Source organism: Micrasema longulum, unplaced genomic scaffold, assembly GCF_059751315.1.
Source record: "Micrasema longulum isolate JH-2025_06_02 unplaced genomic scaffold, ASM5975131v1 h1tg000544l, whole genome shotgun sequence".
Taxonomy (NCBI): domain Eukaryota; kingdom Metazoa; phylum Arthropoda; class Insecta; order Trichoptera; family Brachycentridae; genus Micrasema; species Micrasema longulum.
This window is the reverse complement of record NW_028277740.1, coordinates 1-144,179: the sequence shown is the minus strand read 5'-3', so window position 1 is coordinate 144,179 and position 144,179 is coordinate 1. Positions and strand designations below refer to the sequence as shown.

The 144,179-nt window shown below is 31.2% G+C and overlaps 1 protein-coding gene across 1 annotated transcript; it reads right to left on the bottom strand.

The window, feature by feature from the left end:
• Positions 1 to 69,165: 69,165 nt before the first annotated feature.
• Positions 69,166 to 132,398, bottom strand: LOC148280766 (sodium- and chloride-dependent glycine transporter 1-like; the record flags this gene model as incomplete). Its single annotated transcript, XM_088227844.1, has 11 exons — positions 69,166 to 72,526; positions 76,303 to 76,458; positions 79,270 to 79,404; positions 80,255 to 80,386; positions 90,761 to 90,960; positions 98,943 to 99,132; positions 102,732 to 102,911; positions 114,899 to 115,013; positions 122,489 to 122,711; positions 126,829 to 127,107; positions 132,212 to 132,398. Coding segments are annotated over 11 exons (1,920 nt in total), but the record flags the coding sequence as incomplete, so codon positions are not given.
• Positions 132,399 to 144,179: the final 11,781 nt, after the last annotated feature.

Genomic DNA, 144,179 nt, shown 5'->3' with positions numbered 1-144,179 from the left:
CTAGGTTAAAATTTATTTTTATTTTTATACGTTCATTGTCCAAAAATTTTCAAAATAAGATAGGATTGAGAAACGTAAAAAACGTTAATAAAAGCAGTGTATATTTTGTATTAGAAAAATTGGGAACTCTGAAGGTTATGAAGTTTATGTCGTTATCAAAATATTTTCAAATATTGAAAATAATCTCCTTGAAGTGTTCTATTTTTAGTTTTCTGAAAGACATAAGTGAAATTTGATGGAAAGTGAAATACCTCTACTAAATTCAGACTCTTGAGTGGATAGCTTAAAAGTAAAGGAAACTCTTTATTTTTGATTTTATTTTTTAATTTTGTAAGGTTTACCTTTATGAATATTATTAATTTTGTATGTTAGAAATCCAAAAAGGAATTCACAAAAGCTTTACATGTAGTTTTATTTTTTTATGGATTAATCAATTCACTGCCCCATAGCAACGTTGCAGAGTTTCAGAAATATACAAAACATATGTTTTTTTTTTTTTCATAGAGTTTTTTATAATATATACACATTATTACAATATTAATACATTGTAAAGAAAACATAGGATTAAAATATATTTTGTCCCGATAAACTATTCAATAATAGTTTGTCAACGGGTGTTCAGACATAAGTTTTAATTAATAGTCAAATTAAAGAGTACAGACATAATACTGTATACGTATAAAATAATAAACATAAAAAATAGTTTAAAAAAATATATACATATTTTTTAAAGTAAGAAAATAGAGGTTAATAAAACAATTCAAATTTAAGAATAACAATTTACTTGAATATATTTTAAATATAAGAATAAAATCAAACACGTATATAAATAGCGTGTGCTCATAAATGTCATCAAAACAAGATAAAAAATAAAGCAAAGTAAATCGAAAATTTCAATTCATATCTACAGAAAAATAAAAATAATAAGAAAATTAAAAGTACCTATTAAAATTAAGATCTAAAAAATGTTAATAAAATAAGAAAGAAAAAAAAAGAAAAAGTTAACCTAAGAAAATAACATGTATTCAATGAGAGATAAAAAAAAATGTTGTACATAAATAATAAATCAATAAAAAAACGTTCTGTCTACATAATGAAAAAAATAGTTTTATTTTTACTATGACATGTTTTCATGTCAAGTGGCAAAATATTAAATATTTTTGGAACAATATAATCCAACGTACGTTGTCCATATTTATTATTAAATTTTGGTAAAACAAGGCCATCAACAGATGTAAATCTTATTAGATAGCTGTGTTTTAGTTTATTTTTATATGTCGAGCTGAAGATCTGTTGGATAATAATACAAATAATATAAGTTTATTCACATTGATTATATATTTATATTTCCGAAAAAAAATTTAGTAGCAGCCTCCGTGGTGTTATGGTTAGAATGCTCTAATCACGCACGAAACGTTCAGGGTTTAATTCCCGGTGAAAACGCAATGCTGTAATAATTGAGCCTCCTAGCCAAATGTGATGCAAAAAAAAACACTTCCAAACATCAGATATTTTTTAAAGTCCTATATTTGACGGTTTGGTACACTTTTGTTCTAAATTTTGAGTAGCTAGACTAAATTAAAAATTAACCGTTAATATTTAAAACTAACTAATAATCTACAATGTTTTGTGATTGTCAATTTTTTTGTAGTCAAAGACTGGATTCAACCCTCTAGGAAGCTGTTAATGTTGATATAGTACAACAGACATTCAAAAACGTCAACAGATGGAAGGATCGGAGGAATATAGATGTTTAAATATAGGCATGTAAAGTGGCCACTTAAACCACCCAATGACAGATCATACGCCCTGTGGATGTCTAGACTTCTATGTTATTTGCTGTAAACTATTATTTATCTGTTGTTATATGCTTACTAATAATCTTCATCGTACTATGATAATACAAATATATATACTCTTTATTAATTAAGGGTATATTATGTCTTGATTATTATTAATTTTAACGTCCAAAAATAAGCAAAAGTTACAACATTATTATGCCCTAAAAGGTCGACGAAAGTTAAACAACTTAATCTCTATTATTGGGTTGATATTTGTTTGTTCGTAAATATTTATGTAATGCTCTATGGAACGTATTCGTTGGTTGAGTCGTATTAAAATTTCTATACATAACCCATTATGAATTCCCTCGGGTAGAAGAAGCGTTCGCATCACTGACAAACGTACATACATTTCGTTAGAAGAACATGAAAACCGTATGAAAACAAGATTATATCGAGAATTTACAGAGCCTCTTTGGATTTGAACTGGCCAGAGAATAATATTTTCTTAAATAATACAAACAAACATATTATCAACACAACAGTTACATAACTACTTACCGATTTTTGTTTATCGCGAATATCGTTATAATGAGAATGTTTCCGAATGTTTGAGTTTACTGTTTACCGTATTGATGTGCCATATACGAGTACGTAGTCTGTTCAAAATGTATCGAGAATTTTGTTTTCAGGCGTTGCCAAGTAGGTGAATTGGTTCAGCCGGATGAATATCACCCACATGATAAAGGTTTCAGCTCTTTTACATCTCAAAAGTCAACAGATGGAAGAGTTGAGGAAATGTGGATATTCAAACATAGTCGGAATGGTGAATGTTACGCAGTGTGTGTGAAGAGTCCACTTAAACCAGCCAATGACAGGTCATAAGCCCTTTAAATGACTGCATTGTATTAAAATTATTCCTTTTATACTTCATTTTCTATTCCACTGTCACATCCTCCCATTTGATAAATAGTTTTTTGCTATAATTTTAATACTTATTGATACATTCATTTTAATTCTAGCAAACTAATGAAAAAATATAAGTAAAAAAATATTTTTTTTAAATAAAGATAATTTTTTTTGTAAACGTTTAAAAATGTTATGTCAAATTCTATTATATAAATGTAATATTATTTACTGTTATGTCCTTTAATTGACTGAGCAGCTGTACAATGTAGTTTTTATTATGAATGCTATAATGCAAGCTGTAAATGTTCACGCAATTTATAAATTATGTTATGATCTGATTGAATGTTGTGCCTTTTTCTATTCTTTTGATATTTATTAAGTGCATATTTTGTATTTCCTCCCTGGATTATGCCACTAGAGATAGGATTTTTTTACGCATCATACATATTCATAGTTGGCGTGTTTTCATTGTTTGATTTTGTCATTTACAGGAGCTTGGACCATCCAAGAACCCTTAAAAATGCCTAGTTTTATCCGCAGTCTTCGGGCGTACGGTATATAGTAAATATTATCAAAAAATAATTCTCAGTAATGTGTTAAAATTATCGGAGTTGTATACCCCTGTTTTCGTTTCCGGAGCAAATTATCACTCCATGCGTTTTGGCCAATCGCCTCCCGTGTTTGTTTGTATTAGTGGTTACGAGCACAAACTTTCTGGAAGGTTTGATCGCAAGTATAGAAACACGCGGGTAGTCACGCGTGGTTCGCGTTGGTATTAGTGGGGAACGGGAACTATTAACCTTTTTTCTAACCTATTTTCTTGTAAGCGGAACTGTTATTTTTTCTTTGTGAGGCATAGCTTTTACTCTTTGAGTATAAATGGAAAACTTATAATTGTCTCAAATCTACTGTTTGTACATTCGCCAGTGTGCCTTGACATTGTACCACATTTTCTTTGGAGCTTTTGCTCGTTGAAAAATCTGACACGTTACGTGTTATTACAAGGCGACACTTTATCTCGCATTCAACCTTCTCAGGTAGCTAGTTTTTTTATAACCTGAAGGCCCGCACCTTTCGGACCCAGAGTATTTTTGGTCCAGCATGAATTCATGCTCTCCCCCTCTCTCTTTTTTAGCTTCAGCCCACTCTTCGAGGACTGTGGTTTTTCAAATCGTTGCCCCTGGTTCGTCCTGATCCCGGATCTGCCCCGCCACTAGACTGCGGTGAATCGGCCCCATGGAAATCGAAGATCAAAATCCTCTACTGGTTCCAGTTCAGCCTCGAGGAGCTGCACTACTTGAACCCATAACAGATAAGCGCATTGAAACCCATTCCGTCATTATATTGCTAGGATCTGATTAATTGCACACCATTTTACTTTTTTTTCTGTATAGATCAATAAGATAGATCTTTTGATTAGTTAATTGCATTATTTTATATCCCCTGTCTGTTAAACCCGCTAGATCTGAATGACTGAATTTTGATTGGTATATTCTCTCTTGTTATGGGAAATTTTTATTAATAAATTCAGATTACTGTTTCGAAGGATTATTTCATTTAGTAAATTCGTTTTAATAATACTTATGTATTGTTTAATAATACCTGGGAAGTATTCGGATGCCTACAGGTAAAAAAACACTTTTAACTAACTTGTTAAATTTACCCTGCCGTTAAATAATTTCAGACGAATTATACAAACGAATAAATTTATCTTAGTTCAATACCAAATGCTTTCAATAAATAGTTTTTGGTTGCAGCCATTTTCAGAAACAAACAAACCAAGAACATTGCGATATGGTTACCAGCTAAAGATACCACGTCCTGACTAGTTAACTTTTAAGGCAGTTTGCAAGGCAAAACCTAATTTATGTCTACATTTCAGTTTCATATACCGTACTTAATATTTTTCTTACAATATTTTTGGATAAATCAAAACTTACCGACAAAAAAAAACTTTTTGGTACTCTTTTTTTTTAAAAGAAAACAAAATTGCTTCAGCTTTTGGTTGTGGAAAACGTGGATACGAGACCCCGATTTTTCGATTTTAGTCCGATAATCTGACGTGACCTTTTTCGCACAGTATTCGGAGAGGCATCTGCGAAAGTGTCAGAAAAACTTTATTAGAATACCAATTCATCAAACAACTCTCACCCCGCATATCCTCTTAATTGTCATGGTTATCACGGTATACTAAAGCTCCGAATACTCTACGTGAAGGGGTTTCTTGACTCCGCGTCATGGCGCTGCGCTCGCGCTTGTCCCTTTACAAGACCCGTAAATTGTAATTCCCTCTCCCGTGGGGGGGCTGTTTAATAGTTTTACAAGGCTCCCTCCCGTAATACATTCCCTGACGCCCGAATAATGGCGGGACGAGAAGATTGTATCCCTATCGTTACCGTTTATTCGAACCAAAGCAGAAACTACGAGCAGGATAAAAAGCACAAGTTGGGAACATTGCGGCCTTTGGGGAACTCGGGTGGGGGACCGCGGGCATAATGAAAGTCGACAAGTAGTGTAAAATATTATAACAATAACATATAACAATAATCCGTAACATAACATTTGTGTATTTTCTCTCTAATTAATATTTATTTTAAACGTCCGAATCTTATTTGGTGGGTATTTGACGATTACAACTAAATTGAAAACTGACAATAATTAATGACAAAAAACACATTTTAATTGTTTTTTTTTTTTTTTTTAATTTGCACCACAATTCAATTCAATTCATTCATTTTAAATATAACACATACATTACAAAAATAAATTCAATACGTACATATTATAAAAAAGAAAAAAAAATACACGAAAGAGACTCAAAGTAGTAGAAGAATCCTGCTCCGGAAAACCCCTTCGGATACATGGAACAGATCAATATCCAGAGCGATGTTGTTCAGCATAGCGGTAGCCCTTCCAACAGGCATAACCATAGGCAGGTTGGTCTTGAATATCGAAATATGAAACAATCTATGCTGACGCTGTCTTAGGTAATTATCAGGAACATACAAACCAATGCTCATCATAATTTCAGAATTATCGATCATACCGCACAACAATCGATAAAAATGTGTAGTTAAATACACATTCCTTCTAGTCTTCAAACTGTTGTAGCCAAGCATACCCTGGAGAAACTCGGTCGGGTAAAGCCAAGGATAATACCCGCACTCTCACATGTAGAGATATCTTAAAAATTTCTTTTGGATTTTCTCTATCATTAGAGAGTACTTCAGCTCATGTGGCCCCCAAATCATCGAGCCACTCTCGAGTCTACTTCGCACCAAGGAGTTGTAAAGAGTTCTCACTACGCGGGTATTTTTAAAAACCCTGGCAGTACGCAGAACAAATCCTTACATCTTCAATGCATTACCACTGATTGTCTCTATGTGTTCATGAAATGTCAGAGTGCTCACAAATCCAACGCCCAGATCCTTAATATTCGATGTTCGTATCAGATTCTGATTTTGTAGCGAAAAAAAATAGTTTTTTGGGCCCTAGTGAAGGACGTGACCCAACACTTGGAAACATTAAGCCTAAGTTTGTTTCGCCTTCCCCATTCAGATATATTAGATATATCCGCTTGGAGAAGACAAAAATTGTCAGAAAAACAAAAGGCTAAGAGGTCCAATTATAGTTCAGAATACCCAGGCATGAGAAAAATCATAATTTGAATTTTGAGTTCTCACCAGGAATCTAACTTGGAACCTTCCGTGAGTGGCTTAAGTGTCTTAACCACTAAACTAAGAAGGCCACCTGAAGATGTTGATTCTTAATTATCGTTTGTTCTCACATTTCTCATTTTTTTTTGTATTTCAATATGCAAAACTTTTTGAGAGTACACAGGGTGAATTTTCAGTCCAATTTATTTTCAAGTTGAGTTGATTTTGCAACACGATTACTGTTAACAAAAAGGCGGACCGTAAATGAAAAACTAATTTCATTCAGTTTTGTGATTTGGAAATATTTGAGAAAGGATAGGAACATGGAATGGATACCTACCTTTAATATGATCTGAATGTTCTTCAATTTCTGGCACTGGATGACAAAGAGAACTATAAAATATAACAATGTTTTCCGGGACGCGTGACGATTTCAACCACTTTTTTATTCGATTTTATGTGAAGTCAAAAATGTTGTTTGGTTTTTGTTGTAAATCCGAATCGTTTCATTTTGAATTTATTTTATATTGATGTTAGGTAGGTACTATAAGGATGGGTCAAAGGAAGGATGGGAATGAAAGGTAATCGGCCAGGAATAGTTTCGATAAATGCTGTTATTTACTTAACAATTACATTTATTGTTTGGACTTTTTTTTATCACTCAAAAATTTTTGTTTCAAAAACAATTTCCCAAGAATAATTTAACAATTATTATTTCTTTAATCTATTTTAAAATATGTAAGGTGCCTCATTTCATTGCCTTAAACTTGTTAATTAAGCAAAAAGTCAACTGCTACAAAATATATAATCAGTTCCAAAGTGAATGAAGTTCTTGTCTTTTTATTGAATAAACTGGTTCTCAGGTTCCATAACTTTCCCATAATTTATCAAAGGGAGAATGAATGGTGTATTTGCAATTCAAATGTCCGCGCCCACGTCGCGTCGGTTGACTGAGGAAACTTTTCTATTTCAAAAAGTACTAAGTTGGATGCCCAAAGACAACAGTATGCCCAAACATGAGCCATGCAAACCTTTTCATAAAGAAACCGCTCGGTTCTTTGATGTGTTATTCAATTCCATTTTAAAATGTAGAAAGCTTTTAATAATAAAATCACAAACTACATTTTGTTACATCCACACAAACAGTATCTTTTATTTGAACATAGGAGATTATTTGAACGTAGTTATGCAGAAAGCAAACAGTTCACAATTTTGAAAAAATGAGATATTTGTGTTATTTATATTATTTATATATTTTTTTTATTTTATTTGGGATTTTTACAGCTATTACATAAAACAATAAGTAGAAATATATTAATAATACTAGAGCCAATTAAAAAATCAACTGTAAATTTAATAATACATAATATATAAGAGAAAGAGTTTACGTAAGTGTATGTGCGTGACGTTTGTATTCATGTGTGTGTGTGTGAATGTGTGTGCGTATGTAAATGAATGAGGGAAAGTGTTCATATGCGTGTATGAATGAATGAGGAAGAGGGTGCGTGTGTGTGGGTGCGTAAATATAAAAATATAAATAATTTAAAACTTGTAATTGTATTAAAAAAGTGTACAGAAAAGGGATTGCTAGAAGTTTGATTATAAAAAATAAAATTAAAAAGTAAAAATTTATATCTACTTTCGAAGCCTTTTTGTAAATATTTAAGTCAAGAAATGTTATATATTTTTTTTTAAGTATGGTAAAATTTTAAACCTTATTCTGAAAAACGAAGCATTTTATTTTTTAAAATTTAATTCATACAAACTGAATGAACAATGTCCAACGAGTCCTATACAATACGATATGTAACCACAAAATGCAGTTAATACAATGTAATGTCAACAATAAGACATGGTAAATATGACAGTATGCGTACGTTAATTCAAAACGAACATACAAATACATATTAAATGCACCTACATAATATATAAATAAGAATAACAAATAAGTTTGATAGAAAATATTCGAATGATAAAAATCAGGTGTCACAAACAGTTGGCCCGCAGTACGGAGATACTGTTAAAAGATCTTCTCACTATAAAACCTTTATTTATTCCGGGAAAGGAAGGAACGGAGAGGAGGATGCTGACAAAGAAAATTTATTACCTATGGTAGTTTTGATAAATTTCATGATATTTGTAAATATATCTTTGTCGTTAAATTTCCTGATATAAGTATTAATAATACGATTAATCGTGGTATTTTTTGTCAAATTTGTTCTGCATTTAGTTATGTGGAAAAGTTAAGTATAACGCATTAAGATTATCGGGTGCATTAAAGTCAATTCTATGTTCTGCTAAAAACAACCAGGGCGCTTTCATACAAAAAACGGTAATAATCACCTTCTGAAAATAGTGTTGATCACAAAAACGGCATTCTCAATTTGCTGAAAACACCAACAGCACTATACAATCATACGGTATAAATGTTGATGGGAATATTAATGCCCACAAAAATTTAGTTTTCAAAGTTAATTTATTTTATTTTATTATTTACTTGAAGACAGTTTAATACACATTATTTGAGATATGAGTCCTAACTCCTAACAGAGATATTCATAACCATCGCACACGATATCATAACTGTACACGTTTACCCCCTGTATACTCCTCTAAATTCGGATTGAGGTCTCTCCTTTACATTGCCTCTACTCAATATAGCCTTCTGCTTATTTGCCCTTAATTAATTTCTTGCCAGTCTACGAATGGTAATCAAATTCCATTAAAAAACCATTTCCTTAAATTATTTCTCGATAACCCTTGACTTATATAAGTTAATGTTAAATAATATATTATTATTTGTTTTTAAAAAGGTTTACGAGATTCGTCCATTTTTGTATTAATTGTGTATTACAAAATCTGTTTTTATCTGATAATCTTTAATTGTATCTATCCCAAAATGAGTTTGCTAACTCATGGGAATACAATTATGTTATTGTACATTTTTGTACTTTGAAACAAAATAAAAAATGTTCTAACTCCATGGGATTAAAAGTCTTGTGTTAATTTGGGACAAGCAATTAGTTGACACACACTCGTAAGTTTATCATCGCAAATATTTTATAGGTTCAGAAACACAACAATCATAATAACAATAACAAAAAAAATATATGGCTCTATATACTATATACAATATATACAAATATATTTACTTGAAAAATATATACTCGCCTACAGGCTGTGGTTACGCGTGAATGTTTACTGCCATTTACATGTTTTGGTTGTCTGCTTTTCCTTAAGAAGTAGGAACCTGAGCAGCCTGGCAGTACCTACCACATTGCAACAGTTCACAAATTCCATTTTCAAATAAAACTGACAGCTGTATTTTTCCTTAAAACAAATTATGTCTTCTGTGATCCGCACTATAAACTAACAACAACAAATAAGATTCGTACCGCTATCGTGCTATAGGAAGTTACCGCTTAAGTGTCAGCATTAATATCATCACCGCAACCAATATCTAATCCTGATACACCAAACAGAATAAGAAAGAACTTGACATCCGCATCATTCCCGCATTAATACCTGGTGGGGCAGGGGGAACACGTCAACACAGGTGAGTCGATTTCCATTGCATATTAAGTGGCAGAAAACGTTCTTAGTAACGTGTGTGTTGGCTGACCTTGTTGGACCATCTTGGATCTGTTCATGCGCTCTCTAAGCTATCGAGGAATTAACTTTTGCGCCTCTCTCTCGCGTCACCAGGCTATATTAAATGCCGCAGCGAGACTTATTTCTGGAATCTCTAAATTCAATAATATCACTCCACAACTTCGGGAATTGCACTGGCTACTTTTTCCACAGAGGGTGGAATACAAACTCTGTTGGCTTATGTATAAGTCACTGCACAACTCTGCTCCAGAATATCTAAGGGAACTCCGCATTCCAGATGAACTAGCTGACAGACGTCTTACGCTTAGATTAGCTACATCTACGTCGAAAGGAAAAGTTATTATACCTCTACGCAAACAGCGCACTAAATTCGGCGAACGTGCATTTGCGGTCGCAGGCCCTACGGCATGGAATGCTCTCCCAGCAGAAATCCGAAACAGTGAGAGTTAAGTGATGTTTCGGAAGAAATTTAAAACCCACTTGTTCTCTAAATCATTTGAATAAATTCTTAGCATGTGATGGAAAAGTAGTATGAAAAAGTACATTATTTTTCTTAAATTAAAAAGTTAAAGTTAAAATTAAATTTATATCTTTATATGATCACTCTGTAGAGCACCCTTGAGGTATTATAATAGGAAAATGGCGCTTTATAAGTTATCCATAATTATTATTATTATGGCACTTCAATATGGTAAACGGTAAACTCAAACATTCGGAAAATCATCAATTATTATATTAAGTATTTAATAAATACATAAGCATTAAATTTTTATAAAACCGTTCATTTAAAAATACCTGTTGTAAAAAAACATGTTTTAATACAGAAAGATACCCCCCTCATTCATTCAGTTTGAATGAAGTATCATACAATATTAGATCTGACGATTTTCTGCAAAACGCATATTCAACAAAATAAATTTAACACATAGTTAATTACAAATTGATTAACTGATTCATTGCAATTAATAACCCTAATATAAACATAAAATAATATGTACAATACATAAAGACACAACATACTTCAGTGTTTTACTAGGGCTGACTGTTTTCTGCAATGTGCACATCTTAGGTTGTGTGATCACCAAGATTTAAAAAAAATAAGTCAAATACATAATTTAATGCTATTTATATTTTAAGAAAAACGAATGTTTGCATTATTTATCATTTGTAAAAGTAAAAAACATTCCAACTGTTGAGTAAATTAGATTATTCACTCATTTCTCAAAAGTGCTATTATATGGGCTTCAATTTTTTATGGCTGGTTGCTTTTTGCGTAACTACGTTCATTTGCTGCCACAAAAATATATATTTCTTTGATAAACGTAATATAATAATATTTTTCAAATATTCAAGTTTGTTTCGTGTAAGTCGAATATTTGCCTTTCTTTTTTTTTCTTTTTTTTCTTTTTTTTCACATTATAAACAAAAATAATGTGACCTTACTGGGGTTACCCATGCCGATACACTAAATAATATAATTTATTTTTTTTACATTGGAAAATATACAAAGAAGACTAAATTTGCTAGAATTCCACTCGTCCATGCGCTTTGTAGCTGCACGATGATTGGTTATCTAGCTTTCATATACCAACTTAAAAATACCTAAATTTTATAAATGGGGTCTAGAATTTCAATCGTCTATGCGCTTAGTAGCTGCAAGACGTGTTGTAATCTTACTCCTTTTTATTATTCATATTATTTTTAATTTTTTTAGTATCACTAATACACTAAATTTATTTGTCAATTTTTAAAATGTGTAAATGGGGGCTAAATTTCTAACTGTCTATGCGCTCTGTAGCTGCAAGACGTCCTATAATCTAGCTCCCATCTGTTATAATTTTTTATGGATTTTAATTTAAAACGAGGAACTAGAATCCCAACCGTCCATGCGCTCTGTAGCTGCAAGACGTACTGGGATATTTATTAATTGTACAGCGCCCTTGAGGTGATTTTCACAAAAATGGCGCTATATAAATTATCCAACTATATATATAAATATACAGGAAAATAACAGAATGTTCAGACAGTTTCAACTTAATGTATTTATGTTTATATATCATTTATGTATACCTTTATTATTTATATCATAAAACGAACAAAAAAAAATACATATTAATGTGCCTTATGTTTTATTTTTAATTGTTTCTTATTTTGTATAATATTTGGCAGTATGGCATTCTATTCTTTCTTCTTACTCCAATGGTGAAATTGCGTGATAGTTTGTTTGTTTGATCTTCATAAAAATCATAATGCACTTAACCTCATTAAAACGTATTTTTTCATAGCGACAAAACTTTATAAATCATCATCATCATTCCATGTCCGTTCTCTAGTTAGAGCACATGGTACCCGCAAAGAGCTTCCATGCATTTTTATCGGCTGCCAGCTCCTGTGCGTCCTCCCAAATCAGGTTTTCGTCTCAAAATTATAACATGAAGTGCCGACGAACAGTCAGCAATGGACGTCCAGGACGTCGACAACCTGATGCCTTGTAAAGTAGGCAAGCGTGGTTAAGGTTCTCAGAAGGCATCCGCAGTATATGGCCCAGCCAACTGTATTGCCTCTGCTTAGTGACAAGATTCTGAGACACCTTTTCTCAAAATTGAGTAATTAACAAATAGATTAGTTAAACCTTAAAATGTATGGTCTTTTCCTAGTAAACTTTTAATTTGCTCTAGTATTTTTTCCTAATTTAATTATCAACTTAAATTAAATATTCTTTTGCTCTTTATGTATTCTTTATATTTTCTATTTCTTGTATTCAGATTCTTTACTCTGACTCATATTAAAAAACAAAAACAACCTGAATGTAATATTTAATTTTTATTGAGTTGTTTTTTAAAATATATTAATATATTATGCATCTACACCATAGATTTACGTATTCTAGATTTAGTATACCCCTCCCCCCCGCACAGGCTATGCCTATGTGGGATTCTTTGTTTTCATGTAATGTAATATATTATGTAATAAAAAATGTACCTATTGTAATCGAATAAATTGTAAAAAATAAAAAGTCCGGTCAATGCCTAGACTTCCATTACCTGCATGAAAAATGTTTTTTACATCTGTTTTAAAATAGATCAAATACGTATTACTTTACTGTGATTCTAAATGAAATTATGAAAATAATTATTTATAGATGGCGATTTTATAATTTTTTATCGAAAAATGCAATTTCTGAAAAATATTTATATTATTTTTTGTTTTGTACACCATTTTGTGAAAGGAGCCTAAATTATGTTATTATGGTATATATTACATTTAATATAGTGTGAAGTTTCCGCAAATTGAGTTTTGTAAAATTTCCATTGAAAATAAACGTAAAAATTGCATTTTTCAATAAAAAATTATAAAACGCCGTCTATGAATAATAAGTTTCATATTTTTGTTCAGAATCACCTCAAAGTAAAACATTCTCTTCCCTTTAAGAAGTAACACGTCTCTACTTCCCGCTATTTTAGTATTGGGGTTGTTTTTAAACGCCACGTTGCTCTACTAAGGAGCTTCTGTTGAAAGCAAAGTACAAGCTATGTTGCTAATATCGTGGAAAAGTCCTTGCAGATCTGACTGCGAGATCGCGATGCAAGAAAATGCACTTTGAATTTAAACAGGCGGCATTAAGGCCGCCCGATGCATGTAATTTATATGTCAAGCCGTCCCCCTGTACTGAGCCTTCTTTTGTATTCACAGCCTTGCTTTATGTGAAATGTACGGCGGTAGATGCATTACCGATAATCTTATCACACAAAATGCAATGCTCCGAGCGTATGCGATGCAGTACAATTTACAAGCCCTGTAGAGTCGTAAGGGAAACACATTGAAATGGGGTAAATATTTATACGTTGGAATTTTACTGTGTGGTATTTATTTATTCTTTTTTTGATTTTTTTTTTATTTTTCTTATTTTATATACCTACACAAGCGGATCAGACAGACGTTGTTCTGCTAAAACGTTGAATTGCCTGCTATAAGCTGGTTCACCAAACGTATTTCTGATATTCGAATTTACGTTAAACTATATATATATTTGACATTGAACTCGAAATTTCAATTTTTCGTTTCGCCATTGGGTGATTTTCTGTTGCTAAAAGCAAAATAAAAACAAGTGCAATATCATTAGCGGTATACATAATTATTCTGTACGTGTGATAAATTATTAATTCAAAATTTGAATTTAAGTTGGTATCTAGGTACTTGTTTATAATTGAATTCCAAAACATAAAATATAATTTTTTTAAATATAGAATTCTTTTGTCGAAATGTCAAACTCCGCTCTTCTCCCCAATAGGGTGCACTTATGTTGGAATACGATTTTTTAATGTATTGAATCTCAGTTAATATTATATTACTATAACCGAAAATCCGGAAAAAGAAATAAATGGGTAGAAATCATAAGGAACTTAAGAAAATAAATCGGATTGAGATCCAGAAAAAACAAATGCAGTTTGTAAAAATTTCAAAACAAACTTTTTTATCCAAAAAAACATCTTTCCTTTTTTTTGCTAATGCATTCTACTCGAATGCAACCCTGGTAGATCGATGAATAAAACATTTATGCTCCTAACTCTATTTTTACATATTCGATTGAAGATTTTAATTTTAATCTACGAATACGCACAGCGCAAAGATCTATATTTCTCTGAAAACCGCACGTAAATCGGTTTAGCCGTTTATGAGGAGTACGGTGACATCACACGTACAGAGGAATTATATATAAATAAAGATAAAGATAAAATTATTACATTAATAACTTTAAAGTTGTTTTGACTGTCTAACTAGTATTATTACAATTCAATTAAAATCCATTTATTTAAAATAACATATACATTACGAACAAAAAATCAAGGTGTACATATAATTAAAACATAAAAAATACATAAAGGGACTCTTGTCCAAATAGCAGGAGAATCTTGCTCCGGAAAATCCCTTCGGATATATGGAACAGATCATCCAGAGCGATGTTGTTCGGCATAGGGGTAGCCCTTCCAACAGGCAGGTTGGTCCAATGCCCATCATAATCTCAGAATTATCGACCATACCGCGCAACAATCGATAAACATGTGTAGTCAAATACACATTCCTTCTAGTCTATAAACTTTTGTAGCCAAGAATACCCTGGAGAAACTCGGTCGGGTAGAGCCAAGGATAATACCCTAGGATTAGTAAATCAGTTCTAAGACACTCATTACAAGCTAGTGACGTACCAAAGTTTCGGTTTCGGATTTGGTTTTAACCAGTTTCGGTCAGTTAAACGAGTTTCAGTTGTGGTTTCGGTTTCAGCCAAAAATCGGCTAAAACTTCAGCTCAGCTGTAACTTGCGGTCGAGTTGTTTCGGACAGTTGTTACATTCGGATGTACTCGGGTGCATCTTATAGCTCGTGACTCGGCCGCGTGACTTGTGACTTTTGGCTAGTTTTGGCTTTCACGCCTTTTGTTCATCGTGTATTTTATTAACAACTTATTTTTATGAATTTATAAGGTTTAACAATAAAAACCATGAAGTGACTTTTCAGTTTCGGTCAACACTAGAACAGTAGCCAAAATTCTATTTCGGTTTCGCTGAAATTCCTGTTTCAGTTGATCACTATTACCATCTAAAAACACATGGCACGTGGTTTTTCAGGGCCATACAGCGAAACTTCAGAGTATGTTTTTTATGGTGCACTTTTAAAAATATCTGAATGATTTTTTTTTTTAAATTTCATTTAAATTAAGATTAAAAACATATTTTACCAACGAAAAGAAACAGACGTGGACTATTGAAACGACTGGGTAGGCGATGAATAGGGGTGTGTGGAAGAGATGTTAGTCCAAAAGATAAATTAAAATCCTGAAACATTACTATATATCCTCAGAATCCTGAACTCCCAGTATTTTATAGTTTTTTTTAATGCATAATTAAATCCATTTCCTTTTCTTGGTTTCACTTTATCTCTCCTCCCAAACTTAATATCTGATTTCACATTCCTCATCATTTCAGATGTTTTATAACATAATGTACTTTTATAAACTTTATATATGCAAGCCTTATCTTCCCATAAAAAAAACAGCGGTTATTTCAAAATTATTCAGATTGTTTTTCATTTATCTTTTAATATATATTTTCGTTTTTTAGTGCCATTTTCCGGCCAACTCTTCTTTCGACCACTCTGTTTTTTTGGTTGGCCAGAAGATATTTTTTTAGCAATAAGTCCGCCAAAGAACCTATTCTATGTACATGAAGTTGTAAATAAAAAAATAAAGGAATTTAAAAATTTTAATATTTTAATATTATGATAGTTTTTTTTTGCATAAAACATGCGGTTTCAAACCAGCACGTTGGTATTATATTTTCGTCTAAAAACTGTGATAAAGGTGTTAGTTTAATTGTTGTCCTGATGAAGAAACGGGTACTTCACGAAACTGGTAGACATAAAAAGTCCAGCAAGTAATATACGGCAAAAAAGTTAAATAAAAGTTAAAAACATTTAGTTAAATAAAATAACAATTGTGTGCTGCTTTCATTTCGACCGGTCAGTTAAAAAAATAATTAAAACTCTTCACTTTATTAATATCTTTATGATGCATTTATCTTTACAATATTTTTAATAACGTTGTGCTATGTGATATAACCTACGTCAGTTTTCTTTATTTTATTACACATTTTATTTAAAAAATCGTGCATTCAAACGCGTATTTTTTTATGTAGAATAATAAACGACTCAACCAAATAAAAGTTAGCTTATAGTACCTTCATTATTTTACTCCACGGGTACCTACCTATAATTACGTACGTAAAAAATATCCGTTGAATAATTTAGCTGAAAAAGTGAAATTGTGTCTCAACGTAATATTTAGGTCCTTCTGAATTTGTATAATTAGTAAAAAAAGGATCTCAGGTGAAAATTTTCCCTCCAATTACTTCGCAATTTGCAGCCGTCCGACCGGAAAAAGGTAAAACAAAAGTTAAATTACAATTTGAATCGACGGCCTTGCGGAACTAACCGGCCGTTGCGCAAGTATATTACGTATAGACACAGGCAAAAAGTTTTAATTCAATTTTCGGCGGGGTTTTTTTAAATAAATGGATAGAAAAAGATCAAATTCCCATGTCTACAATTAATCTATGTATTGATAAAGAGGAATTTTAACTTAATTAAACGCGTTTTTTTAGTTTTTATCACTTTGGATTTAGAGTTTTTCAACAGCAATAAGAGCCTTTATTACTATGGAGAAAGTGTTTTCAGCTATGTAATAAAATCTAATTTTCTGTACGAAAATGTGTATATTTTTATGAATAAGTGAAGTATCTACATCAATAACATATAATTAAACTAAATTTGGTGTAACAGAGAGAGAAAACATTTTTGAGAAGAGAATATGGAAGTCTAGGCATTTACAGAGCTTATGACCTGTCATTGGCTGGTTTTAGCAGCCACTTTACTCACTGTGTAACATCCACTATTTTGCATGTTTTAAAATTCACATTTCCTCAACTCTTCAATCTGTTTACTTTTGTGGAGTAAAAGAGTTGAAACCTTTATTATGTGGATGAAATTCATCCGGCTGAACCAATTCACCTATTGGCAACGCTTGAAAACAATTTTCCAACGTTTCAGCTGTTTTACTGCGCAAAAATCAACAGACGGAAGAGTTGAGGAAATGTGGATGTTCAAACATAGGCAGAATGGTGAATGTTGCACAGTGTGTAAAGTGGCCTCTTAAACCAGCCAATGACAGGTCATAAGCCATGTAAATGCCTAGACTTCATGTCGATCAATGTCCTTAAGACTGATAAATAGAAAGATTTTTATTTTTTTTTCATAAATAACCTACCATTAAATCATTAGAACAAGTTTCAATTTAATTTGTCAGTATGTCATAACATATTACTATGGATAAATTACAAAGCGACATTTTTATAATATTGGATTCTATAAAAAAAAAAAATAGTTAACATTTTACGCTTGAAATTTAAGTAAAACAATAACATTTTTAATCACGTGCTACGAATTTATTCAAATGGTTTTTTTTAAAAGTGGGCTTTAAGTTTTTTCCGAAACGTAACTTCATTCTCACCGATTCGCACTTTGCTGGGAGAGCATTTCCTGCCATATGGCCTGCGACAGCAAATGCACGTTTACCGAATTTAGTGCGCTGGTTGCGTAGAGGTACAACAGTTTTTTCCTCAGGCCGTAGATGTAGCTGATTTAAGCGTAAGACATCGTTCAGCTAGATTATCTGGTTATACATACTTCCCTTAGATATTCCTGAGTAGAGTTGTGCAGTGACTTATACATTGGCTAACAGAGTTTGTATTCCACCCTCTGTGGGAAACGTAGCCAGTGTAATTCTCGTAGTAGTGGAGTGATATTCCAAAAATAAGTCTCGCTGCGGCATTTAATACAGACTATAGGCAAGTTATTCATTGGTAGACCTGCGCAGATTCCATTACAATAATCGACTCTAGACACTGCAAACGCATTTATTTATTGACGGGCGGTATCAACAGGAAATTTTTGCGTATGTAAATTAATTTGTTTCAGCTGGTAGAAGCACAAACTAATTGTACCAACGTACCTACATAAGTAAACTATGAATTTTATTGATCTAATAATAATAGTTGGACTTGTGGAGATATGGTTAGAGCGTTTGCCTACTAAGCAAGAGGTCTCAGGCTCGATTCCCGACATGGTTGTTATGAAATATTTATTTTAAGGGGTGTTTTTACACCAAAATATTTCATAGTCCCTGGATTGGTACCTGAAACGTAAGACTGATCATTTTTAAGTGACAAATAATATATATTAAAATACGCTGCGATTGCTGTACCAATGCAGTGCCCTATGCAGTATTTGGTACGGAAAGGGAATGATTATGAACAATAATAAATAATTAAAATCTGCCGCTCGTAAAGTGATTTTATTGAATAGTAATATAAAACTTTTGAGTATAGCTTTCATCAGAAATACATTTTTAAAAAAATGTTTTTATGTCGTTTTTAGTAACTTATGTTGTTTAATAGCGCGATTTTAAAAGACCAAAGTTTTAAAATAGCGTAACCGTATGATTTTCGTAAATTTCATCAGACTATAGCCTTAAGAAAGGTATACATGTACATTTATATTTTTCATTGATGTTATTTTTAAATGTCAATTAAGTATCTTTTACCATCTGAAAAATACTAATAAGTTTTAAAGAGACCTTCTTCTTGTTTTTTCATAAATATTGTTAACCTAGATATTTTTTTGAGTTAAGTTACTAAATATTATTATAGACGGCAAAATAACGGCTGAAAAGATTCACGAAGCGAATGTTGATGAATGCGGAAGTCCGAAAAACACGATCCAACAAATACTTAAAGATGGACATGTCACAAGTCATTATAGCAATCGGCGCACGTAAGAAAATGTAGAGAAAGCGAAATCTGTATGTAAAGACGGAGTGATATAGCGTACCATCCTTATTACTCGTGGCGCAGAGAGGATAGAACGTACTGCGGATGTAGTACGTTCTCAAAAATGTCTCCAAAAATTCCTTATGATTTAATTTGCGTGTTGCAGATAATTATAAAGGATTACTGGCTCAGCCATGCCCCGGTTTTCAGTATCTTACTTGTGTTAAAGTAATCATTATCTATATAATATATAATACTCTGTCGGGTAAATTATCCCGTTTTATGTATTCCTTCAATATATGTTGATCCGGAATATAACAAACATATCGGGTAAACAGTCTTGATTGTTTGGAAGTAAACATTCAATTCTTCGTGTGCAAATATAAATTCATTATACAGCGAAGCAATTACTTAAATATTATAGCAATAATAATTATAATTCATGGTAAGAGACGGATTGTTACACAGAGTGATGATATATACGAAGGTGCGAACGTACGTTCTTCCTATTTATCAGCCTTAAGGACATCGAATCGACATGAAGTCTTGGCATTTACAGGGCTTATGACCTATCATTGGCTGGTTTAAGTGGCCACTTTACACACTGTGTAACATTCACCATTCTACCCATGTTTGAACATCCACATTTCCTCAACTATTCCATCTGTTGATTTTTGTGAAGTAAAAGAGCTAAAACCTTTATCACGTGGGTGAGATTCATCGGGCTGAACCAAATGACCTACTAGGCAACGCTTGAAAACAATTTTTCAACGTTTCAGCTCTTTTACTTCACAAAAGTCAACAGATGAAAGAGTTGAGAAAATGTGGATATTGACAGAATGTTAGCAGAATGGTGAATGTTACGCAGTGTGTAAAGTGGCCATTTAAACCAACCGATGACAGGTCATAAGCCCTGTAAATGCCTAGACTTGCATATTCTTTTCTCGAAAACGTTTTTCCTCTCTGTCAAAATAAATTTAAATATGAATAGCTCAATAGGGAGAAAATCCAGCCAGTCTGCAAGCATTTGGACATGCTCAAACATTGTTGAATGCTATGAATTATATTTTTTTTATTTTTAATATCGAAGAAGAATATAGAAAAAGTGACAGTCGCCAGCCACCGATTGGAGCGGCACGAGAAGAAAAAGAAATGTACGTGAGATGTTCACGGACCACCGCCTGCCGACTCCTGCCCTTGCAGGAGGCCTAGACGATACGTGTCAAGGAATTTTGCTCATTTTCCCTTTAATAAATCTTCTTATCAATTTGCTTATTCAGTTGTTTCCGAGGCATCATTATTCAACGCCATGTAATGTTTGTATTTCTCTTAAGTTCATATTGATGCGGTGTCGACGGGGTAGCAACATATGAGCTTTGCAATTAATTATTCAGTCAGAACACTAGACACCGCTCCGTGGGGGGGCGTAATCCTGACTGACGCCTAATTTTCTTGTCTCTTGTGTGTTCAGTGAGGGATTTTCATCGTCTTTTATTTGTGCCATTAATTCACGTTTCCATACATTCCGCACTAATCCCGTGACATTACAGAACTTGAGATCTAGAAACAGTTATGCGACAAAAAGTTTCATTACCGACTTGGATTTGAAGTTTAAGAAATAATGCCTTTCCTAAATCTTATCCTTTCTCGAGCGACCCTTTATTTATTAGCTTCACATACATACATTAGGAAAACGAAAAAGTCTTGTTTCTCATTTAATCAGGTACACGTATATTAGGTGATAAGATTGCCATTTTTACAATCTGGCTGATTTGAAAGTGGCTAACTTTCGTTTGCTTAAGAATTTCAAATCTAAATATTGTAACATTATTTTTCTTTTCAAAATCAGTTAGTTGAATGATTTTTGTCGTTTTTTATTTATTAGTTGAAAAATCGAATCATTTTTATATTTTTGTTTGTCTTAAAATAGTACAAACATAATAAATGCATGTTAACTTATATCTAATTATTATTAAAACATATACTAATTATTAACATTTCTAAACAGTATGCGTAAACTTTAAAGAAAAATTTTATAAAGCTAACACGAATAAGATTACTTTTTAAAAACTAACTTATCTGCTAAACACATCATTTTTCAACAATGTTTGATTTTGTCCAAATGCTTGCAGACTGGCTGGAATTCCTCCCTAGGGAGTTGTTCATATTTAAATTTATTTCAACAGAGAGGGAAAACATTTTATAAGCCCTGTAAATGCCTAGACTTCCATATTCCTGTGTCAAAAATGTTTTATTTATTCACTTTTTTTTTTTTACGCATATGTTTTATCATTTAGTTTTTTTTACTTCGTAAATGTTTTTTCCCTTGTCATATTTTTTTTATATGTATTAATCATCCACCTAGTGGATTCATGGTCAGTGCGTTTGTCTACTATGCAAGAGATTTTTGGGTAGATTTTGGATATAGTGGACATGAAATCAATTTTAATCATGGGTTTTTAACACTTGAATATTTCATAGTCCCTGCTGAAGATAGAGACTGGACCATCTTAACTTATTTTAACAAAAAACGCTACAATTGATGAAACAATGCAGTGCCTTATGCACTATAAAACGAGGATACGGGAATAAAAATGATGATGAATATTAATCGTCAACATCAAAAATAAAAACTACTTTTATACACATATCTAGATAATATATTTTTTTTTTAAATTAATTCCCTATCCTTTCAGTTTTTGTATAAAATAATACATTTTCTAATAAATATGTGGGTTAAGTATTAATCATCTTTTATTTTTATTATAAATTATAATCAACTTTCACCAAGAATTTACACTAACAAACTTAAATGTTTAAACATTAAAACTCTAATAATTTAATTTGTCGTTGTGTACTTAGCCAGAAATTATGAAATGTGCCATAAAAGCCCTAAATATTATGATTTTAAGTACACATGTAAAATGTTTTTATTTCTATCAAATGCGCTGATATTGACAATTACTTGTTTTAGTAATTTTGTTTTTTAATTACTATATGTACTCTTATAATCGTACCCATCTGAACATCATTCTGTTAACATAATATTTGTTATTTTATTTTTTGTAACTGTATTTTCGTTTGCTTTTTGTGGTTCCGTGGCCCATAATGAGTACCACTTACCCAACAAAATGTTATGTATATACAAGAGAGCCCACATTACACATAGCATCACTTCCCCAAATGACAAATCCCGAAATGGCCGCTAAAGCCGGCCAAGGGCCCAGATTCCTCCCCACAAGCGAAATGAGCTTACGTTCCTCGGACGAAATGAACTGAAGCGTGACACTGGTAACGAAACAGAAAAACTAATTGCTTTTGTAATTTACCGAATACTTTCTGCCCGTGGATATGACAGCTTAACGGCCCAAACCACTGAGAAATGCTATAGTTTTAATCGCTTCCCGTTAACTTTATTGTGGCCTATTGTTTGCTGATACGGAGAAAACTGCGTCCCATAAACCGTCCCTCACACTGCCCATGGAAATCCTGGATACATTATTCTTTTTAGTGGCTTGTAAACCGCTACCGCCATGATTAGGTGAAGTCTTGAGCCGTGTGTTTAATGGGGTGTTCGTAATGGAGACATTGTCACGCCATGTCTCGATAAACGTACTAAATATCTACATTTCTCAATGCTGTCACTGGAATGGAAATTATATCGAATTCATCATCATCATTCCTTTTCCGCACCTAATGGAGCATAGGACACTGCAATGGTACTCCAATCGTAGCGTATCTTGATCATTTTTGTTACATGAAGGTGAGATGACATGTTTTAGGCTTCAGGTACCAATCATTTTTAAGGACATATTTATAAATAAAAAAATATTATAAAGAAAAGTAGAAAGACACAATGGTATATAGTAGATTTCTATTGTAATATGTTAATATAAACAGCTCCCCAGAGAGATGAATCCAGTCCTTGTCTACGAAAATTTGGACAAACTCAAAATATTGTTGATAAATCCACCTGGTCCATGAAGATGTATAGAAATTGAAAAAATAACATTTTCCGGCGTTGCCTAGTATGTAGGTGAAATAATCAATTAGATGAATCTCACCAACATGAATAAAGGTTTCAGCTCTTTAACTTAACAAACATCAACATATGAAAGAATTGAAGGAATATAGATAATTCAAATATGGGCTGAATGGTGAATGTTACACAGTGTGTAAAGTGGCCACTTAAACCAGCCATTGACAGGTCATAAGCTCTGTAGATGCCTAGACTTCTATATTACCTTCTCTTAAATGTTCTTCATCTCTGTTGTAATATGTTTGTATATAGTAGACTTTGTGGAAGTAAAAGCGGGAGAGAGGTGTTTATAATTGAATTTGATTCAGTGATCGTTTGAATGAAGACAACTTGTTATCAAAGAAATCAAGACTGGTATGTTTGTTGGCAGACTTAAGCATTCTGAGCATAGGGAAATGAAAATCAGTTAGTTCTATGGTTATCGGTATGAAAGAGTAAGTATTGTCTGAGGCTTCTAGTTGAGATATTTAATTTTATCGAGCTCAAACATTCTTGTGTGAAAAAACCCTTTATAATAAATATATCTATGTTGGGAATCGAACCCAGACCTCTTGCATGGTAGGCAAACGCGTTGACCATTACACCACGAGGCCGACAAAGAATTTTATCAAATTACGTACATTATATTGTATGGTATCCGTGAAATAGGCGCCATGCCTAACTTTTTTGCGAAGGCGAAAATAATCTCATTTTTAGAAATACATTTTTTTTAAAAGCTTCATGCTGCAGAGATACTTAATTTTTTTCTACCGACCTTTTCAAACTTTTTTTTATTCCACATAAAACTGATTTAAATCAAACAATTTATACGTAGGCTATTCTGTTTAACTTCCGGTATACTTTGTACGTAATACTAATTATTTTTATGAGTAAATATTTAAACATTTTTAATAACGAAAACATTAATCTCTTTACGGCTATTACATTTTACGCTTGTTTGACTATAATTTTGTACAAACCACTTTAATTTTTGGTTACACGTGACCGATTTCGAGGTCACTCATCATCGGGACTTATTGTTATTGAGAATCACTTGCGATACTATTAATACCATTAATTATTGCAAAAAACAATAAAAAAAAATTACAAAAGAAGGAAAAAAATACAAACCATAATATTTTAAGTTAGGATAATTCCTGTTAACAAAGTAATAGCCTCGAAACCATATGACTATAATGTATAACTAAAAATTAATATGGTTTATAAAAATAATATAAATAAATAAGTATAATATGAACACAAGCACGATGTAATGTTGTTATACTCAAATACTTCTTTAGTATTTTTGCAAGTTAAAAACGATTTCATTATTTTTTAAATAAAAACCTTTATTAGCATAAATAAACAATACATTCAGTAAAAAAAATAGAACACTTAAGATTGAATTTGCTAAAAAAGAGTCTGTCTCCTTGTGTTTGGCATATTTATAAAGGATTTGTACAGTTGAATACATTTTTAAATATAGATATTTAAAAAACAATCATGACTCGCAAACGGGTAGAAGCGTATTCAAAAGCAAAATATCCAAGACAATCAACACAAGACAAGGACAATCGAGACTAATAAATCAGGGACTGAAATTATACAATAAACTACCGGACAGAACTAAACAAAAGACAAACTTTTCAAAAGGCGTAAAAAATATAACTATCAACAACAGAGTATAAATAAAAAATGACTTATTATTTTTCTAAAATGAATGTAATAATCCATAAGGGTTAAATCAATTTAAAAAAAAATAATTACATGATTTAATCATGCTGGCAAAAAACTACCCAATGAATACATTATATGCTCAATAATAGCGCAATCACCATCATATATAATTAATTTCGTTTCTTTATGCATGGTGTTTTAGTGCCAAACCGTGAAACTTCAGAGGAAGATTCCTCATCATAAACATTTTTTAAAATCCTAATTTTTTTTTCCTATAAATAATAAACCTTTACGCCTGTTCTACACAATAAATTAAGAAAAAAATACGTATTTAACCAACGAAGCGATACGTATCGGAAACACGGAATAAGGAAGCGGCTTGATAAAGGAGGAATAGGGTTTTTTTTCTGGAAAAGATGTTAGTGCGAAAAATTGAGAATTTATTCCTTTTTCAAATAATAAAAAAAAAACCTTTTTTTATCGATCATAAGGAATTTTCGCAGTCTGTTAGTTTAAGCAATTTCTTTTATTAATTTAATTGTGTTTGAGAAGTACGTAAATAATCAATACCTTAATACAAAATTGCAGCCACATTTTTAGTAAAATGTTTCATTTTGTTTTACTTAATTGTTTTATCAACAATATTTTGAGTTTGTCCAAATTTCTGTAGACAAGGACTGGATTCACAACTCCCTGGGGAGCTGTTTATATTAACATATTACAACAGAGATGAAGAACATTTAAGAGAAGGTAATATAGATGTCTAGGCATCTACAGGGCCTATGACCTGTCAATGGCTGGTTTAAGTGGCCACTTTACACACTGTGTAACATTCACCATTCTGCCTATATTTGAACATCCATATTCCTTCAATTCTTTCATCTGTTGATGTCTGTGAAGTTAAAGAGCTGAAACCTTTACTTATGCGGGTGAGATTCATCTAATTGAATTATTTCACCTACATACTAGGCAACGCCTGAAAATGTTATTTTATCAATTTCTATACTTCTTTATAGACCAGGTTATTTATCAACAACAAATAAACAATGTATAAATTGTTTTATGTTTATTCGTTTGAAAATGCTCTAAGGTGAAAAAATTATCCAAGGTTTTTTGTTTTTGTTTTAAAAAATAAAATAAAATAATTTAGTAGACTCAAATCAAAGTTAGATTTTCATATTAAAATTTTAATGTTTTCATATATATTAGTTCTTTTACTGTCATTTTTTGGTAGAACTGCATTTTACTTATAACTAGTGGACCCAACAGACGTTGTCCTGTCCGAACGTTGGCTTGCCTGCTATTATCTTGGAAAAACACTTTTCATCTAGGTACTTGTTTGTGATTAAATTCCTAAACTAAAAATTGTTGATATTCAATAAGTATTGAATTTAAGTAGGTACTTGTTTATATTTGAATTCCAAAACATAAAATGATTTTTTTTTAAATCTGGCATTCTTTTTGCAAACGTCAAACGCCGGTCGTCTCACCAAGAAAGGGGTGTACTTATTTAGGAGTACGATTATTTTGGTGTCACCAAAAATCCAATAAAAAGAAATAAATGGTTACAAACTATAAGGAATTTAAGGAAAAAATCTGATTGAGATCAACAAAAAACAAATGCTGTTTGTAAACATTCAAAAACAAGCTTTTTTTATACACATAAAAATGACATTTTTCCATTTTTTTGCAATTGCATTCTCCTCGAATGCAACCCTGGTAGATCGATGAAAAAAACATTTATGCTCCTAACTTCTTTTTTTACATATTAGATTGAAAATTTTCATATCTACAAACATGCACAGCGCGAAGATCTATATTTTTCTAAAAATCGCACGTACATCGGTTAAGCCATTTAGAAGGAGTATGGTGACATCACACGTACAGAGGAATTATATATAAAGATAATAATAAAAGTACTTTAAATTTTTATTGCAATTTTATTTATATTTTTGCCTACTCCTGCTTGCCTTTGTCAACTTTGCTTTTTACAACCCCTGCTTGCACTTGTATACAACATAGATTTTTTAGTCTCCCACCGGTCTGACGATGTTGGTCACGGCAAAATCCGGTCACTGGTAAAAATCATAAATAAAAGTGGAGTAAAACTTAAAACGTATTTTTATTATTATAATGAAATGTTTCAAGATATCAGTCGACTCTTTTATTAAATGTTATTAAATATTTGTATTTAACCACTTACCGACTTTTCTATGTTTACCGGTTTCGATACGTACCCGAATCTTTTATTTTCTCAAATTTATTTAAATTATTCAAAACCAATGAGAAGCTATAGTAATTTGGATACTGATCAAATTTACTTTTTCATAATCTACAACCATTAGATTCCTGAATATATTTTGCAAATGTTTAAAGTTATTCAATGTCCTAGCGACACCTTTTTTTCCTATGAATAGGTAGTTTTATCAATTTAGTAATTAATAATAATTTAATATCTGATAGTTCAGATACAGTATTCCATTTATGCACCATATTTTTGAGCTGAGTATCAAAACTACGTAAGAATTAATTGCTTTCCGAACAATCTATAGAATGTGAAGATGACGACTGGTAAAATTGCTGTCACGAAAGTGCTCCGTCTCTCAAATGAGGTCTCATATTCAGCTGAAGTGTTGGTTGTATGCGGGTGAGGTCACCTTTCATTAGAAGATTTAATTGAAAACTGCACTGACAATGCTCGACGCCCTGAATAAAGCAATTCTTTGTTCTAGCTGATGATACTGCAGTGTTGCCTCCGCATTGCAAAGTGCAGCTTCAATATCCCATTGTTTTTATTCACCTATAAATGTTCGCTATGCACGATCTCTAATAAATTTTGAATGCAGCTCTTTCGCCATCTTCATAATTCATACGAATGAAATTCTTAACATCGTTTTCATGTACCGTTTGTATTTTGACAAAATTCAATATGACGTTAATATCAATTCAAATTAATGTCTATCTTTTTAATGATTAAATACGAAGGTGATTTTTTTTTGTTTTTATTATTTACATATAATATACTTTTTAAAAAATAAAAACATTTTTCAATTTTTTTTTTTTTATTACGGGACTCACCAAGCCAATTAATATGGCTTGTCGGTAAAGATGCTTTACGTGAAAACATATGATCACACTACATAATTGAATAATAATAATTACTACTAACTTAAATGTAAGCAGCAAAAAAAAGTACATATATAATATATTTTTAAATAATATTTAGAAAAATGTAAAAAAAGCAAAAAATAAGTACATGATATCGCAATTATAAGATAAAAAAATAAATACAAAACCAGAATACCAAAATTTAAAACAGAAGTGTGTACATAATTAAAAGGCATAAAGCCTTTATTAAAAAAAATATATTTCTTTACATGTCCATATTTATTACCAAATCCATATCTTTATCTTTATCTTTATCTATATTTCTAAATATTTATATTTCTATTTCTATATCCATATCTATTTCTATATATATATATCTTTATCTACATCGGCATCTATATCTATATCTACATATTTATCTATATCTACATATCTATCTATATCTATATCAATTTATATATCTGTATCTATATCTTTATCTATACCTATTTCTATATCTTTATCCATATCCATATCTATATCCATATCTATATTTATACGTACATATCCAAACATACATATATACACATACATATACATATAGAGACTTGTGTAGTTAAATAAAAAGGCGAAAAAAATTCAATAAAACGTTTATATTTACTTTTCTACTTATAACTTTTTAAAAGCCTTCCAGGCCATTTTTTACCATTTCTCTCTTCGCACTGACTGGTGCTTAGGGCACTGTTTCCGAATATGAAATGCAGCTTATCTTGATTATCTGTTTCGTGAGTCAATGTTTCGTCAATGAAACATTGCAATGATTATCCGCGTTATAACTCATACGACTCTACCAGGAATCGAACCCAAGATAAGCGTGGAAGGCGAACCCGCCAACCACTCGATTTCCTTTTTCGAGATTTTCGCCTGAGTCAGGAAAACACTAGTCAGGACTAGATCTACTAGAAGGTTCTGACTTTAGTTCACATACTGAACTGTTTTCTTCGTCCACCCAGCAAAAACACAAAATAAAATTAATAAGTACAATCTACATCCGCACATATGTACTTGGAATGGTTTCTGAGTATAATCCAATCATTTCACTACGGCACTCAAATGTTTATTTTTTTCAAATCCCCCGCCACTTTCCACACAAATCCTGAATTATTCTATTCCCGTGTTTTATGGCCTGTAATAAATGTTTAGCTGCCCCCTAATAAAAGTACCGTTCTATCCTAAATACATATTTTATATCGCTTTCAGTGTGATTATCGTAAATGGATTTAAGTGATTTTATTTCATCAACATTTCAGTGGAAATTTAATCGGATTATTTAAGGGATGTCCAATTCATCGTGTAGTGGTTGGTGTATTCGGTTCGTAGCAGGGTGAATGTGAAATATTTGTTCAAAGATACAAGTAATAAAATATTTCTTGATTTCTGGACGCATAAAATCAAAAATGATCCAGATACACTGCAGTTGGGGTTTTTACACTACTGCGCTAGAAGCCCCAGGGAGTTGAATCCAGTCCTTGTCTACAAAAATTTGGACAAACTCAAAATATTGTTGATAAATTACCTGGTCCATGAAGAAGTATAGAAATTGAAAAAATAACATTTTCAGGCGTTGCCTAGTATGTAGGTGAAATAATTCAATTCGTTGAATCTCACCTGCATAAATAAAGGTTTCAGCTTTTTAACTTCACAAACATCAACTTATGAAAGAATTGAAGGAATATAGATGTTCAAATATAGGCAGAATGGTGAATGTTACACAGTGTGTAAAGTGGCCACTTAAACCAGCCATTGACAGGTCATAAGCCCTGTAGATGCCTGGAACTCTATATTACCTTCTCTTAAATGTTCTTCATCTCTGTTGTAATATGTTAATATAAACAGCGCCCCAGGGAGTTGAATCCAGTCCTTGTCTACAAAAATTTGGACAAACTCAAAATGATAACTGTTAAAAAAAAATGTTTTTTTTTTTTTTTTTGAACTGTTAAATCATTTTTTTTCTTATTGATTAATTAAAAGTACAGTTCTCTGTGTGAAATAGAATGAGAATCCCAAACGAGGGCTTTCGACTCGATGGATGCTCTCAGGTAAAAATCTGAATGAAGAAATCGCCCGGAGATAAATTCGCCTCTTACTGTGGTGGTTGACGGGTTCGCCTACCACGGTTCGTTTCCCGAAATCTTTGATATGAAATAATGGAAGCGTAAGACAGATCGCCTTACTATGCTATTACAAAATATTTTGTTTACTTAGTGGTGCCCGCACGGTGAGCGCGAAAAAGTGAATAGTGGCGCTTATATTATCTACCCAGATATTTAAATTTTTTGGCCATTTCTTAAAAGCCGTAAAATGTAACAGATAATCGGTAGGGACGCGGTTGTCAATCTTTTCAAATTTAGAGACTAGTAAAAATTTACTAATCTGTTTTCCTTCCATACTTTCATTTGCTTATTGTACAGAATTAACTTTCCTCTTTTCTCAATGCAATGAAGTACATATCATGTACTTTTGGATTACTTTCTTTCAGCACAAAGATGCTAAGGCTACCAGATTACAGAAAGCTTCTTGGAGCAGCTTTCCTCGTTCGGCAGCGAGTAAATTTTCCGTGTATGTGGGCACCACCAAGATGACTTATGTCCTTAGATGCGGTGTGCGGTATGCGGTGGTCAAGCTGCTCATTATATATGTTTATTTTGATATTCTGATGTTTTTTCACTATTTATTTTCGTATAATTTAATTAAGTACTCACTGTTATTTAGTATATTAATTGTTACTCTTATTTTTTACTAAGGTATAGAGTGAGTTTATAAAAACCATATTTCAATTATCATTTCAATAGTGTTTTTGTATTATTTTACATTGATTTCAATGACACTTTTATTTTGTTTATTTGATTACGTATAAAACTAAATTCGTTAAACTTATATTTTAATATTTATATCTGATTATTTTTTTTATATTTTCTTTAAAATATAATTATATATTATTTTACTTTGTTTTTTTGGATTGTTATTCTAAAGCATCGCACGTTATAATAATTGAATTAATTTTACTAATTATGGCTTAACACGGGCACAGACTTAATAAAAAGCCTCAATAAGCTCATGAATATGTAAACAAGTGTCATTTTGAATGAATAAATTAATAAATCAATATACGCTGCATTTAGTATGCTAATGCAGTGCTCTATACACCATAAGGCGCTGACGGGTAATTATGACGATATAATTAGAAAATATAAAGATTACATGATTACAATATAATATGATGACCTTGCACCCCATTGCTCTCAAAGTGTCCTTTTTGCACAGTGTCACAATAGCGGGTCTGTTTTCTTTGTGAATCCTACTTAAGGGATGACGAACTGGGGTAATTTATCAAGAGGATTTCAGCCATCGCATAGTATTGTAGAGATAACGTAAGTAAGGGAGAATTTTCAAGCAGATAAAGTCTAACTTCCATAAAGGCGGGAAAATCTCACTCAGAGCGTTATTTCTGTAAATTGCCCATATATTTTTCAGCGATCAATCTCTGTGACGTCACTCAGAAATAAACATTGGCCTCTTTTCCTGCTCAGATAGAACAGAAGAATAGTACTATAATATGTTGTTAATGTTTAATATGACAGCCGAAGGTTGGCTCTGTTTCAAGGTATACTGCTTTGAGCCGTGATTTTATTTTGGCAACATTTTAAATATAAATATATTGCAACAGAGGGAAAACATTTTTGAGAAGGTAATATGGAAGTCTAAGCATTCACAGGGCTTATGACCTGTCGTTAGCTGGTTTGAGTGACCACTTTACAGACTGTGTATTATTCACCATTCTACCGATATTTAAACATCCACGTTTCCTCAACTCTTCCATCTGTCGACTTTTGTGAAATAAAAGAGCTGAAACCTTTATCATGTGCGTGTGATTCATACGGCTGAACCAATTCACCTACTAGGCAACGCCTTCAAACATTTTTCCAGTTTTTATACTTTTTACGCTAGTAAATTTAATCAACAATGTTTTAAGTATGTCCAAATCTTTATAGACAAGCTCCCTAGGAAGCTATTTATATCTCAATTTATTTCAACAGAGAGGGAAAACTAGGAGAAATCTAGGCATTTACAGGGTTTATGACATGTGATTGGCTGGTTTAAGTGGCCACTTTATCTATTGTGTAACATTTTCTATTCTTACTTTGTTTAATCAAACATGTTTTCGTTTGACATACTTTTCAATACTTCGGACATTAAATTAAGGTTATTTGTCATTTTTGCGGATTTGTGTAGAAATTTGCCTGTGTAGATCCGGTTTTTGTGTAAAACTCTTTAGGAATATTAAAAGTTTAAATAATAAATGGATTTTAAAACTTTATTTCGAATAATTCAGGTGCTCAAAGCCTTTTTTTAAAAGAAATATTAGCGTTTTTATAATTTACCGAAATAATTCAATTTTGGTGGCCATTTTCAACGAGGTGTAAATAATTCACTATTACAAAATGGAAATCAAGTTGAGGAATAAAATAAGAATTACCTTTTAAAAATACGTTTCTTTAAATAAATTAAATGAAATATGGTATAAACAATCGAAATGCGTAAATTTTAAACGAAAATTATAATTTCTTAACATCCACAAGACAAAAATAGTGGAATAAAAGTATGCATTTGTGAATGCATGTTGGTTTGCATGTTGGTTTAATTGGTGTCCTGGCGAAGAGACGGGTACCTCTCGAAACTGGTAGACATAGAAAAGTCGGTAAGTGGTTATATACAAATATTTAATAACATTTAATAAAAGTATATCATACAAATAAACAGTGTTATATTTCTTTATTTCTGACGGTGAAAGCAATCCCTCACGCCTACCTTTGTAATATACCATTCGGACATATTTTATTTAATGTTTGTCCTATCGCCGTGGAAATCTGTGAGTACTGTCAATGGAAATATATTTTTATGGAGTAACTTGTGAAAGACTAAGTTAGTTAGTTAGACTAAGAGGAATTTCTTAGCGACTTCCCTTGCATTCTCCATGCTCCTAGTCCAAATCGTCACAACACTTAACAATATACTTTTTAAAAATATTTTTACATGTGAGAATAAACAAAGAAGACTTAATGTACAGAGACAATAAACAAAATGCTCAGACATTTTTAAATACTACGTATTAATCATGCAATTAATATAGTTTCTTTTAAAGTTATCAAAAACTACTTTAATTGAATATATTCACAATGGAAAGATTTTTAGTATAACACTTGATAACTATGGCAACCTAGAGGTTAGAAATGCCCACTGCTTTTTTTTCTAAAGAAGGGACTTTTTTGTGTTAAAAAAGACCAACTTTTAAAATAGTCCCAGATTATCTCCCTCTTTAAGGAAGTTAACACGCCACTTGAGTCCTGTCTACTGCAATCTTCAAAAGTGATATCTTAAGCCTTGCAATTAAAGCTGACTTGTCATTCCCGATCTCGTAAGCTGAGCTTATGGCTTCGCGGAAGCAACTCTGTCAACTTTAATGGAAAAACTATTGCAGACATTTGCAAAAAAATGTTCTTGAAAATTACCCTTTTGACAAGAAAAACAAAAAATTTATTTTGATGTAAGCCAAGATTTCATCTTTGAAAAAAACTCATAGATATGGAACGATACTTTTTTTCTACATCATTTGTTTGCTTTAGGTAAAATCTGCCCATGGAAGCGGGACTTTTATTTACAATCAAACTAATATTAAGTTAAAAGCATTCTAAAAAAGGAACGAAAAGGATGGAGATAAAAAATAAGTTATCGGACTTTGTATTCAAAAGGAAAAGCTTTTATCAACGTGAGTGAAAAAATATTTTTACAGAAATTGAATTTGTGATGAAATTGAGTAAATCGAAAACAAAATCTTATATATTTGTTTGCAAAATTTATAGAATACACTGTTTTTTATGCATCAATATTAACCTATCGCTTATTATTAGCCTTTAAATGAAATATTTCCTTAAGATTGATTTCAATAATATTAATGAAAAAGTCTTCAGAAGGATCTGATCTTGAAGGATCAAGAATATAGTACCTACTAATACACTCGTAACAAAATTAAGCTTTTACAGATTCCCACTTGACTTGGAAGGGGTTTTAATATTACCGCATACTTTTCAACATTTTTATAAAATGATTATTATAAGCCTGTAGAAATGTATTTAAACGAATATTGACAGAAAATCATAATTAATTTTAAGTGTTAATTATTTTAATAAAAAATATCATAAAGCGCCCTCGAGATATTTTTTTTCAAAGGCGACTCTTTGCAAATTATCCAACTACTTGCTAATATAATTTACAGCTTAATAAAATAATCAATTACGAAAGCAATACTAATTTTTGAGCACATCTTATTTATTACCTATTTACTAGAATTTTTTTATTGATGTTTTTTCAAAATCCTATTGTGGGGTGAATAGAAAAATCTTTTTTATGATAAAGTGAAATAGTTTCAAATATTCCAGCTACTTCATTCTACAAGAATAATAACCCTAACAATTAGTCTATTTGATAACCATATACCCTGTGTAACATCTACCTTTTTGTCTATGTTTAAACATCAATTTTCCGAACTTAGGAATTATGTGGGTCCATGGTAATCTTCATTATTCCTACACGCTCTGGTTCTTTCAGGAAATGGCTTTTCATACTTTTTAACAAGCAGATCCAACCGCTGTCACCTTCGCTGGCTTCCAATTTCAGCCGATAATGATTTCAGCCTCCACGAGAATCCTGAAATAAATGAAAAACGCCATACTTCCCCCGAACGTACAAAATAAAACTCAAATGTTTATCGGGCTGTAAATTTTAAATATTAATTGAATCTTCCCGTACGCTCCACGGCCGTTGCAGCGTGGAAACCCTTGCACCAATAATAATTAATATTATTTTTCAATTCACATTTTGCATCGACAGTCAGTGGCACATTTCAAATGTCGGACACGCAATTTAGTTCTTTTTTTAAAAAATATTTCTACCGTTGAATCAATTTATATAATTAGTTATAGTAATAAAAATACGTAAATAGTTTTATTCCACTCTCATTTTTTAATTTTTACCAGTAACCGGGTTTCATCGTGACTGACATCGTCAGACTGGCCAGTCCAGACCAGTCTGACGAAGTCGGTCACGACGAAACCCGGTCACCGGTAAAAATTTATAAATAAACGTGGAATAAAACTGTATACGTATTTTTATTATTATAATTAGAAATGCAGTTCCACCAATAAATTTCAGTAGAAAAACCCATTATACAGGGTGTTCATTAAACCCTGTCACATCCGAAACCACGATGATCAGTATGAACAAGAAGACATATTGGCACATTAAAATATTTTTTTAGAACGAATAAAATTAAATATCAAAAAAGCAAATGGTTGCTTAATTCTGCAGGGCAGAAAAGAGGAGGGGGAGGGGTAGTCTGATACTGCGCCGCGCTCCCCTCACTTCGTCTCTGCAGAAGTAAGCAACCATTTGTTTTTTTTTCATATATTTTTTTTTAATTTCTTTGTCCTAAATATTTTTTAAAATATGCTAATATGTCTTCTTGCCTTCTCTGATCATTGTGGTTTCGGATGTGACAGGGTTTGAAAAACACACAAAAACACAAATGCACACTTATTACCATTACACGTTATTATTACCTATATTTTAAAAGTGTCAAACTTAAAAAAAAAACAGGAGATTGAGAAACAATAAAGTACTCTTCATAGATCAGCATAGAAAAAACTATGGCCTTAATTCTCAAATGACCCGTCTTTGTCGTATAGATAACTAAGGACAAGATCTGGCCTTTTTGGTTAAAATTTACAACGATTTAAACGAGTATAAAATAAATAGTCCATATCTTGTCTTAATGTCTCTTATGTTTGTCAATACTTTTTTTTTTTAAATAAATTAATTTAATTGAATTGAAGTACTCTCTTATGGTAAGGAGGGTTCAGAAGAAATTTCTTCGGTTTCTCTACATGAGGGAGTGCGGATATTATCCATGGCTTTACCCCACTGAGTTCCTCAAGGGTATGCTAAGTTACAGCAGTTTGAAGACTAGACGGGATGTGTATTTTACTACGCACTTCTTACGATTGTTGCGCGGTATTATTGACAACCCTGAAATTATGCGGAGCATTAGCTTTTATGTTCCGGATAATTACCTTAGACAGCGTCAGCATAGACTGTCTCACATTCCAATATACAGGACCGACCTGCTAATGGTTATGCCTGTTGGAAGGGCTATCTCTATGTTAAAAAATATTATTTTAAGCATTGTTATTTTTCACGTCTCTGGGGGAGTTTTTCGTTACAAGATTCCCTGGATATTATGTTTACTTTTGTGTTATTTTTATATATACATTTTACCTTATAATTTTTAATATTTCTATATGTATAAATTAAGATATTTAATTTTGTAATGTACATACATATGAATCAATAAAATTGTAATCGAAATTATTGTTTAATGTTTCTAACTATTTTTATATCGTAATATTAATAAATGAACAATGTCCGTAAATAAATAAATAAATAAGTGTATCAAAAAAATCTACGCAAGTATTATAAAAAATCTCATGTATAAAATTGCGATACTTTTCTATTTTCTACAGCACTAGCTCTAAGTACGCTGTATACTCCGCCTAGTGCCGCCATTACTATAAACTCAAACTTAACTTCTAAATTTAATTTGCTTGCGGCGTTTCTCTCATCCCCGTGTCTCGGGTAACGCTGGCTCCCACTCTGCTTTATCCGAAGGTTCTATAGTCATTTCACACAATACCGTCTGCTGTCTCCTTAGCCTTTATTCCTAGACTTGCAACTGGTACTAGCTGTAATAACATAACACATCTTTATGTATCAATTTATCAGGAATGTGTGCACTTCATTGTAATACATGGTTCCCGAGAGTGCCTCGTGCAAATATTAAAAAATATGGTAGGTTTTCCTTAAAACTTTATTTTTAGGTTGAAAATTAAAGTTCTCCATGTCATTTATCAACGTGCAAATTTTTTAGTCTTGACAAGTATTAAGACAGCCTTTAATTCAGAAAATTTGATGCATGCCACGGATTGGAGATTCTTACCAGATGTCGAAAATAAAATATGAAAATAAAGAATAATTTTAAAAAATATAAATACAGATGGTAACCATTATAAATCGCATTATAAATAAATTGTCTATGTTTTATGAATGTATGTATGTGTATGTGCATGGGTGTATGTACGTGTGTGTATATGTACATGTGTAAATATGTGTGTATATATATATAATATATGTGTTTATATGTGTATGTGTGTATATATATGTATCAAAATGTGTATACGAGTAAGTTCATATTGTATTAGTTTGTGCCCTCTATTAATTTGTAAACTATTATCATATATCAGAATGTAATTGCCTAGCTTGGAACGGGGTATGAACCCTTATTAGCTGGGCACAATGAACGTTTAATTGTATTTTTGATAAAAGGTGTAATTAAATAAATTTTAAAAAATCGAAGATAAAGAAGCTTTCGCGAACAATTAAAAATTAGGTATTTTTCATTGATTTTATCAAGTTTTTTATGACAAGTCATATAAATTGACGGCTTAGTTGGTCTTTAAATATTTGCGAGTATAAACCATTTTGTGACCCCTTAAACTTAGTTTTTAGCACTTAAATAATGTGATTAAAACATCCCTACTAATGAATAAATAATTATACAAAAGGATTTTGCTTTGTAGCTTCAACCGTTTATTAAAGAACATTTTTTGATTAAAAGAGAGGTTCTTGAGAATTTTGAAATCATAAAATATCTAGTAGTTTGGATTGACTCTAAATCATCTTTTACAAAAAATGCAGACCATACGAGTAAGAAAATCGCAAAGCAAGTATTCCTATTAGGAAGGATAAAAAATAAACTGGACCTCAAAACCTGTCTGCAGATATTTTAAAGTATTGTAGTTCCCCACATTGGGGCCTGTGACATGTTTAAACATGTCGCCCCTGAAATGCCTTGTCTATCACAAGATCGATTCATGGCATCAGAATTCAGGACGCACTTTTTGCTCCAGTATTTTATATTTAAGTCATGAGGGAGATCTAAAGAGACTCCAAATATAAAAAACAAAGAGACGAGGATAATATTTAGATGTGTGAGACGCACAAAAGTTAAGAAAATGATTCAACTTCTTGATATAATGACAATTGATGAAAGAATTTCATTCAATGTTGCTAATGAAATTAACAGAATTATTTAAGGAATAGTTCCGAGATATTTTCAAAACAAACTAAAAAAGAATGAGTTATTTCATAACTACGCCATAAGATTATCTTAAAATATAAGACTAGATAGAAAATAAAAGCAATGTCCCAGAACTGCTTTATTAAAAAGGGAATACATTTATTTAAGAAAATGCCAGAAAACATTAAAAAAAATAAAAAATTAAACATATTTAAAATTAAATGTAAAAAGTTTAAATGTAAAAAATTCTAGGTTACATATATTGTAAATAGTGAATATACATAGGTTAACATAAGTGTAAAACAGTTTGAATATTATAAATGAGGATAGTAAGTGTACAATAGTGATAAATAATGTTAGAATAAGTATAAATGTAAATATTGTGTTGTAAATATATATAAGACTATGTTTATCATAAAACTAAACAAAATGGAAAAATTAAAAAAAAACAACGTACGTAATTCGACTAACATATTCAACTTTTCAAACAATAAGCAATCGTGTACTTACTTAATAATATATTTTTGTATTTATAAACATGAATGTTATTTTTATTTTATAACGAATTCAATCAACTTTATTATTATTTAATTAAAAAATCATGTTCTCTTCTATATGTTGAAAATAATGAAAATTATTTTCGTTTTATTTCCGGTATAAACTAAATAATGGTAAGATTGTTTTAAAGTACCAAATATATCCTAAAGATGGCAAAAAAACTCATTCATGACAAAATTTTTATAAAATAATCAATCTCTCGTTTTTATATATTAAGAGCTATGTAAAGTATAGTCTAAAGCAGATAGTAGCTTTTTCTATTTTATGCAATCATAACAAAAGTTTACTCTATAAAAATCCTAGTAACGTGAATGTTTTGAGATAGTGGCATAAGATATTACATCAAACAAATGCAGATTTTACTCTAGTTCAACTGAAGATACTTCAGCAAAAAAAAGGTAATTTACAAAATCAACATCTATAACAAATAAGCGGCAAATTATTTTGTAGATTTTTCAGGAGAGTAAGATAAATATTTGAAAAATTTAAGAAATTCCAATTTTATACAATTATTTATCAATATATCCAAAGCTTTGGCCTTGCCTATATTTATTTAAATCGCAGAACAAGTGTGTTTTTGCTATATTATTAAATTGCCGTACTTTGTGGGCGAGAATACGTATTGGGCCATAAGACGCACCCCAATTTTTCTTCGAATTTTCAGAGTAAAAAAGTACATGTTATGGTTCTAAAAATACGGTACTCATATTAGAATTTTTTCAATAAAAATTTAATGACACTTTTTTTATTTATTTCACTGTTTTTGTAATGTACAGAGGTTATTTATTCATTGATTAATTATGATTATATGATTCCAACTAATTAGGATTTTTTGTGTTTAGGCAGGATCTTTGTTGAATTGTTTTACTTTTAATTTAATTCATTTTAATCCTTCTAGCGGGCTTTTACACGCTAGGTTCAAATTTTAAACTGCACCATGAAAATCAGTTTAAAATAAATAAACAAAAAAATTAAAATTGAAACATAATGAAATAAATAAGAGCACAAAAACAATAATGGGACTCGAACACAAAATGGCTAAACGACCCAGTAAATGATTCTACCATTATTAAAAGTATTTCTTTCAAATTCGTCCAAAGACGTCCAACCAGCCATTAAAATTTTTATACAAAATCATAAAATTACTTTTTGTCCGTCTACTCGATAATGTTTTTAAATTTTGTTCACACATTAATGAATTATAATTAATTTGTTCAAGGAGAATTGATTCTTTAAAATTGATAAATCTTAAGAATTTAATATGCAATAAATAATATATCTATTTATAGACACGAAACATATTTTCGCCTTTGAAGCAAAGATTTTGCACTAACCTCAAAATTATATTACTCGAATAATAAAAGAGGCTATTGAAATACACAAATACCTAAATAACATAAACAAAGATGACGGGCTGAAATTAAAGCTAACATGGTTCCCAGCACAACACACTACAAAAGTGTCACGGAATGTGCCTACAGCCGACTCCGCCACAGAACAAATTACAAGTATATAACACACATTTTTTTTTACAAAACATTCATGTTTTATAAGCAAATTTTAGAGATATTGTAATTAATTTCTAGAGATAATGTTTTTGGCCTACTAGAGTATTCTGATTATGTCTTATCGTGTATGCACTTGCATATTTTTTGTATTATATAATTATAAAAACATTTTTTCGTACTTGTATTTTAGTTTGAAAGCTGTAAAGATTTACTTTTGTCTAATTATCATTTTTAGACTGTTGTGTGATGACAGCATACAATGCCTACGAGAGGAAGAGGATCGATGCATTCGAGATATGGTGTTGGAGAAGGCTGCTGCGTGTGCCTTGGACTGCCAGAAAGACGAATGCATCGATACTGGAAGAGCTCCATATTACAACTCGTCTATCAGTGGTGGGTTGAGAAGGATACTGTCTTTCTTTGGACATATTGCTAGACGTAAGCTAGACAATCGAGAAAAGGCAATAATGTCTGGCCGAGTTGAAGGCAGGAGAAGCCGGGGTAGAATCCCATATAAATAGACTGACCAAATAAAGGTGGCTACGGGGCTAAAATTTGATGAGTCAGTTTGTCGGGCAGAGGACAGACTGGAGTGGAACAGACTAATCAGAAGTGTTCATGTTGATCACGATCCTCAGCATTGAGGCACCGACTTGGAAGAGAAGAAGTGATAAATAAAAAAGCTCTTAAATATTTAGATTTGCTGCGCGGTAATATTTCTTATATTTGTCGGCCTCGTGGTGTAATGGTCAGCGCGTTAGCCTGCCATGCTAAAGGTCTTGGGTTCGATTCCCGACATGGTTGATGTGAAATTTGAATGGGTGTTTTTACACTAGAATATTTCATAGTCCCTAGACTGGTACCTGAAGCGTAAGATTGATCATCTTACCCTCATGTAACAAAAATGATCCAGATACGCTGCGATTGGTGTACCAATGCAGTACCATATGCACCATTAGGTGCGGAAAGGGAACGATGATGCTGATAATGAATCTTTTTCATAAAAGAAATACCTATTTCAGTTTTTTAAGCATGTGGCTTGTTAAAGCAGCTTAAATTTTGAACAGACGCGTCTTGGCGCCGGCACCGGCCATTTGATTCATAAGAACTAATCGTTTTCCTACATAAAAAGGGAATATATTGAAATCTCAGTTAGATTGATCATACAGTCAAATAGTCGTTGTGTTGCTGGCTGTGTTGTGTGACTGTGTTACCGGCGTCGTTTCCCCGCGGGGGTAGTGCGGAGAGGATTTAACGCCGTATCATTTTGTTTTTTCATACGGACCTCGCTTCCTCTACTTTCATCCGTCTTATCTTCGCAGTTCAGTTCCAGTTACATTATTCTAACTCCGCCCTGTTTGTTACGCTTATCTGAAGAAATGACTATTGTACTACTAAATCTGTCCGAAAAATAAAGTAAATTTCAATCAAGTGTTTTTTCTACTTTTCGACTTACACGACTGCCAAGCTCCAGAACCAAAAAGACGTTGCAACACAGTTTACCTTGAGTATGGTTCCTGTTAGCTGAATGGTATCTAAAACGTCGGATCGCATCCAACTTACGAAGATCACCCAAAAAAGATATATATTTATGCCCTTACTTTTAATGGTTGTTTTTTATTTAAAATCCGCAATGTTGCGTGTATTTTACGTATCAGTGTTTGTTAACAAAAAGCGGTTTGTATAATGAAAAATGAAAATCATTCAATTTTATACTAAGTTGGAGTATTTGAATAAAGGAAAGGAGCACGGGAATGGACCTACCTTTTATGCGATGGAGATATTTTTCATTATTGGCGCACTACATTATAAAATTCACTATGAATTAACGATTTATTATAATAACTTTCACAACGACGCTCGACGATTTCAAGAACTCTTATGCAATGTGTTGTAATGTCAAAATGTTATTTTTAGTGTTCCAAATCCAAATGTTTTATTTTTATAAATCTTCTATCTTTCTGTTAGGTGGGCACTATAAGGATGGGTCAAGGTAAGGACAGGAAAGAAAGGTAATCAGCCAGGAATAATATCAATAAATGCTGTTTTATTCTAAACAGTCTTTTTTTTTAAATAGGACCAATAATTAATTTTATATTTTTTTAAAATTATTATTCCCATTTGGTAATTGTTACTAATAATACATTAAGTCCCAAAAACACCTCACTTTGAAACTTCAGAATCTGTGCATTAACGAATAAAGCCTGCCTACCACTAACCACTTACTGAGCTTGATGCTCGAGACTATGAGATTATGCAATGGATGTTTATAATGCGAAATTCTGCATAGTACAAAAGATGCATCGTTAAAGATTATGGTAATTCGCTTTTCATCGTGCACTCAACATGACGATTAACGGGGCTGTTTAGTTTATAGCTAGATAATATTCAATATGACCTACAAAATTTAATAATAAATTAATCAAATCCCCATAAATATTAAATAACATAATTATTATTTTTATGTTAATCAATGTATGTAAATAAATGTAAACAACGAATTTCTTGAACAAGTAGATGAAATTGTGTATCTGGGAAGCATGTTTTCAAGAGATGGATGAATAGAAAAAGATGTTAAAAGGAGAGTAAATGCGGGCAACAAAATAAACGGAGCACTAAGCACAGTAATTTCTAATAAAAATATGTCAATCGAAGCTAAACTGGCAGTGCACAACGGAGTTTTAGTCCCAACACTTATGTATGGAAATGAAACATGGAACTGGCAGAGAAAGGATGAAAGCCGAGTGAACGCGGTTGAAATGCGATCTCTTAGACGAATGTGTGGGAAATCAGTGTATGACAGGGTTACGAATGATGAAATCAGGCGAGAGTGTAAATTTGATCCAAGTATAATTGATAAAATTAAGAAAGGGTCTCTGAGATGGTTTGGTTATGTAGAATAAATGGACGACGAAAGAATGGTAAAACAAGTATATATGGAAAAAATGAACGGTAACGTGAGACGAGGACGACCAAGGAAGACGTGGCATGATCAGATAAACCATAATCTTAAGTCTAGTCATGTCAAAACCAGACAAAACCGAAGGGCATGTATGACAAGATGTATGAATGTGGAAGGAGCTTGGAATGTATGCCAGGATAGACGTGTGTGGCAGTCCATTCTCTCTGCCTACCCTTACGGGGAAATAGTGTGATTTTAGTAGTTGTAGTAGTAATTATTTTAATTACTAGATTTAGATTTTGTACAAAGCTTTGTCTTCATTAAACTAAATGAATGTGGCCTAGGGAATTGAATCTTACGCTTTACGTACCAGTCCAAGGACAATGCTTCAAATGCTTCAGATCATCATTATTTAAAACAACTCCAGCCCCCTTCATACACGGATAAGTCACCAAAAGATAAATTCCATAATCATGCATGTGTGACCGATTATTTAAAGCTTAATAACTACATAAATATTAAATCAAGGCACAGTGAAAGGATGTTTGTAGGTAGGTACTATGTTTGACAATTTCAACACACTCTTTAGGTCTAAGTGGCCACTTTACACACTTTATAACATCTACCATTGTGCCTGTGTTTAATTATACCTATTAATTCATTCTGCCTATTTTCCGGTGGTCAAGAAAGGTTCCAGGTTCGATTCCCGGTAAGAACACCAAAATTTAATGTGATTTTTCTCAAGCCTGGATGTTCTGTGCTGTAATTCACCACTGTAATTGGGCCTTCTGGCCTGATGTAAAAATCAGTGGTTAAAAACAAAGTTTTTTGTTTGTTTTATTAATTCTAATTAAATTTAATTCCTGGTGATGAGAAAATATACTTGAAACCGGTAGACTATTAAATAAAAATTTAAGTAGTACATACAATCAACTGAGAGAACTCATCCAACCTATTTCACAACACAGACTATCTCTTCGTTCTAGTAACGAGAGAACCCTTTAATATCCTGTCATAGCTCTAATTTTCTTGCCTCCTCTTTCACAGTAGTAGCCGCTTGATTGTGGAATAATCTACACACTAATGTTAGAGACGCCTCTTCTTTATTTATTTATTTATTTACATTTAAGTCAAGATTAAAATGTCACTATCTAAATATTTAAATTGTTCCTCAATCCTTCTTTTTTCCTTCCCATCCCCTCTCATCTCTTCATAGTATAGTGTTATTTTTTTTTTATAAATCTTTATTTTGTTAATCTTTGTTTTTAATTTTTGTTTTAACTTTAACTTAAGGCAATGTGCCCGCCCTTATATGTATATATATATATATAATGTTTATGTACAAAAAGTGTCAAACAAATAAAAACAAATAAAATTGTCGGCCTCGTGGTGTAATGGTTAGCGCATTTTTCTACCATGCAAAAGGTCTCGGGTTCGATTCCCGACATGGTTGATATAAAATATTTATTTATTTATATATCAACGGTTCAAAGAACCTTTGTCAAAAAAACTTTTACAGAAATAATCACAGCAATGAACAATTCATTATGTAATTTATAATATGAAATAAAGTAGTATAATTAAAACTAAACAACAAAGTGAAAGTAAAATATTAAAAACAAAACAACAAAATAGTTTTAAAAAAACATAACATATCTAAGATGATAAATAAAAGACAACAATTAACGTGGGAAAATCTCATGTTTTAAATATATACTATATCAAAGTAAAGTTAAGATTAATTTAACATAAACATAAAGTGGCTAGTATTTAACTAGGTTATAATGAAAAAGAAAAATTATGCTACATTTTTACTTTATAAATAATTTCTTTTTTGGAGCAATATGAAAACTTAAATAATATAAATACTAAATATCACGAAATAAAGAACATTTGCGTACCTAGTTTTCAACACTCGTCCTATTTTTTTAAATATAACTGTCCAGCATACAGAAGTTGCGCCATTCTAACTTAGCATTTTAAATTCAGACACGTTTTTATTTTTTTTTTCACAAAAAGTACCGACAGAAACATGTTGAATTTTACGTTCCGGGTAGGAAATACGTAATACCTACTGTGTATTGTACATACAGTAGGCGTGATCGGAATGTAACATCACTTAAGCTCACAGCATTACTGCAATGTTCTAGCCATTTTATTAGAACTGAAGCACAAAAACTACTCTGAAGTTAAATTTAATACTAACACCCCTTTTCTGGAACCGAATTTCGCAACATAATCTTTTGAAGTGCAGATTACAAAATTTAAAGAAAAATATTTTCAAAAATGAGTACGTAATCAATTTTAACTCAATTGATTTTTTTAATAGGTGGATGTGTAATATTGGTTTTTAAGTTGGTTTTTGCATTGCAATATTTTACTATTCCCGGACTGACACCTGAAGCGAAAGATTAATTACTTTATTTTTTTGTGAAAAAAATATTCAGACAGCAGAAATTGGTATCCATATGCAGTACCGTATGCACCGCCGGATGCGGAAAGAGATTAATAACGATGGTAAAAACCCAGTTATTTTTTTTTCAAACAATTCAAATTGATTAGAATTTCGGAGGAAGTTTCAAATAAAATTCTATCCTATTTCACCATTCTGCTACGGGAAAATTGTGAATATCACACAGTGTATAAAGTAGCCACTTAAACCAGTCAATGATAGGTCATAGACTCCCATAGTACTATCTCTAAAATATTCTTTACCTCTGTTGTGAATCCTAATAACGCTCTCGGGGTGGAATCTAATTCGTGTCTTTAAAAAAATGGACTAGGTAACTAAAAACAGTGTTGAGAAAGTTTAATTTAACCAACAATTAACTATAAATTTGTTGCAACAGAGAAGAAAAACATTTTTAAGAAGGGAATATGGGAGTCTAGGCAATTACAGGGCTTATGACCTGCCATTGGCTAGTTTAAGTGGCCACTTTACTTTCTGTGTAACATTCACTATTCTGCCTATGTTTTAACATCCTTATTTCCCATCTCTTCCATCTGTCGATTTTTGTGAAGTAATAGAGCTGAAACTTTTATCATGTGGGTAAGATTCATCCGGCTGAACCAATTTACCTACTAGACAACGCCTGGAAACAATTTTCCTATTTTTAATACGAAAAACTCCCTAGGAAGAAAATTCAGCCAGTCTGCACGTTAAGACTAATGTTAAGATTTGTGTTCTTATATATAAAACAATCATATTATGTTTACACATAAATTATTTTTCTTTTATTCTTTTTTTTATGTAACGAAGAAGAAATTAAAAATAAACATATTTTTCAAAAAAAGGCGATGAGGATTATACTCAAAAGAAATATCTATTCTAATGAAGAAAGAATGCCCAAAAAAATTCTTGCCCACAGTTAAGCAGCAAATTAAATATAATGTAGCAATTTTTATGCATGAAATAATTAAGGGGATGAATAAAATAAAAACAATAATAAAATTTAACCAACAATGTCATACGTTTGAAACAAGTCATAAAAAAGATAAGATTATTAATGAGGAGAAAAACAGAATCTCAAAACTCATTGTACAAGGGATTAAAGCTGTACAATGAGTTACCTGAAGAAATAAAGAAGATAGAAAAGATCGGAATATTTTAAATTAATTTGAAAAAATATATTGAGAAATTCTGATAAAAAAATTGTAATGGTATTGAAAGTTTATATTAGTTCTTAAGATGTTATGAACTAACTTCATAAAGTATAAATAAGTAAATGAAATAAATTTTATATTTTATTAAATTATATGTATATATATATGTATATATATATATATATATTCAACAATGTTTTGAGTATGTCCAAATGCTTGCACACTGGCTGGCTCTTTAGGGAGTTATTCATATTTCAATTTGTTGCAACAGAGAAAGAAAAAACTTTCGAGATGGCAATTTGAAAGTCTAGGCATTTACAAGGCTTATAACCTGTCATTAGCTGGTTTATTTAGTAACTTACCCAGTTTTAAAGGCTTTAGAAGGCAAATAAGGTATTTAAAAATAAGTGCACAACCCCATGACATGTTTCGCAAAATGTTAAAACAATTCGAGAGCCCCTAACGGTGGCGAGAATGATTCAATTATTAGTGAGTTGGAGAGAAGACAAGTTTTTAATTGTCCCGCAGTGACAAATGTATAAATTATATTATATTTATAGTTCATTATAGTAATGTGATTGCTTTAGTAATGAACTCGGGTGGTTTGCTTTGAAACCCCCTAGTTTTAATTGATTCAAATCTGCGGTTTTCCTCAAAGGGCACTTGTGACCGAAACGTAGGAAATGCTCCAGAGTTTCGAAATTTATTTGAGCAACTATTAATATTTTGCATTTCAGGAACGTCAATTAGTGACTATTCCAAATGTGTGGTTTTATTTTAAAATAACAAAGGGCCTTACTTATTAGATTTCCTTATACCAGGTTTACATTAAGAAATAACTATACCCGATCTAGCTATTTATAACCGATATAAAAAAAGCTTACTTATAAAAATATTTATTACCTGGAATAACAATTCCATGGTTATTTCAAGCTTCATTTTTTTAAACAGTCAACACTCATATGTGCGCGTGCGCAGTAACTTTTATAACAACAGCAAACAAACGTTAAAGTCAAATCGAGACTTCTGTCAGTGTAATGGAAAATATAGAAAAAACTGTTAGAAAAATAAATCAAATCAAATAAATCGGGTTGTGGTCCTGTGGCTAGTGTCTCGGACTCACGGATCAAAGGTCCGTGGTTCGAATCCCACTCTACCCCAACTCGATTCCATTTTCTAATAGTGAGTTATTTACAACTCGTTGAAAATGGCCCTCAAAATTAAATATTTGGGTAAATTCTTAGAGTATATACATCTGTATATACTCTAAGAGTAAATCATAAGAACGCAAATAGTTATTTTAAAAAAAATAATTAAAAAATTTGGAAAGAAGAGCCGAAGGTAAAAATGAGTTCCGTAGTTTATTCGTGTTTCTTTTTTTATCACCATTAATAAAAATACATACAAACCTATAACATTTCAGATATTATTTAAACAAATTATCAAAAATCACTTGAAGAAGGTCGCAGGACTTCAAAATTGTTTAAAATTGAAAAAAAAATCTGATTAAGTATCAATTTTAATTACCGAAAAATATGACTATTGACAGATCGCGTGCTTATTCCAGCGTTATACCACATAATGTGCAGGTATAAGTTTTTATGGTTGCTATACCAGATTTAAACCGAGTTTAACTCTATGCGAGATTTATAGTAATACTTTTTGCTATACCGTCATTATCCTATCACTATTCTCAAGCTTAACTTTACACTCGATTTATAAGTAAGGCCCATTGAGTATTTGATCATATACGAAAAGGCTTTGCTTCATATTTTTCTGCCTTTTTTTTTATTTTCATTTTTTACTCTTAAATGTTCCAATATGGGCAGAATGGTGAATGTTACACAGTGTGTAAAGTGGCCACTTAAACCAGCAAATGACAGGTCATAAGCCCTGTAGATGCCTAGACTTCTATTTACCTTCTCTTAAATGCCCTTTATATCTGTTGTAATATGTTAATTATTCTCAATTCCTTTCATATATTTTTATCGGTATTCGTAGTATGTGATATTTTCCTATTATATTTTAATGTAAGTTACCGGTAATTCCAGTCGAAAGATGCTTATTAGAGGGTGCCGGCGCTAAGTAATCAAATAAATGAGTGGGAAGTCTACCAAGTATTTTTAAATTTTAAATTATATTCACATATCAGTTGTAAAATGAACATATCAACAATATTTTAGTGTGTCCAAATTTTAGTAGACATGAACTGCATTTAACCCCCAAGGGAGCTGTTAATATTAACATATTATTACATTTATAGAAATTGTTATTATTAGAGCACACGTCTTATTCGCAGTCTCAATCCTGTGGATTGGTTTGCAGCAAAGTCCTGCATCTCTTCCTCCATTGGTCTCTATTTTCTGCAGCCCTCTTCAGCTCGACATATGAGGCGCAGTTTAAATCTTAGCACACTTGCTCCAAATATTCCCGTCGAGGGCGCCCTCTATAATTTGTCCCCTCTGCCATTCCCTCAATGATGTCGTGCATGAAACCTTCATGGCGCATAATGTGGCCGTTCTATCGGCCTCTCTGAGATGGTTTTGATTAGGTGCCTACCTTCTTCGACCCTGTTGGGAACCTCGTCATTAGTGATGTGGTCTCTTCAGCAAATTTCTAATATTTTTCTGTAGCACCACATCTTGAAGGCCTCTAGTCTTTTTTTATATTTTTCGGTAAAGCACCATGTCTCACAACCGTACATCAATATGCTCCATACATATGTCTTGGCAAGTTGCTTGCGGAGTTTTACATTGATATTATTCGACTCAAAAAACTTTAGATTTTTTGTTAAACGCTAGCCTTGCTTGGTGTATGCGGCAGTCGACTTCTCATTTTGTTCTCCCATCCCAGGTGATCTTGCTTCCTAGGTACACAAACTCTTTTGCATTTTTCAGAGTTGCTCTTGACATTACTATATTCATTTGTTGCTCATTACGGGCCAAAGTCATTACTTTGGTTTGACTCCTGTTTATTTTCATATTATATTTATTGTTTAATACATTTTCCATGGATGTCAGAGCCTCAGTGAGTTCTTTTTCACATTTAGAAATCAGGGTGATGTCATCGGCAAACCTAATCGTGTCTTCAAAGGTAAAAAAAGGTGTGAGTTATAGAGAAGGGTGAGTTATAGAGAAGGTGTTAAAATACACGGAGGCTTTTCTCCGTGTATTTTAACACCTTCTCTATAACTCATTTTTTCCCTGATTTCATCGATTGCGCACTGTATATATCCATTAAATAATACTGGAGATGGCGAGCATCCCTGTTTTATTTTGGCTTCTTTTATGTCATTTCCATATTTAATTACAGAAGCTTCATTTTTATATAGTGCAGATATAATTCTCCTGTCTCTGTATTTCACCCCTGCTTTTTTCATAATCTCAAAAAGCGTTCTCCATTCTACTTTATCAAAAGCTTTTTCAATATCCAAAATAGCAATATACGTATTTTGATTTGTTTTTAATCTTTTTTCCAATGTTATTCGCAAAGACAGTATAGCTTCCCTAGTTCCCATTCCTTTTCTAAATTCAAATTGGTCTTGAGAGTAACCTCAACTATTGGTTTGATTCTCTTCAAAATAACCTCTTTCACAACACGGACTATCTCTTCGTTCTAGTAACGAGAGAACCCTTTTAATATCCTGTCATCGCTCTAATTTTCTTGCCTCCTCTTTCACAGTAGTAGCCGCTCGATTGCTGAATAATCTACCTACTAATGTTAGAGACGCCCCTTCTTTATTTACATTTAAGTCAAGATTGAAATGTCACTGTCTAAATATTTCAATTGTTTATTTATCCTTCTTCTTTCCTTCCCATCCTCTCTCCTGTCGTATAATTTTAATTTTGCTAATCTTTGTTTTTAATTTTTGGATACAATTGAAAGATTCAATATGTCCATGTATATATAACTTTCTCAAACTGAACGGTTTGGGTAGGTAGGAAGAAATTGCCTCAAGGCAAGATGCCCGCCCTTATATGTATATATATATTGTGTATGTAAATAAAGTGTCAAATAAATAAATGAAAATAATACTTGTCAATATTTTAGAGGCATGAGATATTAAGCTTGGTGTTCTATGTACATAAAAATATGTTTACGTGTGCACTATTTCAAAATGAAACATAAATAAATCAATAAATATATAAAGAATACTTAAGAGAAGGGAATACAGAAGTCTAGGCATCTATAGAGCTTATTACCTGTCATATACTGTTTGAATCCAGTTTTTGTCTACAAGAATACGGAAACACTCAAAATACTGCTGATAAATCCACATGATTCAAAAATCATAAAAATTGAAAAATAATTAAAGGTTTCGTATAGTATGTAGGTGAAATAATTCAATCAGATGACTTGCTTCAATCTCACCCGCAGCAATAAAGGTTTCAGCTTTTTATCTTCACAAACATCAACATATAAAAGGAAAGAATTGAAGGAATGTAGACGTTTAAATATACGCAGAATAGCGGATGTGTCACTGAAATCAGCTTATGACAGGTCATAAAATGTTATTTATATCTGTTGTTATATGTCAAAATAAGAAGAAAAAAAATCTTTAACTAAATCCATCAAAATGATATACTTATTTAATATTGTTAAACGCAATTTTGTCGTATAATAAACAAATCGTAAAATTTATATTGATTTATTGTACACTGATTATTTCTAATAACATTTGTTGGTGGAACTGTATGTTTATAATAATTGTATGAATTCGGTATTTTGTTTTTTCTTATTTTATTTTTTAATTGTAATAAGTTAAAAGAAATCTAGGCATGTGTAAGGCTTACTACCTGCCATTGGCTGGTTTGAGTGGCAACTTTACACACCGCATTACATAAACATCAACATTTTCTCAGCTCTTCCGCCATCTGTTAACTTTTGTTAAGTAAGGAAGTAAATTTATTTCAGTTCGAAAAGCACAATTATATAAATCACAACAAAATATACTTTCTAATATTTATTAATTTTAAAATGTGAATAATGAAAGTAATTTCATTATTTTAGTACGGAGAAGTTGATTTATCTTCTAAGATAATTAAAATACTACAGAACTTGCTCGAAATTTATCTGAACCTTGTTGAAATTAATCAGCAATTATTTCCACCCTAGGAGTAATGATAATCCGCGCTCTCGGTCCATGTCTATCGAAGTATTATTCCTCTCTCCTCGACCCAATCAGAAAGCCCAGAGCAAAAGGTTATTACAAAATCATCGTTATACACCGACGAAACAATTTACAAATTTCCGCGCTAAGAAAGCGTCGCGACGCCGACGCCTCTTCAAGATTTATTAGTTAGGAGTGGAAAATATCCCTTCTTCTCTCCGATGGCGTGAATTTTGATTGGAAATTTAGCTCCCATCTTGAACAAAAGGTCTCGGAATATAAAATGAGAAAACACTGCTAATAAAGTGTCAAAAACAATAGACGCTGGTGCCACTGATGGAAATATGAGACGTCTACTGTTATAATAATGGAATTTTAACTACGCAGTATCGGCCTGTCGCTGGAAACTGGGTACCAGAGTTGGCTCATTACTGCTCTGGCCCACCAGGATAATCTGCGAATGGGTTATATAGTATATTCAGTTACTCGAGTTATTATTTTGCAGTATTGATACTTTTTTGTCAACAATATTGAGTCGCGTATCATTTTTAAAACAAAACATTCTTAACAATGATTTCATAAACATATGTTTTACAATTCATAATGAACATTTTATCAATTAATCCTTAAAACTTCTTGGATTTATTAGCAGAAGCACAACTGACTTAAAAAATATCAATACCCTCAAAACTCTCTTCTGTTTCCTAGTTCGCCCGCATCTAGAGTATTCTTCTGTTATCTGGTCTCCATGTTATGATGTTCACATCAAGAATGTTGAATCAGTTCAACATCGATTTTTGAGAAAGAAAAGCTGGAGGTTGGGCTTATCCATAGACCAATATACGTATAATGAATTAGAAACTACCTTAAATATATCTTCTCTTCAAGACCGTCGAAATAAATCCGACCTTCTAGTCCTATTTAAAATTTTCAACTCACTTTTTGATGCGCCTGAACTTTGAGCTCAATAAAATCAAATATCCCAACTAGAAACCTCAGACAAAACTTACTCTTTCATACCGATAACCATAGAATTAACTATAGTTTTCCTTCCCCTATGCCTAGAATTCTTAGGTCTGCCAACAAACATACCAGTTTTGTTTTTTTTTGGTAGCAAGTTGTCTTCTTACAAGCGATCACTGAATTAAATTCAATTATAAACACCTCTCTCTCGTTTCCACTCCCACAAAGTCTACAATAAATCATTGAGTTTTTCTACTTTTTTTAAAAATAATTTTCTTTGTATAAATATGTCCTTAAAAATGCCCAATGAACGTTTATATAAATAAATTAATTAAGTTTGTTCATTTTTTTGAAGACTAGGACTAGATTCCACCCCTATGAAATTATTAAGATGTGCAACAGAGATATCGAGCCATAATCGGCAGAACAACGTAAGCAACAAATAGTGAATTGTGCAGGAGAAGGTATTTATTTTTTTGTCTATATTTACTTTTTTTAATAATTTGGTAAATGGGATGTAAAGTGGTTAGTTACTGCTAATACTAAAATTACATCCAAATTGTTTAAATACCTTCCGCTTTTAAGAAAGTGGTGGTAACGCTGTTTTGCCTATAACTCAGACAGTGGTGCGAGCTAGTGTAACCACCTGCATTATCGTCAGTTACGTTGTTTTGTTTAGCTTAAAAATAATATATCAACATATTTTTATTATTTTTTAAGAGTGGGGTGATGCGGAGCAATATCTAGAAAACTATAATCGGCCTATAATTTTGGTTTATTTGTAAATATTGTTTTTTTTTTTTTTATAATGGATGTTGTTTTCTTTTAATAAATAAAAATAAATATCTTTAAATGTGGCAGGTGAATTTTATTGGGCTATTTTTTTTTCACACTTGTGCAGGGGGCAATAAGGAACACTTTTCTTTTAAAAAACGCTATTCGTCAAAAATGTCGCTTACGTTGTTCTACCGTTTATGGCTTGATATAAACTATTTAAGAGAAGAGATTATAGAAGTCTAGGACACACTGTGTAACATTCACAATTCTTCTTGCAGCAGAATAGTGAAATAGGCTGAATATTAATCAAAACTTCTTAATTGAAACAGCCTCCAAAATTCTAATGTATTTTTTTTTGTTTGTTAAAAAATAAAAAAACAATAAAATTATCATTATTCTAATTCCGCGCCCAGTGGTGTATAGTGGTGCATTTTTACACTGCAAGGAGCATATCTAGATCTTTCTAAAGGAAAGATCTGCTAGGAATCGAACCTGAAATCTCAAGCTAATGCGCTAACGGCAAAGCGGACGCATTTAATGCTTTTTAAAATTAAAATAAATTTAAAAAGCAGGCTTATTATTTCACTTGAAAAATAGTCATTCAATTTATTGTAGTGGTATTTTATTATACTCTACTAGATAGTAGCTATTTGTTAGTTTATGTAAAACATATGATTGAATGGGTTTAATGGATTTAACGGATTTAACCTCAAGGAGTAAATAAATAAAATAATTAAAGTAGCTTACAATTTTTGGTTTATTACACACAAAAATTCAGAGATTACACAAATAATATTTTTGAGTTAATTTGAATACTGTTGAAGACAGAGAAGGGCGTGTGACGTGTTACGCGCCCTTATATAGGTCCATTGGGCACTGCAGCCATAGACAACAACACATCCTCGTCTCTCACTCTCTGGTCCCTACATTGTTTTTTTCCTTCGTTTTTAATTATGATATTTATTGAAAATATATCTACATAGATACATAACTACAGAAAAAATAAAAACAATAAGAAAATTAAAAGTACCTATTAAAATTAATATCTGAAAAATGTAAGCAAAATAAAAAAGAAATAACTGAAAAGGTCAACCTAAGAAAATAAAAAAAATGTTTGACATAAATAATAAATCAATATAGGAACGTTCTATCTACTAACCACTTACATAATGAAAACATAATTTTATTTTTACTATGACATGTTTTCATGTCAAGTGGCAACATATTAAATATTTTTGGAACAATATAATCCAACGTACATAGTCCATATTTATTTTTAAATGTTGGTACAACTAGGCCAACAACAGATGTAAATCTTGTTAGATAGCTGTGTTCTAATTTATTTTTATATATCGAGCTGAACATCTGTTGGATAAAAATTGTGCTCCATAAAATACCCTTAACTGGTAAAACGTTTAATTTATTATTCATGAGTGGAGTATTATGTCTCCGATTGTATACATAATTGGGCGCAATCAATTTGACAAGTGCATTTTGAACATTTTGTACTTATTTAATGTTTGTTGCACAAGAATGTCCCCAAGTGGTGATCTTATTATGGATTCTCCCAGAGACAAATATACTAATCGGGTTATTTTCGCAAATATGACATTAGTTAAAATTTTAACAGCGCTTGTTGGAATTTACTTGGTAAGGCGTTAGTATTTAGTTATTTATACGTAAAAAAAGAATCGAATCATCTATGTAGAGCGAAAGAGCAAGGAATATTTGTTTTGCTTACCAGTTCAATTAGGCGTTTAAAAATTTTCTTCTAAATCTAAAGGGACAATAATCACTTAATGGGGTATGCAAGGGTGTGTTAATCCTTCGCAAGGTGCGTGCGTCTGTGTACGCACTTCTTAAAGCAATGCGTTGTTTGCAGAGTGGTTTGCTGATTGGCTGACCAAAATCCGAACATAAAACTAGAACGCAGAGCGCGATATCTAAAATGGTTTGACGAGTTAGCTAATCAATTTTCAAATGTTTTTAGGCAAAGCAATACCTACACTGCTTCTATAGACAAATCGTCACTGGTACATAGGAATGTATTTTGCAGTTATAAAAGTCCTTTATTTCACGAAGATATATTATATGGATCCCAGGTGGACTGTAAAATAAATATGATGTAATATAAATATTATTATAAACACATCTTTACATTTCCAATTTATAAAAACAAAGAATTCTATATTTTTATAATAAAACCCTCTTCACAATTTCCTTAAGTTTCATAATACGGCGTATTTCATTCAATACTCGGTGATGATATGTCGCAATTTCATTTATATTTATTTGGGAATAGGAAAATATAAGAATAAAATAACATCGGCTCAATTTCTCGGTCTTATTTTGCCGTTACGAATTATATTATTTTCAAATTGCAATAACTTGTCGAGTGTTGGCAAACGTTATAAAGTAAAGAGAAATTCTTTTCGTCTTTTTATTTTCCATTTATTTGAGGAGAGACATGGTAGTTTTTTACATTTTCCATACGTACCATTAATAAATTGTGGCGCGACGAGTAAACATTTATATTTTAAGTAGGGTATTTTACTTGTTGAAAAATCATTATTTAGTGTAATGTGTAACCAACTGCGGCACGGTGCCTGTCTATGTTGTTTCTACGTTTTTGAACGGAGTTTGATTAAAAAATCTCTAAACCAAAATCAGCGATAATTCCACGGGACCACATTTTTGAAAACGAACTTAAAGATTCGAATCTCAAAAAGCTGTCATTTTAAATTTTCATGGCCCACCAAAATGTTTAAATTTTTTTTTAAGAGCTGTTTTTTTTTTGTTTATACTATTTTTTTTACGAAATTTGTATGCAAATAAAAGTTTATGATTATTTTTTATTTTTTTAAGTTATTTAAACTAATATAAATTTTTTAAAACATATTTAAATATGAAAAAAATACAAAACAATACTACGAATTTAAAAAAATGAAAAATAATAGTTTAATTCTCTAATGTATTCAATTTATTATTCAGTAGACTTGGAGATCAAAGAGTTAATTAATAATGCTTTTGAAAATAATATTTTGGTATCATTTTCCGTCAATTGTTTGTTTAAACGCTAATCATTTAATATATGCGTTTTATTGAAATGGCAAATAAAACAAATTTATCATCAATCATATTGTGTTATACCTATGCAGATACGCGGAATTAGCGGCCACAATTTGCTTCTACAAACATCATTTTTCAATATGAAAATACTCAATCATTTATTAATGGGTTGAATTCACCGCAACATATATATTACTGTATTGTGTAATTTACTTGGGTTTTTAACACACCATAACTCAATTTTATTTTTTGTACCCCTATAAATAATAAAATACGAGTAGTTTGTTTACGATATTTAGGAAAAAAAAAAAGAATGCTACCAAAAATTGAAATAATTGGGTAAATTATAAAAACTCTGAAGTATATTTTTTCATTAAAACAAAATAATAATAAATGTTAACAAAAAAATATTGCAATTGAGGCAAAACCGCTTTTGAGAATGGAATATGGTAGACAGGACTTACAACTTGTAACTGTCTGGTTAAATTATTATAACTCTTAAAATACTATGGTAAATAATTTTTTTATTTTTTTATTTTTATTTATTAACATACACGGCATAATTGCCTTTTACAAATTTATAATATAAACATATAAGGTTTGATATTTTTTAAACTACATATTTGCACTTAAAACTAAGGAACAATAATCAAGCCTAAAAATTATTTAACATAATATTTTTTTAAAGAAAAAGTTTAAATAAAACAAAAGTTTGAAATAAAAAGTATACGAGAACTTTAAAAATTAATATAAAAAGTAAATCAAATTTTAAACATAATAAGGTTTATAATAAAAATATATATAAAAAAAAAAAAAACAGAAAATCATATATGAAGTAACTACATTAAATATGATTACTGCTCATCTTTGAAAAAAATTATAAGGTTTGTTCTATAAGAACAATACCCCACATTAAATATATCCGATATGTGGGAACAACTATTGCCGAGTTCATGAAGTCGGCTCAATACGGCATTACAATCATACACTGTGCGTGAGTTACTACTGCAAAACGGTGGCACCCGCCTAGTTATCCTTCCAGGCACCCTGAAGTTGACGAGTGACAAAAGTTCTGGGCAATCCCATATAAAATGCACAATTTTATACAAATTTAACAGGTCTATAATTTTTCTTCTATCGTTAAGTTTAAGCAAATTTAATGTTTTTAATAAAAAATCGTAATTTAAAAATTCATGACTAATTCCAAGTTTAAAATTTATGTATCTTAAGAATTTTTTTTGGACCCTTTCCAGAGAATTTTGATGACAATTGTAGTAAGGAGTCCAAATTGTCGAGTTGTACTCTAACTGACTTCTCACTAAAGAAGTATACATCAACTTCAAAGTGCCTATGTTTTTGAATTCATTAGTCACACGTAACACGAATCCCAACATTTTCAGAGATTTACTAGTTATGTTGTTAATGTGACTAATGAAGGATAATTTTTGGTCGAAAATGACGCCTAAGTCGCGCACCTCAGAAATTGAGATTAATTGAGTATTTCCCATCAGATAATCGAATAATATGGGATTTTTTATTCTAAAAAATCTCATTACCTGGCATTTTTTAATATTCAATTGCAGTTTATTAGCAGAGCACCACTGAAACATTTTATCTAAATTACGCTGCAGAATATTACAATCATTTACAGTATTGATTATTTTAAAAATCTTCATGTCATCGGCAAACAGCAATATCTCCACATCATCAAATACATCCATTACATCATTAACAAAGATGATGAAAAGTATTGGCTGTTATTCGGGTTACCACAAGCAAAAGACAGAATATTCTAAAGTTCAGACATTTGAAAAAAAAACATGTAAACAAACTGTTAAATAATTCCTTTTCAATAATTTACAAAAATTAACAATTAATATACCCCTGTTATAGCAAAGTAAATTTAAAATCTGAAATACACCGGTCATCTCACGTGCGTGCGTACATCTCTCATCACTGTCAATAACCGACTGATTCTCTTTTCTCACAACCACCGGCCACAGAACAGCGTCTCTGTCTTTCTTGTTATGAGTTATATTTTTGTGCTCTCTCTTATACATATTTATTACTTTATTAGCAACACGTTCATTCTTTGCGTAGCAAGAATAAATATATTTTGTATTAAAATCCAGCATACTTATACAAATTTTATTTTCCAAATCCGGTGTGAAAATGTTCATTTGAAGGTCTTAAAAAAATACATTTTTATAATTTTTAAAAATAAGAGATTCTTTGCCTAGCAAGAATAAATATTTTTTGTTTTAAAATCCAGCATAGTAATACAAATTTTACTTTCTAAATTCGGTGTGAAAATGTCCATTACTACATTACTACACATTCCTATGGAACAAATTCAATACATTTCTTTGTTATTTTTTTTAAATATACCTACTCTTAAGAATTGCAGGAAAATAACGGACCTAATATTTGTACATAAAATCATTAATTCTTAATTCAAGTATTGCGAGCTTTTGGATTTAATTAATATTAATATACCAACACGTAAAACTAGACAAAACACTCTGTATTATTGTCACCCTTCTCAAACCAACTATATTTGTCACTCACCTATACTGCGTATACACGGACTAGGAAATTAATGTACCTCTCATATTGACATTTTTAACTCGAGTCTCTGTGAATTCGTATCATCTCTCTGTAAATATTTTATGATGTTCTTAAGTAATTGACGATTAACGAATTATTTGCAAAAGCTACTTGTACTAACGATCTGGTGTTAATTCATTTTATATTCATATATACCGACTTTTTTATATCTCTTGTATGCTGACATACATACATGTATATTTATACATTTTTATTTTTCTTTTTCTTTTTATTTTATTTTTCATATTTTGATATTGTTTTTAAATTTTTGTATATCTTACTAACTCATTGTATTGTTCCATTTTATATTGTAAAAGGCACTTGTTCCTTTTAATAAATCAATAAAAAATCACACATTTTCTACTAAAATTCAAAGACTTAGGTATCTACTTTAAATATTTATTTGGATAAGATTACAAATTTCGTCATTAACAAAAATATTGAGAAAGAGAAAAATTAAAAGTAAAAAATACATCTTCATCTAAATCATCACACTTTCCGCACCCAATGGAGCACTAGGACACAAAAGGGAACTGCATTGATAAATTATCTGCAGCTAAGTTTGATCATATATAACGTCAAGGCAAGGTGATCAGTCTAACGCTTCAGGTCCCTGTCCAGGATCTATGAAATATTTCAGTTCAAAAAACCGTTCAAATCAATATTTTGAGTCGACCCTGCCAGAAATCAAACCCAGGACCTCGAGAATGTAAGTTTATTACGTAAGACAGACTCATATCCACTCGATTTCAGGATTTTTACCTAAAAGTAGCCATCGAGTCGAAAGAACTCGTCCAGAGTTCTGGTTCTATTTCATACACAGAACTGCACTCTTTATCCACCTGGACGCAGATAATAAAACATAAATTAAATTAATTTTACAATAGTACTTTTTTGGATTTAAAACCTCAACCAGGATTTTACGTGGAAGTTATTCTTGTACAGAAATATTAAGAGTAAATAAATTAAAAATATTAGCTGCCTCTTGCTTTTGCTCTACCTTTTGCAGGGGTAGCTTATAAATTAAGCACATCAAGGTCACAAGGTTAACACAAGTACATTTTGGCAGACGAAAAATGGGTATCATTGTTTAATAAACCTGGGTATAACTTAGCATAACATTTGTAGATTGTCCTTCCATTGTTTAGAGTAACATAAATATGAATATACCCTCGGAGCCACTGTTTATTTTAGAGATAGAATAGGACGGTCTCAAAACAAACTTTATTTATTCTCATCCTACCTTTTCCAACTCTATCTTCCCTCACTTTACCTCACCTACCCTTACGTAGCATATATTTATCCTAACTTACAACAACCTTATAATGACTTTACGAATAGTGTGATTAAGTGTTATTTTCTCTTAAGCTATTTTTTTAATCTGAAATCTAAGAATATTCATCAAAACATTAACCTTTTGGTGATTTTGTGTACAAGTTTTACATACAAATAATTACTTTAAACACTTTATACTTTTAAAATCAAACACCACTAAAGCGTCACTGTACAGCAGCGGCGTCTATACTGCATACTGCGCATCAAAATTTTGTATGGAGTGCAAAGCTGTGTAGCGCAACTCTGGTACTGTTTGTTTCATCCAAAACAGTGAAAACAATATTTCATACCGCTGCAACGCGCCATGCAATGCAGCGCAGTGACGCTCTAGTGAGGTTCGACTTTAACTCTGACATTTATTATAAAAATAACATTCGAGTTATACCGTAAGATGTGAGGCTATTTAGAATAGAGAGTAACTTTGGACAAAAAAATGTTTTGTAAAGTAAAATAAATATAAAATAACCGTGTTTTAATTGCCTTTTTTACTGACTGGTTTCAAAGCTACACAAGCTTTTTTATCGAAGTATATTTAACTAATGAATCTTTAACTGTTTTATTTCGTGTGGTGTTTACTAAATATTAAATCGAAACATTAAGTCTTTTTGTCATGTTCGTTGTAAAGATGGGAGATAATGGAGTGAGATGGATACAATCTTTAAAGGTAAACCTAGACAGGAATGGACTAAAAGTAATTTTGTTTATTTGATCATTTGTTGTTTTTTTTTTCTCATTATGAATCGCTTTTTTAATTTCTAAGATTTCGTCTCTGATAATTTTTTAAAGCATTTTTTTCCACTAACGCTAATGTCTGAGCAGATACGAAATTCAGTTTTTCACGGTTATTGTAAAGTGTGTCGTTCCCACACTGTATCACCATTTTGGATTGCCTTACAACGTCCATCATCAAGGTCCATATCAATCCTAAAAAATATGGTTTTATAGAAGATAGAACATGTTCAATTCGGTTTGTGGCCAGTGTAGCCAGTGTGACTCACGGGTTCTGGTCCTAGGTTTTTAAAAATATTTTTTATTGAAGATTTCAACAGATTACTAGTGTATTAACACTAAAAATTTACAGCAGTTATTTGGAGTTTTCATCCGTTGTGTGGATCCCACAATACATAACAAACATAGAAAGGATTGAAAATGTTCAACGAAATTTTTTTAAATGCCTAGATTATAAAAACAATAAAACGCTTTGTACTTACAGCCAATCTGCCAAACAAAATTGTTTTTTTATCCTTGAAAATAAACGCAATGTATCTGAATTATGCTATTTACATTAATTATTTAATAATAAAGAAGACTCTTTTAACTTCCTCTCCAAAATTAATCTAAATGTCCCCTTTCGCGTGACAAGAAATAAGTATTTATTCCATCTGCCCTGTAGCACTAACTATGCACAACACTCTTTCCTCTGTCGTTCTTGCTTTAACTTTAATGCTTTTTTTATGTATTAATATATTTTACATGCCACTTAATTTATTTAAAAATAAATTAAGACTCATTATTTCTGGCTGCGATACGATCCCACTTACTATTTAATGATGCTCACACTTACACACACCTGAACACTTACTCCCACACTAATACACATAAACACACATTTACACTTACTCTCATACAAACACACATAATTACACCCTTTTGCTGTAACACAATTGAATAATATGTATGATTCTCATTAAGAAACTTCGCTGGTCTGTCTTTAAACTGTATTTTTTTTTAAATAAATCATTCATTTAACTGAGGGGTTCATAGTCCATGATCGATCAAACACACACGCGCCAAATAAGTTCATCTGAAATTATAATGCGACGACCGATGAAGTAAGTCAGCGTTTTCTATAGAATCCAATTCAAAATATTATGCAACTCTAACGGTATTACACATAGCGACTAGAGCGTCGTTTTGCAGTACATTCGCATTGTTCCCACCATGGAGATAGAAAGAACAAAGGAACGTGACCTACGAAAAGACCACAGGGCGTGCTAACGCAGAGTCAGTCAGTCAATCAGTGAGTCCCAGTGCAGCCAGTGAGTTCAATCCCTCATCTCCGTAACATTCGCGCAAAAAAAATAAAATGATTATATATTTTTCATGTAATAAATACCCATTCAAACCGCAACCTCATTTTATCTGCCACCATCAACTGGGACGTGGCCACCTCATCAAAATCCTACATAACAAAAAAAAACATCCAGAGAACAAAACCAATGACAGATATCCACAGAAATACATACATGTTTTAAGACATGTTTTAGACATTAGTTGTGAAGATAAGTGTGTTTGTGAGGGTGTGGGTAGGTGAGAGGGTGGGTAAATGGGTGTTGTAATGGAAAGGGTGGTGACATGTGTGTGTATATTATTGCACAAGTGTCAAAAATAAATAAAATGTTAACGATTAGATATCAAATAATTTTTTTTAAAACCCACTCTACCCAAACTTGGTTTTAATTTTTATACCACAGATCAGTATAAAACGATGGACTTAATTTTATTATACTTTAACATACATTCAAAACAACAATTATTTATTGAAAATTTGTATGTAATTGTTAATTTTGACACTTAATAAATATGCTATGACTGCCACATTTTGTATTGTGACAGTCTTGATTATTATAAAAGATTATAAATAAATATAAAATAAGAGTATTATTATGAACGTTTTAATTTAGGCAGTTTGACACAGTGCACGATACTCTAAATTCTATCAAATGTCATACTTAACTCAAAACACAGTTTAAACAACGAATTTTTTTTTTTTTAGTTGCTTTTTATTGCTCTTTTTAAAGCAATAATAAATAATAATAATAAAAATCACAGTTTATTAACAAAAATAATAATTACTTTATCTATTTCATACACACTTATGTAATAGATTTATCTGGACCATGTTTAGTCTGCCTAATTAGGTACAACCTGTTTACAGGCAGACATTTTTATGCAAAAATAAACATTAACACCTACCAGTTAATTAACTATACAACTATACAATATTCATTTATTATTTAAGAATGTATTTTGATTAAATTTTCCGATTTTTCTCAACTTTAATCCAGGAACCAATTTTTTACAAATTTATTAAATTGAATCTAAGTCATGGTTTTGCAATGTTTGGGTAACATATTGAGTATTTTGGGACAAAGAAACGAATTCAGAGTTTGTGATAGACCCATGACCCATTCTCTAGTTTGACTTCTGGTAGTGTAGAAGTGTTCCTTTTGGGATTTTATTATAATCTTCCCAATGAACTAAAAGCCATTAAAAATTATATATTAATAAATAAATTTAAAGTTAATATAAAGAAAAATTTTAAACACGTGTAAAAACAACATTAAATTTTAATTAGTATGAATGTATTATTGTTTTATATTTGTTCTTTATATATCCTATGTTTTTATTTTCTTTTTCACATGAAACACACCTACGAGTACATACTCGTATTTAAAATTATATAAATTCCTATAAATAAACAACTAAAACAGTGTAAGTCACTCTCCCAGCACAAGAGTTAGTCTCTTTTTTTGGAAAGTTACAGTAATAATATTTACTATATGTGTAAAAGTTGATATGTTTAGAATTTTTCAAAAACATGTACTTTTTATGAAATTTATTAAAAAAAATATTTTTTTTCTATTTTTAGATTTGCTTTCACAAACATTATGATTCTAAAAATATATAATTGCCTTATATCTTAGATCTCAAATTTCTCAAATAACTAGATGCTGGGGTACCTGAAGGGCTTTTTAAAAATGATTTTGATTATTGATTTTTGAGCGGATTCGAGAGGTTTTAATATTGATTTATTAGTGCCTCTCCATCCTATTATGCCATTAGTTATGATTGAGTAACATAAAATAAAATATAGTTGTTTGACAACAATATTTTGAGTTTGTCCAAATTTTTGTAGAGAAGTTTGTAGAGAATTGAAGAGCTATAGATGTTCAAATATAGGCAGAATGGTGAATGTTACACAGTGTGTAAAGTGGCCACTTAAACCAGCCATTGACAGGTCATAAGCCCTGTAGATGCCTAGACTTCTATATGACCTTCTCTTAAATGTTCTTCATCTCTGTTGTAGTATGTTAATAGTTGTTTGAGTTTAATTAGGGATAATATGTGACGTATCGGTTTGAAGATATGGGTAAGTTTTCTATTTTTTTGTGTTATGTATTCTATGTGTTCTGTCCATTAAAAATATTTATCAATAATTATTCCCAAATATTTTATATGGTGAACTGATTCAAGTATTTCAGATCATATTTTTAGCTGAAAGTTTTGTTTAGGTTGTCCCACTGTGATTTTACTAGATGTCGTATATTTTGTTCTGTCAATATTCAACGTTAAAAGATTGTTATCCAGCCACATTTTTATTTTATAGACACCGTTTTAAGCCGCAGTTTGAAACAGTCTTTCAAAAACCGTGATCGTCATTATTTTATTTTTTCTTATAAAATATCATTTCATAATGGAACATTTCAGATAAACTTTACAACAAACTAAAAGATGTCTATGCATTTAAAATTATTAACCCCTCACAAATGTGTCGTACCTGTGTTTACTGAGTTAATAAAAATATTATTTAAGTGGTTTTAAATGGCCATATGTAAATAAATCGTGGATTATGAAAATATGTAAAGAAAACTCATAATTGTAGCAACAATTCACGGACAGTGTACCTATACTTGTGATGCCGTATTAAATATACTTCATGAACTCGGCAATAGTTATTCCCACGTATCCGATATATTTAGTTTAGGGTATTGTTCCTATAGAACAAACCTTTTGAACTTTTTCAAAGATGGTGAATGGTAATTATATTTATTTATTCATGCATTTCATAATATACACAGTTTTTTGTCCACTTTGCCCAGCTGTATGAAACAGTACTTATGATTTTCTTGTTGTATTACTGTAGAATGTTTTATTATTTAAACTTTCTACTGAATATGCTTTATCATTTTTTAAATATAAATCTTGTATAATTTTTAGGTTTAATTTTTTTTATATAAATCTTGGGTATAAGGAAATTTATGTTTTAAAAAAAATATATTTATATTAAGCCAAATTTGTAGTATTATAAATGTTTGTAAAAGGCAGATTTGCCGTTTATGTCAATAAAATAATGCGTGCGGGTTAGTGTTTATGCAAAAATATGACGTATTATTTATTATGAATGGGAGGACGCTTTTATGCGGAGTGAGCAAAGAAAAGAGGAACGGGAAGATTATAAATCCCAACAAATACCTCTTGTGATGTTATATGAGAAATTGTTATTCCCTTTCGGAGCCGACAAGCCCCTCCTTATCCGCTAATTGCACATTAACGTCGTATTGTTTAGATCTAAGAAATGTTCGCTGACAAGATGTGTTGAATAAAGGTACATTTCGCCGCATATTTAATTAAACTCGGATTTGCATATTATAATAATGATGCCTTAGAATTTCGGGCGATTCCAGGAACTTACGTTAAATGAGAAGTGATTTTTGACATAATAGGGAAATATCACATACTACGAATATCGATAAAAACACGTGGAATGGATTTAGAGAAAAATAAGTGTATTTTCAAAACCTCTAAGCATATTGTAGAGAAATGTTTTCATTCATAATTTTGAAAATAAAATTCTCTAAAAATAAATGTTTACAAAAACGCGACATGTTTTGCCTTGAAAAATGTGACTTCAAGATTCGTGACGATGGCTTATTTAAATTTAAATTTATATGGTCACAAAGTTCAAAATCTAACCGAATCGTAACGTATTAGGGTCTTGGCCAATGCAATAAACCGTTTTCCTGGGAATTAAATATAATAAATTCAAAAATACGTTTTATGCTACTAATAAGTACATTACTCGGCATAATTTAAAATTGTATTGTTTCCCTAACTCTAGGTTCATCATCATCATTATCTTTGAATCGGGTGATGGTCCCGTGGCTAGTGATGCGGACTCACGGATCAGAGGTCCAAAGTTCGAACCCCAACTTGATTTGCATTTTCTAATAGTGAGTTATTTACAGCTCGTTGAAAATGGCCACCAAAATGAAATATTTCGGTTGATCATAAGAACGCTAATATTTATTTTTATCACAAAAAAAAATAATCATTTGTATGGCTATGATGTCACACTACTCGACATAGGACACAAAACTATCAAGTATATATATATTTATATATACTTGATAGTTTTGTGTAATAGACCAAAGTAATAGAAAAACATAATGAAAAATCATTTTTTATTTTAAAATCGGACATCTACAATTGATTTGGTTTCAAATCCAGACGTCTGTCAATCGACCAATAGATGGCCGGCATTCGGGTCATGTGATTAATAATCTGTCATGGCGGATTGCGTTATAAAAACACCAAATAAGCTTAATTTCATTATGTACAGTAAATATTTAAAGCAAAATTTAAAAAAATCAATATACTACTTTAGTACAAAAAAGTAAAACTAGCTCTAAATCGTTTAATCGACAGATGTCCTTCTTTGATATTACCTCAGAGTAATAATGCGCTACAGCTGTAGCTCTAGAGACACCTTTTTTTTCTTTTGCATAGAATAAAAACGATGCAATTTTTTGTTTGGTCTTTGGTTTAACAGACGCGTAACCAACGGTTTTGATTCTCGGCCTAAGTACCTACGTCCCATTGTTTTGCTGTAAACTAGAATAATTTTTCTCTGCATGGGCGGCTCTACAGCGTTATTACTCTGAGAATATTTCTCTACTCAAATATATCTGAAAATATAGTAATAAATGTTGTCAGAAACATAAAAAATATTTACGTGTAATAAAACAATGACAAACAATTTTAATTATGTAATTATCTGTAAAAATTGCATTCAATTTTCAATTTTATTTTTTCACATATTTACATAAATGAACAAAAAACAGATTTTTATTTATATTTGTTTATTTGTTTATTTGCTTATAAACAGTTAAGTACACATTTTTTGAGACCTTGAAGTCCTAACTCCATAGGACCAAAAGTCCTGTGCTAAGTTGGGACAAATAATTAGTTAACACAGGCATAATATAAATATCACCACTCATATTATAAAGAGTCAGAAATACAAAAATAATTTTAAAAAGAAGTTGAACTAGTCATTATCATTTTAAATTGGGTCAATTTTGTTATTTAGTTAACTAACAAAGTAAAATATTAATTATTTAAAATGTTGCTGTTATAATCTATATAAATTAATACAGGCATTAAATTTTTTTTTTAAATTTATTTTTGTATTGATTTTCGTTTTTTCAATATAAATAAATAAAAACAGTTTTGCTGAATTGAACCAATAATATTTAAATAAAGTCAATTACTTACATTTTAATTTTTTATTTAAATCGCATTGTTATAATACAGTACAATGTATAAAGTAGGCGTGTAATATATAAAAATATATTGTTTGTATTATTTCATAATTTTGTAATAGAACACTGCTATGTTTAATGCGCACTAATAAATAAATAAAAAAATACACCTTTTTACGCTACGATTTTTGTTTCAGTTAAATATTTTTATCTCTTTTTAGCCAACAATTTTATATTCATTATTTTTTTATTATAAAACTATTATTTTCTATATCACTAGCCCAAAACAACAGTGTGATAAACTCAACGTTTTCGATGTTGAGATACACATGCAAATATGTCAATAAATTAAATATTGAAGTTAGATACCTTAACCTATGTAAAAATATAATATTCATAATCTTCTTTAAATTATTTGATTCAGTCAGACTATTTGCACACCTCAAAGATCGATTTTCTCAGAATATGTTCTTTAGAAATATCTTACTGTTTCTTTAGGCTAGCGATGTTGAAAAAAAATACGATTAACAAATACATAATCAAATTTTTCTACGGCCAAGTAATTAATTTATTTAGCGTAAGCTTAAATTAAAGTGTATTTTAATAGGGAAATATCACGTTCTTTGGATACCGATAAAAATATATGAAATGGATTTATAATAATAAATTGTATTTTCAAAATCAATATGGATATTGTGGAGAAATGTTTTCATAGTATATCACTTAAAAAAAGAAAATATAAAAATAAATGTCACTAGAAAAACGTGACATATTTGGCATCAATAGTTATGACGTCAAGATTCGTGACGATGTTCTATAAAAATTTGAATGGTTTGGAACAAAGTTGAAAATTAAAATGAATTGTGACGTATTAGGGGCGTGGCCAATACAATGACCGTTTTTACGGGAATTCAAAATTACAAATTTAAAAATATTTTTTATGCTACTAATAAGTAGCAAAAAATTATTTTTGACAGTATTTCATAGACCCTTATTATTTTAAAAACATAAAATAGTGATATTTCCCTATTCCCTCAGTATTTTTCTAGTAGTCTTTAAAATTTAGGAAAACTTTGTTTTAACGGACTAGATTTTTAAATCTCTAAATACAATTCACTATAAATAAACTTAATTTTTATCCTTAATAAATATGTTATGCTAACGTTTTTACTTGTTCTGTATTTACATTTATTACTATTTAGTAATAAAAGTGTATTTGTTTTGTTTCAAAAAACGATTAAATATTTTTTAGGTCTAGATTTAAATTGTCATTTTATTTCGTTAATCATTTCATACATTGTCAGTGAATTTTAAATTACGTATAAGTGTCTTATTTGGAATATTTTGGCAAAAAAAATGCATCTTATTTATTAGATGTTAACATTTTTATTTTATTTTATTTTTATTTTTTATTTATTTACGGACAAAGTCCATTATAAACATTACAATTAAAAGAAATTTTTACAAAGGAATAAAAAAATATAAGGAACAGAAATAAGCAGCAAAGACAGATGATAGATTTTTTAGATTAAGTAAAAAGCATAGGCTAACTATACAGATTCTTTAGCTGATTTGTAAAGAAAGACATCCTTACACCATAATAATCAAGATCTTGATGATCGTTCACCCGCCTGATCATTCTGGGCAAAGGCGACTGTGCACCATAATTGGTCCTGTAGTGACCGAGGAAAAGCATTTCATTATTTCTTAGTCTACGGGTGGGAACGTTAAAAAGAATCTTTTGCAAAATTTCAGGGGCATCAATGAGACAGTTCATAATTTTATACATGCAGATTATATCTGCAATGCATCTGCGTTTTTCAAGACTTGATATGCTTAAAAACCTCTCCATATCAGAATATGAATAGTCTCCTCTTTCCAATCCCATCTTCCATGCAATTTTTCTTATAAAACGATGTTGAACTGATTCAAGGCGCTTGATATGAACAGCATAATGAGGGGACCAGATTACAGATGCATATTCAAGAATAGGGCGAACTAAAGAGCAATAAAGTGTTTTAAGTGTAAGCATACTTTGGAAATCAGACGTAGTTCTATTAATAAAGCCTAAAATTTTTAAGGATCTGTTTACTATATTATCAAAGTGTTCCAGAAAAGTTAGTTTATTATCTAGGATCACTCCAAGATCTCTTATAGAGGTGACAATCGAAAGAACTTGGCCATTAAGTTTATAATCAAAAATAAAAGGATGTTTACATTTATGGTATGAAATAATTTTGCATTTATCGATGTTAAGTTCCATGTTATTAGTTTTGCACCAAGTATGAAATGCATTTATGTCTTCTTGGAGTCTGACACAGTCATCAATATTTTTAATTAGCTTAAGTATCTTGTTATCGTCAGCAAAAAGCCAGAATTTTGTAAAAGAAAAAACATTAGCAGCATCATTAACAAACAGATTAAATAGAAGAGGGGCCAAGTGGGCACCCTGTAGTACACCAGAAGTTACTAGGAAGCTATTTGATATGAAGTTATTGATTTTTACACTTTGTTTTCTATGTGAGAGGTAGGATTTTAAAAACGATAAAAAGGGATCTCTAATGCCTACAGCATGAAGTTTAGCACATAAAATGTTGTGATCAACTTTGTCAAAGGCCTTGGAGAAGTCTGTATACAGTACATCAGCTTGAAGATTATTCTCGAACGCTGTAAAAATAGTATCAGTAAAAGAAAGTTATGTTAAAGTTATATCAACATAAGTTATGTACTCAGAGTTATAATGCGCTAGCTATAGAGGGGTCCTATCGTTATTTTGCATAGGAGGAAACCGTTACATAGTTTTGGTTAGCGACAACTTCGCTCTGCTGGCATCGTTTTGCTGCGAACTGTAGCTAACTTAATACTCAATAGTCATAGAATAGTTTTTTTTACGTTTGGGCTCCTCTATAGCACGCGCATTATTACTCTGAAGTTATGTACGTTTTTTTTTAATTTTCCAATAAAATATAACAAATTAGTCAGTAATGTATTCTCCTTCAACATTTTACAATTAATTAGTCAATAATTTATGGCGTATTCACCGTACATTGTACAAATATCGCGAGCAGCTTAAGCAGCTTTATTCCCTCGATTAAATGCAAATAAAAGGAGGTGTCGAAAATACCACATTCATCTACTTGAGATTCCATTTTAAAACACAATTACTTGCAAGCAAACACTCTACAATTTCTCGTAGAGTAGAAAATTTTCTTTCATATTTTATTTATTTATTTAAAACTTCAAGTAGTTACTATGAATAATGATTTTTGCGGACTTATTGCTAAAAGCAATATCTTCCAGCCTACCAAAAAACAGATTGGTCAAAAAGAAGAGATTAGTCAAAATTTTGTACTAAAAAAAAACATCAATATATACCAAAAGATAGGTACATACATAACATTTTTAAAAAACCTTATCAATTAAAAATAACTACTGTTTTTTAATTGGAAGATAAGGCTTGCACATATTAACTTCGATAAAATAAAAATAAAATACATTGTGTTATACATGTTAAATGAAGAGAAATGTGGGATCAGATAGTGTGTTTGAAAGGAGAGAAAAAGAAAAATCGAGGAAAGAAAAAAGACATAAGAATAAATATTTAAGAAAAAGAAGAAGAAAAGGCAGTAAGACTCGGGGAGTTCAGTTTCTGGGGATATAAAATAATGTTTCTGTTTTCATATGACGTATAATTTTTAACATTTAAATTTAATGTTGGTGCTCTTTTTTAAATTTGGGAAAAACGGACACAACTTATGTTAACATCTTGCATAATATTATCGCAATCGGCAATTTTGTGTGAAATTTCATATTTTATTTTCAGGTAAGTTGGAAGTTACATTATGATGATACTTAAATTGTAAATTTCGCTAACTGAAGTTACATTAAGAATTAACAGAGACTGAGAACTTTTTTTTAAAAAGTGTATGAATGTGAGGACATTTATCTGTCATTGGCTGGTTAAAGTGATTACATTACATAATATACAATATTCACTTGCTTATATCCAAGACATTCGTATTTCTTCAATTCGTTCACGTGGTTGATAAATGAGCTGAAACATTTATCTATACTGATAAATTCGATGGAAGGTTAAACCCGGTATTTTTTTATCTACAAACATTTGGACATTTTCAAAATATTGTAGAATAAGAGTTTTCACTGTACACAATTCTGTGTACATACATACATACGTACACCTGTAATACCACTTGACACTCGTATTATGTAAGAGTATATTTATCCTTCAGTGACAGGTTTTATTCATTATAGATAATGCTATATGAATCCTACATTAATTTCTCCTTCTAATTTCCCTAAAGTGGACACTAAATCTCCTGGCAGAAGTTCTTTCTCCGCAGGACCCCATTCTTCTGTCTCCTTTATCAAATCTGTTCCTCTCTGAAATTAAAAATAACGTTTAAATAGACTTTTTAATAAACCATATCTTAGACATAGTAAAAATCGTCGTAAAATAATACACTGTATCCTTGTTACTAATTTCTGGAGAGTACTCACGTTCCATCGACGGATGTGACAAGACTTCCAGTAGAAGAAATAATGTTTATTTTAAATAGTACTATTAGTACCAGTACAAGGTGGTACACACGGAAGGTTCCGGGTTCGATTCCCGGTGTGAACACAAAAATGAAACGTGATTTCTCAAGCGTGGGTGTTCTGTGATGTAATCCACCAGAGTAATTGGAACTCTCGGCCTATTGTGGTGCAAAAAAAATTAATCTTAAAGATTTATTATTATTAATTGTATTCAATTTGACTAAAATCGTTAATTTGTCGGTACCAGAAACAATTTAAACCTGATTGACTCGATATAAATTAAAATCCTTACAAGTAGATATAATGAGTACCTAGGCAGAAACAAAAACAATTAAAATATTATCTTTTTATTAAATAAGTATATTTTTTTACCTTTTTGTACGTAATGCAAATTGCACGTTGGCGGGTTAATTTTTAAATGGTAATTTCTTTCAACCAACAAATAAAATAAATGTTTTAATTATATTATTTTAATAACAAAACATACTCGTAAGAAAATTAAAATTTAATAAGCCAAAGATGTAAAAAAAATTAAATAACTATGTTTGTATTTGTATATTAATTGCCTTAAATTGAGATTTTACAACATGAACAGTCTTATACAATCAACTTCACTTCTTCAAGTCTTAACTTCAATCAACTCAGTGACCACAATCCTATTTCTTTCGAAATTTCTGCTAGAACATGGAATCCTACGGGTTCAAAAACCACCATTTACAATACCAAAAAAGCTAATTGGGGGAAATTTTCTGAAGACATAAAATGTCAACACAGGAATCAAAAATAACAAAGGAATCGTTTTCCGAATGTAAAAACACGCTTGACTTGGAAACAAAAATTTCCAATTTGATGAACGTATTAAGTGAATCGTGCAAGGCAAGCATACCAATTAGAAAACTTTATAAAAGGAAACCTTGCCTATGGTGGAGCGTCAAACTTGACAAGCTTAAAAAAATTGCCATAAAATGTAAACACAAGCTCCAGAACTCAGGAAGAATTAGAAGAGAGACAATCACCTTTCCTGAGTATTTAAAAGCAAAACAAGATTACAAGAACGCTATAGAAAATGCCAAAACCGAGTCATGGAAAAGTTACTGCGCTTCACAAGACAGGGAAACATCTTGGACTGCAATTCACAGAGTGCTGATTAAAGGAAGAAAGAACATCCTATTAGCTACCCTGAAAGACGGCAGCGAACATCTAGCATCGGCTGAGGAAACTGCCGAGTGACTACTACGGAAGTTTTTTCCAGACGATGATACGCAGCAAGAAACTCGAGAACAAATTGAAATCAAACGGATGGCAGAAGTAATACCTTATACTGATGACGATCCACTATTCACGGAAGAAGAGATAGAAGATATAATAACAAATATAAATTCGAGTAAGGCACCGGGAGAGGATCACTTCACCGCTGATATTTGCCTTCATTTTTTCAACGTGGAAAGATCATTAGTAACAAGTATGTATAATGTATGTCTTAGAGTAGGTCATTTTCCAACTCGCTGGAAAATTTCAAAGATCATAGTTATACCAAAACCAGGAACGGATGACTTACAAGATATCATATCCTACAAACCGATTGGCCTCATTTCAGTGTTTGGCTAGGTGCTGGAAAAATTGATCATCAATAGAATAAACTAGAATTTGCATCATTAAGGTAAGTTAAGTTCAAAACAATTTGGATTCACTCAAAAATTAACGGAAGATGCTCTCAACGCTTCCGTCAAGATAATTAGAACGGCGCTGCATGATAAAACATTATTAATAGTGATCTCGCTTGACATCTGCGGAGCCTTCGATAATGCTTGATGGCCATTCTTGATGTGCCAACTAAGTAGGAAAAGGTGCCTTCAAAACCTGTTTATGCTTGTAAAAAGTTACCATCACCAAAGAAGAGTTAAATTGTCACACTTTGATGCTGCACTTGAGAAAATCACGACCAAGGGGTGTGTTCAGGGATCCTCATGTGGACCAAGTTTTTAGAACTACATCGTAGATGATGTCTTTCAGAAGGATTTAGGCCGTGGAGTTGAACTGACTGCATTCGCAGATGACCTCTTATTAATAGTTTTAGAAGACAAAATAAATGAACTCGTAAAGAAAACGGAAGATTCTCAAGAGATTATAACAAAATGGGGATCAAAAGCCAAACTAAATTTTGCTGAAGAAAAAACAAATGCAATGTTCATTTCTAGAAGAAAAGACCAGCAGCCCATCATCCACATGAATGGAGTCCGGTTGGAATTCGTCGATCATTTTAAGGTTTTAGGTATAATCATAGACCGCCACCTGAATTGGTCTAAACATATTGACAATGTTTTTTAAAAAGCTGCGGCTGTTACAAACAAACTTGTTCAGGCCGCTAAACCAACATGGGGTGCATCACCGGAGGTAATGCAGCAAATGTACGTAGGAGCGGTCGAGCCCCTGATTACATGTGCTTCAAGTGTGTGGGTAGATGCGGTAAATAAAAAATATAACAGAAAGAAATTGGACTCTATTCAGAGACAAATTACCATCAGGTCTTGCAAGGGCTATAGAACAATCTCCTTGGTGTCTGCTCAGGTTCTTAGCGGTTTCATGCCACTCGACCTTAGAATCAAGGAGCTTGCAGAAGCTTATGAGGTCAAGAAGAGTCTCACTCTGCAAGGTTTTATCAGGGAACCGGAATTTTTTTCTCCCTTCCTCATCCTGCGGAGCAATTCCAGATAGACTATGGATTCAGTTGAAAGAATTGAGGATCTTCACTGATGGCAGTCTTTTAAATGGCAAAATAGGCGCAGCATACAAATACTAGGGTACAAACCCTACGATGGCGTAAGAGAACTGCCTGCCAGGAAGTTTAAACTCAACCACTGTTGCTCAGTATTTTAAGCTAAAATATACGCTAATAGAGAATCTATAGTTTACGTTTTAAAAAAACCGCCTAATAGATGGAAACATATGACGATTTTGACAGACTGTAAATCATGTATTCACGCGATTGCGGATCGTAATTCGGTGAACCTAATGGTCATGGGTATACGAACTGATATCCAGATATTAAAAATACCATCGCAAAATGTGTACATTGGCTGGATTCAAGGACATTGCGGAATCATTGGCAATGAAAGAGCTGACGAAAAGGCTCGGGAAGCAACTTCAAAAAAAACAGTTCCTGATTTTGCTGACTTTCCAATAAGTTTTGCTAAGAGAAAAATAAGAAGCAGAATGCTACAGCTCTGGAATGATCGCTATTTAGCAGAATCCACAGGAATTATAGTGTAAACAAAATATTTTGATATAAAATTTAAACATACTTGAAATAGTTTCGCACATGTATAAATTTAAAAAATGTTTAAATGGCAAAAAAAGATTACTACGATATTTAAAAAATCTACAAATTGTCCGTCAGATAAAGCTGTAAAGCCTTGTCATGAGTCTTGTTAGGTGCTTTTTTTAGCTTTAGTAATTTTAATTTTAATGTATACATTAATTTATTAAAATGTATTGACTGTGCAGCTTCATGCCAGAGAGAGAGAGTGTCCCCGGCGTGCGCGAGGATTTTTATCGACTGACGGCAAAATCTTCGTCTCGAGAGCCTTGCCCAAAATGCGATAGTAAAATAGTATACTCACGATGCCCTTTTTAAAGTAGATCCATAGGAAGCCGCCGATCATAGGCACGAGCGTGGAGAGGCCGATCAGCCAGCCGAACGCATCCGCGAAGGGCGGGAATATGTACTCGCCCACGCTCGCGGGGGTCCACGTGGCCATTATGAACACGAACACACACTAAACACACAACACATCAATTACTTATATTATTCGCATACATATAGCTGAATAAGGTTTTGAGCGTGTCCAAATGTTTGCAGACAGGCTGGATTTCCTCCCTAGGGAATTATTTCTCTATGGAGGAATTCCAGCCTGTCTGCTAACATTTAAACATGCTCAAGTAATTGTTAAATAACTTACTGGTATAATAAGAAGTATAAAAATGGGAAAATTGTTTTCAGGCGTTGCCTAGCAGGTGAATTGGTTAAGTCAGATGAATCTCACCCACATGATAAAGGTTTCAGCTGTTTTACTTTACAAAAGTCGATAGATGGAACAGTTGAAAAAATGTGGAAGTTAAAACAAAAGCAGAATGGTAAATGTTACACAGTGTGTAAAGTGGCCTCTTAAATATAAAGGTCACAAAATTTCTCTGTACATTAAGTCTATTTTGTATATTCTAACATATAAAAAAAAGGTTTTTTTTAATTGTCCTCGGCACGGGTTACACATTGTTTTTATTATTAATCATTGTTTATAATGGAAAAAATTAAAAATTAACCTGCTGATGACGGGTCATAAGCCCTGTAAATGCTTATAGCTTATTTGCTTTTACTCTTATGTGTCTGTAATGTCACACTAGTCTACATACGACACTAGATTTTATATATCTGTCTTATTTTTTTTAAGTTATGAAGTTGTATTTTTTTCAATCTTTAAAAAACGTTTTTACACCGGATTTTGAAAGTAAAATTTGTTCGACTATGCTGGATTTGGATACACAAATTATTTATCCTTGTGACGTCATAACAGCAATAAATATGAATGAAGAAAGAGCACGAAACTCATAACAAGGAAGGCAGGGACGCTGTTCTGTGGCCGGTATTTGTGTGAAACAGATTCAGTCGGTTATTGACAGTGATTTTTTATTTTTTTGAAACTTTATTTTGGTATAACAGGGCGAAATTAAACGTTTTTTTTATAAACTACAGAAAATTAATTATTAAATAGTGATTCGTTCTTCGAAGAATTTCGAGTGCTGGATATCTGTCAACAGTATATATTGGGGTCAGCTGCGGTCACGCATCTCAACAGGGAAAAATACGCTACGATTTGCCATAGTCATAATACTAGACACTCCAATACGGATCTGATTCTACAGAGAGGAGTTAATTCTTTTTGGCTCAAAGACAGCAATACTATATAGGCCCAAGGATATACAGGTATAACCTTATTCCACATTCATGGAAGTGTGGTAGGATTGCCAGACTGAGGAAGGTGTTAGCTGCATTTTTAATCTGTATTGGTCGGGGAGAGTCAGAGAAATTGTTGTCCGATGTAAAAGGATGTAAGTCGATTTCTAGTTTTACTGGTAATAATTTAGGTATTACTGGTATATTTATTATTTACTTTTAAATCTGGAAGTAGGACACACATAAACATATTTTTATGTGTGCTCTAGTAATAATACTGTATATACGTGTATCATATTTAGAAATAATTGTATGTGTATTATGTCTTACGTTTGTAAAACTATCAAAATGGATAAAATATATTAAATAAGTAAATAATATTTATGACAAAAAACAACTTTAAAAATATATATTTACTGTCTTGGAACGGGGAAGCTATCCCTAGCTAAGCAGTTTAGATGAGTAACCAGCAAAACCAAAAAAATATGTATTTATACTTTTACTACTCAATTAACCTATTGTTTAAACAATCACATGTAAATTGCTGTAAAAAAATTGTAAATACTTAACAATCAAATAAAAAAATAAACGTCTCCATGTTTTTTTTTTAAATGTCTGAACTTTAGAATATTCCGTTTTTTACCGCCTACAAAGGAATGAACTTTTATGTGAAATAACCAATGTTTTAAGAGTTAACTTTTTCATTTTATTTTAGAATACATTACATGCATGCACGCTGAAATAATTTTATTTTTACATAATGATTCAAGATGCAAACGTAATGATAATTAAAAAAAGGTTAGAAATTATTGAAAATTCGCATTTAATTTTTGTTTTCTCACTGGGAATCCAATCTTAAACCTTCCGCGCATGAATAAAAAAAATTGAACTCTAATATAAATAATGGCATCCGTTGTGTTATAGCAAAGTCGCTTGATTCACGTATGGAAGATTCCAGATTCGTTCCCCAGTGAGAAAATAAAAATTAAACGTAATTTTTCTCAAGCATGGGTATTCTGTCGTGTTATACGCCACTGTAATTGGGCTATCAAGCTTGTTGTGGTGTATTTTAAAAAATACAGTATTTTGTTCTCACGTTTTTTCAATCACAAGATTTTTCTTCCTCATTTAAATTCGCAATTTTAATAGTTTTATTTAATCCGGCTTACAGTCTGTCATTACACAATGAAAGTTGTAAAAATATGTCAAATCGTTTATCTTTTCAAATATAGTATTTTTCAGTTGATAGATTAATTAGCAAATTTGGAAAGATTATTATTTTCCCACCTATTTGTTAAATTTAACACAACGTAATTTCAACTTTCATTTTTATAATTATTATTTAAGGTTTAATTATATATTTATTTGTATTTATTCATTAAGTTTGTAAATTTACAATACTACATAAATATACTAACTAGTGTAACGCTGTATTGGTTATTACAATAAATATACCTTACTCAAAGTTATCTCGTATTTTACGGAGCACATTATATATTATTAATCCCTAATATTGCAGCATTTAGTTTAAGATGCAGATTAAACTTATCATAAAGTAAGTAAATAAAGCAACATTACTGGATATATCGTTAAATTTTTAGCTGTAAATAATAACGTCTTAAATTTCGCTACTCACCAAGCTGACAAGAGGAGATACGACGGTCCAGGTAACCCACCAGTAACCCCAAAATATCTTATTCAATTTCATTCCCATAAACTCCAAGTCTGACAAGGCCCTCGTGGCACCATAACACCACGCCACTACTCCACACTGCAAATCAATAAAATTAATCATTAAAGGAAAAATTATAACCATAATTAATAAAACCGTTGTTTTATCATAATTTTCATCTCATTCAGGGATGCTATTCTGAACCACTCTCGTGGAACGAGAAAACCGTTTTTTTCGTGTAATTTGTAGAATGCACAAGAATGAATACACAAGATAATACGAACACAAGAGCGTTTTTATCAATAATTCATAGCTTGTAATAGAAACAATGCTAACAGTTTACATAATTCTATTTTGATTATGAGATTAAAATAGCACAAGAAATAAAATTAAACAAAATATTAAATACACAAGTGAAACAGACTTCAAAGATAGAACTAAAGAAGAACGAATTAATTATATGAAGAATAGAATGTGGAAAAACTGGTTAAATCTATATGGAATTGCCCCATCAAATGTATTTGAAATAAATTTTCCTTATTTTTTCCAAATTTAAAAATGAGCACCAAACTTAAAATAAAGTAATAAAAATCTTCTGCTCTACCAGATATTTTTTTTGCTTTCGCGTTAGATTTATTATTTTATTTGATGACAAGTCAAAATGGAATGTCAAGACGACGAAAATGAGCATTTTCGACATCTCTTTCTGTTCCTGTTTAATCGAGTGAATAAAGCGAACGGTGAGGATGCTAGGAATTATGGACCAATTTGTTCTAAAATAATTAAGGAAAATACAATATTGGCTAACGTCTTGTATGTTTTTTTTTGTGTCGTCTCGTTCTCTTCATTTGGAAAAAAACGGATACAACTTATGTTAAACAATATTAATTAATAACAATAACCCAGCACATTAAATTCAAATGTGGATTCTTAACTATAAAAAAAGTACCTCCGCAACTCCGATAAGTAGGATAGCCCACGAGGCAGTGTTCCACTCGAGGAGGGTGAAGAGATAGACCCCTCCGCTGAAGCACATGGGCAGGCCACATATGAAGCACACAAAGCACGTCCCTAATGTAACCTTCAATCAATCAATCAATCATTACAACATAAACATAGTAAATATTCAGTGGCTTTATTCTACAACTAATTCGTTTCGTAAATTTATTCTTATCGTATGAGAGGGAACGAAATCGAAATACGATATTGATTGAATTATAGTCGGATGGATATTATGACGAATGAACGAACTGACGAAACGAAATTGCGGCAGAATACGCCTGCTGTATTCGTTACTAAAAATTCGTTACAAAAAAGACAACATTACATGGTAAATTAAGTACATTAAATTAAGGTGACAGTCCATTGTTTCGAGATTCATCATCAACATCATCATCATTATACCTTTCTCCGCACCTGATGGTGCAGAGGACTCTGCATTGGTACACTTAAGAGGATGTGCAATTAAAGAGCGAAATAACAAAAGTATTTCAACGTGGTTTTTTGTCACTCTCGCAGATGTCTCCCCGGTACTGAGCGAAAAAAACAACTGCAGCTCGGACCAGAGAGCTGTTTTAGGCAGCTTTTTTTCTTGGGCAACGAGCAATTTTTCCGTGTATGTGGGCACCGCCCAGGAGACTTACGTCTTCAGATGCGGTATGCGGTATGTGGTGGGCAAGATGCAAGTCGGACCGATTATGCATAACTAAAATCGACCAAATCGAAGTCTCGTATTTCCGTATGTTGTTTTGTTTTTTTTTTCATAAAAAGTATAAAAATTAAATTTTCTGTATCAGTACCTTTTGCGTTTTTGAAAACATTAATTTTATTGTTAAAACATTACGGTACATCCGAAGACGACATTCAAAACTAAACGCTTTTATTTTTTGAAGAATGGTTTTTGAATGGTCTTAGTTTCCATAATTTACTATTTATAGCGATTAGGAGATACAAATGATACAGTTTGTTTACCACATACCGCACATAAAGGGAAGTGAACTAACTGACTAAGATTAAATTGTTTGGACATGAATTTACCGAAATGATTACAATTTTTTTTAAAGCTTTGAAAATCTTTTTGGAAGCCACTAGATCTGTATATCTAACAGGACCTATAACAGGGCCACGAATAGTAGCAAAAAATTTCATTCAGTAATCATAGAGAGGAGGAAAGAGACAAGACCACAGGATGTGTGCAAAAAATTGATTAGAATATCCGCGGCAGCACGAAAGGGAATCAACAATATTAAAAACAAATAATTTGTCAGTAAATTTACCATGACCTGATAAAAACTGCGTAGTCCAGTGATCGGAGACGCCAACGATAAATAAATATAGATTGTGTGTAAAAAAAAACACTACTCTAGTGCCATAGTCCAGGGAGAAAATACGGGATTACGTTTGTATCAGACCGCGTTTCTTCTTAACGCAGCATACATCGATCATCCTGTTATGTGAAGGTATCGATTCCTGATGGGGTGGACGTGAAATATTGACTTTAAAGATGGTTCTACACTGCAATATTTCATTGTTCGTGGACTGGCGCCGAAGCGTAAGACTCTCACTTCAGAGATCACCTCACCTTTGCGTAAACTATGCTGCTTTTGGTTTACCGATGCAATGCCTTATGCTTGCATATATATATATATATATATATATATATTTATAAAATATATCCAATTTTATTTTTCATTTCAAGTATTTTTCAAACTTTCTATTCTGTTTTATTTCTTGTTTTAACTGTAAACATTTTTTTGGCGTGTGCGTGGATGTTCTACACTAATAAACAATGAAACTATCAATATAATTTGTACATGCTGTTGGTTTACCTAATAAAATATTAATAAAAAGATCTGTCACATTTTATCGTCTGGTTTTTTAAACCTTTAACATGCTGTGTGTCTGGTAACTTGAAGTTACCTAAGGTAAACCTTAGGTAATCTGAGGTTAGGAAATGATCGCCTGATAATCACTTGCTCTTTTCATCTTATTAAAAGTATGTGTGGGTCTTGCTTAGTGATCTAATTAGATTACATATCTTTTTCTCAGATAAATGTTTTAGATGTATTTTTTTTCTCGGGGTACTCGATATTTTGTCATTTTCGAAGATCCTGTTTTTTTATATTTAAAATCATCTTATATACCTGAATATGTGATTTTTGTTTTTTTACTTATGTGTTAAGGTTTACTTGAAGATTATGTGGTAAAAGTCATAGTAGTTGCCGAGGTATTAATTTATTAAGTGCGATGAGAATGTTCAACCTTACGAGAAATTCGGTACAAAAAAATATTTCTTACGCGCGGTTAGAGCACTAAATTGTACTTCAACGTTTCTTAAAAATGTATGAAAAAAAATATTAATAAAATTTCAATAATAACGAACTATGTACTTTGAACGACGTTACTAGTTCTTATGAATCAACCGTAAGTAAGAGAGTTGAGAAAGATTTTCGCTTCACTGTAAGTCAACGAACCGATCGGCAGAACTGACTGAGAGGAAGCGGAAGAGAACTTGAGACTTCACACGCAAAGTAATTTAAAATATACAAAACAAAACGTTTTTTTTGCTTAGTTTAATAGTTATCAATGAATGAATGAATTATATTAATAGGTAATAATTTTTATTTTTTTTAAAATTGAACTTCCTCATTTGCAACGCTGCGCCCGGTGGGTTAAAAAGTTAAGCCGGTCACGCTGGTTAAACAGCTCTTTAGTCGATTGAGTGTTTCTACTGACATGAATTTCTTGGTGGAACTGCATTTTTATTATATTTTATTTGGGATTTTTACAGCTATTACATAAACAAAATAATTAGAAAAATCTTAACAATACTAAAGCCAATTAAAAAAATCCACTGTAAATATGACACATAATATATAAGAAAAGAAGTTAAGTAATTGTATTTGTGTGACGTTTGTATTCATGTGTATGTGAATGTGTGGGAATGAATGAGGGAGAGGGTGCGTGTGTATGGGTGGGTGCGTAAGTATGAAAAAAAATATTTGCTTAAAACTTGTAAATTGTATTAAAAATGGTACAATAAAGAGCTTAGTAAAAAGTTAGAAATCTTTTTGTTCAAATTCAAATGACGAAATGATATAAATTGTTTTTTTTTTTTTTTAAGTATGTTATATAGAATAAAAATAGTTTTATTCCACTTCTATGTACTATTTTCACAAGCGACCGGGTGCACTTCGTGACCAATTTTGTCAGACTGGTGTTCTTCATTACTAGGTTCTTCTTCTTCTTCTTATCAGCCCGTTTCTCTTTACTGCTGGATATAGGCCTCATGCAAATTTTTCCATGTTCTTCTGTCCTGGACACTCTGTTTCCATCCATGGCCCACGAGTTCGACGACGTCGTCAGTCCATCTCCTCGGTGGTCTCCCTACTTTTCTTTTACTTGTGTAGGGTCTCCAGTTTAGTATTCTGGGGGTCCACCTATCGACTTCTTGTCTCGCCACATGACCCGCCCACTGACATTTTTGCCTTCCCATTCTTTCTGCGATATCGGTCACCTTTGTGCGGCGTCTTATCTCCTCATTCCTTATTCGGTCTCTTAAGGAGACGCCCAACATTTGTCTTTCCATAGACCGCTGAGTGCTCTTAATTTTGTGAACACTTCTAGCAGGGAGTGACCTCGTTTCAAGACCGTATGTTGCCACCGGCAGAACACAAGAGTTGCTTTGGCCTTCAGATTATTTGGGGTTTTCTTACTAGGTTGGTGTTTAATATTTAATATCGTTCTGTCATTTTGGTTTTCTTGAAAATTCGTTAATTGATTAAAAAATATATTGATATCGTGGTTATACAAGTACAAGTGACCATTTGCAAAAATGACGAAATTGAGATTATTGACTTTTTGACATCGTATTAGCATAATGCTTGACTGGTAAAGATGCCAAGTCGATTCGACACTCCAAAAAAAAAAAATTGTAAAATATGTGACCATTTGATAGAAGTTCACAGATTTTTTTGACTAGTTAAACTGACCAACAGACATAGTCACTTTTATTAGTAAATTTAAGATCCAAAGAATTGACCAAGTAACAGTAAGTCAATTTTACTTGTAGGTGATGTCACCAGTTAAGAGTTAGTTAGAGTTAGATTAGTTAATAGTTAGTAAGTTAGTATACGTTTTGTATTTGACAGATACGATTTTTTTTATAAAAAGTTCATTAATAAAATTTATTCTTTAGATTTATACGTAACACTTCTTAATCATTTGTTCTTTTTCATTTATTTTGTATTTTTTTGTTTATTTAACAATATATAATTAATGGATTATTGAAATAAAAAATCCCGAAAACATAATTTATATTTATAAAATAAAATACTACCTCCCACAGTGAACGAAACAAAAATGAGTATCTGCAAAATTTCATGACAAATTTCACAGGTAAAATTGAGTAAGTTTTTTTATTTTTTTATTTATGTAAAAGTGATAATGTTTTTTAAATGCGTTTATACTTTACATTAAAGTTGAAAATACCGTACATATAATGTAAAATTACCAACCACCTACTTGAAAAATCTGATCTTTCAGAAGCAATTGAACTCTGGAAAAACACTAAAATGGCTCTTCTGAACATTATTGATTTTTCCACTTGGTCAATTTCTCTTGTATGCCCACGATATATGAATTGCTTCAAGTATGTATTATGCTACATTATTTCATATTTGAAATGTATTTTTTGCTGAGAATTAAATTGACAATAATCATAAAATTTGTAACTGGGGTACATGAGTTATTTGATGGCACTTCCAGAGTTCCAAACATGTGTTTGTACTTTGTTCAATGGTTGTGATTGGACAAAAACCCATGTCGGCCTTTAACATCCAATGGAGCAATAAAATCTTAACTCTCTGAAAACGAGAGTTAACATCCGTTGCTAACCCTAAAATGACCACAATCATTTCACTTCACCCGACATGAACGTAAAAGCGTTTACATTTTCGAGGATATCATTTTAACGTGTTTTTTATAAAACTACTTTATCTATCATAACACCACTTTTTGTAATTGTTTGACTGCTGATAGTATAAACGAAAAAAATACTATAAATTTATTCATTTCATGCTGTTTTTGTTATCCAAAATGATTTAAGATAAAATTTCAACTACCTACGTCTGAAAAAACAGTGTGCAGTCCTCTTTATAACTAGTTATCCTAGTGAGGAATACTATTAAAGCAATTTTGAGTGCATTAAAAAATAATGATAATATTCAAATAAGATATATTTGACCAATGCGTATTTTCTATGTATGTATTATAACTATGTTTGTATTTTGAAAATACAAAATGTATTTTGATTTCGTATTTCAAGACATATTAATTGTATTGAAAACAACTATGTACTGTACGAAATTTATTAATATAATATTTTTTTTACCCTTTCAAGTAAAAAAGTGTTTCACCTATACCGTGTTATCAGTATTTTGCTTCAATATAAATCATTTATATTTTCCCAACGAGATAGTTTAGTGCTTCCTGATTACGCGATGCGATGAAACACGTACAAAATTAAACAGAAAAGAAAATGCCAACCTTGTTAAATGTCGAGATATCAATAAGAATGCGTCATACGTCATACACGCAACACTCTACCTCATAAATAAAAAGATTATAAAATTTTTGGCCGCGATTGAAAAATTAATAAATAAAAACAAAAAAAATAATTACGGAAAAATAAAATTCGCATAGTTAAACTAACAAACAAACAAAAAGATTTGACTAAACATCCTCATTAACAATGGTGACCCACGTGATACAATGGCTAAGATTCCTGATGCAAAGAGGAATCCGGGTCCGATTCCGGTGAGATCAATACAATTGTGGTTTTATTCAAGCCTGGGCGCTTTATAATATTATTTACTACTATTGGGACTTTTGGTCTGTTTAAGTGCTTAAACAGACCAAAAAAGAAAAACAGACCTTAAAAATAAATAATACTTAATATTAATAATACAAATAAAAATAAATCTCCTTAGTGTTCAACATGTTCTACTATTGTATTTACATTTGTGAAAAACTGTAACTGGATATATGCACTACATGTTTTTTATTCTCATGCCATGTTTTTATAATTTTTGTTTTTTTTTTCATTATTAAAATAAAATAAAAAACAAAATAATAGTAATATAAGTGTATGCAATATTAGAATACTTGATTTTAACCTCAAGGAAGAAATGAATGGCTTAGTTAAATTAAGGCTGGCGCCACATTCGGGAAAATTCCGTCGCAGATCTTCCGCGGCGGAACGCGAAGAAATTTATTGCATCGACCTACTACTATGGGGCACACTACACGGGTGATCGGTCGTCCCTTCAACAGACCCGGGCGGACCGCTCGCCTTCGGCGTCTGTTCCATTTTCCGCGCGGATCTTCCGTCAGCGTTTAATCAGCAAAGCTACGTTGCATATTTCTAATGGGACGCGCCACATTTGGCGGACAGTCCGCGTCGTATGTACTTATGTAAGGTGTATAATATTTCTCGTTAATTGACTGATAATCCGCCACGGAATAAGTACTCGTAGTGTGGAGTGTGGCGCTAGCCTTAATGTTACTTTTAATTAAACGTAGTTATCCAGAAAATAACTACGTTTAATTAATTTTAACAGAAGATAATAGCACGTTTGTGGATAGAGTGAACAGTCAAATTTACTCAACAGTTGGAATCATTTTACTTTGACAAATGATAAATAATGCATGCATTCGTTTGTTTTTTAATACAAAAAAAAAATTATTTATATGACAAATTTAATGATTTTTATGACACCCAGATCTCATATTGAATGGAACCTCGTACAAACTCTAAATGTATGAGGGGACTTTAATTGTTATGACATTTCTAGAAAATGATTATTGCAGTTTATTGTATGAAAGCGACCCGGCTGTTTTAAGCGCAACATAGAATTGACCTTCTTGAATTTAACAACAACAATATCTATTTTTTTCAATATTGTGGACCGGTTTTTTTCTACATAACTACGTTCAATTGAATATTACACACACGAAAATGTAGGAGGTTCACAAATAAAACAAAGATGCTAGTCGTGGATTGGAAAGGTGAGTGACGCGTTGTTTGCCCTTATATAGATCCATTTAGCACCGCGCGCATTTACAATAAACTTATTAGCGTCACTCACTCTCTGGTTCACACGAAAATACAACACTTTTTTATGCCACTGAAAATGTGCTTGAAATCGAAAAAAAAATGTGCATAAATGTTTCTTTTGATATGCGGGGTGTGTAAAACCCCATTGCTAGGGACAGGTTGATGCTTTATTTTCCGATGCGTGTTTACATATCGCCCGACGATATTTACAGAGGCCTCCGCACCCCTCCTACGCGCGGACGGGCTCCACACTCCACAGCGCGCCGATACATTACGGATAGAGGCCAGGGGCGCGGGCGTTATTAACGCGAGCTTTGCAGATAAGCCGTTTTAGTGACACCCGAAACCGGTACTTAATATCCAACACGAGTGGAAGAGCTGATTGCGGACATTTTTCTGAATCCTCTGGATATCGCGTAATTGTTTAAAACGGCTACATAAATAGGGGATCGCAATAAATTTCGCAATCACAAACAAGCTTAAATATTATCGGCTATTAAAAAATATCGTAAATATCTTCAATTCGATAATTTTGCAAACGTTATGTACCTACGTAATAACGCAGCTTAAGTTAACAGATCAGTGATTCTTAAAAACAATTATTTCGAATATTCTATAAAATTTTATATCAGGACGTAAAATCCTTTCTCTTTAAATTAAAATACGATACCATAGCAGTAAATTCGTATTAACTCATACACTATATCATGATATCCCAATATAAAATATATATAAACAACCTTGAAAGGATACAAAAGAAATTTATAGATTTAATAAAATACTTATTTAATTGTACACCAAATTCAATTCAAACTCTGGAGAATAGAAGAGTGATTGCAGATCAATTATTCATGTTTAAACTAGTAAACAACGTCGTAGACTGCCCTTTACTTACAAGTTCTTTAGAATATCTTGTACTTAATAGAACAAGACTCCATACTACAATTAATTTGACAGTACCTGGGATTAACTCAAAGAAAAACTACTTTTTCTTTACAACACGTCATTATTATAAATTATAATTCTGTTCTCTTCGGTCGCGCAGACATTTTTCATCTCATCTATATGAAATATAGAAGATTCCTTATAGACAGTACACCTGTTTAGTTTTACGATGTCACTAAGTATGTATGTTTGTTTATTATTATATTTTGATCAAGTCAAAGAAGGAATCGTGTGTTAGAAATACCACATTGTAAAACGAGGCTCGCACAGAGACATGCATATTTTATAGGCCCAAACATTTTTTATTATTTTTTTACTGATAATATTTCATCGATTCCAAACTTTCAAAATTTTCCTTCTTTTAAAAAACATGCACTATCCTGGATTCAAACTAAAGATATGAACTCTTTTTTTCTATGATTTATTTTGTAGCTATTTAATAATAAGGAATATTTTTGTGTTTTTTTTAATATTTTTTATTTCCTTTTTTAATTACTATAAAAAGGAATGCCATATTATTTTTTACAGAATATTTTTTTTTTCTTTCCTATGTTACACAAAAATATTATAGTTGTCCATTATTTATTATCGAAGCAAAAATTCAAGAAATTTTTTTTGTATACCCACGAACAGGCCAGAACGATACCAAAGCAGCACCACTGGTTCTGGAACCAAATACTTTTTAAAGACACTAGAAGAGTGCAAAAACTTCAGAAAATCAAACACGCCAACATTCGAGTCAACCCAAATTCTAACGGGCCATGGAGCCACACTCTCTTATCTTCACAGATTTAAATTGAAAGATAATCCGGCTTGTCCTTGCAACGCACAGACGGAGCAAAACGTAGATCATCTGTTGTTTCACTGCCCCATGTTTGCCATAGATCGATTCTCTTTCGAAAAAGAGTGCAACAGATTAAATGTTCCATTTGAAGATTTTACGCAGGTACTTCAAAACAGGTTACTCTCCGGGATGTTCGTGAACTTTGCTAAAGTAATTATAGATAGAATAAGACCCATGAACAAGTAAAGAGGCTGGCACTCTATACTTGTCATAACAATCTGTGATAATAACAATATTAAAATGTAAACTAATCAAAATTTCTCCACAGATACCTCCCTTTCCTGTTAAGGTTTCTCATGGTTCCCTTAACACTTGGACGAATGTCGGAAAGCGAAACTAGCCCATGAAAACAGAGGTTATAGGTACACAAAACACAAACACGCAAAATGACTCACATAAAAACGAACACAAATAACAAAATACATAACACAAACAAGTATAGTCGCATTCGGGGGCGCCGACACATGTATTTGTGTTAGTGCTTTTGATGTGATTGTAAACTAATTGACAGTACACAAACACTTACACGTAAAATCATACACAAAGCACTAACACTAAAAACAGCACAAATATATCACCTTGATAAATAATAAGCAAGGGAAAAACAATGCAACACAACCAAGAAAAAAAAAAAAAAAACAGGCCATGCTTTTGTGTGTTGTTTAATATGTATTTAATTGCTGTGTAATTATGCTTTTTTTTACTCTGTTTTATCACTTATGTTTGATGTAAAAAAACAAAAAAGTTAAATTTTAAAAAAATAAATAAAAAAAACGTTAGTGTGTAAAATGACCACTCAAACTACCCAACGACAGATCGTTATTATCATTATCATTGGCTCTACCGAACCGAGTTTCTCCTGGGTATGCTGTATCTAACTACACATTTTTATCGATTTTTGCGTGGTACAGTCGATAATTCTGAGTTTATGATGAGCATTGGTTCCTGATAATTACTTAAGATAGCGTCGGTATAGATTATTTATATTCTAATATACAGGACTAACCTGCCGATGATTTATGCCTGTTGGAATGGCTATCGCTATGCTGAACAACATCGCTCTGGATGTTGATCTTTTCCATGTATCCGAAGGCATTTTCCGGAGCAGGATTCTCTTTTTATTTTGCCAAGAGTTCCTTGTATGTATTTTTTTAAACGTAATATGTACGTCCTGAATTTTAGTTTGTAATGTTGTTTTTAATAAATGAATTGAATTGAAACATAAGCCCTTTAAACGCTTTTACCCTATATTCCTATTTCTAAAATGTTCTCCAACTCTGTTGTAATATGGTAATTTTATAAATTCCTAGGGGGTGAAATCCAGTCTTCGTCTATCAAAATTTGGACATACTGAAAATGTTAATATATTTCTATAATATTTTTGAATATCTCTTAATGTTTTTATATTTCTATCGCCAGCTTACAAAGACGATCAAAAAATATTTTACCATAAATCAGACAGTAAAAAAACTCTGAGCAATAAGTTGAAAGGGTAAATAAAAAAAATACATTTTTTATTAGAATGAATAATCGTGGGAATCTCATTATACCTTCCATTTGTGTTTTCGGAGGTGAGGCCAGTTGTCAATAACAGCGGTGTTGATGGCCTCTATTCCCGCGAACTGACTTCCCAAGCCCAGGATGAACAGCATGAAGAAGAAGAGGATGGCCCATAGTTGAGGGATGGGCATCTGCAAGATGGCCTCTGGATACGCCACGAAGGCGAGGCCGGGGCCGCTGGACGCCACGTCTAACAAACATTTCATTATTACAATATGCTTCACAATTTTACAAGAAAATTTAAGGGTCTGGTATTAGAATCATCACTTCGCATCATTCCAACACAAGCAATACTGATCATTGAACTGGTAATTCTATGCGGCTAGTAAGGTATACGAATCTCAAATTATTTTTTTTAAATCCCATTACAAATAAATGCACGAACTGGTGTAAAAACTCGAGAAAACACCTTTCTTGTTGTGCTCTGTGTGCCTGTTACAGACTTAAAAAAAGCAATTAATGGATCATGTTAAAAATACGAAAGAAAAATGAATAAATTTTAATTTTACACTTAAGCGCAAGGTTTAATAGTTAGGACAAAAGTGATACATTTAGCGGTTAAGATTGAAAAATGCAAAATAGTGACAGCGCATGCGTCAGATCATTTAACGTTTAAGGTGACATAAGCAATATGCCGTAAGGTGCAATTGCAACTTTTTGAAAAAATGTTGTCACTGAAAAACAAATATAATTGTTTAATTATTTTTTTTCATTATAGACATATTTTCCTGAAAAGGGGGTATCGGTATGTCGATAAAGCTAAACTTTGTAACACTTTGGTAGATAGAGGTAGTAAAAAAGTTAAGTACTCGTACAACACTGTCTCAATACATTCCGATGAATATGGCGTTTGTGATCGCTTCCCTTGTATACTAAATTCACAATGCGTTCACTGACAGACACTAACACATTAACACAGAGTTATTAATCGTTCGAATGGACTGTAAATGTGCTTTAAGATTACCTATTTTAACAATTTTTCATTTAAATATCAGAAAAAGGAAGTATTATACTATTACATCTTACACAATAAAAAACAGTAAAAATCTTCCATCTGTAAAATATTCTTCATATCAGTTGTAATATGTCAGTATTAACAGCTCTCTAAGAGGTTGAATCCGGTCCTTGTCAACAAAAATTTGGACAAACTCAAAACATTGTTAAGTAAAAATAAATGTGGTATTCTGAATAAAATTTCGTGACCCATAGAATGTAATAATAGAAAGCATTGTGATGTTCAACAATTTGATTAAATCGCTTGATTAATCATACTGACAAAGTTTGTTGACGCAAAAACCAAATAAGTAATTCGACCATTAATCCTTGCAAATTTGAGTATTTCATGACAATGTTAAATACTGGCTGACGAATCGCAATCATAATCCCTTTCTTCGCGTTCCTCTACCCCGACACGATTAAGGGGAAGAAAGGCCTTTTGTAATGGGATATGGGTATTGTTATGAGATTACTCTGGTGATACGGAATGGCGAATGTATTTATTTCTCCAGTAAAATGAAACTCTCCGCGTGTAAGAAGAACTATACTAAATGGTTTGGTTTACTAAAGCTCGCCATATTGTGCGTATATACTATAAACTATACACGTGTTTCGGAAGACGATCTGATGTTTTCTTTGAGCAAAATCATTGTTGGGAGACTTGTTAAAAACATAATTATATTTTGGAAACTAGCGATGTTTGTAACCAACCAACAGAAATAAGTCTGCCTCGTAGTGTCGTGGTTGGCACGTTCACCTCCCGTGCTTGAGGTCCAGGGTTCAATTTCTGGCAAGTTGGACGTGACGTGTATTTATTTTATTTATTTTATTTATTTTATTTATTTTATTTATTTTATTTATTTTATTTATTTTATTTATTTTATTTATTTTATTTATTTTATTTATTTTATTTATTTTATTTATTTTATTTATTTTATTTATTTTATTTATTTTATTTATTTTATTTATTTTATTTATTTTATTTATTTTATTTATTTTATTTATTTTATTTATTTTATTTATTTTATTTATTTTATTTATTTTATTTATTTTATTTATTTTATTTATTTCATTTATTTCATATATTTCATTTATTTCGTTTATTTCATTTATTTCGTTTATTTCGTTTATTTCGTTTATTTCGTTTATTTCGTTTATTTAGTTTATTTCGTTTATTTCATTTATTTCGTTTATTTCGTTTATTTCGTTTATTTCGTTTATTTCGTTTATTTTCTTTATTTTATTTATTTCATTTATTTCGTTTATTTCGTTTATTTCGTTTATTTCGTTTATTTCGTTTATTTTCTTTATTTTATTTATTTTATTAATTTTATTTATTTTATTTATTTCATTTATTTTATTTATGTTATTTATTTTATTTATTTTATTTATTTTATTTATTTTATTTATTTTATTTATTTTATTTATTTTATTTATTTTATTTATTTTATTTATTTTATTTATTTTCTTTATTTTCTTTATTTTTTTATTTTTTTTTTTATTATTTTTTTTTATTTATTTTTTTATTATTTATTTTTATTTTTTTTATTTATTTATTTTAAAGAAACAAATAGTCGACGGTGATTTAATAACATTTTTTTTAAATACAGTTTAAAGACAGACCAGCAAAGTTTCTAAATAAAAATCATACATATTATTCTATTGTGTTACAACAAAAGGATGTGTTTATGTGTATTTGTAAGTGTAAATGTGTGTTTATATGTATTAGTGTGGGAGTAAGTGTTCAGGAGGGTGCATCATTAAATAGTAAGTGGGATTGTATCGCAGCCAGAAATAAGAAGTCTTAATTTATTTTTAAATAAATTAAGGGGTATGTAAAATATATCAATAGATGAAAAAAAAAACATTATAATCAGAGCAAGAACGATAGGAGAAAGAGTGTTGTGCATAGTTAGTGCTACAGACTGGCAGATGGAATAAATACTTATTTCTTGTCACGTGAAAGGGGACATTAAGATTAATTTTGGAGGCAGGTAGAGCTACTTTATTGTTTAATAATTTATGTAAATAACATAATTTAGATACACTGCGTCTATTTTCAAGGGTAAAAAATCAATTTTGTTTGGCAGATTGGCTGTAAGTACAAAGCGTTTTATTGTTTTTATAGCCTAGGTATTTTTTAAATTTTCGTTGAACATTTTCAATCTTTGTTCCTGGATTGGCACCTGCAGCGTACGACGGATCACCATACCATCATGTAACTGGTTATCAAGATACGCTACAATACTGGGTGAGAATAGGAGAATGATTATGACGATGACTGAAATAATAAAATATTTATATTGTACTATTCATCATCATCATTATCCATTTAAAATTAATACTTTAAAAATAATAAACATAAAAATAATAAACTTAAAAACAATGTTTTATTACTTCCGGGAATCGAACCCAGAATCTCAAGCAGAGTTTCCTTTTTCAGGGTTTTTTACCTTAGAGCAGTCAACGAGTCGAAAACACTCGTCCGTGGTTCTATTTCACACCCAGAACTGAAAAAATCAAGAAATAATATTTTTAAATATGTAAGTAAAAACAAGCTATGTTATTCGATTAAGTTTGCTTTGACACGGACTATATATTTTTGCGCTAACTTATCTATATAGTTGATATTTTTTTTAATATTTTTTACAAATTTAATCGAATAACGTAGCTTGTTTTAACTTACATATTAAGAAAACATAATTTCTCGAATTATTACAGTTTTTTGGGTACGAATAATATTGTCGATATGAAATCGAAAAGTCAGTGATTTAATACTGATTGGTTGTCAACCCAAAAAACAATTTTTCAAAACCCACAAATTTCGCCATAAAAAAAAAATTTAGTCTTAAGCACAGTGAATTTCATATTATTACTTAAGTTGTATGTTAGATTTATGTGATATTGAAAATTCAAACAAAAATTATGTTTTTGAAATTAACAAAATAAAATTTCCGTCAAATAATTTCGTGTGTCGCTTGATTGAAGTTACTAGTATAATGTGTGTTACTCGTATTTTAAAAGTAATTTAGTTGAGGTTGCTTTTACTGTACATGACGTAAATAAATTGGCTCGTCAACTGTCTAGACTCGAAACAATGAGTTTTAATAAAGTTTTCAAAGAATTTTCACCAAAGGGATTATACGTTACTCAGTTAGCTGTTGTTGTTCTCATACTTTTATCATAGTTTGTAGTTGAACACATGTATAGTATATACGAGACTGCTTGCGGTTCACGGTTTTGCCAAAATAAATTGTTTTTGCTTATTATTACACCAAATTTCATATTTTATTTCATCTTTACTGGTTATAATTATGATTTGTTTACAATCAATTACACACAAACTGAACAATAATTAGATGTTATTATGTTTTTCTGTTCCTAGTTAGGTTTATGATGAGGTCCAAAAATTTACGAAATTAAGAGGAAGAGAGATAAATAAGAAATGTGGTGATATTTTTCTTTTCGATTTATTCTTTCTTAATGCGTACGCAATTTTCAGATCATTAAATTTATTCGTTTAAAAAAAATATAAGTACTTAAAAAAAAATATTTGTATTTCTTTTGAAAAAAGGCCTTGATTTCTTATTTAACTTCTTCATCACTTGTAAATTTGCGAATAAATATTTATCAGACGAGACTGGGTCAGGATTATATTGCCCTGCTAAGCCTAAAAGTCGTAACTGAAAAATTTCGTTTCGCGTTTTTTTTGCAACAGTTATTCGATAGCCTTACATATTTAGTTAACCAACAAGTCGTTCTGCTCCTCAAATATGAGATATTCTCTTGTAAAAAAAAAGGTATTAAAAAATCTGATCGAATAAGCTAATTTCTTATTATAACAGTAATCTCCTGTAAAATTTACAATTCAGCAGATACGACATGTCTGTAACACAAAAAAGTAGCCAGAAGTCTAACAAACCATGGAAAGACGGATGCTCGGTGTATGTCTAAGAGACAGAGTAAGAAAAGAAGAAATAAGGCGCCGAACCAGAGTCATGGATATCATGGATCGAGCAGTGAAATTGAAATGGCAGTGGGCAGGACACTCAGAATAATAAAGTGGAAACCATGGGCCACGGAAAAGATAGGTCGATGACATCGCCTCTATTAGTCAATCAATAAGATACGAGGGCGGATTGAAAATGAAGCTACCTAAGTAGGAAAAAAACTTTTTTTTTTTCGAAAACCATTTATTTCTTAACATAGTCTTCTTTTACTTTGACACACTTAGTAAGACTATATTCCAACTTTTTTATACCATCTGATAATGCGATTTCGGGAACCTCTCAAAACACGTGTTAGTTTTGGTAATCACTTCTTCGTTTGAGCTGAATCTTTTTCCTGCGAGCCATTTTTTCTAGTTTGGAAACAGGAAAAAGTCACTAGGAGCTAAATCTGGACCATAAAGTGGATGATCAACCAATTCGAAGTGTATTTTACGTAATTTTAGCATCGTATCTAATGCTGTGTAAACCGGTGCGTTGTTTTGAAGAAAGAGCACTTTTTTCTTCTTTAAATGTGGTCGTTTTTCCTTGATTGCATCATTCAATTGATCCAATAATGCACGATAATACTTTCCTGTGATTGTAAATCCTTTTAAAGATAATTGATGAGCAATATTCCGAGTGCATCCCAAAATACAGTGGTCACAACCTTGCCAGCTGATTTCACTGCCTTTGCCTTCTTTGGAGCACTTATACCAGCTTCCACCCATTGTTTCCATTGATTTTTGGTTTCATGTGTATATTGATGCATCCACGTTTCATTAACAGTTAATAATCGATGCCAAAAATCAACAGGATTACGCTTGATCATGTCCAAACACTGCTGTGAAGTGGTCTCTCGAACTCGTTTTTGTTCGACACTGAGCAAACGCGGCACCCATCTTGCCGATAGCTTTTTCATATCAAATGTTCAAAATGTTGAACACACGTTTATATGAGATGTTTACCATTTCAACAATCTCACGCAACTTCATTTGGCGATCATTCATAACTATATCGAGGATTTTCTTGATATTTTCTTCAGTAACCACCTCTTTTGCCTTTCTTGTTAATGGTATTGGCCGCGTTTAAATTCAGCAATCCAATATATTACCACGTAATCTGGCGGAACAAACTCACCGTAATGTTTATCGAGCTTTTTTTTTAATCTTTTTTGTCGTTTTTAGCACTGCATGAAATTCGCTTTTTTCCATTTTTCAAGAAACCCATAAGTTGTTTACTTCAAACGACTACAACAAATAAACTAAACTATGAATTTGGGTGACATTTTAACAGCTGCCGTTTGACAGACCGCAATTTGGAATACATAAATATTTTCTGTGTTTGTGATGCCATCTAGCGCTAGGTAGCTTCATGATCAATCCGCTTTCGTACCTCTATAATGCGATACCATGAACTTCTTGTAGGGTTGTCTGCTCTTTTTATGCCACTGTATGGAATTTTGCTTCAATTTAGGTTCATAATCATAAACTCACATTTTATTTCCGGTAACAATATGTTCCAACAATATGTTCCTTGTTGTCTTCGCAGAGGTCTAAAAAGTCCTTAGAATTCTCGATGCTATATTGCTTTTCAAGCGGCGCGGGGCATAAACTCTCTCGGCAGCTCGGCACCCACCTTGCACTGGACATACCAAGATGATGATGTTTGGTTCTCAAAATAAATAAAGATGGTACTTCTAATATTTCTGCTAGTACTTTTTTATTTAAGCGGATATCCACTTATACACGTCTTTCAACTTTTTTAATAAAGTTTGATGAAGTCGCCTCAAAAGACTGTCCAGGGGTGAAGTCATTTTCAATTGACTCTGTGCCATCTCTTAAAAAACTGCATTTCTCAAAATCGTTGTTATTCCAAGATAAGAGTCTTCATATACTGCTGACATATCTCTTTCGAAATGATATGCTCTGATTTATTCAGTTTAGTGAGAAATTAAATGACGGCTTGAATCTAAATTTTATCCATACTCGATATGCCTTCCGGATTGCCTCACCTATTAAGTTGAAACTTATAAACTGTTTACTTATTCATGTCAATACTTGGTACATATGCTAATGATTAGTCACACTATTTAGTCAAGTATACTTGTACCGGCAACCTTTCAACTCCGTGAATTTTCGGACCAAACCTCGTGCTATTATTTTGATATGATTCTAATAAAAAAACTGGTTTCACTTAGATAGGCAAACATTTTGTCATTTCAAAGATATAATTTTACAGAAGAGCCAATTACAGTTTTTTCTTTTTTTTTCGTTAATAAAAATATCTCATATGAACCTATTTATTATTTTGACGTAATTCTTACATAATGTTAATAAAATTTTCAAATACGAGATTTTTTATTAATTAAAAAAAGACTTAAGCTCTCTTATAAAGTTGCTACATGTCGCTTAGTAACTTTTTTCTTTCCACCGTCGATTTATTGTATTAAAATTAAATCAAATATATATACCAGATTTTAAACTTTATGTAAAGCAAATACATTATGTATGGCAAATTAATATTATAATTGATGTCTGATCATTCTATAACGATGACAGTTAAGCAATATAGTGACAATTCTAGGCAATTCGAAATTTGATGCTACTCGTATTATCTATATTTTTAATGAAAATAATAAATTCACCGAAGTGTAAAGAGCTATTTTGCAAAAATAATATTTTGTTATTTTATCAAACATCAATAATATAAATTATTTGATGTATTATAACATCATTGAGGTCCTGGGTTCAATAATTCCCGGCAGAGTGGACAAGAAATATTGATTTCAAAGGTTTTTTATACTGATGGTCGAACTAAACTGTATTTGTTATCCCAATGTAGTGCCCAGCCCTATTCATCACTGAAAGTTGTAGATTTTTTTTCTTATATTTACTTTGGTTGAAAAGTTTTCTCATCTGTGTTGAAATAATTAGTAAAAATACGTTTTTTTAAATATTTGAAAACACATAAAAAAAACACGTTTCCCAACGTTGTATTTTACAACATTTTTATAATACAATTAATAATATCCAATGGGTTTTTATCTGTAAAATGTATAATAAATGTACTGTTTTTTTATTATAAAAAAAAACTCAAAAAATATTCATTAAATCAAATTACTACTGTACGGTTCAATTGGTTACCTATAGGGAAAGACAAACAATTTTAACAAAAGAAGCATATTTACCATCAATAGAGATTCCCATCGATTGTGCCTGGAATCCTAACACTGAAAATATGGCGAAGCCAGCAAATATTGATGTTCCGAAATTCGCAAAAGACACGACAATGGCGTCGAAGTGACAATTGTTCCTGAAGTTATTGTAGGAAGCAAGTGTTATCAAAGAACCACATCCAACACCGAATGAATAGAAAATCTGAAATTAAAAATGAATATCAACACATGTGTCTTTACAAATATTATGTACTACGGACTTGCCTGGTGAATAAGACAAACTGAAAAAGAAACGCAAATATTATTATAAAAATGATTCCTGAAAACGTACGAAAAAAACAATAAAAAACGTTTTGATAAAAAAAACTACTTTGAACGATGTCACGACGACAAAAATAGGCAGAACGGATCGATAATAAGCGGAAGAGAACCTCTGACGTCCCACTCGGGGTTATTTCAGAAATACAAACCTTAAAAAAATCCTAGCGCCGATAATACGATAAACAATTTTTTTTTTAAATGCTTAGTTTGATAGTCTATTGCCAAATAAAAAAACCACTAAACTTCCTATTTGTTCAATATTTAATGCGTTACCACACAAAAAAATCTCTCCATTATATCGAGCAGTTTGGCATAAATTCGTCTTCAAATGCACAAAAGTAGAAGAGTACGATTTTCTGGTGTCCCGCCAGTCGCATTCATTCAAATAAAAATTACACAGAACATATTGAATGATAAGCTTTTTCTTGAAAACAGAATAATGAAATAATTATTTATCTTATTTAAAAAAGATGTTTTACTGTTACATGAATTTTGATGACATAGTTACAACTCAAAGTTGGTCAAATTCTGGAATCAAAGGTTCCACCGGTCACAATGGAATGCCTGTTTTACAAAAAAAGAGCATAACGGATCATTAAGGTACAACGTGTAGTCTGTAAAAATCTAAAAAGTTGGATTTTCAATAAAAAAAATGTAAATATTTTATTTTACTTTATTGCGTAATCTTTACATACTTCTTTACTTTTTAAAAAGAAACCATTTTTAGATATTTGTTCATGCAATTCCATACGTATTTATGACATATATGTAATCCATGTCAATATATTAATAATAATAAAAACATCTTAATGTCAAATGTAATTATTTTTATTTTGTATAATTGTGTTATTGAATACATAATAATATATGCCAAATGGAATAAAATATTTAAAAAAAAGTATTGACACAAAAACGAATCCATAATTACTAAGTATTGTTTATTTACACCAGGGCTGCATTCGAGCATGCATAAAGTATAAAAAATTGAAAGATCCTGTTTTCGGGAAGTAAAAAAGTTTATATTTCAACATCAACAATGAACATTCGTTTGTGGTGGATTCCAATCAGGTTTTTTCCATAAATTTCTTATACATTTCTTTTCGCTGGATTTTTACGAACAAAAAGATAACATTAACTCACGTTTATTATATTTTGAAAACGTATTCCTATCAGTACATCACTGTAACTAAGAAAAGCTTCGCAACCGCGCCGCTGGGCGTAGTTGCCGTTTACAAAATGTAATATTTACATTTGAATATCAACTGTTTTTTTCTTTGTTAATCACTAATGAACAAATATGATATTTACCAATGAAAAGTTTCACAATCCTTTTTACATTGTTTATCCGAAGGGTTTTTACATATTTTTATGACACAAGCAGTCATTTTTGTTTTGATTCTGAACGTCACGCCTAGCTGGCGTCGAAGAACGACTAAATACGCGTTGGGCATGAATGAGCGTTTGGGCATGAGTTAAGTGTCATCATTTTTGCTCGGGGCAAATCTATGTTTTAATGTCAGTGTATTCACAAGAATTTTTATTTTCTACTTGCAATCATATTTAAACTAATTTATCGAATTCTTATAAATCGAAAGTATAGTTTATTTCATTAGTGTTTTCCCTGGTTCCACTAATTAACCTATCAACGTCCCCTCTTTCCCTTTTATCGCCCTAAACTCAATTGCATTTGTGAAATGGCAAAATGCACTTTGAGGCAAACCAAATTAGGAGCAGGGCCTCGATTATGATGGAAAAATAAAGACGTCATACCTTCACCTTGACGGTATAGTTGAAAATAAATTCCCTCGAGCGATTATAAAGATATACTACCGACTCCCCACCTTCAAATTTCGGGTAGGTACATCGATATGAATGAAGGGGAAGCGTACGTCCATGTACACATATCTACGCTGTAAAATGACAAAGCTTCAGTATGACGTCGTAGTTGAAGATAAAAGTCTCCCGACCAACTACAAAGGTATAGTATCCCACACCATCAAGTTTTGATGTAAGTTCATAATTTTATACCGAGGAGTCTAGGACCCCTCAATACGTTTATCTACGCATTAAAAGTGTCAACATTTTTGTTTCACCGACCAATTTTTCCTTTAATTATGATTTATTAAGAATTTTAATCGTTTTGAGGTTGGCACTTTTTTCTTAAAAGCCTATTAAAAAAATGAGAGAGAAATAAGTAAGTTTTGAAGTCGAATTAAATTCCGACATAACTGTTACTTTAATAAAACGAACGCCTAGATGTGAAAGTAATGTCGCTAGGTTCTCTCCTATTAACAAATAAAAGTATCTAGGCGTCAGACACAGATTACATGCGTCGGAAAGTTACCACTCTAAAAAAATAATTTAGTATTACATTTTTTCCATCTGTTTTACTATCTTTCCGAGTGTATGTATCGAGACGTTATAGGAGCCGGCTTTGTAGTCGATTGATACAAATCGGTAGATACATACAGACGATCGCTAAGCGTAAGATTTCCAAAAGTCATGCAAAATTCATGTTCAAGCGAGCATTTTTTGTTTGAATTGGGATTTGTTGGAGTTTATAATCGCTTTGAAGTGAGCACTTTTTATTACAGATGCCTATTCAAAATATAAATAAAAACTATTTAAAATGTCAATGACGTAAAAAACGCGGACTAATTGTTTGCGGTCATTCCATTGGCTTGTTTCGATCATATGATGTCGATATGACAAGTAGGTAGAACATACCGAGGTAAGATACAGATAGTACAGAAGTTAAGTATATCGTCTCGATATATACAGATGAAGATAGCGTCCATCATCAAGGCACTGATATTGAGCTCGTGTCGAACCTTGCTTACAATCTGGCCGCAAATGTAATACATTTAAAAATTGGTCGTTGTTTATCGGAGTTAATAAAACTAAATTGTGATCTTAAACTCATCACATTCCATGGTAGATATGTATAAGATTATTTCAAACTATTTTGAAAATATAATATATCAGATTTTTCGATAATTTTGTATTTTTTTACTGGGCTACGACAGGCCAAAATGCTCAATTACCGTGGTGAATTACAGCTCAGAACACCAGGCTTGAAAAAAAGTAAATGAGGTGATCTCGCCGGGGATCTAACTCGTAATCCTCCATGCGTTAGGCAAACGTCTCAGCCCTTTAATCACGGGTGCCGCCTTATTTTCTTGCAGTTCCATGATAGAGTTTTTATTGAATCATTCGTTATATAAAAAAATAGTATTTACACAACCATACCCCAGAGAAGTACTATTAATAATGAACTAACATCTTGAGTGACTCCTCGCAATAGGAGTGCCGTCAGCATGACGTAAGAGACTAACCTGTGAAGCGGCGCGGCGTCCCCTCACACATCGGTTCAGAGCAGTGTCCCACTGCAGGGTGGTTTCGTACAAAATACCATCCACCGCTCCATCCAGAGTGACTCCTCGCACCAAGAGTGCCGTCAGCATGACGTAAAGAACTAACCTGTGAAGCGGCGTCCCCCCACACGTCTGTGTTGAGCAGAGTGTCCCACTGCGGGGAGATGTAGTACAGTATACCATCTACGGCTCCATCCAGAGTGACTCCTCGCACCAGGAGTGCTGTCAGCATGATGTAAGGAAACAGCGCGGTGAAGTATACCACCTTGCCGGCACTTTGGACGCCCTGAATAACATAAGATGGACGCCATTACTTACACATTATTTAACACTCAACCAAATGCCGATTTCATATCTGTCGTACGAATCCATACAACACAATAAAATTAGGATGGATTGATTTTTATTATAACATGTTTTGTTACTTTTGTTTGTTAAGTGGCTACTTTCGGGTAAAAATCCAGCAAAAAATAATCAAGTGAAGATTAGTTGGCCTCACGATGTACCGGTAAGTGCCATTAAATAAATAAATGTAGTAATATATAATTTTTTTTAAATCAATCCTCCCATGTAATTTTACCATATTGTGCAGATTTGCACAATTCGTCCGAAATAGGCTTGTAACTAAAAAAATGCTTAACATTATCTTTTCACTTGCACTTATTCAGTAACTTAAAAAGTTGTAATTATAAATGAGAAAAACTCTCTAGAAACTAAATTTTTACAATATTTTATGGCAACAATGTTTTGAGTTTGTCCAAATTTTTGTAGGCAAAGACTGGATTTTAACCGTTAGGGAGCTGTTTATATCAACACATTACAACAGAGATAAAGAACTTTTTAAAGAAGGGAAAGAAGAAGGAATTTCAATAACATTGACATATTTAACTGTAGTAAACTCACTTTTAAAACAAAAATTAAAAAACTATTACATGAAAAAGATTATGTTTCTTTATAAAAAAAAATATTTTTACATTATAAATTTTAGTTGTTTTTATTCACTCGTATCAAACACACACTCATCCTGTCCATAAACCTACCCTCACACCCATATACACTTTTACACATATTCACATACCTACCAAAACTACACTCCACTTTTTTATACACGCATTCTCACACAAAAAACTCGCACACATGCACTGCTATGAATTAATATCTAACTGAACTGGATTTTCATAATTGTATTTATGTGGAAAACTGATTAGGCTCAATTTTATGTTTTTTTTACAATGTTGTGTATATTTTTTTGTATTGCTGTTGTTTTTCTGAATAAACAAAATGAAATAAATTAATTAATTAAAAGTCTAGGCATCTACAGGGCTTATAACCTGCCATTGACTAGTTTATGTGGCCACACAAACGTCAACATTGAAAGCATCCACCACATACCCGAATCCGTTTTAAAGACTAAATGTCTTTTTTCGGATTCATACAAGCAAGCAATTTTTTTTTGTACAAACGTTAACAGACGGAAAAATCGAAAGAATATAGGTGTTCAAATATAGGCAGAATGGTAACTGTTAAACAGAAAGTGGCCACTGAAACCAGCCAACATGGTATAAGCCCTGTGGATGCCTAGACTTTTATATTATTTTCTCTAAAAAAATCTTCGTGTCTGTTGTAAAATGTTTATTTTACATATAATAAGAAGTTTGCATTTCACGTCATTTTTAATTTACGTTTATCCTAATATTACTTGTTTTCTAGGCAAGCATTCAAATGTCAGACCACAATTTCAACGCTCAGAGTGTAAATATATATGAAAAGAAAAATATAACTTTAAAACGAAATTTATTTGTTCCAGAAAAAAATATCCTTAAAATGATAGATATCCCAAATGGTGGGTGACAGCATAAAGAATTAACCCAAAAAATAAGCAGTCTCTATAGAAACTCCTTTATGGTTTGTGTATACAAAGATAGCTTCTGTCAGGATCTTTAGTCCTTAAAAGGGTTTGATGTCATCGCGAGAAAGTGCCAACTGGTGTAAATAAAAATAAATAAAAACGTCCATGCCTCAATCTCTCGTGTAAAAAGACACAAAAAAGCATCGGATCCAGCATTATTACTCGATTTATTTCAATTTATAGTATGTCGGGTTATCAATCAAAGTCACAACCGAAACTTCTGTTTAGGCAAACTAATAAGTACTTATCTTCCTATTGGTGCCATTTAAATATAAATAGAACATTGGGAACTAAGGATTCGTCAATTATCTTCTACAGATTCTAAGTAACTTTACGAACATTATTAACCTGAAAAAGTAAACGATTCAGTAGGTAGTAATAAAATCAATATATTGCTGCTCTTACTATAATGTGTCATTAATTTTGAAGATGTTTTTTAAATTGACCTAAATTTATTGTCTTATATTTCACTTAAAGATTCTTCTCATCGTTTCTTTGAATCCCTTAAAATAAATATGTGTATATTTATGTTTTTCCTTTTTTTTAAAAAATGTTATTACTATTTTATTTTAGTTTTACATCTGAGCATATTTTTCATTCTTTATTTTTAATTACTCTAACAAATTTTCTTCATTTTTTAAATTATTTCCATTTGTAAATACTCACTACAAACTACAAACTTTAAAATATTTTTTTTTTACTTAAATTTTAATTTTTAAACAACTTTCATTTATGTTTTTCTTTTTCCTTCTCTTTTTTATACTTTCATAATTAACCTTACAAATAATTGCTTTTTAATATGGAAACTTCACTGGTCCATTAGAATTAAGTCTAATTGTGTAAAATATTAAACTTTGTAACTGTACTGTGTGTTTCCTGAATAAAAGAAAATAAAAAAAATAGAACTTGATTAAAAAATTTTTGAGCAGATTGTCAAGACTTCTTTTTGCCATTCCTTTTTAATTCTATCAGAAAAAATAAAACTGAAAATCAAATAGAATCGTATTGTGTTAATTTTTTTCAGGAAAAATACAAAATAAATATATGCTTAACACTTTTTATCCCGGAGCCGTGTAAACACGTGATTATATAACCACGCGTTGTGTCCCGGTCCTGTGTTTTCACGTGGTTTACCAGCTGTCTAAAAAGGTGCATTTTATTGACATCTAGTGACTTTTATAAGTACTTTTTTGCTGCTGATAAACTACGTGAAAACACGGGACCGGGACACAACCCGTGGTTATTATAATTACGTGCTTACACGGCTCCGGGATACAAAGCACAAAAAAGAGTGATATTTGTATATGTGCGAACATTGCAATGTGGCTCTTCATAAAGGCCAATGTTGGCAAAACCATCATACAAAAATGACTTATTATCAGTATTTTCATAACTATGACACTTTTAAGAAACCCTTTGCAAAGAATGAAATTTCACAGAAATGGGCCGGGCACAGCGAAAATTCTATGTGTATTCGGCGGGTACTCAAAGTGTTAAAATATATATCTACGTACATCATTACAACATGGAACATTATATAATTACAACAGTTAAATAAAAAAAAATTTAAAAAAAAATTTTCGTGTTGTTGCGGACTTTTAATCAGGAGGTCCGAGTCCAAGGTATAAACCTAATTCTACCACAATGTATTTCTTATTTCCACACATTTATTTATGACTAGTAAAAAAAATCCCCAAAAAAATATTTGGGTTGATCATAAGAATGCAAACATATTTTATTTATTGAGTTTATCATTCATATACTCGGCGCCCAGTGCCTTTTACCTTACAGAATTACATATTTAATATAATATTAACTCTTAAATAAAACGTGAAAATAAAAGTATTTTGTTTCATTAATACTATGACATGGCAGTTTCCTATAAAGAATATGCTTTTCTTTAATAAAATGAACAAAGAAAATAAAACATGCAGTCAGGAATACAAGAAAGAAGTAAAAAGTTATATTTATATTTATTTTTTTTGTAATTTATATGTTTTCCTAAAAATACTAATAATTAGAAACAAAATTAACAAACGATTGTAAGACGTCTTTCCCTATTATGCACACGAGAATTGTTTTTCTTTTATGTAATGGAAAACGTTAATGTAATTATGTGTATTAAATTAATTTTTAAAAATGTATTTAGTAGTAATATTATATACCTGTATTTGTTATCTGAATAAAAAAATATTAAAAAAAGATGGATTATAAAAATAAAAAAGAATTTGAACAATGTGTACATTTAAAATTTTAAAAAGAAAAGGATTTTTCCATTTTTTAAGAGGTACGAAAACTAATTATATAAAATACAAAAAGCAATAAAATCAATAAAATCTGAAAAGATAGTAATATTATTTAAAAAATTAATCATTTAAAAATAAAGTATACACGTAAATATGGTACACAATAAATAGTACCCATACAAAATTAAATATAGAAACCATTATAATTTAACAAATGTGAATTACCATTCGTATTCTTAATCGAACTTTTTGTTTGGTTTAGAAATGAATATTCAAAAAACAAAGATTATGAGTCCAACAGGACGAGACATTTTCACTAACGATAATAAAATCGAAGTGGTTGATGAATACATTTATCTAGGACACAAAGTTAAATTTGGTAAAGATAACCAGATAGCGGAGTTACCAATAAGAAGAGAAAATAAACAAGTCCCTATATGCTTAAAAATACAAGTATATGAATCGTGCTTATTGCCGGTGACAACATATAGACTAGAAACCATGTCTATAACACAAAAAAGTAGCCAGAAATTAAAATGCACGCAACGATCCATAGAAAGACGGATGCTCGGTGTGTGTCTAAGAGAAAGAATAAGAAATGAAGAAACAAGGCGGAGATGTAAAGATCCCATGTAAAGATAACAATCTTAAATAAATTCAATAAATATATAATTTTTCTTTTCTCAGTTTGTTAAAACAAATTTAAAATATTTAATATAATATTATTGTTATCAAAAACATTTTTCACTTTGTGGTATGACATTTTACACTTATATGTTTATAAATTTGTATAAACCACTTTAACTTCGATCGGTTTCGAGGTTACTACCTCAATAATGGTTATGAACCAAATTTAATTGACTTAATTGAATTAAAAACTTAAAATAAACTATAGGAAAAAATACTTATATAGTTCCCAAAATATTTCTAACAATAGTGAGAATTGGCGTAGAATTTTGTACATTAACTCATTTTCTAATAATATCGCTCAAATTTCACCTAACAATATTAGGCCAGCTTTTTATACCAATAATAATATTTACATATTAAAACAGAGATGAAGAACATTTCAGAAAAGGTAATATAGAAGTCTAGGCATCTACAGAGCTTATGACCTGTCATTGGCTGGTTTAAAGGGAAATTTTACACACTGTGTAACATTCACCATTCTGCCCATATTTGAACATCTATATTCCTTCAATTATTTCATCTGTTGATGTTTGTGAAGTGGCCACTTAAACCAGCCAATGACAGGTCATAAGCTCTGTAGATGCCTAGACTTATGTTTTACCTTTTCTGAAATGTTCTTCATCTCTGTTTTAATGTGTTAATGTTATCAGCTCCCCAGGGAGTTGAATCCAGTCCTTGTTTACAAAAATTTGGACAAACTCAAAATATTAGTAAAATATTATCAAATTGTAAAGATAAGGATGATAAATTAAATCATTCGGGAATTTATAAATTAAATTGTTTAAATTGCCCAAATTTCTATTTTGGATAAACTTCACGGAAATTTAAAGTTAGAATCAAAGAAGATATAAGATGTCTGATAATAATTTTTTAGAATTTACAAATCATCTTATATCCGAAAACCATGATTTTAATCAAGGAACGGGTGTAGAAATTTTGCATGTCAATAAAAATGGTTTTCATTTAGACAATTCAGAACAATTAGAAATTAGTACAGCCATTAATCAAAAACTTCAAATAATAAATAATCAATTAAATTTAAATTCGTTTCCTCTTTTGAAAATATTCCCTTTATAATTCATTTTGTCTTCTTTCTCTCTCTTTCTTTTATTTTTCTGTCTCTTTCATACAATATTTTATAATATAAATAGCAACGCGAGTAATTGCAAGTTGGTTTTAATCCTGACCATCGTCAGGAATTATCGAGGTTACTAGCTGATGAGGTAGTAACCTGGATAAACCGGTCGAAGTATAACCCTAAATTTAAGTGGTTTATACAAATTTATAAACATATAAATAAATAAATAAATAAATAAATAAATAAATAAATAAATAAATAAATAAATAAATAAATAAATAAATAAATAAATAAATAAATAAATAAATAAATAAATAAATAAATAAATAAATAAATAAATAAATAAATAAATAAATAAATAAATAAATAAATAAATAAATAAATAAATAAATAAATAAATAAATAAATAAATAAATAAATAAATAAATAAATAAATAAATAAATAAATAAATAAATAAATAAATAAATAAATAAATAAATAAATAAATAAATAAATAAGAGTAAGAAACGTGACCAAGGAGAAAGTATGGGTTGTACAGAGTGGATTTATGAATGGAAGAGGATGTATGGATCAAATATTTGCATTACGCAATATGACAGAAAAGTTTTTGGCGAAAAACCAGAAGCTTTTTTGCGCTTTTGTTGATTTGCAAAAAGCATTTGATCGAGTTGATAGGAAAAAATTATGGATGGTTCTATCGGAGTATGGAGTGAGTGACAACCTTGTCCGCGCTATTGCTTCCTTGTACAAAGATAGTGTAGCGTGTGTAAGGGTAAATGGGTCATTAACTTCCTGGTTTGACATCCCTAAAGGAGTCAAACAGGGATGTGTAATGTCACCGTGGTTATTCAACATATACATGGATAAATGTATGAGAGAATTGAAAAGTATGGATGTGGGAGCGAAAATGAGTAATCTTACTGTCAGTTGCCTTCTGTACGCCGATGACGCAGTCCTCCTAGCTGACAGCGAAGAGGAACTGCAATCCTTGGTTACAAAGGTTTACGAAGTGTGCAAGGAGAGTGATTTGCTAATGAATGTGCAAAAGTCGAACGTCATGGTCTTTGAAAGAAATGTAACTATGACTGAATGTAAGATTGTAGTAAATGGAGATAGTTTGAAACAGGTCGAAGAATTTGTATATCTGGGTAGTATGTTTACTAGAGATGGAAATATGGACAAGGATATTGAAAGGAAGGTTAGTGCCGGTAACAGAGTTAATGGTGCCTTAAAGTCTGTCGTAGCAAATAAGTGTCTATCGCAAGAGGCTAAATTAGCAGTTCATAATGGAGTTCTGGTACCAACCCTAATGTATGGAAGCGAAGCATGGAGTTGGAAAAAAAGGGACGAAAGTAGACTGAATGCTGTTGAAATGCGATCCCTCAGGCGAATGTGCGGAAAAACAATGTATGATAGGTGCCCTAATGTCGAAATTAGAGCAGAATGCAAGGCTGAGTTAAGCATTATCGACAAAATTAAGAAAGGTCTTTTGCGATGGTTCGGTCATGTGGAGCGAATGAATGATGAAAGAACGGCTAAAAAGATTTATGATGCGAATGTGTCTGGTTGTAGAAGTCGAGGAAGGCCGAGAAAGACATGGCATGATCAAGTACAACAAATTCTTGAAAGTGGTCATGTGAAAAGTCGGAATAATCGACGTGCGTGCATGAGAAGATGTATGAATGTGAAGGAAGCAAAGGAAGTGTGCCAGGACAGAGTGGTGTGGCGTTCTATCCTCTCTGCCTACCCCTCTGGGGAAATGGCGTGATGGTTAGTTAGTTAGTTAGTTAATAAATAAATAAATAAATAAATAAATAAATAAATAAATAAATAAATAAATAAATAAATAAATAAACAAATAAATAAATAAATAAATAAATAAATAAATAAATAAATAAATAAATAAATAATCAATAAATAAATAAATAAATAAATAAATAAATAAATAAATAAATATAAATGTATTTAATATAAAATTACAGTTAATAAATTCATATCTGGTTCCGAGCTTAAAGTTAAGTTATGTTTATTTGTACATTATATATATGCCTGTGTAAATTGAATAATTTTGTATGATTTTCTATATGTACGTTTTGTTGTTGATTGAAGGTTTTATTTTTTAAAATTCTAAAACCTCATATTTTTGTCACTTTTTAATTAATTTGAAAAATAATTCATTTACACCATATCATGCTTTGATAGTCCATTATATAACTTCGCCAGACATTTGTGCTATCACATGAAACTAAAACGGGATCAATTCATTTTTAGACTGTCGGAGAAGTTTAATTAGAGAATAATATTCATAAGTTTGAGTGAAGCATCGCGCCGCACGAATGGGGTTAAATGAATTTTGAAGCAGATGAGTTCTAATACAGTTCTCAGGTCTCGGGGTCCGGGGCCGGGCCCACTGTGGCTGCGGTAGAGAAGATAAAGGATAAACTTTTTAAATAAATCTCCAAGTAGCCCACAGCTCTTCAGAAGTCGGGATTTGGTTCCTACTATTTTATACCTTTGTTCCTTTCCCTAAACCGTCTAATTCTCGTTGGCAAATTAAGTCGGACTTTAAACTCCGTTTTATTTTTCATTCGTTTTCTTTAGAAAACACCTTGGAAAAAATTGTTAATTATAAATACAGAATCTTCTACTATTCCAAAACGGAAAAAAACATTTTACTTTACTCTGTTATCCAAAATATCGTTTCCTCTTTTCCTTTCATATTAATCTAAAATAAATAAATTTTAACTAATGTTAGTAACAATTAATAAGTATTAATATAGAACCATTTTCCGACTTTTTAGTCTACCGGTTTCGAGACGTACCTCACTACACGAACATGCAAATACTAAAATACACGTCCACCTTCACCATCACCCTAGTATATTTATAGTATTTCCAAATAAATCACATGCAAATTTATAGAGATGCGAACGCCACCATGTCTAAACATGCACCAAACTTAATATTTAATCTTGTATTGAAGAATTTGTCGGGAGTTGAGAGGGAGGGGGGTAGAGGTGGAGGTACCCGATTGGTCAATTTTTAATTTAAAAAGGTGGAGGTGAAGATAGAGGTGTATTTTAGTATTTACATGTTGGTGTAGTGAGTGTCCTGACAAAAAGACGGGTACGTCTTGAAACCAGTAGACTAAAAAAGTCGGTAAGAGTTTATTTACTTACATTTACTAACATTAGTTGAAATGTTTGACCACAAAGTAAAATAATCAGAAATAAAATAAATTTTTGTTTTTAATATTTAAATTAGTATTGTTAATGCATTTTGATACTTAATTCAGCGCAGATTTCCACAATACATACATTGTTGATTTTGTTTATAATATTTAATTTACGAAATATTTTTTAGAACGCTAACAACAATTCTTTAGTATTGTCTTATTACAAACGATAATCACTTATTTTTATCAATAATTATTTGATTACTAAATTAATATCTCAAAATCGAAATTTCGTGTCGACCACGCTTATAATATTATCTTATATTTTAATCATTTCTAATTCATTAACAATTTAGTATTGTGTTTTATCTAAATTAGCATAGCATAGTACTAATCTCCAATCTGAGAGGATTGTATGATAATACTTGTCAAAATCAAAATTTGTGCTTCTACTTTTTTATTAATGTATTCTCTATATATTAGGTACTTTATATGATATTATGTAGTATTGTAATTGCATGAAGGGAATGTACATATAAGGAGAGTATGGTTGAGGGTGTGTGTGTGTGTTATGCTATGAATGTGTGTACGTTTTACATATGTGGCAATAAGTAAAATCTGTATTCTTATTCTTATTTTTAAGGGTGGGAGTCAGTGCTATACAAGCTCCTGATATCACTGCGACCTGTGAGCTATCGTGACGGGTCCCCGTTGATAGTTCTTGCCATTCAAGCCCAGGTCTTTAAAGAGCCTGACTACTGCGTGGAAGGCTGAGACAAGAATATACAATAAAGTAGGCTTTGTGAAAAATCTGGTGACCGTCAGCGGTCTAACAATGAACTGTACAGAAGGCCCCTAATATGAAAATACGCGAATCTTTTGAAAACGACATGAAAACGAAAACGACAAAAATATGTATAAATGCATAGAACGCTCTGGCTATGAAGACCGAAAAAGGTCATTAAAGAAATCATTTTTAAAACCAAAACAAAACATGTTTCAACAAAAAAATTGTCAGACAATTTTCTATCAATAAAAAAAAATAACAGACATAAAAAATTAATTACAAAATGATTTGCCGAATTTCGTAAGTGGCCGTTATTGAATGCAAGCCATACCTAACTATTATTCATATTTCTCTGCAAAGTTTAATAGAAAAACATAATGTTTTAATTCTTCAAATCTTAAAAAAGTTTTTACTTATAATATTTATTATTAACTATTTTATGCATACAAAAAGAACTCCCTCTCTCAGAATTGTACTCACAAGCAATATGACATATTATATTTGTTAAAAAACCGTGTTTTCTTGGCTACGTAAATCATTACACCTGTTAATATTCAGGGTATTTTATTTGAAATTTGCACATCATCATATACTCACAAGCTTAAAAGACGCAAAATATTTTAACCAAATAGCACCGTTTTAATTGTGCCTTTGAAAATATCATTCCTTTTTTTACGCCCATGCCGCATAAAGCACAGAATTCGTCAATCAATTTCTCATTCATTTATCACTTGATGATACCAAAATTGATCTTGTGCCATATACACTAGTCCGGGTCAACTATGAATAGTTAAAAGGAACATTTTGTAACTTAATAATACATGTCAACCTTGCCGGGAAATGAACCTGGCATTCAAACTCCAAATTCGTTTAATTTTATTTTTTTAGTTGAAAAGAACTGTGGGTGAAACATAACTTTTTTTAAATGCTGTCACTTTTATTGTAGGCCTGAAAACATTATATCTTAAAAAGATTTATAGCTCATAGATATCTGATCATTTTCTTGACGCACGACCATCGATAAAAACCGTTTATCTCCATGAGTCAAGGAAGTACCTCTGTATGTGAAATGTACGTAATATATTGTTTACTCATTTGGATTATCATAAAAACGTGTTTATTTCAAATCTTCTTTAAATATTTTCTAACTTTCTGTTTTCATTTTCCTGTATAGTGTATAGCAAGCAAATTCGATTATATCGTGTCTTATAAAATAACGTGTGGGTTAAAAATCGATATTTTATTTATTACTTCTTCTATTTTTGGATAAGCTCTTTTGCTGAACTTGACTTATATTTTCAACGGATTCCTTCTAACAAAATATCGATTTTCTGGAAACTCGACAATCGGGTATTTTCACTTATGAAAAATATCGAATTGAACATACAGTAATTATGAAGGAGTTTGTAATACCGCTAATAATCAATAATTTCATTTATAAGTTTCATTTGCAAATGTCACTATCTCAAATACGACAGTTTCCTAAATTGGCACTAAATTTAGTCACACGAACCCACAAAACATATTTGTGTTTTTATGTTAATAATCCCATAAATAAAAATAATAAGACGCACGTACGATACAATATTGTTGTCTATGCTCCTTTCACCCTCACTTTGCCTCCCGCGTTCCAGACATTATTAGGTTGACAGATGAAAATAATAACATGTGAATTTTCTAGGTTATTTTCATTTAATATAAAAAAAAATTTAGCATTTAAATTCATTTCGATTTATTATGACAGGCTTCACAATTAGCAGTTAGCATTGTTTTTAGTTGACAATATTTTAACACTTTTAATCGCCCAAAACCACTACTTTGCAACTATCAGGTTCTTGGGTATATTAAAAATAATTGTTATGGCTTATCTATTTATGTGTTTCTGCAAATAGGCTCAATGAAACGATTTATTCTTGTTACGCCACTTACCATCCGATGACGTCATACTTGATGACGTCACGATTGCTCGGTTTTCAATTTATTCTAATTATTTCTTATCAAACTTTATTTCTTTGCATATTTTAATAAAAATGGTATCGATTGTCTCGTATTTTTTAAAATTAATTTGTTATCTAATTAAAAATGCTCATTTATGATATTCGCCCCATACGATCACCAAACGACGAAACAACTATTTCGAATAATTTTTTATGGTTTTTTAAAACTTTTTTCAAATTTGATTTGTTGTAGAAAAACCAACACTCAAACCTTCACATTTTCAAATTTCATTAATTACTTGTTTATTTGTAAAAATTTCTTTGTTTTTTTAATAAAACAATTATAGCAATTTAATCAATTTCATTATATTTCATCATTCATGGCAAAATTAGTAACTTTTGATTAAAAAAAAGTGTAATTTGTGATAAATATATATTTAAATCTTGTACCTTGATGACGCAGAAGAAAGAAATTATCCACGCAAGTGCCAAACATCCCACAAGGTGCCACTGGATAGTGCCAAAGTCTTCCCAAGTTGCTCCATTAACTCCCAAAACTTGTTCACTAAACGCAGAAAATAATCAGATGTTATATAATAGTCTGATAAAGTAAAACATATTGAAAATACCAAACGACTATATATATATATATATATTTTAAAACATAAGTAAAAATTAAAAAACATTGCTTCTTCATTTTTTGTTTAACCGTATGTACCTACAGTCCATTCAAATCTTTAATAAACTTTGATTATGTGTACGTATAAAATGTTTATATAAATCATCCGAATGTGCGTGCTGACACAATAAAAAAATGTGTGTTCATTTGCTTCACCGACAGGAACTATTATTTAACATTAGATATTCGAACGCACTGTACATATTATATAAACATGTATTTCCATATTTTTATAATTATGTAATCATTATTAATGTTATATTTAGTACTATGATAATCTCTTAATATAAATAGTAATATGTAAAGAGAAGAATAAAGACAATATTCAAAGATTACGGATCACTCTTGTTTTGTTTTTTTATTTTTTATTTAAACATATACTGGGGTTTTATTTATTATTTTAACTTATTTTGTCATTCACACATCTCTCAAATAAACAAATACCTTTTCAGTGTATTTGCGAGAAAATCTACGTTGGTAATGTTAAAAAAAAATGTATTTCTTTTAAAAGGGGATGCCTTAGTAATTTTGATTCGGATTGGATCAATTATTTTAAGATATATATCTCTGTGATGGATTTCAATCAAAACATTTCTTTTTTCTTTTTTATAACCTACTTCCATTGTTCATAAGGACAATTTGTAAGTACTCTCACAATTAAACATCCATTAAAGACAAGAATAATAAAGGTAGGTTGCACACCGGTGGAGGAATGAATTGGGCCAAATATGTAAGAAAGTGTTTTTTTGTAGTGTTTCTTATAGGATAAACATTAAAAGTGAATCGTTATATATATTTATTTTTTTTATTTGTTTATTTTTCCATACATATATTATTTACATAGAAACATAATTACGAAAATACACTCAGAAAAATACATCTTAAAATTAAGCTATAAAATTAATTGGAAAAAATGCCCACAAAGACTACAGCGTCTGAGCGTGAGCAATTCCTTTTTTAATTATTAAAAAGTTTATAGCTCATACATATGGTATGACATGACTTACGTGTATTTAGGACATGTTTCAAAATTGTGTTAAATTATGAATAGGAATAGCTAAAGAATAAATAATTAAACGGAGTACGGAAAATTGTGGGAGTCTATAAAATATAAGTTTTAATAACGTTTCGGTAGCAAACAAACGCTTGATTATCAAATTTTCGATTTACGTGAAGCAAACGTCTGCATTCCCCAGTAACTGGTGACAAATGTCGAGTCGGGAAGTTGGTAACTCGCATAATTAGGCGAATGCATATTTGCATCCGGCCCGGTTCCCTTTCGGGTTACGGGGAGAAGCAGTGAACAATGCATGCAGCCTGTTGTGGCAATAAACAGTCCTGCGAGATTTCTTTCGTTAATTTAGCGAAGACAGAATGGGCCGCTCCGCGCTGCGCATAAAGTATGAGCAATCGAACCCAACTCCGGCTGCTGCTGACAAAAAACGAGCGAAACTTTTCTCATTTACATTTTTATAACCGAATCCGAGTTCTCCGTAAGCTATTTTACTGTTTTTACACTAGTTTCTTACGCCGGTGAATTACTTAAGTAGATTTTCGTGCAAATATTCTTATTTGAGCTGTTGAGTGAAGGATCTACAAAATCAGCACTAGCAGATTTTTTAAATTGTTATTACGGAAGCAGTTGCATAATTAAATATAATATCCAATATTGTTCATCATCATCATCATTCCCTTTTCTACACCTAATGGTGCATAGGGCACTGCATCGGTACACCAATCCCAGCGTATCTTAATCATTTATGTTGCATGAAGGCAAGATGATCAGTCTTACGCTTCATGTACCAGTCCAGGAACTATGAAATATTCTAGTGTGAAAACACCATAGAACGTTGTATCAGTAAGCCCTGTATTGTGATTTAAGCTGTTTCCTCAACATGCATCTCTTTTTGGCACAAAAATAAATTAGAACATCTACTCGTTTATAAGACGAGATTTAGGTGTGTGGGTGGAATGGTTTTTCCAAACAAACCATCTTTTTTATTTTTTTTTATTTCATTGATAAACCTTTACGGGTTACATGCATTTAGAAATCCATATTCTACTGTTAATGATAATATTTTTAACATCTTTTGTAAAGGTTGTCTGAGTCTTTTGCTTAGTTTTGTCTGGTAGTTTATTGTATAATTTCAGTCCATGGTTTATTAGTTTCGTTTGTCTGTTGTTTATGATGTTAAGTTATTTCATTATTTAGTCCCATCTCAACACAGGACTTTTAGTCTCATGAAGTTGGGACTTATGTCTCAAATAATGTACAATGAACTTATGTATGTAAATAAATAAATAATAAAAGGCTTTTATTTTAGTTATTTATAACTTTCTTTTTTAAACGGTGTTTCTTAGAGAAAAATATTTAAATCTCTTTTATTTATTTATTTTATTTTATTTGGGATTTTTACAGCTTTTACATAAAACAATAAGTAGAAATACATTAACAATACTAGAGCCAATTTAAAAAATCCACTGTAAATATAATAATACATAATATATAAGAGAAAGAGTTTACATAATTGTATGTGTGTGACGTTTGTATTCATGTGCGTGTTAGTGAATAGGTGTGTGTGAATGAATGAGGGAGAGTGTGCGTGTGTGAATGAATGAGGGAGAGGGTGCGTGTATGTGAGTGCGTAAGTATAAAAATATAAATAATTCAAAACTTGTAAATTACATTGAAAAGTGTACAGGAAAGAGATTGGTTAAAAATTTGATTATAAAAAATAAAATAAAAAAGTAATAATTTATATCTACTTTCGAAACCTTTTTGAAAATATTTAAGTCAAGAAATGTTTTTTTTTTTCTGAAGTATGGTGAATTTCTAAACTTTATTCTGAAAAAATAATCATTTTATTTTAAAATTTAATTGATATACACTGAATGAATAATGTGCAACGAGTCCCATACAATACGGTAGGCAACCACAAAATGTAGTGAATACATGGTAATGTCAACAATAAGACATGGTAGGTATATCAGTACGCGTACGTTAATTCAAAACGAACACACAGATACATATTTTATACACCTGCATAATAAATAAATAAGAATAACAGTTTGATAGAATTGATTCGAATGATAAAAATCAGTTAAATTCAGAGTATTTTTGGTTCGTTTCAGTTTAAAACCTCAATAAAATTGAAGCGAGATTTTCAAGAACGAAATTTTGTGAAATTTCACATGTTTAAATTTATCCTTAAAACACTGAATGCAAAATACTCATACTCAGGCAAAAGCAGGTCACACGTCGCTCTAAGTTAATGGTAAACCCCCATTAAACGTTACGAAGTACTGCGCCTAGTGCAATGGCAACCTTCATAGCGCAACATCCCTGAGCAAAAACATAATGAACTTTCCTTCCTAAGAATAGTTTTTATAAAACTATGGCCTATATTTTGGTGTTACATCATGTTAAGTATTTCGGAGTAGTTTTTAGTAATCATTTTTTTTATTAAAGCACCCTTTTTTTTGTACTCCCAGGAGTTACAACAAACTCATTTTGAGACAGAATAGTATTTACATAAAGGTATGGTAATAATAATAAAAGAGTAACAAGTAATAATATGTACATAAAACTGAAATACGATAGCATGCAAGAATATAATACAAAGAAATTAAAACAATTCATAATGAAAATTAATATTAAACATTTGTATAAAGTAAGAAAGGAATATTTCCAAGGAAAAGAAAAACTTAAAACTAAATTTCACCTTCCACGTACCTCCTCAAGTAGTAGTTTTTTAAATTAATGTAGTCATTTTTTGGCGTTCTATTCTCTCTGCTGTATCTTACTTCTACTCACTACAAGCAAGGTACAGCAGAGACCTTAGACCATACCTTGTCGTGCGTGATCCAGGTACGTAAATATTTTGACTCTGTCGCGTATTATACTGGTGGACGTCATCGTTGAAAGTATAGCCAATATTAGTGAGAGAGTCTTTATATATCATATTCATTCATAGCGAATAGTTCAAAATTAGGCTAGTAAGTAAATCTGACAAGTGGGTCGACCTAGAACATAGGGAAGACCGGGGTTAGTAGACTATAGGCCTCAGCAGACTCATCGGTGATAACTCTTGCGGTTCTCAACAGAGGTCGTTCTAAGTCTTATCCATCTGCAACGTGGCCGGTGCAGATTAGTGTTTGTGTTCCTTTGAATCTCAATGCATGAATCGGTGAACTTAGAGCTGATTTTCAGTATTTTACTTCGTTGAGTAACTTTTTTACTTCTCTTTCATCGATTTTTACCTTTAAGTAAATAAAATCATCTATACGTATGGCAAATGCTAATTTTGCATCTTTCGTGAGTAAATAGCGGTAGTTGTTATTTTGCTGGACCAGTCGTTAACTGGAAATAATGCTTTCAAATGAAAACTGACGACTTGGGCTAGTCGACTCAGTGGCATTGGGGTTGCTCGACTATACTTATTTGGGAACGCTATTTACGACCAATGCATAATCATAATAACTACTAATTGATATACTCTTTACCAACCTATATCTGATGTGTACTTTTTTTTAAACATAAAATTTCAACTTTTACCATTTTCTATCAATCCAAAAAGGAAGTTTTTTTTTTTTATTATTTACGTTAAAAAATATTGTTTTGTTTTATTACACTGTCACTCTGTAAGTACAAAATTGTTATTGAATAAATAGTCGAAATATAAATCTTGCCTTTTATTTATTTTTTTACGTGATTTATCTAACATTATCCTTTTATTTTAGAATGAGTCAACTAATCCAATACTATGAGTCTATTAGCCTTACACCCGGGGTTAGTCGACTCACTGGACAGAATTTTCTGTAATAATTGAAATTTCTAAAATAACATAATTGTTTCCTTATCGACAGATGTTTTAAGTTTTTTTGTATGTTTACTTTATGTTTAAAATGTATGTATTACAATATTCGATTAATATTCCATCGGTTAGAGGATTTATTTCCCCATTTTTTAATCACTTAATTAAAAGTGGGTCCACTAGCCCCGGTCTCCTCTCATATTTAATGCATATAATCATGCGTACATTTTTCAATTCCGTTAAGACACGTATTTTATAAAAATACAAAAGAATTGTAAGCACAATCTTTTTTTTTTCATAAATCATTTTCCTTTAAAGACTTGTCAAGTCTTTTTTCATATAGCTTGTCCGTTGAGAAAAAAAAACACATCAATTATTTTTCAAGATTACTACGCGGCGCGTCGCGGCAAAAAATTTTTTTTTCGCTGTTTTGGATAAAACAAACAGTACTACATTTGTGCTACACTACGCAACACTTCATACAAAATTTTGTCGTGCAGCGCCACTGAAGTTCAGTAACGCTATTCGATTTGACCTTCAATGTTGAATATCAAAAGCAAGATTGTTTTAAAGTTGAAATTTTTATGGCTATTTTATCCGTAGAAGCACGCATCACGATTCCCTACCGGTTCCACGGTTAAAATCGGTAACTTTGAATTTTAATTGGTTTGGTTATTCACTTTTTTTCCTTCACGTCATTTTTTGTAGATTCCTTTGTAAACATTTTATTCAAATAAATTTACAAAGTCTGTTAACGCGAAAAAACTTAAAAGAAAAAAAAAATATGAAAAAAGAAAAATCATATTTTGAGTGTTATATCGTAACACTTCATTTTTCAAAATTGTGGTTAAGGTTTTTGCCTACCATTCAATTTTTTTTTATTTGATTCCCGACAAGTTTGATATAAAATATTTACTAAAGATTGGGTTTTTGCAGTGCAATGTTTCATTTTCCCCGGTATGGAATTTGAAACAAAAAAAAATCCTTGCCTACTGTAACAAAAATAATTATTATTCGCAGCGACTGCCGTACCATTGTAGTGCCTTATGTACTATTAGGTGCAAATAAAGATATGATGATGATACACTCAATATTATAGTATCATGTAGTATATTAAGTACTCGTATTTATTATGTAGATGCTAACAGTAATATATAGTAAGATATCTCAGAGTGTATCAAAGAAAAGGCTGTCTTCGAGACAAGAGAGGTAACGCTACCAGTTAGTGAATTAGCCGAGCCTTGTGGGTCAGTGGGCGGGCTGGTAGGTTGGTGAGTAGGAAGGTTGGTTGGTGGCTTGGTTGGTTGGTAGGTCGGTCGGTGGGTTGGTTAGCTGCCCCCTTTTCAGGAAACAAAAGTCCCAGCCCGTCTTACTGCTGAACGGGAACTTACAAAATTGCATTCCGGGTACTTTATTCACGCTGCTCATATCGGAAACACGTATACCGTAGGAACAATAATAAAATTAATATCGTTCTTCTGTTTTATTACATTTTTAGTTTAAAGCTAACCTTTGCTTTTATCGAATTCCTTATATTAAAATAGTTGGTAGGAATTATCCCGCGTAACGTTCGGATACTCCTAAGGATTTAATTTTACACGTTTACTTTTAGTTTTTATAGACTTTATTTTTTCTACCGCAACCGGCGTTGATCCCCAATTATAGTGGTGAATTATATCATAGTACACCCAAATTTGAGAAAAATCAAGTTTTCAATGATTTTCATTTAAATTAACATAAAAACAAAACAATAAATACGATTTATTTATATCTGAAAACAGCACATTCGTTCATCTTTTTCAAAAAGAAAGGTTACGTTATATAATATATTTAAAACTTAATAAAAAAAATTGTTTGTATTATTTGATATACATTTACAATATTTATTAACTAAAGAAAATTACCACAAGTCTAAATGCGTCTAATAAAAAAAACTACTTGGACCACAGGATCAATATAAAACAATATACACAATGTAATTATTCTATAATATACGTTTAAAATGAACGTTTTTTAAATATCTTTGATAATTTTGACATTTGAAAAATACGTTATGACTGCTACATTTCGTATTATGGCAGTCTTGACGATTATAAAAGATTAAAGATAAATATCACGTTAGAGTGCCATTGTGAATCTCTTTTCAGTTATGGCGGTTTGGCACAGTTACACATTCTAAATTCTATTAAATGTCTTACCTTACTCAAAACACCGATTTTTTTACTCATGGCACCCTTGACGACAAGGTGCGGTTTTAACATTATTTACATATATATTACGTATTACATAGGGTTTTAGATGGTTAAAATCATCGAATCCCTAGAGTTCAGTTATTCCTTTCATATATTTTTCGACTACCAAAATGATTGTCTTTGTTATTGCATTTCATACGAATTATAAACTCAAAAAAATGTTTAACGATGAAGCGATTTGCCGATTTCATACATGCAACAAATAGAAAAATAACGGAATTTTCATTTACATTTCAACACTTTTTGCTGTTTCAATTTATTTTTCTAGATCAACCGTGAGATCTTGTACACTTACTTGTAGTATTCCTCAGAAGCTAGTGTCCTAGTGATAAGTCTATTCCAGGAAACGTATTGATCAGCCGTTGCGTTGTGACAGACAGTCGCGTTGAATGGTTCCAGGTTAATCATTGTACAGATATCTCCAATCTTCACACAAGTCTTGTTATAGAATGTTAGGTCGGAGGATAATCCTGTATTGTTCACTTTGCAATCTAAATCATATTGCCCACTGTAACAATCTAGGTGGGAAAAAAACACGTTAAAAATAACTGATTAGAAAATATTTCTACATACCAAAAACATATTCATTTATTTGTCAACGGTTTAAAAAACCTTTTAAAGTCATGAAATGATACAATATGTAATACAATATTTAAAAGAATAATAAGAACTAAAAAAATAAATCACAAGAATAAAAAAACAACAAAAAGATGTACAATTTGATATTTGGTAACAACCATTGATTTTTAGAGAAATAATATGAAGAATATCAATAAAATACAAATACTTTAAAAATAGTTTATCACATAAAGAGTATATCGAATATTTTTTTGTTAAGATTATTGTTTTCTTGAATGAAATATTTATAACGTCTAATAGTAACCGCGTTTGCCGACCCTGCAAAATATCTCGAAATCGATTCCCGACACGGTCGACAATAAATATTTATATGAAAATGTGTTTTTACACTAGTATATATCATAGACTTGCATTGTAAGCGTAAAATTGATCATCTCACCGTCATATAAGAATACCGATCAAGATACACTCCGGTTGATATACCAATGCAGTGCTTTATGCACCATTAGTTGCGGAAAAGGAATTACAATGACGATAAAATATTTTATGTATATTTTCTACATGAATTTCATGCGTTACTCAGATTTAAGCTGTGCTTTTCGCACCACAAGAACATTGCGGCAAGTAGGAAAAAAAATCTGGTATTCCTACAATTTGGGAAAGTTATCAAAATATTTAAATTTTCTTTTTTTTACTCAATCTCAAGACCAAATTAATTATTAACTCAATGGAGTAGTCTAAAACGCGGATAGTAAATAAAATCAACACGCCACATCGTGAAATTCATTTTTGACGTTTAAAAGGTCATGGACTTTTTCATCATATTTTCAGAAAACCTAAAAATGTATTTTAAAAGTCGCTAGCTTTATGAAGACATGGATACGCTTACAATATGAACAATACTGGTCCGCGGCGAAAGCGAGGTGGAGCGAGGGGGCGTGCATCAAATTGGGAATCGGGATTGATCTTATAAAGTAGACGAGATGTAGCATCAGTTTATCATGTCTCAGGTATCGTGCTCGAACGTGGCAGGTGACAGAACCCTCGTCAACTATTTCTCACTTACGTAACGTACGGGGCGTCCAAGGACGCAAATCTTTTCCGAAAGGACGCTCCGGGGGCGGGTCAGCCAGGCCAGGCCTCATCTCACTTTATTGGGTTTCCCAGTGTGATATTACATATTACAGCCATAGCGGCGAAAATTCTTCATAATAGGGTTTGAATATATTTCTTTTGTGCGGTCTGTTAGCGCCCAAAATAACGGGGCCAAAAAAGGTGATACTCTGTCACTCGCGGGGAAATCTGTCACGCCATAATGCGTCTAATCATTTTAAATCAGAGCCGTCACCGTTCTAGCCGAGAAGGGCATTTCAAATTAGCCCGCCGCGGCCTTTATAATGCGCAATTATTCTGGATTCAATACTCTTTTGTTCTGGAACTTTACAGAATTCATTTTAATTAAGGGGTTATTAAAACGTTCCTACCAACAAAACTTGAATAATTAAGTAACACTTCCCGCAAATAATTAGTGGTTTGGATTTCTAACACAATAAACGCCTAATAGCACTTTAAGGGTGTTTTGTGAGCCGATAATGGACCCTCAACCATTTTCCCCGCCAATTCTGTCACACCTGACAGCTCTAATTAATGACGTCACATTATACTTTTTAATTATCGATCGGTATGAAACATTTTTTTAACTCAATTATCGGTAGTTTTGTGTTTTATAACAATACGATCAAAATAATCTTAAATTTTGAATTAGAATTCTTTTGAAGATTATTATTATTTGTTTTCCATACAAAATATATATGCCACATCATTACTTTCATTACAATAAATTATCGTATCGCCCGCGCGCTCCTTTACCTATAAGCAAATAACATCTAGATTGTAAGATCAACCAAATCACTAAAATAATTTTTTAGTTGTACGAGTACGTATTTATGAATCAATGATAGTGTTTCAGAAATGTGTATTGCTAATCACCTTCTATCGACGTAGGGAAGTGGTTTATTAATATTAGAAATACCTACCCAGATGCCAAGTTGAAATACCTCATACACAAACTTTTGTAAATAAAATATACTTATATATATATATATATAAATATACTGACCGAACGTTGGTTCGCCTGCTTATTATTATATTATCCAATCTTGGAAAAAGACTTTTCATTGATAAGTAGGTACCTAGGTACTTGTTTATGGTTGAATTCCAAAACATAAAATCAATATTTTTTCAAATATGGCATTCTTTTTGCAAACGTCAAACTCCAGTCTTCTCACCAACAGAGGGGTGTACTTATCTAGGAATACGATTTTTTTTAATGTGTTGAATTTAATATTATTTAAGTATCACCGAAAATCCAGTAAAAAGAAAAAATGAGTAGAATTTATTAGGAATTTAAGGAAAGAATCTGATTGAGATCCACAAAAAAAAACTGTTTGTAAACATTCATAAACAAACTTTTTTGTACGCAAAAAAACAACGTCTTCCCATTTTTTTATAAATACATTCTCCTCGAATGCAACCCTGGTAGATCGATGAATAAAACATTAATGCTCCTTACTATTTTTTTACATTTAAGATTGGAGATTTAATTATCTAAGAACACGCACAGCGCAAAGATCTGTATTTCTCTAAAAGCAGCACGTAAATCGGTTGAGCCGTTTAGGAGGAGTACGGTGACATCACACGCACAGAGGAATTATATATGTAAAGATAATTTTTTTGAAAATAATAAAAGTCTTTCCTTTTATTGACAATTCAACGTTAGATTTTGATATGACAGGAGAGAAAGTAAACATTTTTTAGAAGGAAAAAAAACGCCAAATTTAAGTGATTACATTAATCACTATATAACATTAAACATTCTACTTTATTTAACATTCATGTTTCTTTAACTACTCTTCCATTTGTTGAGTTCATATGCAAACATTTGGACAATTACTTTTGTTTTAAAGTAATTTATTGACATATGAGTATGTGGGATAACATTTAAATCATAGAATTAAGAATAGTCTAGAAACCGCATACGCACATCAAACAGAAGGAGACTCAACTACTCATAAATGAGTAGGTTTACGTTTTGCCCCATCAGTTTCATTGTAGACGTCGCTCATTACGCAACTCCTGATTTGAATTCAACTGTGCCGTGTTGTGTCCTTTTAAAGTTTAGAAATACTGCTAGGATCTTAAAAAACAGGATGCAATCACATTTTATCTGTAATTTGCAGATGAATGTGTATATAACAAAGGCATTACTTAAAAATTGAAATATTTTTCCATCTGTCAAATTGTCGAAGAAACAAAATGGAAATTTCGTTAGTGTTGCCAGGGTAGAATTTTTTTTACCCTACTTTGCTCATCTAATAAAAGAACTAATGCAAGTTAGACCTCGGATTAAACAACGCCGTGGGGGACATTTGAATGACATTATCTTTAAAACATAAAATATTATTAAACATGATATAAAAATATCCGTTTTATGTCAAATAAAATTTATTTTATATTTTAAGTTCAAAGCTCATTAATTCAATTACTCTTATTAAATGACCCTTTACTTATCTACTCTGTTGTGTCAATCAATGTTTCCACGTGCACAATAAAATTTTAGAGAAATTAACAGATTACTTTTTTTTTACCTTACATTTGTGTTATGATTTTTTTTTCCCATCAAGCAACATTACTCGGCGACTTCACGAATACGCGCGGCAAAAGTAAGCTGAAGTGCGGGAATTATTGAACACAGTCCGATACATTCAAATATGATTCTACGCTCCTTCTAGACTATTCTTAATTCTATGATTTAAAGATAGAAAAAGAAACGATTGGTTCCGCAGTTAAACCAAAGTACGTGATGTGGTGGAAAGGAAGGAACGCCCACCGATGAGATGGTCGGATGGTGTTTGGAGGTTTGCCGGGAGACAGTGGATGAGGACGACGCAGAACCGAGAGGAATGGAGGAGACAAAGGGAGACCTATGGATTTCCTGAATCGAACCGACATGGGCAAATTACGATGATGATGAATTCCTTCAAAAATACAACTTACTCAAGGTGTTGTAGGAGTGATCGCACGACCCCCAGCCCAATTCGGGGTTGAAGGACATGAACACGTAGTACAGGGTCCAGGCCACGATGATCATGTAGTAGATGATGATGAGGGAGATAACCATGAGGGTGCAGTAGCCGAGCCCGTAGAAGGCGGGCGCCAAGCGGTAGAACACCTCTATGGGCCCCACGGCCGTGTACTGGCCGAGGAACAGCTCCAGGTAGAAGATTGGCAACCCGACCAACATCATCATTATGAAGTATGGCAATAGGAAAGCGCCTGAATCCAACAAAATTACATATTACATGAGGTTTACACACATTAATTTGCTGATAAAAAACTATTAATTGTCATACGACGTAGTAAAGTTTTGAGTTTTAATATTAAACAAGAACATAATTATTACAGAACTGCTAATAATTATGCTGAGCTGTTGGATTTGCTCCACACCTCTTTTGCTGCATTTAAATTAGCTATCCTTTCCATTGAATGACTATTTCCTCAATTCTCCTATTTTTAATTTCTTTTCATCTTTACTTAATTTCCTTTTCTTTCATAACATAATAGTGAAATAATTATGATTCATTTTTATGTCAATTTATTTATTTATTCACACTCTTTATCAAAATACAATTCCATGTTCACTTTGCCCAGCTAACAAGGGTACATACCCCGTTTCAAGCTAGGCAATTACATTTTAATATATTATAATAGTTAACAAATTAATATAGAGCACAGACAAACAAAATATAAACTTATTCGGATACACATTTTGATTCATATACATACAGACATACACATATATACACACATATATATATATATACACATATATACACATGTACATACACACACACGTACATACACCCATGCGCATGCACATACATACATTCATAAAAACAAAGATAATTTTTTTTATGCGAAACTTCATGGTTGTCATCTATAATATATATTTTTTTAATTATTTCTTATTTTTTATATTTTATTTTTGACATCCAGTAAAGTTCTCCAATCCGTGGCATGCATCAACTTTTCTGACTCCCTACGACCAATGTCATGAAAGAGCGAGGTCAACACCTTCCGTAACTTGACAACGCTCCCGTCTTTCCACGATTCTGGCAAAAGGTTATGGACCTTTTTGCCTACGTAATAGTGTTTTCTTGATGCCAGAACAGTGTTGACCCCTTCACTTAGTATCAGATCCCTATTAGAGTATCTTGTATTATGGTTGTGGTTGACGCTTGGGTAAATGTCTCTATTTATGTGTGTAACCACTACCGTTCTCAATATATACTGTTGAATAATATTCAGTACTGTGAATTCTTTGAAGAGCAAGTCACTTGGGTAACAAAATGTTTTTTTTAAATGACTCGGATTAAAGATTTCTGTGCAATTGCTACAGGTTCAAGGGCGGTTTTTGTGCAAGCTCCCCAACCAATTAGACCGTAAGTCAACACAGAATTTGCCAGTGCATGGTATAGGTGTTTCAAGTCCGGGACTTTAAGTATATTTCTAAGTGGGATGAAAAAATGTATTAAGCGCTTAATTTTTGCAGTTATTGTTTCAATTTGTTCATCCCATCTCAAATACTGGTCTATAATTGCTATAATACTTTATAAATAGAACTCAAATATCAAATAGAACTTAATATTCTGTTCATTTTGTATTTTATAACATTATGTGCCTAGCTGCTTTAAACCTTTAACTGCATTTCTTTAGCTTATTAAAAAAAAATATCCATCGTTAATTTTTTTTTTTTTTAAACCAACTTAACTTCTAAACACAGTTCTATATTTTATTACTTTATTTTGTATTTTTTTTAATTTATGTTTTTAATACACTCATCTTTTTATTTTTATACAACTATACTTCTTAATACTGTTCCTATTATTTATTTCTTTATATTGCTTTTTTTTTATTATTTATGTTGTTTATATACTCATCTTCTTTTTTTATACCAACTTTACTTCTAAACACTGTTCTATCTTTTGTTGCTTTATATTGTATTTTTTAAATTTAATGTTGTTTATATACTCATATTTTATATATCTTTCATGTATGTAAAAGCCTTATGGGCGTGAAAAATTAATAAAATAATTAAAAAAACATTTTTAACTTAATATTGTAAGAGCCCTCTTAGCGTTTATAAATGAATAAATTAGTTAAGAGATTAAACGACGTTTAAGATTTCACAATTATGTAGAAGGTTGAGCTAATATTGATATCTTAAACCAATACTTTTAATAATTATCGGAGGATAATTACTGAATTCGTTAAATCAAATAGTCCCTTATGCTAATTATTTTATTAAATTGTAAACTTATTTGTTATTGTAATAATTAGTTGAATTGATATAATTAAATTATAAAAGCTTGTCCATTTCAAAAAAATATTTCTTTAAAATTTAATTTATTTGTGTTGTGTTCACATATAATAAATTAACAATATCTGAACGTAACAAATTGTTATAATCATACAAATGTGTTTTTTGTTGTTTAAAAATATTATATAAATATTTGACATAAGCCTTTAATAATTTCACAGAAAATATTATTTAGAATTATATTCCGGTGCCCTCCAACATACTCGTCAGAACAGTTGTTCCAATACATGAAGGTGCTGGATATGAGACAACTGTACCTAAAAGAAGCACTTACACACTTCTGGTCGAACAATAAAGAGAAATCTCAGCAAAATGTTTGTACGAAGGTTTCCCAGAGCACGGATTATGTCAAACCCAAAACCCGTACGACTTTTGCTCAGAGACATCTCTCTTTTATAGCACCCCGAGAACGTTTAATATTTTGGATGAGCGTATTAAGCTCTCAAGGACAAAACCTATTTTCAAGAGAGGCGTTAAGGACTGGATTTTCCTTGATGATTTTCAGAATGTTTGAGTTTTATTAGGAAGGATAAGGAATAAATTAGACATTAAAACCTCTCTGCTGATATTTAAAAGTATTATCGTTCCCCACATTGATTATTACTCCAGTATTTTATATTTAAGTAATGAAGGAGATCTAAAGAGACTCCAAATAATACAAAACAAAGCGATGAGGATAATATTAAGATGTGGGAGACGAACAAAAGTTAAGAAAACGATTCAACTTCTAGATATCATAACAATTGATCAAATAATCAAATTCAATGTTGCTAATGAAATAAACAAAATGATTAAAGAAATAGTTTCAAGATATTTTCAAAATAAACTAAAAAATAATAAGTTCTTTCATAACTATGCAACAAGAGGATCTAAAAATATAAGACTGGAAAATAAATAACACAAAGGTGTTTTCAATTTTCTTTATCAAATAAAATTATTTATTTCTTTAATTTTACAATACGCCCAAGGGGCATTTACAAAAAATATTTAGGTAAGTACAAACATAGTAAGTAATAATTTAAAAAATAAACAACGCTTTTTTTGTATACATGTAGAAACAATAAAAAGCATACTGCCTTGCAAAAGAAAAAGTGAAACTTTACATAGTAAAAAAGAAAGTAAAAAAATGGATATAAGAAAAGTAATTGAATTAAAAAGCTAATTGTAAATAGCTTGTAAAGAATTTAAACAAAAATATATATTTATAAATATATATATACTTATACGTATAAAAAGATAGTATTAACAAATAATTGTTAAAAACAAATAATAAAAATTAGTTTACAGTAAGTATATATAAAATAATAACATAATATCTGGTACACAAAAATATTTGAAACATTAATTTCGGAAAAAGATAATAATAAAAAAAAAATACACATCAAAAACAAAGAAAAAATTGTGTGAAAAAGAAAGTAAAAAATTGTATTTACAAGAATGTTTGAAGCACTAGCCCTGTACTTTAAAATTAGTACCTTTAATACTTACATAGATTCGAGATCATGGGCATTTTATTAATGCAATGAAATAAAACCAAAAATTTAAGACGTATTCTACAATCTACCGTAAAGGTTAATCTTCATAAAAGAGGGAGGTTATCGTGGTTAGGGGAAGAGTGTATAAGAGAACATGTGTACGTTTTAGTTTTAAAAAAGATTTTAAAAAGATTTATATTATTTTTCCTATATCTACAGGGAGACAGACATTTTCCTTGCCACTGCGACTCGTAAAGTTTTAAATATGTAAATAATTTGTTTTTTACTTACTAATGAATTGTTTGGACACAATATAATTAATCAAAACATATTTTGTATTATATATGTGTATGTATCGTTCAAGCTATCAAAGTTCGGTGTATATTATTACGTACTTAATCTAAGTTTCTGTCATGTGCCTCGTACACACGTTATTAACTTAATACATTGAGGTATGCGGCTGATTAGAAACTTACCTACGGTGTATCTCATATAACGAATATCTACCGATTCGATATTCAATAATTTATAACTTACCTATGAACTCACTATAATTATTCACTCCATCGGTAATATCAAATGAAACGGAATATTTTATTTTTCTCACTTATCAAGTAACATGCGTCAAGTAAAAATTGTTTCCTGTAACTGTATACTGAAGTAACATACATGTTTTTTTAATAGCTTTGAGTGGGATAGATTTTATCTGTAATATCGCAAAAATGAAAGTGAATTTTATAGTTACGATGTTTAGTGCTATAATTCACAACGGTAATTGAGCTCATTGTTATAATTTATGTCGGCTATTTGACTCTTTTGGTTAAATTCGGCTTTACAAATCTCTATGGCTAATATAAAATTTAAACTCAATATAATAAAAAAAGTCGATAAAGACTAATCATTTTTATTGTGAAGAATTAAGGTATCAATATATCGTAATAAAGTCCTTCGAGCGTTAAATTCTGTATTTGTTTACAAATATTTTTGAGTGCAGTTTTTTTCCAAAAGTAACTGGAATATGTTTCTATTCTCCCATGCTGAAAGTGTTCAGATCCCTACGCAATAATTGTAGAAAAAAATACAAATCTCTTATTTTATTAAATAATAATGATCATATTTTAAAATATTTATTGATTTAATAATCATGCTTTGAGAATGTATTTTTTTTATTCTCGTCGTATGGCTAAATTGCTTGTCTAAATCACGAGAGTTCCGGTCCAATTTCCGATAAAATCACTATAAAGAAATGTAATTTTATCAAAATCGAGTATTCTAATGTACACTACTTTCATTTTTTAAAATAAATATTGAGACGCTAAAGGTATACACCGTTCATAAGAAAAGGTTTTAGAGGCAACAGTGTTGCTAACAGGCTCTCTCGAAGGCGTCTGGTGATATCCACATGTTCCATTAAGAGCGAACGTCAAACAGAAGAATAAAAAGGAAGTGTAAAAAATGGATAGGCGAAATAGATAAACCATAAGTAAGCAATGACAATGACATGTTGTTTTGTTGTGATACTCACCCCCGCCGTTCCGGTAAGCCAGGTAGGGGAACCGCCAGACGTTCCCTAGTCCCACGGCGTACCCCAGGCAGGCCAACACAAACTCTATGGGGTTGCTCCATCCTCCCCTGCTTGCCTCCGTATCTACCCCAGCCCCCTTAACCCCAGCCCCGCCATCAGACTTTACTGAACCGGTTTCAGAATTTTTCTGAAAGAGAAAAGCAGAATCTCTTTACACACGCTACTTGATTTTTACCATTTTATTTCATTTCACCTATTATTATTTTAAATATAAAACAAAACTGTCATTGGCTGGTAAAATTTATGAATAAACGTTTAAAAAACTGTATAAAGTATCAGCAATATTTTGAGTATATCCAAATTTTTGTAAACGAGAACTGGATGCAACTTCTTTTGAAATTGAGAATGTTACACAGTGTGTAGATTGGCGACTTAAACCAGCCAATGACAGGTCATAAGCCCTGTAAATGCCCTGACTTATATTAACTGAAAATGAACTTCGAAATGTTCTTCATCTATATTCTAGAATATTAATACGAATAAAGTATTTTTATTAGTATAATTAAAATGTTTATAATATTAGAAATCAAACACTGATTTGAGTCTACTGAACACTTTATTTTATTTTTACAAATATAAAAATAAAAACTTCGTGACAATTGTTTCGCCTTGTAAGGGCATTTTTAAATGAATGTGAAGATTATATGGATTGAATGTCCTTACATAGTTATCTATATAATCTTTGTCCTTACATAGTTATCTATATAATCTTCACATTCGTTTGAAAATTCCCTAACAAGACGAAACAACTGTCACGAAGTTTTTATTTTTATATTTGTAAAAATAAAATAAAGTGTTCAGTAGACCCAAATCAGTGTTTGATTTCTAATATTAAAAGTTTAAAAATAGAGTTCAACAAAATTAACACCAAATGAATCAACAATTAAAATGTAGTTGCACAAAGAAATTAATATCAGCAAAGAAGCTCATTCTATTTGCAGTAAAAACGTGCTATGCGTGTTCAATATAAATATTAATAATTCTACTTTACAACTTACAAAATAACTACCTTATAATAATATTTTTTACAAAGACAACCTTTTAGGATTGGTGTGGGTAGACGATTCTCTTCTGCAAATATTCTAATTATCTTTTTCTGGGATAACGAAAAAGAAGAATTTTTATTTCATGTTTCAACTCCATCATATGAATATAGTAAAAATACATTCTCGTTTAATATGTTTTGAGAAATCATTAAGTCAACCCACAAGACAATATTATGACGAAAAGCGGTACTTCCCAAGTAGTAAAATAATGATAAACATGAAAATATTTACGTGACTTATAATTATAATTTACCTTTATTAGATTTGTGTTATGTGAAAAATGCACAAATTGGAAATTAATTTATTCCTACAATATATCCAATCGAAGAATATTGTAAACTTAATTAATTTCCTAAGTGAGCCTGAAGTGCTTTTCACATTTTTTTTCTTACAGCTATGCATAACGAAGTCATAGATTATCTCTTAAATCTTTAATAATTCGTGGAAAATAGGATTTCCTTGTGTAATACTTCGAGTTTAGAGGTAATCGAAATATCTGTAAATTTCTGCAAAAGTCTAAAACTTATAATACCTAGCCTACATTCCCCAAATTTCTTTTCTTAACTCGGTGGATTAATACTTGATGGCGTTAAATTGAAATTTCCACATTTAATACTATTACACGATTTAAGTTGAGCTTGGTAAAACTTTTTTAACTCTTAGGGTCTGTTCAGACTCAAATTGTAAATTATAATGAAATAAATTTATGGTGGAGTTTACCCCAGGGTGGTTGGTATCTATGGCTAAGGCAAAGCCTTCTGTAGATTCTAAAAATCATTTTCATACATTATTATAATTACACTGTTGAGCAACTGTTGATACGAAATTATGGACTAATAGAGTACTGTCAACCATTAATACAATGTTACCACTGCTTTAGTACTGTAACACTTTAGCAATATATTTGAAAAAATCAAGGTATGAAATTGCAGCTACTACGCTCAAGATCACAGCCACAAGAGCTGTGATAGAAAAAAACAATGGCCCAGGACCTCGATTATGATGGAATAATAAAGACGTCGTACCTTCACCTTGACGGTATCGTTGAAGATAAATTCCCTCTAGCAATTACAAATATATACTACCGACCCCCGACCTTCAAGTTTTGAGTAGGTACATCGAAATGAAACAAGGGTAGGCGTACGTCACGGTACACATATCCACGCTCTAAATGACATACCTTCAGTATGACGTCATAGTTGAAGATAAAAGACTCCCGACCGACTACAGAGATATGCTACCGATATCCCCACCATCAAGTTTTGATGTGGATACATCGGTTTATACCGACGGGTCTAGAACCCCTCGATACGTTTATCTACGCATTAAAAGTGTCAAATTTTTTGTTTCACTGAGCAATTTTTTCTTTAATTATGATTTATTTAAAATTTTAATCGTTTTGATGTTGGTAATTTTTTCTTGAAGTCCTATTAAAAATATGAGAGAGAAATAAGTCAATTTTTGAGTTGAATTAAATTTCAACATAACTGTCAGTTTAATAAAATGAACGCCTAAATGAGAAAATAATGTCGCTAGGTTATGTCCTATTATCTAGGCGTTAGAAAGTTACCACTGAAAAAATAATTTAGTTTTTATATTTTTTCCATCTGTTTTACCAGCTTTCTGAGAGAACGTTTTGAGAGTCGGCCTTGTAATCGCTCAGTACTACCTCAGTATATAAATGCATACGATCGTTAAGTATATCGTTTTGGCAATGGTTAAAAGTCATATAAAAATCATATTTAAGCAAGATTCTTTTGCTTGAATTGGGATTTATTGGAGTTTATAATCGCTTTGAAGTGGGCACTTCACAGAAGCATATTTAATGTATAAATTAGAACTATTTTTAATGTTATTGACGTAAGGAACGCGGACTAATTGTTTGTGGTCAATTATTGGCTTGTTTCGATCATATGATGTCAATATGACAAGTAGATAGAACATTCCGAGGTAAGATACAGATAGTACAGAAGTTAAATATTCCATCTCGATATATACAGATGAAGATATCGTTTATAATCGAGGCACAGGTTGTTATAATTATTATGAACAACAAAACACCTATCTAATTGAAATTAAATTACAATACCGAACACCATTCTTATTCTACCACTTCGAGGGTGGTATAGCTCTCCGTATTCTACCACTATGCCTAGGCGTAACTTTATACCAAGTTTATGAGTAAAGCCTAAAAAATTGCTTAAGACCGTATTAAATATGAATGCGAGCATGAGCTCCTCTGCCGACCGCTATAATTACTTGTGAACTATGTAACAATAATTATCATGTATCAATGTACATGTATATGTTTTAATTGTGATGTTTTGGCCTACGACTTTCTGTAGTATAATAACGACGAAGATATGGAAATATAAAGTTAATATATTGTTCCACTAAATGATACAAATTTTAAAAAAGAACTTAAAACAATAAAACAGATTGCTAATAATAATGGATATAATGAGAACTTAATTGATAAAATATTAAATCAAAAACAAAAACGCAAACTTATAAACAAATATTTATATTCAACTCCCACAGTAAATAAAGCAAACCCACGTAAACAATGAAGGCGGATTCTTTTTATAAATGACATTTTTCTAAACAATTATCAAATTCCCTACCATCAAACATCAAACCGGCTTTCTACACAACTAATAATATAGGAACATTGTTAAAAAATCACAAAGACAAAGTCCATAAATATAATAAATCTGGAATATACCAATTAAATTGTAATGATTGCGATTCAATCTACATTGGATAAACTAAAAGAAACTTTAATATTAGAGTAAAAGAACACTTAAGATGATTAAATAATAATATTTTTTCTGAATTCGCAAATCATCTAATAGAAAATAATCATAACTTCAATCACACTGGATTAAAGGTTCTTCATGTTGAAAATAAAATATTGAAATTAGACAACTTAGAAATCTTAGAAATTAAAAAAGCGATTCATAATAAGAAAACAATAATTAATAACCAAATAAACAATATTTTTTTTAGTCCTCCCCTGTCTTACTTCGAAAATAATGATATCAGATTACCACCCGTGTAAGAAAAAAAACCACTTGGTTTATTGGGTCCACGTGTAGTATTTAGTGAACATGATAGAAATAAAATAAAAAGGAATCAATTCATTAGTTACGTAAACCTTGACAAAGAAGCTTGTTGTTGTTTTGTTTGTTACAATTCATATTGATTGTATTTTAAAATTTAACTATGTGGACAAAATTGGTTTTAATTTTTAATAATCGATTAGTCATTTTTAAAAAAATATATATATTTTATTTGTACAAACGGAGGTAAAAAAGATTATTATTATTTTCTTATATTATACAAATCGATTAAAAAACTATACTGACTAAAACTAATATTATTAAATAGAATAATTTAAGTGCTTAATTAATTTTAATTTATTTTTACTAACACGTTGTTTATGATCTGATGATTTATTTGTTTACTTTACTATTTCTATTAAAATAAGTCTGTTATCAAAAATGCACTTTGTCTATTGTTTTTTAACTTATTCACTTTGATAAATTATTGTTTATGATGTATTTAGACCAATGAGACCAAACGTCAATTTAATTTGATTTTTAATTTAAAATGGGACAATAATAATATGGTTGTATATTTACAAAAGTAATTTGGAATATTTTCGATAGTTTATAAAGTATTTTATTTTATCCAAATATCACCAATTGTTACTTAATCAAAGCAAATTTTAATCACGCTGCATTTTTACCAATTAATTTCAAGAGATTTACTGATTATTTCGAACGCGAAAAAAAGAACATGAGTACTCTATATCTATATACTTTCTTATTGGTAAAGTAAGTGACCAGATCTATATACTCTAAGGTGACAATAGTCTTACGTACCTAACATAAAAAAATATCCTGTTATTTAAATGTCAATCGATAAAAGTGTTTTCGATTTTATTTCGTTTTCTTTCTAAGCACTTTAAAAACTTTTAGAATTTGGTTAAAAGTACCTGTTCCAAAATCAACAATAATAGAGAAAGGAACGAGCGTCCGATACAACCCAATCCTAACCAATTCAGGGTGAAAGCGTTGACTTTATAACAATGATAAGGACACCCTTTACTTATCTAAGCACATTGTTACTGTTCAGCATCTTGGCTTCATCTTCTCGAGTAGAATAGACTTTTGCTGGAGGATAAGTCGAGATCAACTCGAAGATCAGACTTCGGCTTAAATTATCGAACAAAAAGCTTTACTTAGATTAGCACTGAACCGAGAGCGTAAAAATATTCCGTATTCTTATTAGAAGAAGTACTTAAAAATATGCTTTTCTTGCAAATCCTTATTTTCGTTAGTTATTTTTGATAATAGAAAATGAATAAGGATTGAAATAAATCTAATTTGTCCAAGTGTTTGTAGACTGGAATTATTACAATTGACATATTAAAAGAAAAATCCTCATATTTATAATTAAATTGAAGAAATATAAATGATCAAACGTAGGCAAAATGTTAAATGCTACACAGTGTGTTAAGTGGCCACTTACACCAGTCAATATCACAACCTAGTTTAGTCTAAATGCCTAGACTTACATGTTATCTTTTCCAAAATATTTCCTATCTCTGTTGTTATAATAATGTTAAATTATTAATATTAGTTTAAAAAAAATAGCACGCAAACAGCGAGGAACTAAGCTGATTTTATCAGAAAATCGTTAATAATTTGCAGATATAATAATCTATTAGAAAATAGTTCATTTAAGTAAATCGGTACCTAAGAATTATAAATTTATTACATTTATGTAGTTGAAATGTGTATAAAAGTGCTACCTTAATTATTTATTTTATTTTAAACATTTCAATTTTTGACAGTAAACCACCACGCCGTTTCCCTGTAGAACTAGGCACAGAAGATAGAACGCTACACCACTCTGTCTTTACAAACAGACCTCGCTGCCTCCACATTCATACATCTTCTCATGCACGCACGTTGATTACTAAGCTCTTCGACTTGGGCATGCCATGTTTTTTTCGGTCTTGTTTTTTTTTTTTTTTTTAATTTTTATTCCAGTAAAATGGCTATAAAGTGCAGAGCCAATTCTACCATATAAACATATAAACATGAACATAAATATAAATATTAACAAAAATATAACAATAAACATAAATATAAACATAAAATGAAGTTTTTGCATCCATCAACATTCTCATACTTATTAGCCATTATTAAACTGTCTATTCACTCTACATGCACAAACCAACGCAGCACCCCCTCAGCCACACAAACTGCACGAATCTAGACATTTTTTAACCTACCAGAATTTGTTTAACCATACATTCAATCACGTTTTGAGAATATTCAGCTTATTGTCATCGACGAGTGTTTTCGACTCTATAGCTGCTCTTAGGTAAAAATTCTAAATGAGGAAATCAACGGTGAAGATAAATCCGCTTCGTTGGGAAGTGGTTGAAGTATTAACCATTCTTTAGTTCCCGGGTTCAACTCCTGGCAGGGTAGAAATGAAATATTGATTTTAAAGGTTTTTTGAACTGTTGTATTATATGCAGTAAGATCAATCTTATACTTTGTTAAAAACAGCCAGGCCGCTTTTATACAAAAAACTGTAAAAATCACCTTTTAAAAATAGTGTCGATCGCAAAAATGGCATCAATTTGCAGAAAACTCAGACAGCATTACAAAATTTTACGGTATAGATGCTGATGGGAAGATTAATATCTCCAGAAATCTAGTCTTAAAAAAACTAAAGTGGATAAATGCAGTGGATTTTTTTTCTTGTTTGATTATATATTTTAATATATAATAAATGATACACGTTTTTTTTTCCTATTTCAATCTACTAATATTTTTTAACTAACTTTCCAAAAAAGAGTCTAGCTCTTTTTTTTGAAGAGTGACTTACAATTTTCTATTTATTTTTATTATATTAAATCATCAAAATTTAGTTCTCTGAATAAAGCTAAAGCGAATAAATAAGTAAGTATTTTAATTTTATAAATTCGTTCATTCAAAAATACCTGTAATAAAATAATATGTTTTAATACAGAATGTCTGGTTGCGAATTATGTGGGTATGCATTTGTCAATTATTGTTTTTTTTTTTTTTTAAATAAAATATTTGCGTTCTTATAATTTACGCAAATATTTCATTTTGAGGGCCATTTTCAACGAGTTGTTAATAACTCACTACTAGAAAATGGAAATCAAGTTGGGGTAGAGTGAGGATTCGAACAACGGACCTTTGATCCGTGAGTCCGAGACACTAGCCACAGGACCACAACCCGATTCTTATATCTTCTGTGTTACACTTCAATATCCTTTACCCACAACAACTGTTCACTTCCCACCTCCAGTATCCCTTGATAACCCGCCACAGCAAGACCTCGTGTTGTATATTTTTTCGCTAAACGTGTGCCGCATCACCATTTGTTTTCACCAACCACCAGTGTTCAGCTCCAGATCGGGGGCCTATCCTAGCGTTGGTAGCGTAGCGATTGACCAGTCGGATCGCAATTCCATCAAGAACGAACCAAGTTAGTGGCTTCCATTCCTGATCCATTTCATTTGTTGGAGTTGTGACTGATTGACATTGCATACCGCATATCAAAGATATTCACCATATATATTTAAAAAATTAAAAAAATACAGTCCACCATATCGTAGAAGCCCTGGGGCTTCGCCCCCGCTATTTCTCGCCCGCACCCGCGTGGGAATTCGTTTTCCCGCCAATGTCACTTCATACATTCAAAGTTTGAATGAGGTATAATTCAATATTAAATCTGTCTGTTTTCTGCCACATGCATATTTTAGGTTATGTGGTCAGTCAGACTTTAAAAAATCACCAAAATTCCTTTAACATATCATTTATTTATTTTTTTAGTTTTTGTAACAAATGAATTAAGTATTTATTTTATTTTATTTTTTATTTATTTTGTTTTTCTTTCTGTTGACGCCCATGGGGCTTTTACATTAAACATACTATATAATAAGAAAAAGTTACACATTAAACATAATTAACATTTTATCAAATATAAAAATTTTATAAAAAAATATTTTTTAAATTTAAAAATAAAGTTACATAGTTAACATAATACACTATTAAGACATAATAATACATACATTATATTATGTTTATAATATTTAAAGTGAAGTTATCCAAAATGTTGAAAACTGAAAAGGGTTTTATAAACTAAAAATATAAAACATAACACGGGCTAACTTTTAAGCATACATAAATACGATCGAAGATTTATTGACTAGACTCCGTCGCGTCGGTCGCCTGTAGTACTTTGGTCTTGAATATGCTAAGTATTGATTGATTTGGTGTTTATTTTGTAGAACTCCATATTTAAACTTATAATTAGAAATCAAACACTGATTTGAGTCTACTTTATTTTATTTTTACAAATATAAACATATAAAAATAAAAACTTCGCGACAATTGTTTCGCCTTATTAGGGTATTTTCAAACGAATGTCGTCGAATGAAACGAACAAATGTCCATTCGTTTGAAAATACCCTAATAAGGCGAAACAATTGTCACGAAGTTTTTATTTTATTTGTTTATATTTGTAAAAATAAAATAAAGTGTTCAGTAGACTCAAATCAGTGTTTGATTTCTAATTATATAATGAATTAAGTGATTCTTAACAATTTAGTAACCTAATATAAATACAAAATAATATATCTTCAACACATAATGACAGAACATACATCATTTTTTTACTAGGGCTGGCTGTTTTCTGCAAAATGCTTTGGTTGTGGTGTGCCAGATTTTAAAAGTCATCGAACCTGGTCTAATACACAATCAAATTCTTTTTTGAGTTATAAAAAAAACGAATGCTTGCATTATTTATAATTTGTCCAAGTTAAAAACATTCCAAGTGTTGTGTAGATTTGATTATTCACTCATTTCACAAAAGTGCTATTATCCCAGTTCCACCTTTCTGTAGCTGGCTGCTTTATATATATATATAGTTGGATAATTTATATATCGCCATTTTTTGTGAAAATCGCCTCAAGGGCGCTTCTGCATAACTACGTTCAATTTTAGTGGACCGTTCACCCTGTTCCCGGTACAGTATTCCAGGATGCCAAGCACTTATTTGAAGTTGAAAGTTATTGAGGTTGAAAATTATTAGATTGCAAAATATTTTTATTATCAATTCAATAAAGTATTACAAATCCACGTATCGATCTGTTTCTTATGCAAGGCACCAGCGCTGTGTTATTTGACCTGAATACAAAGTAAATAATAAAAGATCTATAATCTTTGTACTATCCACCCACTCAATGAAGTGTTATCTTTTGTTTTCAGTAGGCATCATTGATAAGTTTTTTTTGTTATATTCCCCATTGATTATGAAAAACAATGTGCGTACTTGACCTGATAAACGTCCATATAAATTAATAATATTACGAAAAATGAGATATTATGCGCACAGGTCAGTGTTAAAGGTATTTAATATAAAATTGTTTTGTTTGATATTGATTCCAGAAAAACTTGTCATTCATTATGAGTGGTTTATGTAATTTCTTAAGGACTGATTAGAAAAACATAAATTTAATCAACCGAAATTATTCACTAGCATTTTTTTTAAATATTTTTATAAGAGGTAAAACGGGGTATTAAAAAAATAAGGGATAATTACATAGCAATGAAATACATATTAACAGTAAAAATAGTAAACAAAAAATCCCACAAAAGCATGCCTGTTCATGGGTATACAAGAAATGTTTATGATTAAAATAATAAATACATGGATTGATGAGTGGATCAGGCCAAATAGATAGAAACATATTTTTATTTACAGTGCTTTTATTTGCAAGTTTTATGTGTTTTTATAATTTTTGCATGTATTTGAGATTTTTTTTTGTTTATTTTTAAAAAAAGACATATTTGCGTTCTTATGATTTACCCAAATATTTAATTTTGAGGGCCATTTTCAACGAGTTGTAAATAACTCACTATTAGAAAATGGGAATCAAGTTGGGGTAGAGTGGGATTCGAACCACAGACCTTTGGTCCGTGAGTCCGAGACACTAGCCACAGGACCACAACCCGATTCTAGATTCTAGATTGTGATTTAATAATTTTTAATGAGGCATGTTTTAAAATTATATAAAATGTCTCCCTCGGCACGGGACACCCCAGTCAGGGAGCATTATCTTTAATATAAAAAGTAACCATCGTCATCATTCTCATTGGTAGATCAATCGCAGCGTATCTTGATCATTTTTTGTTACATGAAGGTAAGATGATAAGTCTTACTTTTAAATATAATTTAATAATTAATAAAAAAAACATATTTTTGAATTAATATTTTAAGTCAACCATGTCGGGAATCGAAACCGAGACCTCTTGCATGCTAGGCAAACGCGCTGACCACTGCACCTCGAGGCCGACAAGGCTGTAAAAAATTCATGCATAAACTGTAAAAGATCAAATAAATAAATACATATTCAATTGCATAATTCGTTGGTATTCAATATTCTAACCGAATATTTTTTTAATAAATTATATAGATTGTTAAAATGTAAACTTATCTCTTTTGATGTGGGTTTATTATCGAATGAGAAAAGCAAAGGAAAAAAAGGTGATATAATTATTTCAGAATGTAACCGTTTCCTCTTCTAGTGCATATGGCACTGCTGTGGTAAATCAAATGCTAATAATGTTGATCATCTGTCATACAGGTAAGGTGAACAGTCTCACGATTCAAGAGGCAATTGAATTTTTCATCCCGTTTATTGTTGTGTAGTTCTGAGACATGTATGATTACGAAGCACGCCTCGAACTATCAGGGTATACATTTCATGTAATAGTGGATAGTCATCAAACGGTACCATGTCACTGTAATATCGAACGTCTCATTGTGAGATCCGTTCTGACATGGGTTATTTGTAATAAGTTCCGAACTAGTGTAGGTTAGGAATAATGGTACATTACAAGAGTAACCCTGGTTCGTAAATGTTAGTCTCCATGTAATTATATGTATACATACGTAGCTATGTGTATTTTTATGACTGTCTGTTTTAACATTTAAATGTAGCATCCTGCAATTGACTTAGTTATGTAAAATACCCGAAGGCTTTTCAGTCAAGTAGAATAGTTTCCCTATGTTTACAGTAAAGAACACAGGAGAGATCACTGGACAGTATGGGCAAGTAAAAAAGTTCACCCACGGATGTCGTCTCATGCCCCGGGTAAATTGTTCAAAAGTAGCATCTAGGTAAAGAAAGTGCCCCTCTGCATCAGGGGATAATATTTGTATGTACCGTTTTAATAACATAACCTAGAATCTCATTTCCTTTCAACTTATTTTATATTATTCATGTGAGTTTTTACGTTTTCGTGATTTCCTGTTAATGCAAAGTCTTGCATAGGATGTGCTAAGCTTTACGCCACAACATCCAAATCCATTAGCAAATTAATTTCAAGCTTATTTCCTCGAGTACTTTAGCCATCTGTAAATCTTCTGTTTGAGAAACAACATTATTCTGAGAATGTCAATACAAATGGTGAAGTTAGGGGTATTTGCTTTAATCCAGAATAAATTTATTTCACTGGAAATAGCGCTCTATAAAAAGTATTTTCATTAATTTTCACTCTAGTGTATTGATTCTAATATTCTTATTATTTGAAAAAAATGCTTTTTAGTATTATTTCTGCGAAGTATTTGCATAAAGTGATGACACACACTATTAATCAACCATTTTAAATTCATAATGTCATTATTCAAAAATTTTGTTAATCCATAAAAAAAACCTTTTTTTATTGATTAAACGTTAAAAACGAGTTTTTTTTTATTTCATTCAGGAAACATACAGTACAATCACATAGTTTTAGAGTACA